The 139,336-nt window shown below is 51.8% G+C and overlaps 2 protein-coding genes across 3 annotated transcripts; both read right to left on the bottom strand.

Moving 5' to 3' along the window:
• Window positions 1-18,218: 18,218 nt before the first annotated feature.
• PRMT8 (protein arginine methyltransferase 8) lies at window positions 18,219-100,151 on the bottom strand. Of its 2 annotated transcripts, none has more exons than XM_060112039.1 (10): window positions 100,077-100,151; window positions 70,872-71,057; window positions 56,259-56,414; window positions 54,065-54,128; window positions 40,389-40,531; window positions 39,732-39,819; window positions 32,589-32,704; window positions 27,285-27,435; window positions 19,065-19,186; window positions 18,219-18,302 (listed from the first exon to the last, which is right to left on the bottom strand). In XM_060112039.1, exons 1-10 carry the CDS (start codon window positions 100,149-100,151, stop codon window positions 18,219-18,221), a joined length of 1,185 nt encoding a protein of 394 aa, XP_059968022.1. The 2 variants fall into 2 exon arrangements, with proteins under 2 accessions (XP_059968022.1, XP_059968023.1); XM_060112040.1 differs by lacking the exon at window positions 100,077-100,151 and adding an exon at window positions 78,391-78,438.
• On the bottom strand, window positions 42,015-42,638 carry LOC132498981 (forkhead box protein R1-like). Its single transcript, XM_060113297.1, has one exon. The coding sequence runs from the start codon at window positions 42,636-42,638 to the stop codon at window positions 42,015-42,017; it is 624 nt and encodes a 207-aa protein (XP_059969280.1).
• Window positions 100,152-139,336: the final 39,185 nt, after the last annotated feature.

Here is a 139,336-nt window from a genome sequence, read left to right as displayed (position 1 = left end):
GATTTGTATTTATTGCTTTATGCAGTTGTCTTTTAAGTCAGTAGAAAGGAGTTACAAACAAAAAATACATTTATATCATCCTAATTTATTTATGTAATTTTACCAGTGCTCTTTATTTTTTTCATGTTGATTGAAGTTGCTATTTAGTGTCCTTTTATTTCAATAGTATTTCTTGTAGGGCAGGTCTGCTAGAGACAAACTCTCTCAATTTTGTTTTGTTTATCTGGAAATGTCTTAATTTATCCTTTAGTTTTGAAAGATAGTTTTACCAGATATAGAACTTTTGACTGACAGGGTTTCTTCCCCCCCCACCCCATCAGTACTTTGACTTTACCATCCCACTGTTTCTGGCCTCCATGGTTTCTAATGAGAAATCATCTGTTCATCTTATTGAGGATCCTTTGTATGTGATGAGTTGCTTCTTTCTTGCTGCTTTCAAAGTTCTTTGTCTTTGTCGTTCAATGGTTTGATTTTTATGTGTCTAACAATAGATCCCTTTGAGTTTATCCTACTTGCAGTTCACTGAGCTTCTTGGGTGTAGAAATTAATGGCTTTCATCAGATTTGGGGGGGGGGGTTGGTTATTATTTCTTTAAATATTATTTTTGTTTCTCTCTCCCTTTCCCTTCCTTATAGAACCTGATTGTGCATATGTTGGCATGCTTGATGGTGTCCCACAGGTTTCTGAGGCTCTGTTCATTTTTCTTTCTTTCTTTCTTTTTTATTTGTGTTCCTCAGACTGGATAATCTCAATTGCCATATCTTCAAGCTCACTAATTCTTTCTTCTGCCTGCTCAGATATGCTGTTGGGACCCTCTAGTGAATTTTTCATTGTACTTCTAGTGAATTTTATTATTGTACTTATCAACTCCACAATTTCTGTTTGATTCTTTTTGATAATTTCTCTCTCTTTATTGATATTCTCTATTTGGTGAGACATTGTTCTCACACTTTCCTTTAGTTATTTAGACATGGTTTCCTTTAGGTCTTTGAACATATTTTAAATAGCTGGATTTAAAGTTTCAAAGACCTCACACTGGTAGCCATCTGCCCTGTGCACAAATCAAGCTCTGCTTGCCATCCCTGCTTTCTTTCTCCCACTTCACACAATGTAGCCAGGACTCTGGTCTCATTCCATAGCCCCATCCCAAACCTCCTCCACAAAGTCTTACTTCTCTTCTAGATTGGAGGAGGGACCTTAAAATCAGAAGTTGTTTAGATCTGAGAAACCCTCCCCTCCACCTTGAGCTTTTGGCTGCCCTGCTGGAGATGAGCTGCTCAAGGAGGTGTCCAGTTCCCTGGGGAAGTGAAGGGAGGCCAGAAATCCTCACACAGTGTTCCCCCTCCTGCCAGGAATCCAGACATTCCACAAAGCTTCACTCACAAGGGATAGGTGTGGGAAGACTGCAAATCAGAAGCTTATTTAAAAAGCAGTTTAGGGCTTCCCTGGTGGTGCAGTGGTTGAGAGTCTGCCTGCCGATGCAGGGACGTGGGTTTTTGCCCTGGTCTGGGAAGATCCCACATGCCGCAGAGCGGCTGGGCCCGTGAGCCATGGCCGCTGAGCCTGCGTGTCCAGAGCCTGTGCTCCGCAACGGGAGAGGGCACAACAGTGAGAGGCCTGCATACCGCAAAAAAAAAAAAAAAAAAAGGCAGTTTAATTACTTCAAAATAATGAAATCACAGTATATAAGCATACAAAAACCAAGGCTTAGCTGTCCTGTTGCTGACTGGCCCTAGGTTTCCTGCTATTTCTCCTCTCATCATTCTGGGGAACAGAAAGTGGCTCTACAAATTCCAACAAATTCAGGCAAAATCCGTAGTCATTAATTATTCCCTCCCTCCTTATCCTGGGGTGTGTGTTGGTGGGGTGAGGATGATGATGGTTGGCAGGATACAGGAGCTTTCTAAACCTCCCCACTTCCTAACTATTAACGTTTCTATTAATAGACATGCTAATTAGCAGCAGCAGCAGTAACAAAGAACATCATAACTCTACCCTTCACACAAATAGGGCACATAATCGAAGTGCCCTGTTTAGGAAGGACCCTGCTAGAAATCATGGGGGTTGGGAAGCCGAATGGTGCTTGGCAGAGGACCTGAGATCAATGTGGAAACCGTGGAGCACTCGTGAGGCTGGGCCATTTATCATCCTTGGGCAGGACTGGGTCAGGTCGAGGGACTGATCCCCTCCAAGGGCTGGGGTTTTATCAGGGCCTGGGCTCTGATCCAGAAGTGGTCAATGCAGGCCCTTGTCACAGCACTGGGAGATTCCACTCCCCCAAAATAAGGACTCCTAGGTCCAGTGAGGCCTGTGCTATCATAACGATTATGACTGCATGCATCTGACCTATAAAAATAAATACTACACATAAAAACACTGCACTACTAAGCAAAAATGCCCAAAGAACATGGAGAGAGAGGATGGAATCTTTTTTGACTCAAAAAGAAGAATTAAAACGTGTGGTGCTCAAGGGGCATAAGAATGAGTTTGGGTCATGTGACTATGGAAGTGGGGTTCAATGAGCAGGTCACGGGCAGAGGGTTGGGGTGATCCAACATCCAGTCCATGGGTTGTCGGGCCGTTCTGTAAAGTTTGGGTGTGGGGTTTATCTATACACAGTGTCCACGGGCTGCTCCCCTGAGGGCACGAACATTCACCTCTGTCACCTCATTTTGGGCAGTGTCTGGCCAGCAGTGTTTGCCTAAAGGTCCAGTTAAGAGCAGAGCATCTTGTGTCGAGAGCAAGGCCCACCGCTTGGTGGGTCACTCCGCTGGACACCTGGACCCCTGTGGCCTAGTAGACCCATGGGGTTTTCCCGCTGCCTCCGATGAGGAGCTGCTTCCGGCTTTAACACAAAGTGCTGAGTGTCGTTCCAGCTGCTGCGGTTTGATTGCCTTTCAGACACTGTGAGGCCCATCAAAGCCTCTGTCTCATCACCCTAAAGCTGCCCCGGCTCCCGCTGGTAGCTCGACAGCTCAATCTGACTTGGGCTCCGTGCCTCTGAGCATTAAAAGATACTTCCCTGCCCAGCCCTCTTCTTTCCTGGTGTGGAACCAGCCACCTTCACCCAGGCGGTGCATCTCCCAAAGGCTTTCTCTAGCCCCTAAAGACCTGTGCAGAATGAGAACCTACATCTTGATTCTCTGAGCCCCAGCTTCCCAGGCTGTAAAAGAGTTCTCTCTGCCCGACTACCCTCACCAGGCGTGTGCAGGTCAAATGAGAACCTTGGGGGCAGGGCTTAGTCAACTGAAAAGCTCTAGGCAGACTAGTTATCACATCTGTCTCCCGTGAAGAGACCAGAGCAAAACACAAGAGGCAAGAGAGAAAATCCCTCAAGTGTTGGTACTGGGAGAAGCTGGGGTCTCACGCAAGATCATTTCCCATTTCCCTAGGCTAATAAAACAAGGATAATCTGCATTCCTCCAAGCTAGACACTTGGTCTAAGAACGCTCTGTATCTTCCCCCTCTGCGTTGAAGGTGGACAGGGGGCCCGGCATCCAGGCTCCAGGCTCCCCCTGGCAGGGTTCAGGTCTGATTCACTTTTGTATGTACTAGGGCCTGGCACGTAACAGACTCCGGAAGGGTGGATGGGCGGATTTAAGACTTTAGCTACCACACTCCTAATCGAACCATCTTTATTTACCCTCATGGTTTAGGAAACACTTTCACTTTGTGATGAGGCACAAGTTCTGGCCTTGGAGGGCAGTGAGTGAGGGCTGCACACACTGCTGTGAATGTACTTAATGCCTCTGAATTGTACATTTTTAAATGGTTAAAATTGTAAATGTAGGCTATGTCCATTTTCCCACAATACATTTTCTGAACAACCTCTTTCACAAACGTTTATGTTCCATGAATGAGTGAAGGATGGATCCTCTTCAGTGCCTCCACTGAGGCTCTAAAACACCCGATGTTTGTCTTGGGCTGTGTCAGCAGATGAGGGAGCAGGAAAGGAAGACCGGCTTGCTGACAGCCCTTGAGCTTCAGGGCACTGAGGGGAGGAAACACCTGGAAACCCACAACTAAAAAACACCGTGACAACGACCCCAGGGTCCTCTCCCTGCAGGGCCCCGAGGGAACTCCCCCAGCCCAGTCTGCCGGCCTTGCTGCCCCTGCCCACCTGGGCACACCCGTCTCTTTAGGAGTTGGGCGCCTCTCCCTGGAGACAAGCTCCTGGGGATGAGGGGACCTCCATACACTGAAGGCCAACGGTAAGCATAGCCTGACCCCAGAGTAGGGGCCAGAGTGGGTTGAATGACAACAAAATTGAATGACAGAGTCTTGTCATTCCTGGAATTTTGTTGCATTGGAAAACAGGCATTCCTACAACAGGAAATATGTTCATTGAGCGCCCAGAAATATTTTGGTTTTGCAGAGATGTATGGGGTAAGTTTATGGGAAGGAGACTAGGCACCGGTACAGAAGCACTGGGCTGGGGGAGGGATCTGAGTACCATCTTCAGGGGTAAGGGGCGGACTCTGGCATCATGCCAAGAGGACAAGCGTAGAACTAGTCAACGCAGAGGACGGGGCTTTCGCGTCATCCCAGGGAAGTTTACCCAGTGACTGCTGTCCAGCAAAGGAGCAGGAGGCCTCGTGAGGTACTGAGCTCTCCGACACTAGAGGCATTCAAGCAGATGTTGAGGTTCTGCTTTGAGGAATGCAGGTGAGAAACTAGATACCATGAGTTGCTAGGCCCTCACCTCCAGCCCACTGACCCCAAGAGTCTAGGATTCTTCTGAGCTGAGATCGAAGTGAGAGTATGTAGTATAAGTGTGTGACAGGGAGTCAGGATGGGTTAAACCAGGAGGCTCCCCTGGCCCAGGAGAACGTTGGGCCAGTTCACATCTCGAGTTCAGTTTCCCACGACCCCTCTCCCTTCCCCCCCCCAGCCTGTGTTGCCCTCCCCCAGTCAGCGGGGAAAGCACCTGCCTAAAAGCGCCACAGAGAGCGGCGCTCCTACAGCTTCCCTGGCGCGGGGAGAGGTGCTGGATCCTCGCCAGCGTCCTGCCAGCTCCTCCACGGTGGCAAGTGAAATTACCAGCTTCATACTGCAGATCTATTTAAATCAGCCTTTCACGTCTGATGGATTTAAAAATATGCTAGAAGTCAGCATCTTGAATACAAGAAACACAAACAAGCAGATGAGGCTGCGTTTTCCTTCCTCTGTGCCAGCCCCGCCCTCTTTCCTTCCTCCCCCTCTCCTGCACCCTCCCAGAGCAGTTTTCATTCATGAGGCCCATTTCCCCCCTCCCCACCCCTTCCCGTCTCTCAATGGCATGGAAGTCTGCAGCCTGAGCGGTGGCTCGGCGCCCCTGGGGTCTGGGTTCCCTCCTCAGCTCATAGGAGACAAGGGAGACCACCCCGTGGGCATGCGGGGCGGCCTCATGCCCAGCTCAATCCCTGCCTGGCCACGGGGTCATCTGCATTGGCCGTTGTGTGCAAATGCAGTGCCAGGCTGACCCCAGAGCTGGGCTCACCAAGCCCCCTCCTGTCCCAGATGAGGAGACTGCAGCCCACTTCCCTGGCGGTCACGGCCAGCCTCCCCAGATCTCCGCATTCTGTTTTCTAGGAAGGCTGTTTGCTCTCTCCAGAGCCCCACAGCTCCCGGTAAGCCACCTGTGAACACCTCACAGGCCGCTGTCACAGCAGGGGTCACGGTCTGTGCCCAGATATTCTGGAGCCTCGGCCCACTTTGGTTGATCTAACCCAATTTTCTCCTGCTGTAATTTAAGCCATGTTCCCTCTCATCTCTGAGCATCATCGCTTTGAGGCTTCATTAGCAGACCCCGCAGCACGTCCTCCATCTACAGGTAGGCGGCCAGGATTGCAGGGATTACAGTGGTAGGATCTGGAGAGCTGCTTTCCCAGAAACGACCCACCTACCGCTCCGCCCCAGTTGCACAGGGAAGGTGAGGCTTCCAACTTGAGGTTCTCAGCTTTGGATGCCCATTGAATCACCTGGGGAGTTTTTCTTTATTTTTACTATTTATTTATTTTTGTTTATTCTCCTTTTACTTGTTTTATTTATTCTGTTATTTTAAAAAGTAATTTTAAAATAATAATTTTTTTTTTCTTTTTGTGGTACGCGGGCCTCTCACTGTTGTGGCCTCTCCAGTTGTGGAGCACAGGCTCAGCGGCCATGGCTCACGGGCCCAGCCGCTCCACGGCATGTGAGATCTTCCCGGACCGGGGCACAAACCCATGTCCCCTGCATCGGCAGGCAGACTCTCAACGAGTGCGCCACCAGGGAAGCCCTAAAATAATAATTTTTTAAAATATAATATTGTGTTTCTTTTGGGGGGGGTATTGTTTGGTATCTGTTTAGTGTTTGAAAGTGTTCCTTTAATTTTGTTATTTTACAGATAATACACTGGTGGATTATTTCTTTCAACACACTTGGTTGGTAACTACGAAGAAAAACAATAACACCAATCCTTGTATTATTGGACTCCCCCCACAAGAAATTCTTATTTAATTAGAAGTTAAAAGACCTTTTAAAAAATTGTTGAGGGCTTCCCTGGTGGCGCAGTGGTTGAGAGTCCGCCTGCCGATGCAGGGGACACGGGTTCGTGCCCTGGTCTGGGAGGATCCCACATGCCGCGGAGCAGCTGGTCCCGTGAGCCGTGGCCGCTGAGCCTGTGGGTCCGGAGCCTGTGCTCCGCAATGGGAGAGGCCACAACAGTGAGAGGCCCACGTACCGCAAAAAAAAAAAAAAAAAAAAAAAAAATTGTTGACTGTTACCAATATTAACAATGGCATATGGAGTAATAGAAAGTGAAAAACCCACCTGTGTGCGAACGTGTCCTCAGATCCGCTGTCTCGGGCCTCTGTGTCTGCACCCACAATCCTCCCTCTGTCTGGATTCCTTCAAGAGCATTTCAAAGGTTTGTCTCTGTCCACACAGCTGGTCATGAGCGAAGCAGACGGTCTAACAGGGTTCTGAGACCTCCCCAGTACTGCAGACCCTCTAATTACCAGGTCTGGACAGCTGTCAGTGTAGGTGATCCCTACACGCAGGGGGAGAGTCGGGGCTCAGGGGCTGCACCCATCATCCTATATCTGTTGGTTTATAGCACATACCCGAGCGCACATGCACACACACACAAACACACGAATCCACACACACGCCACCTATTCCAATTCCATCCCTGACTCCCTTCCCAATCGTTCTACTATTACAGACCAACCCTTCTTGGCCTCCCTAATCAATCAAAATTGACCAGAGGCCAGAGAGGAAATTCAGGCAAGGCTTTATTGGGGCCCCTGCTGGGGGAGTGCGAACAAACAACAGGTTCCCTTGCTTGCTCTCTCCCCGGTTGGGGGCAAGCCTGTTTCTTATATGGGATGAGGGCAGGGGTGTGTCCAGGGGGCAGGCCAGAGGGGTGGCTTACGTGTTTTGCCCACCCCTTAGGTGGTGGTGTGTGCAGGGGTCATGCGCAGTCCCCTGCTTTTGCTCCAGGCTCTTCAAAAGTGGCAGTTGGGTTTTTTGGTCTCTTTGTATCTTTTGGTCCAGAATTTGCCCCAGCTGAGCATGCACTGGTTATTTTTAGTCCCGTACAGTTTCTTTGTATTTTGTTGCTTAAGGAGAGATATGTCCAGGTGTAAGCGTTGCAGCAAAGGGTACAAGGTCCCAGCAAAGGGTCCCAGGTCCCAGCCTGTCTCACTACCATGATGGTGTGTATAAAGAATGTCACCTGCCATCTCAGTGAACAAAAGCTGTTGCAGCCATAAAGCTATCAGCCACTGCAGCCCAACTGAGGGGATCTCAGGATGGAGGAAAACAGGACACTGGCCTTAGATAGTTAACTTACATGTCAAAGGAATGATTTCAGTGAGCCCAGACTCTTGCATCTTCCCATAGATAGAAAAGCACTAAATTCATCAACTTGAGATGTCTGGTTTTGTTTCTTCTTCTTTTTTTTTTTTTTTTTTTTTTTAGTTAGCAGTAATCTTTTGATGTTCCAGTACCTGGTTTGGGGGGTTGTTTTGCAAAAATTCTTATATATCCTAGCTTCTCCCCTACCTCTTTGGAGTGGTCCCTCAGAGCCATCTGAGAGGCTGTCTCCTGGGCTTCAGTCCTCAGTAAGTCTGCCGAATAAAACATAATTCTCAACTCTTAGGTTGTGCTTTTTTTTTTTTTTTCAGTTGACAATGGCTTGAACTACTTTCCATGAAACTTTGCATACATGCCATCCTGCCAAGCAATATGCTACCCAGGGGCTCAGAGCCAGTGAAGGAGCTACCAGCAAAGAGAGGGCTGGAAGTGGGAGAGTCTGTGCAGACGCTGGCGGAGGGGAGAGGTGAGCAGGGTGAAGTTGCCCCTGGGCTTGCAGGGGGAGGATGGGTAGAGGCAGCCGGGTTTTAACACAGGATTTAATCAGGGTCTGAGGACTGAAGGATAAGGGGAAGCCCCAAGGCAAAGGTGGCAGGGGAGCAGCCCAGCTGTCAGGAAGAGGAAGCCATCTGGGGTCCAGCAGGGCTGGTGCAAGGCGCATGGGCTGAAGCAGAGCGAGGGAGGAGGGCTCTGGGGCGGGGGACGTAAGCAGAAGAGGCCGGAACTCAAGAGCCTCCCTGGACCAGAGGCTTTTAAATATCACCCTCCGGTGACAAGGAGTCAGTGGAGGGTTTCAGCAGGGGAGTGGCGCTCAGATTTGCCACTGTGGTCGAAGAGGGTGGAGTGGAAGGATGAAGGCAAGACTGGAGGCCGGAAGACAAGTTAGCATCTGTCACCCTGGTCCCGGAACACAACAGTGAGAGAGGCCAGGTGTGGTGAGGAGAGGGAAGGAAGGAAAATCTCAGAACCAACCAACCTCAGCTCTCGCCGTGGTCCACGTGTGTCCACTAGCCACCGTGCTGTCAGCCTTGGCCTTCCCAGGGTCCATGTGCATCTGGGCTCCCCAGTACGTCCCCGCCCCGTACTTTAAGTCATTAAATCTCTTGACGTTTCTCCAACTGAATCCAGAGAGCCTTAGCAAAGGGGATTTCTCAGAATGAAGTTGGGGCTTAGGGATTATACACTGCAGACCTCAAGCCAGAAAAATTAAATTGTGTATCATCTACTGCTTGGAATTCCCCAGGCCACAGTTCCCTCCACGATCACGAGTAAGCAAACCTAGCTGTGGTCTGTGGACTGGAAGAGAATTACAGAAAACCCACAAGTACCTGGCAGTTTGGAGTTTACAAGTCTCTCCTGTGACACCCTCTGTGGACTATTTTCTCTCTTTAGAAGCATGAGGAACTCCTCCAGAGCACGGCTGGGACTCATCCAACCCAGGACCTTAAGTCCAGGGCCAGGTCGCTGTGATCGCATCTACTGGTCATCTCTCCCAGGCCTCCCCTGATCCCCGACGCCGGCCCAGCCCTAATTCCCCTTCTGGTCCCCTCACCTTCTGCAGAAGCCCACCTCTCCAAAGGCCCACTTGTTAGGAATACGATAGGAGTGATGCTCGAAGGGAATCTAATCAGAGATAATCAATAGGCAATATTAGCAGAGCTGAATTAACAGCCCGCTGGATGAGCATCACCCAGCCCTGGCCACCTGGCAGCCATATCCTTAATTCCATTTCCGCTCAGTTATTAAAATGATTTTCCAAGGGACAGTCCCAGCTCAGCAGAGTCACAGACACATAACGGAGCCGAGAGCCTGGAGGGACCTGGCAGCCTGGTCCCCACCGCCCACTCTGCTGCACGTTGGCAAAGTCGCCGTGATGTCGTGCTGCAGTCCTGGCGGGAACTTGTTTCCCCCTCCGGCCTTTATTTCTCGCCCGGACCCCTGACGGCCCAGCAACCGTTCTACTCTCCCCACTAAAAAGTCTGGGGCAGGATCTCCTTGGAAAACTCAGAGTCCAGGGTCACAATATAAGAGGCATAGAGTCGCAGAAGCAGGAAATCACAGCTTCTTCAGCTGGGTGGAGGCCTGGAGATGGTTCTAGGCTAGCACCTTCCTTGCATAGGTGAGAACAAACACGGAGGCCTAGCAGGGATGGTGCTGACCTCAAGGCCACGCGGCAGGTAGGTTCCAAGAACAGGAGCAACAGGTGCTGGCAACAGACCGGAGCATCCTGGTCATAAGCCGTCATCGGCTCATTTGGCAAATATTCCCCAGCACCTAGAAGACCTATGATGGGCGGGGTCTGTGCTCGACACAACGCAAACACAAGTGAGATGCAAGCCTGCCCTCCAGGAGATCACCATCGAGGGAGGCACAAAAACAGACGCTGACAGTACAGCAGGGTACCACGCCTGGGCACACATCCGCCCAGGGATGCAGGGAGCCAGGTGGGGCTCCGCGGGGCTGTGTGTCCCAGCCCTGGAGGGGCTCAACTGGACCCAGGTCAGAGCTACAGCTGCATCCACAGTCATGACAGCAAGCCGATGCCAGCTCCCCTCGTCCCGGGCACGGGTCCCACTTAGCTCCACCACCGTCCTCTGAGGAAGGTGACAGGTTACCGCCAGTGTGCAGGGAGAGAAAACTGGGGTGGAGAGGCTACAGGTCACGCAGCCAGGAGGTTATGGGAGAATCGGGGTTTGAATGCGGTCCTCCAGCCCAGAGCGCGCACTCCACTGTGCCTCAGGCTCCTCCCATGTGAGGGGACCGCGGGTCCTCCGTGACGACACCACGCGAGCCTACCACCACGGGCAGGTGTGCGCTCTGGCTCCAACTCTGCACCATGTGGCGGGTGGCGTGAGTCCCATTTAACAGCCTGAGGTCCCCCAAGCCCTGGCCCTGCTCTCACTTCCCACCCCGTCTCTAATCCGGGCATCCTCAAGCTTCCTTCGGAATCGCTTCCAGGCAACGGTGGATCGTGTGCCTTGTCCCCTTGGCCCCAGGAAGCAAGCACTCTGACCCACTGTGGGCAGAGGCTTTGCCTGGAGGGGCTTCTCCCTCCCAGGGGCGCCTGCACATTCTTGCCTGGGACCCTCAGTTCTGAGAACAGGGAGCTACCGTCTCCCTGCGCAGGGTGCATTCCCGGCCATCGAGTCCTGTCTCATCTAACCCTCGCAACAGCCTGGGACAGAGGTGCGATCAAGATGCCATCTAAGAGGAAGTCTTCACACAGGAACGAGCAATTCCAGTACCTCGCTGCAGGGCTCAGCCATTAGCTGGAGGAGCCAGGCTACAGCCCCAGGTCTGTTTAGGCTGGCTGGAGTTCAAGGTGCCATCCATGACTGTGAAGCTGAGTGGGAGCCTGAGAAGCCTGTGTCTTTGGCTTCAAGCTCCATCCAACCGAGCTAACCAACTGTGGCCAGAAAGCAATTGTCATGACATCAGAAACCCATTACGACCCATGGAGACCCTGAAAGATGCTCAGGAACACGCTCTGTGAGTGGACAGTGACAGCAGCATCATGGTCCCCTGGAAGCAGCCGCCTGGGGCTTGAAGACAGCAGAACCATCCCGGCACACACAGCAGCCTGATGCGGACCCTACGCACCCTCCTGCCTCCCAGACAATTACATCCCCCGAGCCATCCTTGTGGGAAGAACAGTACGACCCGACACCAGAAAGGAAGAGGGAAACGATCTCAGAGCTGCACAGATTGCCCCTTTGCGCTTCCCCGTTGGGGAGAGGCAGTCCTACAAGGCAGCCATCTGAACTCCGGCCATTTTCCACCAGCATCCGGAGAAGCCTCCTCTCCATCCTCCACCCGGGGCTCCTAGGGGTTCTGCCGGCTGTACTTTGCATGTCCATTTTCTGTGGCTGATTTTCTGAAATAGGCAATAAGTTAAGTCTATTGCCATTTTCCAGGGGAAGCGACTGCCAAATTGAGTTCATTAGCTTGAGAACGTGTGTGGCCTGCAAACCTTGTCCTGTCACTTTCCTGATTAAAGCTCCAGTGTCTACTCAGTGACCGAGGAAAAAGTCTGCTTGACATGGCCACAGGCTCTCGACCGCAGACCCCGGCTGCATCCCAAGCTTCCCTTCTCCCCGTTCCCCCAGCCCCGGCCTTTTCCTTTTCTCTGCTCTTCTTTTCACACGTGCCTCCCTGTGTGGACTCCTTTGGGCGGGGCCTTCGCACCTGCCGTTTCCGCCTACGCATCCCCTACCTCTCTCTCCCTTCCTCTCCCTTCCTCTTCTGCTTTTTCAAGCTTCCGTTTAAAGTCTTATCTTCAGAGAGGCTCTCTTGATCCCCTAACAGTCCCCTAACAGTCGTAATATGTATCCCTCTTGTGGAGCATCTGTTCCTGGCGCCTGCTTTGTTCTCTGCTCTATTGCCAGTGCCCGGCATAGGGTCTGCTACCCAGGAGGGACCGCGACAAGTTTATGGAATGAGGAAATTGGAAGAGGCTTCTCACGTAGCTCTCCTGGGTCCAGCTGGGACCAGAACCTGAGCCACTGTGTTGAGGATGGCTCAGCACCCACGCTTAAGCTGGGAGCCACCTCCAGGTAACAGGTGGGAGTGTGTCTCCTTCCCCTGCCAGGTAGGTCTTCCACGTTTGGTGATCACACCTTCCTTCCCGCATAGGTGTTCTCCTGGGAGACACACTCCTGGCCCTGAGCACAGAGAAGGACCCTCCTGTTCTGTTCTTCTCCCGACTCACCACGCCATAGTGGCACATGCCTCTGTCACAGTAATGACGATTTATGACAGTGGAGTGTTGGCCGGTTATTTACTGTTCAGTATAGCCAGACAGCTCTGGAGCATTTCTGTGGCTGTTACTGCAGTCAAGATGGGTTTGACGCGTCTTATTGGTCCCCGCCTCCTCTCTCTTGCTGGTTTCCAGAATGTACTTCTGAGTCTCTCACTCTAGCCATCAAAGAGAATAGGTGTCCCCATTAGAGAAACTGAGTATGTTATTGACCCAAACCAAATATGACTTTTCCTGGGAAAAGCAGTGTGAGTTGAATTCAAGGTGAAGTGAAGGCTGCAGATCCCTACTGCGCTTCTCCAGGATGCATCTCAGTCCCCAGGCCAGCTGGGCCTCAAGGTCACCAGGAGGTTCTTAGAAATGCAGGTAGAGACAGCCACAAGGGAAAGCCCTGCCCAGAGCACCCCAGGTGGGGCTGTGGCATCTCAGTAATTGAGGAGCTTTTCATTCTAATGGAAGGCCACATGTGTCTTGGCGCCAGGGGGTCGCTGCCTGCCAAAGGGCTGGGTGACAAACGTCAAGACCTCAGCAAGCCACGTGGGAAGCCTTTAATGAGCTAATGAGCAGAGCCACAAAGCAGGCCACTCCTGCCTTTTGGCAGAACTCTACACGTGTGTGGCCTTTTGGCAGAACTCTACACGTGTGTGGCCTGCAGTGCTATCCCCGGACCTGGGGCCTCAGCCTGCAGCCCCAGGGCCTAGCCAGCTGCTGACCGTGGATGGCAGTGCCTGCTGCTGCCCTAGGGCCTTCAGAGGCCCACGGGCCTCAGGCGCTGGCACCCAGCCGTGCTTCTCAATGACAGGGTTGGAATGCAGGCAGAAATGTTATTACTATGGTAACCATAACTGGAACTTCCATTGTACTTTCTTTCCATTTCCAAACGTGTTTTCTAGTTCTTTCATTTCATCCGTGTTACCTCCTTTCAGTCTTACGTGGCCCAGACTCACGCGGTTAGTTAAGCGCCAGTGCTGGGGTTCGACCGGGTCCTTTGGCTCCAAACCTGCGTCATGTGGCAGAGTCATCCAGGGATGGACGCTTGCCTTGGGAGGTGGGATCGCATGGGCCTGGGTCCTTGACCCAGCACCCTAGGGGTTTCCTCTGCCCGGTGTGCTCTGGCTTCTCTTGAGGCCGAGTCATTGGCTACAGCCTAGAGGTTGGTAAAGACCCTTTTCACTTCTGCGGTGAGAGATGACCTATCGCTAGGGTACGGGAAGGGCTCCGGGCCTTCTCTGAAAGTGACAGGCTGGGCCACCGTGGGCAGTTTGCGGAGAGCAGGGAAATTCAGCAGGGTCTCTCTCTCTAGAGCAGATCAGGCCCCCTACCACCACCTGGACACAGCTTGTGTCCCCTGCTGAGGCGACCAAGACTGCAGGGGACGGGGGAGAGGTGGGGTGGTCAGGGAGGACGGCTGAGGGACCCCGCTTCTCAGTTCTGGGGCAAGCGTAGGCCCCGCCCACCCAGAGACTGACCAGCCCGCAGTGCGTACCTGGAGCCCCAAGGGCAGGGACGGTGCTGCGGACTCTGCTCTGTTACCAGTGCCTGGAGCCCATGCCGTTTCCAATACATGTTTGCTGGCTGAATTTCTGCTCACTGAGCAGGCTGTGTCTGAGTCTCAGCTGAATATGGGCTGTTTCCAACAGGATGAGGGCAGAGCGGCCTCGGAGGCTCTGGACATGAGCCGGGCACATCCAGTGTGGTCAGACAGGTGTGAGGTGATCTCCCATCCCCAGGAAGCCAGACTCCTCCCAGCGGTCACAGGACCACAGGCCAAGGGTCTGGGCTCCACACGCCCAAGCCTGTAAGGTAGGATGCCTCACAGGTGGGGCTGTGCTCAGAAACCCGGCATGCAGGGAGGTGCCATTCAAGACGCCAGCCAGGGAGCAGGGATCCAGAAAAACCTGTCTTTAGGAAGAGGGCTCCAGAAACCAGGCTGGGGACCCTCCAAGTAGTCGAGAGGGGGGTTTGTGAAAACAAGACGGAGCTCCTGTCCTATGTGGGACCTGGGACTTACAGATGGGAGACAAGGCAGGGCAGGAGCCCAAGGATCTGAACTGGCCAGTAGGCCAGGGGCAGGCGCTTGACCAGGCGACCGCCCTGAGGCATGGGGACGGGCTGGGAGGTCTGGCTTAATTTCGTCCCGTTACTGAGGTCTGGAACCTCGCTGGGCCTATCGGTGCAGTACCAGGTGTGGTGCCCAGAGAAGAGGAAAGCTGCTGAGAGCGGACCAGGGAGGGCCTGGCAAAGGGGAGACGGGCATCCCCCGAGGGGCACAGATCGCAGGGACAGGAGCCTGGGGGTCCTTGAGTAGTTCCAGGGCACGTTCCGCGGGAGTCAAGCTGGTCCACTGTTGCCTTGTCCCTCCCACCTGCACCCCATTCTGTCCAGGGGAAACTCCAGCAGAAAGAGGCAGATCTCTGCCCTTGGAGCTTGTGGCCCAGCGGGGAAGTCCAAGCCTGCAGTGGACCTCAGAGCAAGCGCAGAGGGGCCCATGAACTATCCAGGCCAAATAAGACCACGAACGGGGCACCGCGGCTGCAGGCCTGGCGAGACGTGGGGTGGGATGGAAGGGAGAAATTCCCCAGAGAGGGAGGAGAGGGACACGGAGAAAGTTACTACTGAGTCGGGTACAGTCAAGGAAGGAAGGAAGGAAGGAAAAAAGAAATAGGCAGAGTCAGGGAAAAACAGTTTTCACAAGTGACGTGGTCTCCGCAGCATCCCTGCTGTTGAGCTGAGCCCTTATCCCATCGCGAATGTGCTCAGAGCAGACACTGCTTATTTCCCACTGAATCACGGGAGATGACAGTCCCACTGCAGCGCTGCTGCGGGCAGGAGGGAGGGGGCCGTGGTGGAGGTGCTCCTCCACACTCTCCAGACTTCACTCCTGCAGCCCAAAGGCAGAGCAGGGAGCCAGGGTGGCAGGTGCTGAAGACCCGAGGCCCGGGTGAGGCCGCGGGGGTGCCCGCTTCTCATCTTCTGGCTGGAGAGGCCCGCAATACTGCCAGGCCTTTGCCCAGCCTGGGCCTCCCCTCCCGGCCCCCAGGGGTGTCAGGAACACCTGCAGCTCCCAAATGCCCAGAGCTCCCGGAAGGTCATCAACCTTGCTGGCTCTTGGTGGCCATGTGGGATTTGGCCCTGTGGACCATGGGTGGAACTCTCCAAAGCTGGATGGGCTCCCTGCCCAGGGATGGGCAGAATCCAGGGGCTCCCCGACTCCCACTAAGGGGCTCCCCTCGCGTGCCCTCTGGGGGACCCCCCGTCCTTCCTCAACCCCCTTCCTTCTTGTAACGCACTGACTGTTCTCCCTGATTACGTTTCTCTATTTTTCTTGTCCAAAGCATGTGGACAAAAGCATTCCACGATTTACACTGTGTTTGTCTCTAGCTACAAAGAGAGGCCTCCCCAGCCGAAGATGCAGAGGACTGAGCAGCGCAGGAGAGGACACGTGAGCAGGTGTGGAGGTGGGGGCCCAGCTCCCCCAGGACCCCACTCCTCCTCCCCCTGGGGCCCAGAGGCTCAGCTACCAATGTGGGCAGGGCCTCCGTGCCCAACTCCCAGGGCTTCGGGGAAGCCAACACGTACGCAGATGCCAGAGGGCAATGAAAGGGCAGGGGCCACTGCCACTGGAGTCAGTTGTCATTTTCCTGGGCACTGCCAGTCCCAGGACACCCACCTACAGGCCAGCCTGGCTCTCTCCTTCCCACACCAAAGAGGCAGCCCTCAGGCTCCTCGGCAACTGAATCCTCAAGGCAGCTTGGTCTGGTCCCTGCCCACGGGTGAGGCCCCATCTTTTCATCAAGTGATCATCCCGACCACAGAGACTTCATTCCTGTCGCGGCTGAGCCCTGGAGCAGCAAGGTGGGGAACGGGGACAGGTAAAGAACTCCAGAGGCCCTGCCTGGTCCAGGGCACACCTGTCCCTCGGAGCCGGATGGCAAATGCAATGACAGTGTGTGACTTGCAGACAATGGGATGAGGCAGCCCTGCTGGAGGACCAGCTCTGCCTGCCCAGGGCTCTCTCCAGCCCGGGAGGGCATCAGGGGTCACCAGGCACTTCCCTGAGGCCCCTGCAGGAGCTCACACCTTCTGCTCCTTACCAAGAAGGGAACATTCCGGGCCTTCGAAGAATCCCAGGCCTCTGCTGACCCGGCAGGCCCCCAATCTGGCTCTGCCCTCTCCACGATGGGACCAGAGGCTAAAGCAGTAGAGGTGGCATGGCAGAAATCGTTTGGGGAACTGGAGATTTAGCAACCACTCTGGGAAGGGAGCTTCCGTAGGACCTAGGATGTCACCTCCAGGACCCAAGTTCTTTCGCTTGGGCTCTGTGGGTGCCCTGTTCAAGATGTGGGGGGGGGGTCCCACTGATGAGGAGGATGCAGGCCAGGGCAGACACCCACCAAGGCAGCCAGTAATGGGGTGATGGAGAGCAGGAATGAGACTGTCCACCACCACGCCCTGGCCCGTGCTTCCACCGGCCTTGCCCTCAGACCCTGCCCTCGTCTCACACTAGCAGCCCAGGACCGTGAGCTCACACCACCTCCTGCTTCCTCTGGACCCTCCCAGCCTTTCCCGCCCCGACCTTGGCCTCTCTCCAGGCTACACCTCGCCTCCCATTCTGGAGCACTTGAGGTTAACTTATGTCCGCCCACCCCAGCTGCAGGACTCTCCTGCCACCCGTGAGGGTCACAAGGGAGAAGCCCTTGGACTGGTCCTAGCTGCAAGGCTCCCTTTACCAAGGAGCTGCCTTCCTTTTGGGAGCGGCACGATTGCGTCTTCTGTTCCACTGTGGCCTCTGACCTCCTCCCGCCCCGCCCCGCCCCGCCCCGCCCCACGCCCAGAGCACGGAGAACACAGCCGCCCCATCGCTTCGCTCTCATGTGCATTTATTGAGCGCCCACGGAGTGCATGGTCCTAGGTCCAGGGTTCGGAGCCACAGTCTAGTCAAAAGGAGACCGGAGCTAGTACAGAGGACATTTCATAGCTGGGAAGGGGTGGGGAAGAGGGAGAACTAATCACAAAACAAATTCCTATTCGAAAGCAACAGAATCTCCTCTGAGAGTAATATATATTCTACGCACACACGCGCACGCACACACGCACACAGCCCTGGATGAACACAGACGTTACCGCTTGGCTGTATAGGCAAGCACATACCAGTGCGCCGGGTAAAGGAACTAATAGGTATGCTGTCCGCGCATGCGCACGCGCACCGCCGCACGCACAGAGTCTGGCTTATGCTATCAAAGACGCTAGTCTCCAGGGTCTAGTGAAGCAATCTGTCCTAGATGCCTGCAGCATGCAAAACTTGAAGATCCGAGAGTCACGGTTAAGGAGGACGATGGGGACACGCGTGGACTCCTCCATCGGGGCCCGGCTGCCGCGCTGGCCGTGGCTCTCTGTCGGGACGACAGAGCCTCTGAGAAGGGCCCCCAGAGCACAGCCGAGGAGCTGGAGGCCCTCTGTCCAGTGGCAGGGCCCTCAGGAGGCCGGCTGAGTTCACCAAGCTCAAGGGCAGAGTGTCAGACTCCGGTTTGGAGCGTGTAGTCCTGCAAACAGGGTCCCTTGTGGCGGCGCCTCAGATGGAGGTGAGTTTCCGTGCTCGCTCGCTCTCTGCAGCCTCCCACGTGTGCTAACGCATTTTGTAGTAATTAGATACAGATGTTTCGCACAGCTGTCCCTTAAAATCCAAGTCTACTGTGAAATCGAGGTCTCGCTGCAAAGAAGGAGAAGCCAGGGCATCAGCGCGGAAGGAGGTGGGGACCGCCCCCCTCCCCGCAGGCAGAGGGCCGGGCGCATCTGCGCCGCTAGGCTTTTCCAGCTCAGAACTCCACTCCCCACCAACAGGCCTCGGGAGCCTCTTCCGGTGCCTCGTTACCCTCACGGGAAGGCCTTTGATTTCTAACCTAAGTCCTTCCTGTTAGAATACAGAGATGTTCCCTCTGGTTTCATCCCGGGAGAAGTGGGGCGGTTGAGCCTCCCAGGGCGGAAGCCTCGGAGCACCCTCGGCGCCTGCCCGGCACGTGCCCGCACCCCAGGGGGCTCAGAAAGAATCACACGGCCTCCAGCCCCCCAGGCCAGCCTGAGGAATGCGAACCTGGTCTTCCAAAAGCCACCACACACTGTTCTTTCCTGGCTCAGCTGGTCCTAAATGAGGCAAAGTCCATGGCCACAGCCTCTGTTCTCAAAACACCTCCCACCAAGGGCGGGAAGCTGTCCTCAAGGCTGGGAGGGTGCCCAGGGTGTCCTAAAGTAAGGCTCCAGTTCCCCAGTCTTAAGGGGTCCAGGCTGGAGTCCTTGAAGGAGGCCATCACATCCAAACCCGCCTTCCTACCGCTTCCCCTGTAACTTTTCTGGTTGTGCACAAGGCAGCCAGGCCCCCCCGGGCAAGTGGGTCCTGGCAGCTCCCTGGAAGCCGGCCCCCAGGGTCCCTCCTCCTCTCTGACCCCGGCCTCACAGAGGCCGCCTCAGCACTCACCACGTTTTTGGCATTTGGCTTCATGGATATGGTCCCGTAGATCTCCTCCCCCCTCCGGACGGTGAGGTAGTCTTCCAAGTAGAAGACAGTCTGCTTCCAGTGGGTGTAGGGGGCATCAGGGGCTGAAGGATGAGAAGGAGGGTTAGAGAAGACATCTCAGAGGGGCCGGGACCCCGCGCGGACGCTGCTGGGCTTCCTCTGGGACTCACTGAACACCGCAGCAAGCGCTCTCACTGGGTCAGGCACCCAGCCCCTGCGCCTGCTCCAAGCCCACAGGACACCCCGCTCAGCTCAGGGCCTCCTCCCAGGATCAAGGCCCCACCCCCTCGGGACTGCGGGTCTTCGCTGGGGATCAGAAGAGAAACAAGCTGATATTACAAAGCCACACAAGGGGCGGCATTAACACAACGCATCTCCAAACGCTACTGTTTTTCATTAGTTCAGCAGAGTGAAGACTTTCAGACATTGTAGGGGAGAGATCTGGAGGGTGGTGCATCCTGTCTCCCCTTAAATGACACCATTCATGCCAACTCCACGGCTAAGCCAGTTTCGCCAATTCCACTGACACCCCAGGCCTACACATAGCTTTCCCTGCCTGCCTCTCTGTCCTAAAACCAATCCTACTTCCCTTGGCCCAGGCCTGCCCTGGGGTTTCAGCCGCGCCTTCCTACCTGGATGACTAGAAACTGGGGATGCCTCTCATTCCACAGACCCAAGGCTGATCCACAGCTCACACCTCATGCATGATCCAAAGCCACGCTGACTGATGCTTGCACCTCCCCTCCCCTGTATTTGCCGTGAAATCCCATCCATCCCTCTGGGCACACTACAAATTCTACAACTAGACGAGGGGTCCTGTCTTATGGGCCCCCTTCCTCAGCAGCAGCCGTCCTTGGGACACTTCCCTCCCTCATCACCAGCCTCTCCCTTCCTCATTCTTCAAGGTCACATCCTTGGGCAAGCCTTGCCTGACCCAGCTGGATTAAGGGCACCCTGGGCTTATGTTGCCACGGTGGCTGTCATGCCCTTACATAACGGTCTCTGTCTCTTTTTACGTGTTTGTGTCCTCCACAAGACTGCAATCTCCGTGAGGGCCGGGGTCTGCTTACTGCTCTATCCTCAGAGCCCATCACCACCCTTGCTAGGTCTGTGAGTACTGAATAAATGAACGACGGTAGAAAGCCCCAGAGGGGGCGTGTTGTGACGCTTCAAGGTACCCAGAAGTGTTCAGTGACACTGCGGCTTTGGAACCTAAGGGCTGTAGAAGAACCCGTCTTCCAGTCAGTTCCTCGTGCCCTTCAGGCTCTTCCCTCCCTCCACCAGGATGCAGGACTCATTAACACTGATCCCCTGTTTGCTTAGGACCAGAGCTAAAGGTGGGAAGACTTAGGGAGGGTGTAATAAGTGCCTTTCAAATACTTCAAAGGCTGTCACATGGAAAGACTTATATGTGGCCTTATAGATGGCTTTGGAGGCAGAACAAAGGCTAGGCCCTGAGAGTCACTAGAAGGCAGAGTTTTAATCACAGAAATGACTGGGGCTGCCCCACGACCCTATGCACACCTGCGGTCCAGCCCGGAGGAGTGCACACACAGCCCGACTGGGGATTTACCGTATGCCCTGTCAGACCAAGACCGTTCAGACCCCAAGATCTATTTTAATGGTGGTGAAGAGTCTGTCTGTCTGTGTCCTTTGCAATGAACTAGCTTGATCAAATGTCAGTGGTTTGGATACTGGAGTAGCCTTCGATGTGTGCATTTAGGAAATCGATGCAAGCTCAAGGTCTAGTGGAGGGGAGGCAGCCTGAGGATTTGGAAGGGCTTGAAGGAGGATCATGAACATAGAGTCTGTGCCGCTCGGATCCTGGATCCCCAAACACACCCAACCTTCCTGGCCTCCAAGGCATACTGCGGTCCACAGGCAAAGTCCACCTGCTCCCAGCACCTTCCCTTCCAACGACATCTAAACGAATTGTCAAAAGATCATCTCCGGGGTGTGCAGAGGATGGTAGCGTATGACTGACAGCACTCCCACCCCCGCTGCCACCCACGCCAACCCAGACAGGTGTGTCTCCTGTTCTTAAAGCCCTTCAGACAAGAAGATTCCAGCAGCTACCTTCTGCCTCCTAATCGGATGCCTGTGAGACTTCCAGAGACTTCACTGGCTCAGCTCTGCCAGCCAGCAAGCCCAGAAGTCCACCTCTGACGCTGGTCCCCCAAAAGACACCCACCTTGGGTGGGAGGAGAGTAATATTTCCCCTTGACATCAACATCAAAAGGTTAAGAACTTCCCCAAACATCTCATTTCCACGATGGGTCCACGGACTCATTGCTAAAGCAGTTTTCTCAATGCAGGTTCTCCACCAAGGTGTCCAGGAAAAGTTGATGACAATTCAGATGTTTTGACTCTAGTCCTAGAGATGTGAATTCAGTAATTCTGGGGTGTGAGATGGGGGCAGGCTTGCCAAGGCGTAAAAGTCTCCCCCCAGGTGGTGTAGATACACAGCCAGTTGCTGTGCAGACTCAATCATTTACATCTAATACATCTCTTGGGTGGGTATCAGTGGAAGGGACATTTAATTAGGCAACAGTAGGCCCAGTGTCCAGTTTCCACTTTGCCATGCATTTGCACTGTGACCCTGGGGCTCATTTTCTACATCTGCAGAAAGTTTATCTCCCAAGGGACTGTGAGGATAGGTGATGGGAAGGGGAAAGGATACACTGAGCATGACTAGCCTCCTGTTGTGCCCAGGACCGTTTTCCTGGTGTGGTTATCTGTAGCTCTCCCTTTCGCTCTCAAAGTGTCCTCATTTGAAAGATGAATTATATGGTCCCCTTATCTGTAACACAGCAGGCCCAGGTTAGGGTATTGCCAAGCCATTGCCTAAGGTGGTTATTTAATCATTGTGGAAAGTGGTCTGTCCTTTCATTTATCCATCAACTATGGCTCTGGCCTGTAAAGCCGTGCTGCCTCATTGTCGTGGTCTGGAATGTTCTAGGGATTCTCCAGAAAGTTGCTGTGCACAAGGGTGAGCGTTCAGTATCACCGTGGACCATATCCAGAGTTCTGGTCAGCGGACAAGGCTTTCCCTCCCACTCTGCCCCAACTACAACCTTCAAGATAGTGTAAGTGTCTTTCAGGCTTCCTCGTTATGACCATACCATCATTCACACATTCATTCATTCACTCACGCATGCATGCATTCACTCATTCAGGCATTCATTCATTCACTCATTCATACATTCACTCACGCATGCATTCACTCATTCAGGCATTCATTCATTCACTCATTCATACATTCACTCACGCATGCATTCACTCATTCAGGCATTGATTCATTCATACATTCACTCACGCATGCATTCACTCATTCAGGCATTCATTCATTCACTCATTCATACATTCACTCATGCATGCATTCACTCATTCAGGCATTCATACATTCACTCACGCATGCATTCACTCATTCAAGCATTCATTCATTCATACATTCACTCACGCATGCATTCACTCATTCAGGCATTCATTTGTTCACTCATTCATACATTCACTCACGCATGCATTCACTCATTCACTCATTCATACATTCACTCACGCATGCATTCACTCATTCAGGCATTCATTCAATCATTCATTCATTCAGCAGACATCCACTCAGGATGCCTGCCATGTGCCTGATGTGGTCCTAAATGTGGGGAACAGCAGCCAGTACAGCTTCGCCCCCTGAGATCCTGCAGCCTAAGTGAGAAGACACTCAGGTAGCTGGCCCTAAAGTCCGGTGGGAGGTGTGACCGAGGATGGAGGTGGGGTGCACAGGGGGCTGCAGGAACAAATGGCTGGAGCCTCTCACAGGAAGATTTTTCCTGGTGCTTCTGAAGAGAGAGTGGAATCCTGCTTCCTCTTTCTCTTCCCAGTGGCTAAGTGGCTGGTAGTTCTTTCTGGAATTTAATACTTTTTCTAGCTGTAAATTTGTAATTCTGTTCCCCGGGGGGTTCACAGGCTTTTCGGAGAATTCAAGACTATGCATGGAGAAGCTTCTCTGACCTGAGAAAATGGCTCAGTGTCACAGGGTGGCAAAGCTAGGAAGGGGCTGCCAGGCAGTCAAGGTCCAACCATGTCATTTCACTCATAATGAGCCCAAGGCCCGGAAAGGAGCTCACTTAAGAGCACCTCCACGGCCTGATCGCCCTGCCTTGTGGCTTTTCCTGGAAAAACTAGGACTTGGCGCAGGCCTGCTTCTACTCTGGGTACTGCCCTTGCAGCAGTAGCCCCAGGCGGCCCAGTTCCCATTTCCTACCCCGCCCTCCGAGGAGGCTGTGTCTAAGGGGCGGGGCAGCTGTGCTGGCACAGCCTGGAGCCCTGGGTGCTTGTGCCCGTTTGCAGCGGCTTCTGCCCGGAGCCGCAGCAGGCAAACACCAGCACCATTCACGGGGACTGTTTCCAAGCTGCACAATCCGTGACGTGCTTTCACGTGGGTGTCCCGGAGCAGCTGCAAACCTTGGGGGCCAATGGGGAGGGGCCGCTTACAGCAGGCTGCACTTCGCCTGAAGTTCAAAGCCAGCTGAGACCAAACGATACCTTGTTTAGGCCTACACCTACACGTGATAAAACTTTTTTAAAATAGCAGGGGATAAGGAACTGAACATTCAGGATACTGTTCGTTTAGAGGCGATGTGGAGGGAGGGGATAAGACGGGACCATCCAGGTAGCGGTAGCTGCAAAGGTATTGGTAGTATTTAAGTCCTGGAGTTAGATGGTGAGCTCACAGGGATTTATTATGTGACTCTGAATTACTTTACTTGCATTTATTAATTATAAGCATAATCATATTATATTTATTCATAATGTATTTCTGGTTAATATTTACATTCTAATTAACAATAGTCTATCTCTTGATATTAACTAATGTATTTACATTCTAATAATCATTAGAATTATTACCTTCTAATTAATAATGCATTCTAGGTACTATTACATTCTAATTAATAACTCTTTATTTACAATCTATTACTGAGTTAGGTGGCAAGTTCACAGGTGTCCCTTGTATTAATTAAAAAATAAGCAAAAAGTGAACTGTGCATGATCCAATGATGGTAGTATGTCATGAACCACAAATTAAGATTAATCTAATTCTGTGCATCTGAGGTCCTTAAAAAACAAAGAAGAAATATTCTTTCCTTGCTGGTCAGAGTGCAGAGGGTCTGAGTAAAGCCCACTGCCAAAGCCATGCCAGCTGGTAAAGATGGCCAAGATGGTAAAGACGTCTGCTACATGCTGGACCAAAACCACACTGTCATCCACCGGAAACAGATCATCTCAGGGAAAGAAAAACGCAGCCTGGAGCTACAGGGGCTGGAGCCCGGGCTTCAGAGACACAGAACTCTTTCCAGAGTACCCTTGCCCCCTGACTTTCCCATCACCTGCAGCAGGGCGGGCCCTGGGGGAGGCATCACCCAGGGATGGAGGAAGCAGAGCCAGCCACCGTGGCTCCATCCCCGGCCTCCAGTCACAGGCACCGTCCGCGATCGGGCCCTTCCTCAGCCCTCACTGCCCCAATCCTCACCATTGCAAGGCTGAGTCTCACCCACCCTTCAAGGTCTAGGTGAAATACCACTTCCTCCTACTGGGTGTTCCTGCGCCCCCACCGAGAAGATAAGCTCGTCTGCTGCTCCCGTAGGGAGGGTAGCAGCTGACAGTGACCCGGATCGGGGCTCTCTGGTCTTCCCCAGGATGAGGAGGCACCAGCGCTGGCCTGGCTGATGGAGACCAGAAGACCCTAGTCTTGATGGTCAGGAGACACCAACTCGGAGAAAAGCCCTTCTGTGAGGGATTAGGTGAAGTCTCTTGTCCGTTCTTTCCCACAAGAAAATTCCAGGCTCAGGTGCCTTCACTAAGGAATTCCAGCAAGCATTTAAAAAAGAACTATCACTGATCCTTCAAAAACTCTTCCAGCAGATAAAGGAGGAGGAAACACTCCCCAACTTATTCTACGAGATCAGAATTACTCTGCTGGCAAAGTCAGAGAGAGAGAGATCACAAGAAAACAAATCTACAGACCCAGTGTCATTCATCTGTATAGATGTAAAATACATCAATAAGGTGTCAGAAAACTGGGCAATATAGACAAAGGACTAAACATGATCAAGTGGGATCACTGTCACCGCGTGAAAGAGGACCACTGACGCCACGGCTTCCGGAAGTGAACAATCGTATCTTCAAATTCTGGTAGAACTCACCTATCCCTGCCACGTGCACGCCCACTCAGCCCCGGCGCCAAGCTCCCAATTCCCAGGAAGACCTCCCATGAGTGGTCAGGATGAACACATGCTCAGGGCAGGAACCCTAGCTTCACAAACGCATTGAACAGAGATTTGTTTAGAAATCTCGGAGCCACGCCCCACTGGGAGGAGCTAGGAAGGCAGAGATTAATGAGATGTGAGCCCAGCGGTGGGGAGACCCAGGTCTGCAGAAAACGAAGGAAATGTTCAGTGAATAATGGCACAGCCTACATTGGAATCCTAGGGGGTTGTTTTAAAAAAAAAGAGATTGGATATATCTCCGTGCGGCTATGGCGGCATCTCCAAGACATATGGTTAAATAAAGACAGGGAGCAGGGGGCAGTGTGTTATGGTGCGAGCCGACCTGTGTTTTCAAGAAAAGTGTAGCCGGATGTCGTACTCCTGTCATGGAAGATGCCACCAGCGGAGGCAGCTGGGTCTATGGTTCAGAGAAATCTATGTACTATTTCTGCAACTTCTTGTGAGTCTATAATTATTTCAAATAAAAAGAAAAAAAAGTGTATATAGGTATGTAGTTGCTTGTGCACCACCACTGAAATTTTCTGGAAGGCTACGAAATAAATCGTTAACAAATATGCCTCTCAGGCATGGGATTGGGATGGATGGGGGAGAGGTCTTTTTCCTTAACTTTTTATGCCCCTTTTTAGACCCTTTTGTTATCTTTTTGTTAGACTGCACCCGTATCACTTTAAGCATGGCCATGACAGACATAAGCACAGGATGTTACGGAGCCCCGAGAAGGAGGCCTAACCTTGACCCTAGAGGGATGGAGGGGATCATAATACCTGAGCTGAGAGATGCAGCCTGAGCCGGAGGTGGCCAGGTGAGGAGAGGGATGGGGGAGTTGCCATAGGCTGAATCATCTCCCCCCAGAATTCATGTGCTGGAGCCCTGACCCCCGGGACCTCAGAATATGAACGTATTTGGAGAGAATGTCTTTAGTTAAAACGAGGCCCTTAGTGTGGGCCCTCATCCAATCTGGCTGGTGCCCTTGTAGAGCAAGGAGATTAGAACACTCACAGAGACACCAGGAGTGAGCACAGAGGAAGGACCGTGTGAAGACACGGCGAGAAGGCGGCCGTTGACAAGCCAAGGAGAGAGGCCTCAGGAGAAAACTCCAGAGGCCTCCAGAACCACGAGGAATACTTGGTTACAGTGGCCCCAGGGGGTTACAGAAGACCCTCCTGCCCTCTGAATGGACGAGGGGTTGGGGCGTGCAGAGGCCACGGCCGAGGGACTGAAGATGCCTGAGCGCAGAGAGCTGCAGGGCCAGTGTGTGCTGGGCTGCGTGAGCAGCAGCCAAGGGGTGGGGTGGAAGGCATAGCACGAAGGGTGCTGAGAGATGAGGCTGGGGAAGTGGGATGGAGCCAGTCAGGGGACCAACCCCCTGTCATTTACCAGGCTAAGCAATCTGGGCTTATCTGCTACAGGCAATGAGGCACCTCTGAAGGAGTCTGGAGCACGTCAGGGACCTAATGAAGACGGACAGAAGCTGAGAAGACAGGAAGGAGACGTAGAGCTGGGTTGCAGCCTAGGGAAGCAGACGCTGAGTCTGTCATGAGGCGTGGCAGTGGGCAGAGATCTTATTCCCCTCCGTATCCTCCGCCCACACAGAGGGGGCCCGGGAAACACTAAATGAACAAACGTGCATTTGAAAGGTGGCCTCCACGCCTGCCTCTCCCCACCCGACACTTGCTCTTAGCTCTGGCCACACCAGCCACACGTTTTTTACCTTCTCCTCCGGCAGCCAAAACCGTGGGGACGTGCGATTCCTCCACGGCTGGAGAGGCTTAGGAGGTGCTAAGTGAGGGCCCCTGGGTGATGCCCCCGGCCCTTGCCCCACGTCCAGGCCGGGGAGGTCACTCCCCACAGAGCCTTGGCACGAGGCCAGGAGGGTCTGGAAGGCCCGCAGAAGGCTCACCTGTGGAAAACCCCATTTTTTTGTGGCACTTGGTAAATTCGATATTGAAATAGGTGACCAGGGCGTGGACGTAGTCATTGCGCTGTATCTGCAGGCAGAAGGCGGATGTGAAGGACAGCTCCTCCGTCTTCACCGTGTAGATGTCCACCTCCTGCAGCCCAGAGAAGAGAGAATGCGGACCCTTAGTGCCTCCACCGGGTCTGGGCCGTCCTCTGCTTCATCCCCCAGGGAGACTATGGATGGCCAGGGTGTCATGGCTCTCAGGGGGACTTCCCAGGCCCCCCCCATGACCTCCTCTGTCCTTTCTAGGGTGGAGTCTGCTAAGGCGATGCTGCAAACAGATTTGAGTCAGAGCCTGAGGACAACAGGATTAGGAAGGTAAATCTTCTGGGGATGAGTGCTGATGCAGGGGAGGGGAGAGGAGAGGAGGAAGCATTAGAGCATCCGCGAACCCAACCCAAATATCCTCAGAACAGTCCCCCTCTGCATGGCTAGTGCAGCTAGCTGTTCTCACGGTGGGGTCCCTGGAGGAGAGCATCAGCATCACCTGGGGGCAAATTCCAAGGGGCGGGGTGGGGAGGGGAGGGCATCCCAGACCTACTGAATCCAAGCAGCCGTGGGTGCCCCGTCAAGCCCTCCCAGATGCCCGCAGCCCTGACGACGCCTTTCCCAGCAATATGAGGGATGGAGTATTAACTCAGGAGTGAGGACCGAGCCCACACAGTCACGGACTGAGCCTGGGGAAGTCAGCTGACCATTTATCACAAGCCCGGACAGTTAAAAAAAAATGAAAGGGGGAAATAAGGGGTGAGAATTTTTCAGTTCTAGCTAGGAATGGACAACACAAGGAATGAATAATTCTAGCCGTTTCAGCTGGGAAGTGGCTGCACATCCGTCTTGCGGGGAGCGGGAGTCATAAACAATGGTTTGCAACATGCTCTTCTTCCCGCGTGAAGGATGCTGACCCGTCGTTGGCTCCAGCGAGACACAGCAGACCCCCCAAGGCCCAGGAGGCATCCAGACCGCCTTCAGTGAGGTCTAAGGGAGAACCTCCTACTGCCGGGCTGTAGGGCAGAGACCTCTGTCCTGAAAGCTCTGTACGGGCCAGACAGACACCTGTGTGCCTGGAACGGTTCCCAGGGGCGCCCCTGAGACCCGGATGATGGAAGATCTTGGGAATGGCTAGGAGAGAGGGGTCTCCGGCGGAGAGACAAGAGCAGCGAAGAGACAGAGACTTTTATCTCTACACGTTTCTAGGATGAATAAAGGAAAAACTGATGCAAAGCATCCTGGGCACTGCAAAGCCAAGTCCTGTCTCCACAGGAGGGCAGTGGACAGAGGCGCAGGTGAGGTCAAGGCAGCCAGCCAGCCCAGAGCCTTGTTACGGTGCGGGTTAGCAGCTGTGACATCCTCTGACCTGTCGCTTGGGAAGAGGGTGGGACTGCAGGTGCAGGGGACTGTGGGAGCCCTCGATGTCGGTGACATCACTTCTGCAAGCTCAAGGACGGGGGACAGGACTAAAGGTCCCTGTGAGCCCGGGTCAGGCATGCAGAATTCGATGGGGTTCGAAAGCCAGTCCCCTTTTACCCCGAGAATGCAAGAGCCCTGGGGAGCATCCCCAGGTAGTGGCTGCCATGGGCTCCCGCACTCCCCCTGGGAGGATGCACTCACCGCCTACCAGGCAGCCAGTCCTTCCCCGATGTCTCCAGTCAGTAGGTCCCGCTTCAGAACTAGCGAGCAGGGCCCACACCAGCCTCTGTAACTTCCACCCACGGAACAAGCCAACACCCGCTTGTGCTCACGTGGGTCCCTAAACCTTTTCTTCTCCAGCATAAACTGCCTCTCCTGAGTCATGACTTCTGACGCCTTTACCCTCCTGATTTCGGACCCACTTCCAGCAGCCTCTGACCTCGAAGTGCACTCTGCTGGCTCCTGCTGCCTTTACCTGGCCAAGCCCCTCCCACAACACCCCTCTCATAATCCTTTTCTCTGGGACCCGAGTGCAGCGGGGAGGGTCCTTCATTACAGGTCCCCTTGTTAGTTTGGGCCATTGCCCCCGTTGGGTAAATCTTTTTAGCCCCAGTACCTGTCAGCTTATGACCTTTGCCATCCCTCTCGGCCACGTGTCTGCAGGTCCCTCCAGCCCAAAAACTCTCAGAGCAGCTGTGCTTAACTGTGATTTTGTTAAGGGCTTCGGCAGAGTCCACTGGGCTGGGCCCGCGCTGTCTGCATTCACTGACGTATCCTCTCCTTCTCCACTGGGGCCAGCCCGCCAGGCTCCAGGCTCCTTCCAAGGTCCCTGTCCCTTTCTCTCGGGCGCCCTCTGCCACGGGCCTCGCCTGGTCTTTCCACCCTGCTTCTGGCTCATCTCAGGGGTCTCACCGCCTCTGCCCCCGTGCCCACCATTAGACTGGAGCCCTTTAGACGCGGGCTCTGGACGTTACGGTCTGCGCTCCCTCAGTGAGCTATGTAACCCCTGACATGCACCACTCTTCTCCTAAAACTGTCTCCCTGCCTGAGGACTCTCCTTCCCATCCCCTCCCCGGGCCTCTCCTTCAGACCAACCAACTAATCTCTCTGAGATGCATTCACACTATGCTACTCCCTGGATCTAAAGCCTTCCACGACTTTCTATGGTTTACCTAAAAATATCCAAGCCTCTTGGCCTGGGCTCAGAGAGGGACCTGGAAGTAGACCCCGTGAGTCACCTGGACCCGGTTCCTTTCTCCTCTGTCTTCCCCTCACTTCTTCAGCACTCTCAGCGTGCACAAGAGCAATCATGCGCCTGCGCACGCGCACACACGCACAGAAACGCCCCATCTATCAGGGGTTCCATCTCTATAGGGTCTCAGATGTCCATCAACCAGTGTCAGCCACCAATGCCCTGACAGCGTTCTCTAGGTCCTATGGACATCTGCATCTTAATAGGGGCCTCTGAAGGAACAAAAACCATCCCGACTGAAAGTATGATCTGCGTTAGAATGGGCACGAGGGAGGAGACTGCTGGTCTCTGGAGTGGGGACAGGCAGGCTGTGTGGGTGACCAGCTGTGGCTGGGCCTCAGAGACACAGAGGCCTCTGGTCGGGGCCCTCCCTCCGCTCAGGCCCAAAGTGTCCAGAGGCAGACGCATTACGCTGGCCCCCAGAGCCCTGATCCCTTTGCCAGAAGGCTTTCTCTTTTGGCAGCCGCCGCCGCAGCATCTGAGACCCCAGCGAGACCGCCGGCTCGGCCTCAGGGCGCCCCACCAGGCGCAGGGCTCCGCAGGCATCGGCGACTCAGAGGGGCCCCGGCCGAGGCTGTCCCCAGCACTACGTCACGTTACAAATGGAGGTCTCAGAGCAGAAGTCTGGTCAAAACGGAGTCTTAATTCTAATAAAGTGCCACAAGCCGCAACGTTAATAGCGATGAAAATAGCACTTAAGTGTGTGACGAAGGGCAAGTGTTTTCCCAGGGAAGACGGTGCTGAGCACATTCGCGAGAGCTGACGGACGGCTCTCCTGGTGGCAGAAGCAAACACAGCCGTCCTTGCCCTTTTCAGAGCTCAGGAAGCAAGGCGACACGCATGGAGGGCCCAGAGCTCCAGCCACCCCCCATACCCACAGCCCCAGGCTGCACTCAGGTGTAACCAAGGAGAGACCCTTGCCTGTTCCTGGCTGGAGGGGGAGAGGAAGGAGCGGGGGACAGAGCCGGCCAGTCTGGGACCAGCCTTGGACGAGCACAGGTACCGTGGCCACGCCTGCAGGGCGGGGCAGAGAGCGACCCAGGGCCCAAGCACACGGAAGGAATCTTATCCCCACGCCACCATGGGCAGACGCCCATCGGTTCCATACAGCTGCCGTGCGTCATTTTGGCAAATTCAGTTGCACCCGGTGATTTCTACTCATACTACAATATGGGCAGCAATGCTTTGCACTACGGGTGAGTTATTTGGGGTGTACTTTGCTGGATCTTGTTTGGGATGCCAGAGAGAGAGGTTTCGGGGACAGAGGGGCTGGTGGGAAGAAATAAAAGGACGTTTGCTCCTCATCAACCCCGCCTGGACTCAGAAAGGGCCGAGTTAAGAAGCAGCAAAACCCTTCGGTGCGAGGCCAAGGCTTAGACTTGGAGCCAGAATCCTCAGGCAGGATGTTGCAAAAGGGAGGCGGTGTCTATCTGATGGGACCTGTCCGAGGTACATCTAGTTTTATTTGTCCTCTGAGGTCTCTTTGAAATGCCATGGTGACAAGGCTTGCATTTCTTCTCAGGAAGACTGTGACCAGGGACCAGGGACCGTTCTCACCTGGGCAAAGCAGCCGTTTGCATCAGTCCTGCAGAAACCTCCCCTCACCCCTGGGCTCTTCCCCGCTGCATCCACCCAGAGTTCCCGAGAAAGCAGTGAGGTGCCCAGGACCAGGGCGGGAAGGTGGGCTTCAGCAAGGTGAGGGCTGGGAGCGCTGAGGACAACGGACACAGTGAACCCAGATTCTTTGATTAAAACATTAACTTGAAGCCTATGAGACGGATGTCTTTCTAGACTTCAAAAAAAAGCAGTGAAAGATCAAAGAGTTTTCCATCATTAGACAGGATGGATTAGCATATGTAAATGCAGACACTTAGAAAAAGGGCTGGAAAGATCAGCTCACCCTGTGGACAGCGTTACCTCTAGGAGGGGCTGGGAGGGAAGGGAGGTCTCGGGGGGCTTTTATCTGTCCCCTAGCAAATTTGGCACGTTTGGATACTTAGTGATAAGAATGCACTGGGTAAGGACTGGTCTGCAGAGGATGCTGGCGAGCTGTTCTCCGTCTGCACCGAAGAAAGCCTCGGAGGACAAGATGTGAGGGCCTGTACCAGCAAGGGCACCCAGGAGGAGGGGAGCTTCGTGCGGCCGGGTCAGATGTGTGCTTAGAGGTGCGGGCGTGAGGCTGCTCACACAGCAGACTGAGGTGTGGGATTTCTTGCCTAAGAGGCCAGCCCCCTCGGAATGGAGGGGCTTCCCCCAACCTGAGCCTCCAGGATGTCCTCCCTCAGATACTCCTCCAAGCCCACCCGACACCCCTCCCCCCTCACAGCACCAAGGGACATGCACCGCCCACCCCCCAACTGTGCCACGTGGAGTCCCAGTGGCACTCTGTCCCCAGCTCTGCTCAGTGACAGTGCTGGCTTTGACGGGTCACTGTGGGCTGCCAAAGGCTCTGGCCAGGGTGGCCTTGCCTCACAGTTTGGGGCCCTGCAGGAGCTGGCGTGGCCTCTACTCTAGGCCCAAGCGTCCAGGTGGCACAGCCGGGTTCCCGCACACCCAGGCCCGAGCAAGCCGCATCTGCAGACCTTTATTAAACAGGCATTGGTCACCACTTGCTTTGGGTCCACGATGTCCACCAGGGGCTCCTTCATGGCAACGTCCCGGATGCAGGTCATGTCAAAGCCATAGACGTTCTCCCACCCTGTGGGAACAGAGCGAGAAGTGAGTGCTGGCAGCAGGACCCCCGGAAGTCTCCCGACCCTCCTGAGTCCTAGAGGGTGGGGGGCAGCTTGTGTTCCCCTGCCTGAGGACAGGAGAGTTGCCTGCCTGGTGGAGAGTTTTGCAATGTGCCAGACGCTCATTCACGCCATCTCATTGGTACAGGTCCTGCTTTAGGGTTAGGAAAAGTAAAGCTCAGAGAGGCTGAGAAACTTCTCCAAGGTCACACAGCCAGACTCCCACAGGGTCAGGACTCGAACCCAAATTCCTGATTCTTCTGGACCTGCTCTCCTGCCACCTCTCTGAGCCTCAGAGCCTCCTACGAACTCTCCCCTCTGCTGTCCACATTCCTACCCCGGAGCCTTTGCTCCAGTCATTCTCCACAACTACAAGGCCCATCTCTTTCCCTCCTCCCAGCCCTGCCAGCTGAAGCTCTCAAGCAGCAGAAAGAAACATGGGCTTTCAGTGAGACAGGCTGCAGTTTGAATGCCAGCACCTCCACTGACTGGCCAGGCCCTTGTGCAAATTTCCTAACCTCTCTGAAACTCCACTTTCTCAACTGAAAAACTGAGGGGCAGGGGCAGGAGCAGGAGTGGTCCAGGAGAGGCCTTGACTGTCTCACACGCCATGATGTTCTCTCTAAGGATGCATCTCAGAAGACATACCCCCCCATTGGGGCACAAAGCACCCCAACAGTGCTCCTTGGCCCTTTGGGGCTGTTCATAAGATGCTTTAAGCAGGGGACGTATTCAGGATGCAGGGTTGGAGAGTAAATGAATGCAGGTCTGATGGTCCAAGATCACCCTTAAGTGATGGCAATCATTGATTGATCACCTAGCCCTGGCCAGACCCTTCACTGAATCTCCCCAGCAACCCCGTGAGGATACCTCCATGTGACAGATGAGAAAACAGGGGCTTGCAGAAGCTGGCATCCGGCTCACAGGCAGTATCTGGCCCAATATCCCACAGCAGGGAAACCGTGGAGCTGGGGCTCAAACCCGGCTTGGGTCCTAATCCTTCAGCTGCACTGACTCAGTCGTGACAGCAACCAGGGATGCCATTAGCCCCCCCCCCCCACAGCGCAGAGAGTGTCTCAGCGGAGTCTTTAGTTACTGGCCAGCTGAAATCTCACTTGTCCGTTTATTCAGAGGGGTTTAGAAATACACTGCAGTAGAGACGCCTTTCTCTAAAATCTTACAGGATTAAATTTTTTTTTAATGTTCACCAAACAAATGGTACCTTAGGGAACTCATGAGCCTGCATGTGTTTAGGAGAGGGGGGTGGGAGGAGGGAGGTGTGAATGGTCAGGGAAAGCTGTGCCCCTTTTACTCAGATTCTTTTTTTTTTTTTTTTTTTTTTTGCGGTACGCGGGCCTCTCACTGTTATGGCCTCTCCCGTTGCGGAGCACAGGCTCCGGACGCGCAGGCTCAGCGGCCATGGCTCACGGGCCCTGCCGCTCCGCGGCATGTGGGATCTTCCCGGACCGGGGCACGAACCCGTGTCCCCTGCATCGGCAGGCAGACTCTCAACCACTGCGCCACCAGGGAGGCCCTTACTCAGATTCTTTTCAAGAGCACACAAAGACCTTCCTCGGGGAGAAGAGGCCGAGAAAATAACCATCTCCCAGAGGGTGAGGACTTGTGAAATTCTGGCTTGAGGATAAGATGCCAGTCAGATCCCATTATATACACGAGGCTGGTGCCAAAGTCCCAACTGAACCTACCTGTGTTTGGGGAAGTGTGTCAACAGCACATGCTTCAGAGAAGACCTCCTTCTAGAATCTGAAAATAGCTGTCCATGCTCGCCCAGATAGAACATGCACAACACCAAAACACACTGCCTTTGTTTAAAACCCCTTCCCAAAGACCTGCAGCCACATACCTGCTCTTTGCCTCTCCCGGCCCTGCTTTAAGTTAAGGTTCAGTGAAAAAGTTAGGCAGATATCTGAGTCTGTGTGGGTAATGGTTAAAGTCCTGGGCTCTGGGCTTCAAATCTGGGCTCTGCTGTTTATTTGCTGTGCAACTCTAGGCAAGAATTTAACCTCCTAAAGAGTTGGTTTCTTCTTCAAAATGGAGAGGACGATCATGATAGTTACTCTATAGAGTTGTTAAGAGGATTAAATGTGATAATATATGTAAAGTACATAAGACAGTGCCTGGCCCATAGAAAGCCCTTGATACACAATTGTTGCTGCCGTTATGTGGTTTGCGCTCTGGCTTTGCCACCATCCAAGCTGTGTGACCGTGGCAGATCAGTCCCCTTATCTCTGGTTTGTTTTGTAAAGTGAGGAGTTTGGTTCCGTAGTTCTGTGTTCCAGAATCATCTGGGACACTCTTTAAAATACAGATTCCTGGACGACACCCAGACCTACTGAATCAGAATCTCCAGATGTGCGCCCCAGTGAGCTGGGATTTTCACCTCTACATAGGCAATTCCAACCAGTTAGAAATCCTTGGGCTAAATAATTTTCGAAGTCCCTTCCAGTCCCTTTCAAATGGACTTAAAGTCTCAAATGGCCATTGTGACACCTTCTCCAATGACTCTCAACCATGGGACCTCTCCTCCTGTATCCTCAGCACCTACAGCAGAGCATCTGGCACGGTAGAGGTCCACAGATAAAGCTGTTTTAACTGGAATGTGTTCCCAAGCTGTTAAGCCTGCCCTGCTTCACAGTGCCTCGTGTGTTCGTTATCTTCTTCTTAGGGGTTAATTCGTGTCTTATCTCCCCAGCCAGACTGCCCCACTTCCAGTTATTCAATGACTGATCACCCAGGACCTTAGACTTTTCTCTCCTTTCTGCTGACCATTCATTTCCCACTAGCTTCTTTACCGTACGCGAGGCAGGGATGGGAGAGGATAGACATCAAGCACGTTAATCTTTTGTTGTAATTCTGTCTTGTCTATTGAATGAGTGAATGGGGGGTGAGGGTCATCAGCCAGCAGGAAATACTGTAATTAATTTTCTGGGGATTAAAAAAAATAACATCAGAAGGACCTGTGAAATTTAGTTTATGTATTAAAACAAACTCTTGAAAAGGACCATGTTATGGTGCAATGAATGTAACTAAAGCAGCAACAAAGCCCAGACCTACCATAACTACAGACCAGATGGACTAAAAGTCCCACTTTAATGTCCTGGCAGAGGAAAAGGCATGCTCTTCTCTGGGCATAAATTATGCATCTGTCTCTACTGTCCAGCATTACTCACAAGGTCCAGCATTAATAAAAATTACAAGACACATGGAAAAGAAAGAAAAATATGACCCAGGGCTTCCCTGGTGGCGCAGTGGTTAAGAATCAGCCTGCCAGTGCAGGGGACATGGGTTTGATCCTAGGTCCGGAAAGATCCCACATGCCGCAGAGCGACTAAGCCCATGAGCCACAACTACTGAGCCTGCGCTCTAGAGCCCACGAGCCACAACTACTGAGCCCACGAGCCACAACTACTGAGCCCATGCACTGCAACTACTGAGTCCGAGTGCTGCAACTACTGAAGCCCGCGCACCTAGAGCCTGTGCTGCACAACAAGAGAAGCCACCGCAATGAGAAGCCCGCACACGCAACAAAGAATAGCCCTCGCTCACCACAACTAGAGAAAGCCCGCGCACAGCAACAAAGACCCAACGCAGACAATGAATAAATAAATAATAAATTATTTTTTAAAAAGAATGTAACCTGTAGAGAGAGACTGCCTATTTAAAAAAAAAAAAAGAACCTAATGGAGAAAACATGCATGAACAGATAAAGAATTTCATCGGTGAGATGGCAACTATAAAAAAGAGCCAATGGAAATGCTGGAAGTGAAAATCACAATATCAAAGGTGAAGAATTCTTCCAATGGGCTTATGAGCAGAATGGATATATCAGAGGAGATAATAAAACTGAAAACAAAGACAGGAATATGAAAGACCAGAAAACAAATTTCACTCTTCATTGGAGAGACCTGTAGCTACATAATCCCTCCCTTCCCTGGCCCAAGTAATTGGAGCTTCCCTGCTAGGGCAAATGGGACTGCCTCAGAGAAAATCAGAGCAAGTGCCACTTCCAGCTTCTCCTCTAGTCAGAAAGGAAGCTGTGTATAATAGTTTAATACACTTTAGGCTCTTAGATCAAAGTCAGCTCCTTGTGTAAAATAGGCTAGAAATAGAACTCTGGCTGTCGGGGTGGTGGTGGAAGGGAAACCCATGGAGAGCACCTGAGCCCTCCAAGAGGCTCTGCCCTACAACCCTTCAGCTACGGGCACCACCAAACCTACACGAGGGGTTCCTTGTCATCTTCTCGTCGGTGAGGAAGCTGGTGCCCATCCTCGGACCCTCAGCAGTTTCTAGATTCATGTACTGGGCAAAAAAATCAAATAGAATATCTACCAAATTTCCTTCCAATTTTGAGATTCTAGAAATCCCCAGAGTAAAAAAAAGTTTTAATGACTGCTCCTCTCTCTGGGTTAAACTGTCCACCTTGCACACCCGTCTGCTGGTTTACTTCTATTCGTTCATTCATTTTCTCATTCATTCACTCAACAAAATATGCGCTGTGAGCCTCGTACATGGCAATCGTGCCTCTCTTTCTGTGTGTTCTCTAGTCGTCGGTGAGCAAATTGAGGGCAGGCTCTGTATTTCACTCATGCTTGTGTTCCCGCGTTGCACGTGGTTGAGAAAGAGGGGAGGGGAGGAGAAGGGGGGAGGGGAGGGGAAAATTGTTTTCTTCATTTCCTTTCTGCAAGGGACTGGGCTTGTCTCCCTCTCCTGCCCCACTTTCAGATTTTTCTTTTTTAGCTGGTTCTTGAGCCAACTGGAATTTGCTTACAATTGTTCCCTTGGCAATCATTAACCTTTATGCTTTCACTCTTGATTAAGAGCTCAGAGCAATCAAAATCCCTGTTTATTTAAAACAGATTTCTAAATGGGCTTGCTTCCTTCACTAAAAACAGGGCATTAAAAAAAGCGTTTAAATAGAAAACTTGAGAATACCTTAAATAAAATTTAGGGGTGTGTGTGATTTTTGGTGCTGGGGGGACTGGTGTTGACAGACTACAGAGATTCCACAAGAAAAAATGGGGCTGACTTTTAATTTTCTTTTCTTTTTCAGAAGGCATGAACATTGCAATGGGCAGGACAAGACTCCACCCCACGGTCTCCAGTCCTGGGCTGGTACCTGAGAAGCGGCCAGCGCCCCAGCGCCTGTCAGGACTGGTCCAGTCCTCATTGCAAGATACGTGAGTCAAGGTCCATGATCCAGGCAAGGAGGAGGGTGAGGTATGTTTGCTTTTAAACCATGAGGAAGTTCCTTAAAGAGCTGTGCCGAGGGTCGGAGCTCAATCAATATTTAGTGCACGTGAGAACAAAGAAAGGGCCTGAATGTTCTCCCCCAAACACGATTTATACAGTTACGGCAAGAACTCCAAAAAGAGCGTTACCACGCAGCTCCAGGGCAAAACATGTCCTACTTATATATGCATTTGATCAACATTCACTGTTGAGCTGTTTCTGAAACTTATCAGGGGGGCACATCCGTCCTAGATTCTGAGCCACTGGAGGCCAACAAGCTTGGCAGTCAGGCTTGGGGGCCAGAGCCATGAGCAGGAAGGGGTTTAGTGATACATTCGGAGACCCGGCTGGTGCACGCAGCACCAAGAACTCTCACGTCCCTTAATATATATCACCTCACTTAATCCTCGTGGCAAGTCTATAGGATTGGGGATTTCATCTCAACCGAGGCTCAGAGATGTTAGGTAATTTGCTCACGGTCACCCATAGGATGTGAAGCCAGGGCTGGCCAACTTCATAGCAGGATCATCTAACCTCGGCCCCCCTACCTCTCATTGTTTATCGAATGTTGGAAATGATGCCAGAAGGGCTGTAGGCACAGGGCACAGAGCCTCAGACCATCGTCCCATTTCTGTCTTCTCCTGAACCCGTCTCTGAACTTCATGCTCTGAGTTTATATTTCCAGAAGGGTGTGAACACACATGCAGATGCACTCATTCTGTGGCACAGCCCAGCTGTTGTATCGCCAGCAGCATGCACAATGATTAGATGGCACAAGACTTTGTTGAACTCTGGAGGCCCAGCCTCTGGGGGCAGGAGGCCCATCTGTTCCGTCTGGGAACCCCTCCACTGTAGGTAGTCTTGCCAAGGGGATTTAGCACTGCAGGGGCTGGAACCCAGATCTACAGAGCCCATTAGACAATTTGGAATTTCTGCTTGTGCTTTGGTCGCATCACACGCATGCCCGCTTGTGTGTGTGGGGTCTTTGCCCCTTGGTCGTTTTAGTTCTGGCTGAGGAGACACATGGCTGTCTCTAAACCTTATGAAAACATAATCCGTTTAATCTCATGGAGGACCAGGTTTGTGTCACTGAGAATGGTTACCCTTTAAATGAAATAGAACACAACAAACCTTTGGGGACCAGATAAAACATTGGAGGGTTTGGGGGGCTTTTTTTCTAAGAGAACACGTTTTCAGCTGATGATACATAATGAATCCAGGTGCGGATAAGTCCCCTGCCCGCCCCCAACACCTACACGCCCAGACCCCATCTCTCCCCATATTTTACTTAATGTGAAGGAGAATCAATATTATGCTGAAAAGTCTGAAGGGTACAAAAGCAGGGTTCAAAACGACTGGCCTGGCTGGAGACCCATGGTCCCTGCCCCTGCGTGGACGCTGGGGATAAATGACACTTAACAGCTTCCAGCCCCCCGGACAGCTCTGCAAAAACTCGGCTTTTGCTGTTTTGTTCATTTTCCATTCACACTGTGTTCATTCCCTCCCCGCTTTATCTCCCACCAGCCACGCTGCTTATTTCCTCTCTGTAGAACCCCACTCTTGGGACCAGGGGAAAACATCCAGAGAGAAGAATCCAGAAAGCATCACAGGTGAACTCCAGAGGCACAGCAGCTGTGTCCGCGAGAGAGCTGCTCACCCTCAGCCCTCTGAAGCGCTGTCCACCCCAAACACGCAAAAGTAAATCAATAAAAAAGCCCAACAGAGAATCAAGAGGTGACTTACAGTGGATTTTGAAGTCCTTGTACTGTCTGTCCTCAATTGCTACCACGTACAATGCTGCCCGGTCTGGAAACATAAGCCCTCCAGGTTTCTGTTGATGAATTGTGGAGAAATGGGTCTCGTAATCTATTCACCTGACAAAGACATCACATTTTTGAACTGCACATAGAGTCACCAGACAGGCACCCCCTTGCCAGTATTTCTCACTCAGCAGACTGTCTGTCACCTTGGCCGGGACTAGGGCTGGGCAGGGAAGCTCAGTTTTGACTTTGGTACATGGGAAAACTCAAGGGGCCGAGGTGGGGACCATGGGACACATGAGGAGGGGCAAAGGTATGTCCAGTGAGGGATGGTGGAAGATGCTTTAACGTTTGAGCCTGGAGAAGCCAAGGTCAAAAGCACACTGGGCTCTCTGGCAGTCATGCAAGTCCCTAGCACTGGTTGACCAGCATAGACTTTGGACAGCCAAGAATGGGTGTCAATTATACCAAAAGAGGCCAAGGTTAGACCTAAGAAAGCTCATTGTGTCCCCAGAAGCAAATCTAGTTTAAAGAGAGGGGCCTGGAAGCAGTGGCTGTATTCTTCCGAGGCTGCAGGTGGTAGGGTAGGGCAGCAAGGCAGCCAGCAGAGCAGCGGAGGGACAGCTTGCAGCAGGCTCACCAGCCACTTGTCCCTGGCAAAAATGACGGTGTTGAGCATCGATTCATAGAACAGACAGTAGCCCATCCACTCGCTGATGATGATGTCCACCTTCTCCTCGGGCAGTTCCACCTCCTCCACCTTCCCCTTGAAGATGGTGATGACTGGAAAATAAGAACCCCATGGCCACACTTTTGGGGCACCCTGACCGGGAGCCATGAGCACCCCACATCAGGACCCGATCGACCTACAGGTGTCAGCGCTGTTCTGATTCTCCTTCTAGGAGGTGGCATATCTCACCAAGCTAGTTTACCCTAAGGGATTGAAAACTCTTTGCAAGTTCCCCCTAAAACGTATTGAGCAGTTGCTATGTGCCTGGCACTGTGCTAAGCCCAGGACAGGCACCTGTCCTGTTATCGTCCAACAAGTCTTTGCAGTAAACACTCTATTCTTATTCTCCTCTTTAAGGAAACTGAGGCTTAGAGGGGTTAAAGGATGACCGTGCAAACAGAGCCCGGGTCTGATAAGCAGCGAGTCTCACACTTATCGGAGTCCCCGCCCCATGTCAGGCTACCGTGATGATTCAGACCCACAGCAGGAAGAGAGGCTGCCTCTCCTACGCTTGTATCTGTTCACAGCCTGGGCTTAGCCCCAGGGGGTGCCCATCTAGAGCTGGAGAGGAAGGAAATTTGGTGTTTTGACAAGAGCATGGGCTTTGCACTCAGGAAACCTGGGTTTAAGTGCTGGATCTTCTCATTACTAGCTGTATGACTTTCCACAAGTTACTTGACCCAACCGAACTCCAGTTCCCCAGAGAACAAGCAGGGGAAGTGATAGCTACATAGTGGGAGGTTGTACTGATGTAATGAAATGTCACAGGTGAGGTGCAGGCTTGCAGTTGGGGCTCTAGAGAAGGCAAGCATTATCTGGCACCGTCTCCTTGGTGACCGGCTGATGGAGAGGTAAAGGGGGTAAGATCAGGACAAAGGCCCTTCTCTCAACAGCCTCTGCTCCTGAGTCCCTTCCAAGACCCATCCCTCTATGGCAGGAGAAACTTCTCAGTTGAGTTTTCGATCATTTGACGTAGACATACACAGAGTTTTAGAATCTCGTTTTGCATTCACTGCTGTAAAGATCAGAGCAAAAGCTATCTTAGATGCCACTGGCTGTGCAGTTGACACAGGGTGATGTATTGGTTGGCTGGTCCCATCAGAACCTTTCCTCTGGAAGGAAACTCTGTCTGCACCATCCTCTGAAAAAAGCACCCAGTGTCTGAGCTTTTCTGGGAAAACTAAACAATGGCCTGTACTCAGGAGTAAAAAACAAAAGAAAACAAAACACCACCTCTGTCCTGAATCTGAGTTTCCTGAAAATTAATGTGCATGACAGACTCCTAGATGGCAAAGGGCACTCAGGTCACCGGCTTTACTCCCTGCCCTCACAGTGGATGGTGCCAGGGTGCCCATCAGCAGTGTCTAATGATGATTTGCTCTCCAGGGCGTGGAGTTTAATCAAAGCTTAATCAGATAAGGCCCCTCTGGAAGGAGTAGGAGTCAGGCATTTTGGGCACAAAGTGGGGTTCTTTTTTTCTTTTCTTTTCCCACAGATAACTTTAATAAGGCATGGGCTGATGGTCGGTTTGTGGAACTAAAGGTTGAAGAGGGAGGGCATCACGTCTGGCTGGCTCATGCACTGTTGGATACTTTCCAGCCGAGTGGAGTCCAAGGCGCGGGCCTCCTCTGCAAAGCGGCGGTATGCCTTGTCGGTCAACTTCCAGAAGCAGGATCGGGGCCGTGTGCTGGTCCCACCCTGCATGCCGACCGGCACTTTCTCAAAGCTGTCTCGGAACCAGAGATCATGATGCCCGGTATTCTTCCAGCCTTCAGGAGCCGTCCGGAAAAAGGGGAAATGTTGTCGAGTGAAACTGTAGATCTGTTGCACGTTGAGGCCACAGCGGGAACCGTTTCTTAATGCCAGTGCAATTAGGTGGAAGTAACTGAGAGGGGGCCGGGACCAGAGCCTCCCCTCCTGGCTGTTGGCTTGCCGAAGCCTCCGACTCTGGAGGGGAGCCCTTTTGTGAGGGGACGGGACAGCGGAGCTGTCATCCTGGTCCTCAGCCGCCTCCTCCTCTGTGAGCTCCCAGTTGCTGGGGGAAGAGACAAACCCCTTCCGAGGGGGATACTGGTCTCCAGAAAGTGATGGCGACTCCACCACTGTGGCCTCTGGGCATTTGGCAGAGTCTCCTTCTTTTGGGGGAGGCTGAGGGCACATTGGCCCTGATCACTCCCTGGCTTGCGTGGTCCCTCCTGCTTCCTGCGCACAAGCCCTGCCCCTGGGAAGGAAGTGCAGGAAGGGCTAGTCTTCACCGAAGGGCTCGGAAGGGGGGGGCTGTCAAAGCTCTGCTCCTGGGGGGCTTGAGACCCAAGGGCGGGAGCTCAAGCTAGAGCAGGACCCAGGGTGCAGAAGGATCATCCACAAGGGGACAAAGCACAGGATTGTTGAAAAGGCAGATAGAGTACCTAATTTAGTTCTTATTCCGAAAAAGACCTGGCAGATACATGCCGGATCCACCTGCCCCGTCATTTGCATGCAAAGCCTGGTTTGTCTTATTTTTGTAAACATCTGAGAGTGTTTTCTTTCTCTTTGCACATCTCTTGAAGGCTCTTCCGTAATGTCTGCACGTGACTGTGGGGCTACGGGTCAGTCCCTCCTCCTGCATTAATCACGACCTCCCTGAGGCCCAGGAAGATGTCTTCTCCTGCCTCTGGTGCCCCATGGCCTCCACTCTGGGTGCCTAGGACGAGGCTCACCCGTGATTCCATAGACAGGACTCCATAGGACCGTGGGAAGCAGAGATGGACAAGAACTTCTAACCCAGTCCAACAGACAGGAATGTACAGAATATTCCTCGGGTGCCCCCCCAGCGAGAGTGTATGCTGTTCCTGCTCTCTGCACTAGCCCTCCTATCCATTAGCTACTTATCCTGATCAATATGGATACAACAGATGATAGATAGATTGATAGATAGATAGAGATGATAGATAGATAGAGATGATAGATAGATATAGATGATAGATAGATAGATGTAGATGATAGACAGATAGATATAGATGATAGATAGATAGGTGTAGATGATAGATAGATAGATATAGATGATAGATAGATGATAGGTAGATATAGATGATAGATAGATAGATGTAGATGATAGATAGATAGATATAGATGATAGATAGATAGGTGTAGATGATAGATAGATAGATATAGATGATAGATATAGATGATAGGTAGATAGATGTAGATGATAGATAGATATAGATGATAGATATAGATGATAGATAGATGTAGATGATAGATAGATAGGTGTAGATGATAGATAGATAGATATAGATGATAGATATAGATGATAGGTAGATAGATGTAGATGATAGATAGATATAGATGATAGATATAGATGATAGATAGATATAGATGATAGATTGATATAGATGATAGATAGAAAGATAGATGATAGATATAGATGATAGATAGATGTAGATGATAGACAGATAGATAGATATAGATGATAGATAGATAGGTGTAGATGATAGATAGATAGATGTAGATGATAGACAGATAGATAGATATAGATGATAGATAGATAGGTGTAGATGATAGATAGATAGATATAGATGATAGATTGATATAGATGATAGGTAGATAGATGTAGATGATAGATAGATATAGATGATAGATATAGATGATAGATAGATGTAGATGATAGATAGATATAGATGATAGATAGATGTAGATGATAGATAGATATAGATGATAGATAGATGTAGATGATAGATAGATATAGATGATAGATTGATATAGATGATAGATAGAAAGATAGATGATAGATATAGATGATAGATAGATGTAGATGATAGATATAGATGATAGATAGATAGATATAGATGATAGATAGATATAGATGATAGATAGATGTAGATGATAGACAGATAGATATAGATGATAGATTGATATAGATGATAGAAAGATAGATGATAGATATAGATGATAGATGTAGATGATAGATAGATATAAATGATAGATATAGATGATAGATGTAGATGATAGGTAGATATAGATGATAGATAGATGTAGATGATAGATAGATGTAGATGATAGATAGATAGATATAGATGATAGATAGATAGATGTAGATGATAGATAGATAGATATAGATGATAGATAGATAGGTGTAGATGATAGGTAGATAGATAGATAGATAGAAGATAGATCATAGGTGCAGTGGATCACAAAACAGCAAAAATCACAGTTTCTGCCTACCAAAGGCAGAAGGAATCAATTAATCCCCTACAATGCTGAACAGCCTGGACCTCTGTCCACTTATCACCCTTCTGCATCCAAATATTTCTGGGAACAGGCATGACCCCCCCTTAACTTGGCTTGTTGAGTAGATGGGCCCTTTGTGAAAGGAAAAATGCACACCTCACTGAGTCCAGCTGTGGCCTGGATCCCAGACCCCTTTCATGCCCTTGTCCAGGTGCCTTTGTGCAGTGCCCAACCTTTACAACCTTACGCTTGGGTCCTGGAGGCAGACGACTTATATTCTTGTTCCATCTGACAAGTAACCTCCATCAAATAGTTCTTCCCCTCTTTTCCTCAATTTCCTTATCGGGGTTAAAAAGGGAGAGAGATTGAACCTAGAAATCCCTAAGATACTTTGCAGCTCCAACATGCTTTGAGTCTTCAAATATGTATTGAGCGTGTGTAAGGCATTCTGAGAAGTTTGCCAGTGGAGATGGCTGACATCAATGAAGAAACAGTGCCTTCATGTCCAGTCCGACTCTAAATTGCAGCAGTTCCTCAATCCTGATTTTTGAAAAAGAGCCTACATTGTCTCTATGGACCCAAATACAATCAACCCCCTGAATCATCAGGGATATTCTTCCTGTTTTCCATAGTCGCCACTAGCAACCACTGAAACGCCCCGATGTAAGTTTCCAATCTGCAAAATGCTGCCTCTTGTGGTGGGGTTGATGACAACCAAGTGAGGGCATTGGGTTGTCTCTGAGGCCTGTGTGGGCACATGCAGCCCCAGGCATCTCATCTCCATGGCAAACCTTTTCAAGGGGGATCTTAGCCACTGATATTTAGGCTCTGATTAGCTACCGGCTGCAGAACCCCACTCCCAATTTGGATCCCACATCATTAAGACTGTGTCAGTTCTCAGGATGGCACTGAGGTCATCCTCTGGAGCTGTGCTTCAATTCCGTAAGGATGATGAAATTTTGTTCAACCAGCTGTGACAGGACCCTGGCTGGTAAGTTTTAGAAGGATTTGTCATACGTTACGTGTACAATGGGGACCCATGAACTCTAACCTGGGAGATTTTCCCCCTGTAACTTGAAGTTCTCAAATTAGACACCCAGATATTTTGGGGGGTTGTTTTCAGTGGAATCGTTTTTCTTTTTGTCTTGAGTGATTATTACAGAAATGTAATCACTCTGATTCCTGGTCCCTCATTTGACTTTTTTATTTTTATTTCTTTGTTTTGTTTTTTTGTTGTTGTTTGTTTGTTTTGGGAGAAAAAGGCAACTATATTTTAAAGTAAATTAATGTGATTCCTGTCACCAGTATTAGCGTTTCCTTGGAGACTGAACATCACGGGGCCGGCGGCTCTCACGGCCCCTTCCTGACCCCCCAGCCGCTGGCTGCTGGTTTCCAGCAAAGCCTTCATCTTTCAGTTTGACTTAAAAAAAAAAAAATCAGCCCAGACCCATCTCCTTTGGGCCCCTACTGTGTCCATCAGAGTCAGCTGACCCCACAGAGCCCGAAGTCATGGTGTCCCCGTTTCAGGCCCCTCCCTGGCTCGCAGAGCAGACCCTGTGCCACAGAAGAGTGGGCATGAGGGTCGTGAGCGTGAGGACAGAGAGCAGGTCACTGGGCCGTGGAGCTGCCCCGATGCCACCACCCCCGCCCCCGTGGCCCCAAAGCCACGTGACCCACACGCCTATCTGGGCGACACAGAGCCGGCTGCACACCCCTCCTGAGGGCCTGACCCACCTCCAGCCTCTGATCCCCTCCTCTCCGGTGTCTATTTCAGCTTCCAGAACGGAGCAGAACCTTTGACTGCTCACTGAAACCCTCACCGAGTGGATGGATGGATGGATGGATAAGCAATTTTCAAAAGAGGGCACGGGGTTCAGAGACAAAAGATCTTCCAACTGGTCCTAATTCTGAGAGTAAAACACCAGTAGCGTTTGACTAGCAGCTGGCAGAGTGATTTCACCTATGTTACCTCGATCATCTTCACGGGGACGGGTGTGGTTGGTTTTATTGTTCCATCTGTCTAATGACAGGAGCAGGGTTTGGGACGTCCAGAGGGGAGCCAAGATCTAGGCCTGTCGTGCAGCCTGGTACACGTCACCAGCCTCCCTGAGACCCCTGTCCTGCATCGGCGAGCGTACAGAATCACGACCCTATTACCCACCGCTGTCAGCAGTGTAAACACTCCCACCGCACCCAGTTCCGGCTCACCCACGACGGCACCGGCAGCAGGGCTGGGAGAGAATCTCTCGCCGGGCGGTGTGAGTCGGGTCCGGCATGCCTGGGCCACCACCCCATTCAAAGCAGACCCCCAGCTCTCTCAACCACTCCATCCTGTCCTTCCAAAGCGCCATCACTGTTTGTGGTTCTATTGTGTGTTGTGTGTCCACTTGCTTTCCTGTCTGTCCCCTCCCTGAGAGAGTAAGCACGATGAGAGCAAAGACCTTGTCTGTGCCGTTCTCTGCCAACTCCCCAGCACCTGGAGCAGGGCCCCGAGGGTGGCTGACAACTCCCCCCCCCTCCCCTAGAGTGGTGCACAAAACCCAGTCCTGAGATTACTCATGGGCTGCTTCTGATTAGTTAGGAAAGCAGCCATTGCCAGGAACCACTAGTACAAGTTCATTAACAACAATTATATCTGATTAATCTCATGCCTTCTTTGGACAGGGCTATTAGTCAAGTTAATGAATGAAGTAGTCATAACAATAGCTAACATTTATTAGCTGCTAACTGCACATCGTACACTGTTGTGTTTTACAAAGGGCTGTGCTGAGAGACACTTAACCATTGGGCTCTCCAGGAAAGAGCCCTGATGTGTAGCATCTGCTGATTTCTCCGTGTAAATACTCCCACTGTGGCCAATTTCAAGCCACCAAAAGGCCCGCATCCGTTCCGCAAATTCACTGAACACTTAACTACGGGCCCCAGCACGCCGTGATTTTACATACGGTAATTATGTACGGCTCACAATGACCCTCTGTGGTCCGTACCGCTATTATTCCCATTTCACAGAGCCGGAAACGGAGGCACAGGAGGTCAGGTATCCAAGATCACAAGCTGGTCTGCCGGAGCTGAGTGTGAACCGGCCAGAGCTCTTAACCACCGTGCCAGCCTTCCAGACAGGGGTCTGACAAGGCATCCCCTCCACGGCCTCATGGCGCGGAAGCTGACCAATGACTGTGTGGATTCACAGCTGCTCCCCGACTGTATTCAAAGGTGCTGATTCAGAGCTGAACCGGACCAGCCCATGGGAGCTGCCCCACTCCCCCAGGGCTCCTATCAGTGTGTAGATGACACCACACGCAGAGAACAGTGACCCCCGAAGAGTAAGGCTCTGGGGAGTCCAAGTAGTCTGTAAGGAAGGACCAAATCTAACAACATGAGGTTTGATGTGAATGTAAAGTGTGATTCTCAGTCTGGATGCAAAACGGCCACAGACCGGACACAGGTTAGGAGCTGCTGCTCTGCAGCCACGTGAGGGTAGACTGCACATCGTGGCTGATGCCAGCTCAGTGCCAGTGTGGCACGGCGTTCCCCGCAGCTGCTAAGCAAGCTGGAGACGTTAGCAGGGAGGCCTCTGGGCCCCTCCAGCCACCTGGCTGGGTCCTTGGGCGGGGTGAGAGGGACACTGAAGCATGGCCAGAGGAGAAGGGGGCTGAAACCAAAGCAAAGTGTGAGGGAACTGGGGGTGTGTCACCTGGATCTGTGGGAGAAGGGCTGCCAGGTGAAAGGGCGCCCCCCTCATTCTCTGGGGTCCCCAAGCAACGACACAGAGCATCGGTCAGGCTGCAGGAAGGCAGGCTCCACCTCAGTGGGAGGAAGTGCTTTGAACAGTCACAGCCCCAGGCGGCTGGTAGTGGGGTCCCATCAGGGGAATCATCCCAGGACGGGACGGCTGCAAGCATGGAGGGATGTCACAGGAACGGAGAATTCAAGCATCGTCTATAAGAGGCTTGGGGCGAGTGGCCAGGAATGAGCCAAGTGCAGAACTGTAGGTCCTTCCTACATAGAGGTCCTTCCTTTATGTAAGAAGGACCTACAGTTAATGCTTGTGGTACGAGGCGCCTCACATGTATTATATCTAATCCCCCAGGAGCCCTGCAAGCTGTGCATGGAGGTGTCTCCTCCATGGGGCGCCACTCAGGCCTCTGCATCTATGGCATTGATGCTCCAGGGCAGAAGAAGAGAAACGTCTCAGTCCCTGAGCTCCTCTGTCACTTTTCACAAATGAACCCGCATTCCGAAGCATCCCGGCAGCCCACTGGTCTCCTGGGCAGGGAAAGAGAGGAAATGGGAGCTGTCGGTGCTGAAGTGCAAGAGGATAGTCTGAGCACGTGTGTGGGCCTCTCGGTGGCAGGAGCCACGTGAAGGCTGCACGTCCGCAGGTGGCTGCGTGGAGGTGTGTGTCTGCCTGGGAACAAACCCATCCCGGGAGCCGTACGGAGGTGGAGAGGGAGGGAGATTGATTGATTCTGGGTAGCAGGTATTTTATGTCCTGGGTTGTTATTTATGTCTCTACACCTACGCTCCCGAGACCCACACAATTGGCTGTTGCAGCGTTTCAAAAGCATTTCCATGGAAGCCAAGCTGTCCTCTTTCTAGTACACGTGCCAAGGCAGAGCGAGCTAGGGCCGAGGACAGCGCCCCGGGGGCCTCGCCAGCTCCACCCGCCTGTTGCTACCCCCGGGGAAGAAGAAATAGAGGCAGCTTTGCCTTGAAAAGGCCCTCAGGACCGTGTGAGGAGTAGGACAGGCACGGGGCACGGGGGTGGCTATTCACCTGGGACAACACTTTGTCCCTCCTGGGCCGTCACCTCCTTGGCACAGAATCAAGTGTGAGTCATCAAAATACAGAGCAGGGAACGATTCCCTCCAGGGGTCATGAGGCCGGCTGAGCAAGCCAGATGCCACTAGCACACGACAGGCCAGGGGGTATCTGGGGCCCCTTGGAGGGACCTGGCTGGGGGGGCGGCCTGTGTGCAGAGGCAGCCTGGCTGCACCCACCGGAATCTGAGCCCAGAGACGAGGTGGTCATACGGGGGGCTGCCCAGCACGGGGGTCGGAGCCCAGCACAGGGTGGCAGGTGCGTGGGCAGGAGGTGGTGACAGTGGGCGACTGTTTACATACGGGGACTGACCCACTGTGTAAACATATTAAGAAGGATGAGAGCCAGGCTTTCACTGTCAGAGGACGGAACCACATGGAAAAGGGGGAAAGATGAGAGGAAACCCCGAGGTGCTGAATTAGAAGCAGGGGTATCACGTGAAGGCGTCCTGGACAATGTGCACAGATGCGGAAACATGCGTTACGTCAATGCGTGTCCACATACGTGACACCACAGACGTGAGCACACACACAAATTTTTCCCACGGAGACAGTCTGGGAGCCTCGACACCCTAAAATCAATGGGCACACCTAACCCCATGTCCTCATTTCTAAAAGCCATTGTCCACTGAGAGGATTCAAGACTCCGCAGAGAAATGGCTGATTCCAGAACAGAGATGTGGAAAGTACAAATGAGCCTGGAACATTTGGGCCCGAAGATAAGAAAGTTCACGCAACGTGAGGGGTTACGTGGACAGGACGTAGAGGCAGCTCCAAGATGCTCCCAGGGACCAGGTCAGGGAGAATTTGAGCATCAGAGTAAAAGTACTGACACTAACAGTGATAACCGATTGAATAAGACAGGCAATTAACGGGGAGGAAGGAAATACTTCCACGGTTCAAAGTACCTCTCCCAGAAAACCTTACTAATCACTCATGAAGGGGGAGGAGGCTGGCGGACGTAACCCAGGCCAGGGATCAAGGCAAACGCCGTCGCAACAGGACACATCTACACTGCGAGGACGCCACCCGGGATGCCACGAGCATGCAGCATCCCATCCGAGGCATCCCTCCAGGACGGGTGACCTGAATCCAGCCGTGAGGAGGTGTCCCACGTCCCCAAACTGAGTGACATCCCACAGGACACTGGCCTGTGGTTGTCAAGCATCAAGGCCACGAAGGTTAATGGGAGTCTGACAGTTCCAGCTTGAAGGAAACCAGGACAGGACAACAAAGTGCAGTGGGGGGGTCAGAAGCAAGTCCTCCTGCCGAGAAGGACGCTATGCCATCAAAAGCCCACCTCAGATGGAGCCCAAGCACGAGACCACGACGGCGGTGGAAGCTGGCCTCCCGATTTGGATGGTTGCCTGTGGCTACGAAGGAAGTGCCCTTGTTTGTAGGAAACACACACTAACATGTTTAGGGATGACAGGGCATCGTGTCAACAGCCTGCTCCAAGACTCAGAGGAAAAAACAGCTGTATTTGCCCCTTTTCTGTAAATTGGGACTTTCCAAAGGTTAAAAGAAAGAAGAGGAAAAGGAGGAAAGAGAAGAAGGAAGGGGAATAAAAAAATTACAAGAGCTGGAGGCAGAGGAGGGGAGGAGGGACCTCGCGCTGTGAGCCAGAGGGGCCTCTGAGGGGGCTGCGTCTCCCCTCCCGAAGGTCAGGGATTCCTCCCGTTTGGGCGCCCGTCCCCACTCTGCTGTGGCTGCAGGGTCATCACCCTCTGCAGAGGACCGAGGTGAGCCAGGGAGGCTGGCCCACCAGACCCCAAAAGCTGGGAGCGAGAGAGAGATACAGGGCAAGGGGGCTGGACAGACCCCCGAAGGCAGGAATCACTGTGCAGTGACACCAGGGCAGAGGCGCGGGGGGGATCCAAATATTCTCTGGAGGCTCCTGAGGGCCCCCAGGGTTGAGACTCAGGAATTCTGAGAGGAATCTGATCCCACAGGTATTTGCACACACCCTCCCTTCCTAAGAGGTTTGAACTTTCACTTTCAGGGTTGGCAGGCACTCCTGGTGCTTCCCTGTCAAACTAAACACACTTGGGGATAGAGTACAGGAAGGGCAGCCAAGAGCAGAGCCTCTGCCCCAAGTCTCCTAACCTCAGTCTCCACGCCTCTCAAGTGGGGAGAAGCACTTGCCCTATTTCTCAGAGTTGGGGGAGGGAGGTCAGATGAAAACACAAGGACGCCAGGCCCCGTCTCCCTTGTAGAGAAAGAATTGGCCGGTTTTCTTTCTCCGTCCTTCGTAGGCAAGTCGAGAGGTCCCCTCTCTGTCCCTTCTGCCCGGGTCAAGGACTTTCCCAACGAGTGTGCAGAGACACCTTGCTCCCCCGAACCAAGCGAGATTGGACACCAAGCCGGAGGTCGGGGCGAGGGGGATGTGAGCCACGTTTCCCCTACCCAGGCTGGAAGGACGCCTGGACTCTGCTCACGGCCCCCTCCACGCTGCCCCTTCCCCGCTATCACTTGCCCACCACCGCCCCTCACTCCCTCATTCCCTCCTCCCCCAGCTTAGCCTCCGTGGTCCATTACTGTGATCAACCACTGGCTCCTCCCTCCCTCCACTGTGCCCCCAGCGGCGCCCAGATCCAGCTGGAACGTGGTCAGGAACAACCACATACCCGGGAGGACAGGGCCCCTGCAGGTCTGTGTCCGCCCATCTCCAGCGGGTGCTGACCCTCCCCCGCACCAGCCCTCCCTCCCTCCCTCCCTCTGCAAGACCATCCCATCACGTCTCATCTCCCTCCAAAACCCTCACACCCTCCCCTCCCCGTCTCCCGTGCCAGCGACGGCCTCTTTCTTCCTTGAGAAAATGGAAGCGACACATCGGGGCTTCCCTCCAGCAGCCCCCCTCCATCGGACCCACACTCCCACGTCCCCTCCGTTACTGTGGCTCAGCTGTCCCTTCTCCAAGAAGAAGAGCCACTCCTCCACCTGTGCTCTGGATCCCACCCCCTCTTACCTTCTCAAAGTCCTCGCTTCTGAATTTACTTTTTCCCAAATCTGCAATTTTTTCTGTCTATCTACAGGACAGTGGGATCGTACACATGTTTCCATATCTCCTGTCCTTAAAAACCAACTCCCTTCCTTGGTCTCACCTCTCCCTGTCGCTACAGTTCCGTTTTTCTGTTCCCCCATCACAGCAAAAGGAGTTATTTATAGCCCTTCCTTCACAGTCTCTCCTTAACCAACTTTCCCTGGACTTCCATCCCCACCCTCCATCCAGTCTGTGCCTGTTAAGAACCCCAATATCCTCCATCGTCACAATCATTCAACGGTCACGTCTCTGTTCTTATCTTACTTGATCCCTTGGCATCCTCCTCCTTTACTCCTCTTTCCTGAAGGTCCATTGACCTCACTGACTGTATCTTCTCTGCCTCTTGCTGGCCTCTTCTCCTCTGCTTGACCTTCAGATGTTGAAATGCGCTGGAGCTCCATCTTTGGCCCATTTCTCTCCTGTAGCTCTACATTATCCTTGAGGGAACTTGTTCTGGGGCTTTGAATAACATCTATACACTGAAGACCCCCGACCACAGAGCCTGACCCTCCCTGGAACTCCAGATTCATATCCGAGTCTCACTCTACACGTCCACCTGCATCTCCCCAGGGATTGCAAACCTAACCCATGCCAAGGAGAACCCTTGATTTCTTCCACCCTGGCCACACAAGAGGCCTACCCTCCCCCTGGGGCTATGAAATAGTCTCTACCTGCACTCTGATGCCTACAGCCTATCCCAACCCCTTCACCATAGAGAATGCTCCTCCCTTGCTTAAAAGCCTTCAAAAAGTCTTCACCATCCTTAGGAAAAAAGTCCAACCTTGTTTTCCTAGTTTATAAACCCTGAGTGATCTGGCCCCGCTCGGCACAGGGCCTGGGGACTAAATCTCATCCCGCTGACTGATGGGAGATACAGAAATTCTTCTGATCGGGGACCCTCGCGGGGGTGAGTCTGTTCAAGACGGGTCCCAGAGGGAGGGGCCAGGGATGTCACGAACACGTGGGAAAGGAGTGAGGAGAGGAAGGGAAGGGAACGCACGTGTCTTTATACTCAGACTCCAGCTGCAAGAAGGTCCCACTCCCAAGGGCAACCTACTTGCCAAGACAGCCCCATCAGCAGCAGGGGCTGTGGCATGAGAGGACTGCGTTTCTCCAAAGGAAGAGCCTGGGGTCTGGGGGGGTGCCACTAGGTGGGTCTCAAGAGAGGTAGGGCTAGGGTTCACGGAGAGAGAAGAAGTGGAGGAATGGCTGCCATTTTGCAAAACTCAACAGATGCCTACGGCTGGGGGCCAGGCAGAGGGCTTGGAAAGGAAGGATTTAGCCTCAGGCTGGGCTCACTGGAAGCTGAGCTGGGACAGATGTGCCCTTGGCTGACCTGGCAGGGATCGGGACCCTCGGAGCCCCGTGGGCACAGCCCTGCTAACAGGGCCTCAGCTGGCCTCCACGTTTCCAAGGCCAAGTGCTCTTATGTCAGTCTCTGCCACCCAGAAAAGGAAGTGCAAGTCCCCTCACTCCCTTCCATCCACGGGAAATCACACAGAGGTAAGGCTTACTGTTGTCCAAGTGGTTGGCCTTAATGATCTTCTCTGAGTAGTCAGAAATACTGGAGCATTCAATCTAGAAAGGACACAGAGCAAAGGAGGAAGAATCACCGGATGTCCAGGGCCAGTTTAACAGAGGGAGGGGCAGAGGTCTGGAGGGGTGCGGTGACCTGCCCACAGCTGCACGGCTACTTCGTGGCAGATGAAAACCTAACCCGCGGCCCTCCCGACTCACGGGCCAGTGGCTCTTCCACTGGTCTGCCTTTGCCCCACCATGGAGGGCCCAGTCTCTGAGCCGGGAGATCTGGGAGGGGCTGGCAGGCCTCACTCCCCTGGCACAGTCACTGCCCTCCCGGGAGAGGGGGTGGGAGGCAGAGACCCCCAGAGTGGCTGTGAGCCTCCCTGAGGTCATCCTCCCACCCCCAGCCCTCCCTGGTTAAACGGCACGGTCCACAAGAAGGACCATCTGAAAATGGCAAGTCAGGGCCTCAGGGCATCTTAAGATCCTTCCCCACCCCATGGGCAGACGTCTGTTAACTCTCATTCCTTCCGCAGTCTCCACCTTTGAAAGAATTGGTTCTTTTGAATCTAGAAGTCTTTCCAGGCTCCCCAAATCTCCTAAGCAAAGGGCCAAGGTATTTGAGAAATTCGCTGACCATCCACTGAGAGCAGGACCTTGTGGGAACAGCAGACCAAGCCCTAGCCTGGGGGTACAAGGCCTGGGCCAGGCGGGGAGGCCAGGTTGCTGGAAACAGAGGGACAGCTGCCAAGACCTATGGCTGGAGCCCCGCACCTGGAAGAGAAGGACGGGCAGCCCTGCCTTGCCCGGTTCAGCCCTGGGCTCCCGTCTGATTCCGGAGCTGAGCTGGGGCCTCAGAGACACCCTGGGAGGGAGGGTGGGGCGTTACAGGGGTGTATGTCCTGCCCTGAGGCTCTGTGAGCGCCTTGGAAGGGGAGTCGGTCCCTTGGCCAGAAGACCCCATCCTGGAGGGGAGGCCCTGTGAAGGAAGGAAGGCTGGCCGGTGGGGATGAACAGTACAGTGAAGAGTGCAGGACTTGACCTTGGGTGTCCGGGCTGGACCCATACCCTCAACACGCACCTCAGGTGACTACATCATAGCTTTCCCAGTCAAGGCTACAACAGAGGTGTCTGGAGACAGCTCAGGTGTCCCAGAGACCCCCTCCAGCCAAGGCTCCGATACCTTCCGGGTCAGGCATGGACGAGGATGCTGTCCCTGCCAGGGGCTTAGGGACAGGCACTGATGGGGGGACACAGAGACTTGGAGGGCTCTAGTCAACCGGGAGCCAGGGGGTCTCAGGACAGGCTGCAGGATGACCGAGCTAATGAAGCCCCACTGAAAGCTCCCGGCCAGCCTCTGCGTTGGGCTGTCCTGTGCACGTGCTGTGTGTTGTTTGACTGCAGTGTGCCTTGAATTTTGATCAAGATGAATTCCCATTTTCCAGCCCTAGACCCACTGCAGTTTTCAGATGTCAGTCAGAAGCTCAGAGCTCTTCTTTTTCAGTTTCTTCCCGGCTCCGGACCCTCCCAGCCCCCCGTCCTCAGGCTGTGTGCAGCTGTATTGTGGGAGCCTTCCCAGAAGGTCCACCGCTACCACCTCTAGCTGGAGAGGTAGCGGTAGCCAGAACAGCAGAATTCAATCTACCAACTTGCCTTTAAAGAACAGAGAAAGAAGACCGTCTTGTTACCACCTAGGGCCCCAACTATACTCATAAATACTGGGCATCTGACGTACGCCAGGCGCCATTCTAAGCACTTGACTTATGTATTAAAATCACTCACTCCTCATAGTCACCCCGTGGGCAAGGTACTGTAATTATGCCCATTTTATAGATGGGGAAACCGAGGTACAGAAGAGAAGTGAATTGTCCAGATCACACTTCTCGGGAGTGGAATAGTGGAGATTCCAACCACAGCTCACAGGTGTAGCCACCCTGCCCTGCCACCACAGCCCACAGTAGGGCTAAGGACTCTAAGGTAATGATGACACCAAAATGGCTTCAGAAAAGTCAAAAGTCCTCCACAAATGTCAGCTCTTCCAGGACAAGACCAGGAGCAATGCCCAGGTGACAGGGAGCCAGGGAGCTTGCCCACCTCCTGAGAGCTATGTCTGACGTCCTCCTGGAGGGTGTGACCCCAGCAAGGAGGCGTCCCCGCAGAGGCCAGGGGAGGGAGTGGCACGCTCACCCCAAACACCTTCTTGGCCCCTGCTTTGGCAGCAAACATGGAGAGGATCCCAGTGCCGCTCCCCACGTCCAGTACGACCTTGTCCTTGAACACGTGCTTGTTGTGATACATGGAATTCCGGTAAGTGAGCGTCCGCACCTCGTCCTTCAGCATCTCCTGTATGGAAGGAAAGGTAGAGCTGATGTATTCAGGGCACCTGGGTGCACACCGGCCAGGTCATGGGCCCAGGGCTGTCCCGACAAATTCCTCAGGGACCTCAGTTCTGTCATGAGGCAGAACCACGGAAGAGTACAGCTGCGCCAGGGGCTCCCTGCATCAGTACACACAACGTCCTAAAACTCTGCCCCTTACAAGGCGAACGAGCGCCTCGTACCATTAAAGGAGAAACTCACGTCCAGACCTGGGAAAGCTCCAACTCAACAAAGACCCAAAGAAAGGAGCAATACAAACACAGCATGAGAGATTTAAGTTAGACCTGAGGCAGAACTGTCTGCCATCGTGAGAGAACTGTCGTGAAACGGGTTATTAAAGGAGGCTGTGTGTGTGTCCTTTTTCTATGTGCTTGTTTTTAAGAATAGAAAACATGTGTATTTATCCACTATTATTTACGTGCTTTGTAATAAGAGAGGAACTCGATGACCCTTTGCTACGGTCTCCAACCCAAGGAGAACACGATTTATCTGTGTATGGTGGTGAGGCGGGGATCTTCGTCCATTAAAGATATCAGCCAAATGTTTCACAGAACTAGAACAAAAAATTTCAAAATTTGTTTGGAAACACAAAAGACCCCGAATAGCCAAAGCAATCTTGAGAACAAAAAACGGAGCTGGAGGAATCAGGCTCCCTGACTTCAGACTATACTACAAAGCTACAGTAATCAAGACAGTGTGGTACTGGCACAAAAACAGAAAGATAGATCAATGGAACAGGATAGAAAGCCCAGAGATAAACCCATGCACATAGGGTCAACTTATCTTTGATAAAGGAGGCAGGAATGTACAGTGGAGAAAGGACAGCCTCTTCAATAAGTGGTGCTGGGAAAACCGGACAGGGACATGTAAAAGTATGAGATTAGATCATTCCCTAACACCATACACAAAAATAAGCTCAAAATGGATTAAAGACCTAAATGTAAGGCCAGAAACTATCAAACTCTTAGAGGAAAACATAGGCAGAACACTCTATGACATACAACACAGCAAGATCCTTTTGGACCCACCTCCCAGAGAAATGGAAACAAAAACAAAGATAAACAAATGGGACCTAATGAAACTTCAAAGCTTTTGCACAGCAAAGGAAACCATAAAGAAGACCAAAAGACAACCCTCAGAATGGGAGAAAATATTTGCAAATGAAGCAACTGACAAAGGATTAATCTCCAAAATTTATAAACAGCTCATGCAGCTCAATAGCAAAAACACAAACAACCCAATCCAAAAATGGGCAGAAGACTTAAATAGGCATTTCTCCAAAGAAGATATACAGACTGCCAACAAACACATGAAAGAATGCTCAACATCATTAATCATTAGAGAAATGCAAATCAAAACTACAATGAGATATCATCTCACACCAGTCAGAATGGCCATCATCAAGAAATCTAGAAACAATAAATGCTGGAGAGGGTGTGGAGAAAAGGGAACACTCTTGCACTGCTGGTGGGAATGTGAATTGGTACAGCCACTACGGAGAACAGTATGGAGGTTCCTTAAAAAACTACAAATAGAACTACCGTATGACCCAGCAATCCCACTACTAGGCATATACCCTGAGAAAACCATAATTCAAAAAGAGACATGTACCAAAATGTTCATTGCAGCTCTATTCACAATAGCCCGGAGCTGGAAACAACCTTAGTGTCCATCATCGGATGAATGGATAAAGAAGATGTGGCACATATATACAATGGAATATTACTCAGCCATAAAAGGAAACGAAACTGAGCTATTTGTAATGAGGTGGATAGACCTAGAGTCTGTCATACAGAGTGAAGTAAGTCAGAAAGAGAAAGACAAATACCGTATGCTAACACATATATATGGAATCTAAAAAAAAATGTCATGAAGAACCTAGGGGTAAAACGGGAATAAAGACACAGACCTACTTGAGAATGGACTTGAGGATATGGGGAGCGGGAAGAGTAAGCTGTGACAAAGCGAAAGAGAGGCATGGACATATATACAGTACCAAACGTAAGGTAGATAGATAGTGCGAAGCAGCCGCAGAGCACAGGGAGATCAGCTCAGTGCTTTGTGACCGCCTGGAGGGGTGGGATGGGGAGGGTGGGAGGGAGGGAGATGCATGAGGGAAGGGATGTGGGAACAGATGTATATGTATGACTGATTCACTTTGTTATAAAGCAGAAACTAATAAAAAAAAGATATCAGCCAACTCTCTGACTAATCAATAGTATTGGGATCTTTAGTATAATTTTTAATGTAACTTGCATAGAATAAAAAGCACAGATTTTAAATATATGGCTAACCATACACCTGTGTAACCACCATAATCAAGATATAGAACATTTCCATCATTCCAGACCTTTCATGCCCCTGTGCAGGTAATCCTCTCCCCCATTCCAGACAACCAAAGATCTAATTTCTGTCTCAAAGATTCCTTCTGCCAGTTCCAGAATTTCATATAAACGGAATCATACAGTATGTACACTTTTGTGTCCAACTTCTTCTACTCAAAATTTCTGAGATTTCATTCATTTTATTGCATGTATCCAAGGTTGCTGTTGTTGTTGTTGACTAGTATTCCATTGTATGAACATATCACGTGTTCACATCCATTCACGTGATGATGGATATTTGGATTGCTGAGAATAAAGCTGTTACGAACATTCTTGTTTAATTATTTTTGAGAATACAGACATCCCCGACTTACAGTGGTTTTTCACGAGATATTCAATACTTCATTATAAAGTAGCCTTTGTGTTAGATGATTTTGCCCAAGTGTAGGCTGATGTAAGTGTTCTGAGCACACTTAAGGTAGGTGAGGCTTAGCTGTGATGATCAGTAGGTCAGGTGTATTCAATGCATTTTCAACTTAACATATTTTCAACTTACAATGGGTTTATGAGGGCGTAACCCCACTGTAAGTTGAGGAAGATTTGTATATCTTTTCATTTCTCTTGGGTAAATACCTAGAAGTGGGTTTGCTGGGTCTTAGGGGAGGTGTTTAATTTCATCAGAAATTGCCAAACAGTTTTTCAAAATAGTTGTCTTTTTATGATCCAGAGTTCAAGTTTCTTCATATGCTGGCCACTTAGTCTTATTAATTTTTTTACATGTTAGTCATTCTAGTGGATATGCACTGCTACTGCACTGCAACTTTAATTTCATTTCCCTGATGGCTATTGATGCAGATAATTTTTTCATGATTTTATTGACTATTCATATATATCTTTTGTAAATTATCTGTTTTGTCCTTTTTTTTTCTTTTGAGCGATTTATCTTTTCCTTAGTGAATTGTAGGAGTTTCTATATTCTGGAAACAAATCCTTTGTTAGATATACATGTTATGAATACCTTCTCCCAATCCGTGATTTGCCTTTTCATTTTCTCAATCTTGTCTTTTGAAATGTAGTTTTTAATTTTGATAAAGACCAGTATTTTGGTTTTTTTCTTTTATGATTAGAATTTTGTCTGTCCCGCCTAATCTTTGCCTACCCCAAGGTCACAAAGATATCCTCCTACGTTTTCTTCTAGAAGTTTTATAGTTGTGCCTTTTAGTTTTAGGTTTTTGATTCACATTAAATTAATTCTATATATGGTATAAGTATATATGTATATACATATGTATATGGTATAAGGTGTGTGAGTTCATTTTTTTCATACAAATAGATGGTTCAAGTACCATTTGCTGAATAGACTATCATCTTTCCCACTGAATTAACTTGCCACCTTTGTCAGAAAACCAACTGGCTACATATAGATGGCCTTTTTGATCTGTTCCATTAATATATCAATTTAACTGTCATTTAACTACTGTAGCTTTGTATCAACTTTGAAACAAAGTACTGCATGTAAATCCTCCAAGTTAGTTCTCCTTTTACAAGATTATTTTGGCTTTTCTGCATCCTTTGCATTTCCATACACATTTTAGAACCAACTTATTAATTCATACAGAACAGCCTCCTGGAGTTGACTGGAATTGCATTGAATCTATAGATCTATTTGGAGAGAATTAACCCCTTAGCAATACAGAGTCTTACAACCCAAAACACTAAAATAGCTCTCCCTTTAGTTAGGCTTTCTTTAATTTCTCTCTGCAATGTTTTATAGATTTCAGTATAGAGGCCTTGTATTTCTTTCATTAGATTTATTCTTAACTATTTTATTTTATGATACCTTATAGTATTGTAAAAGATATGTTTAAAATTTCATTTTCCAATCGTTTTATGTTAGTATATACCTTGACCTTATATGTTGCAGCCTTGCTCACCTCACATATTAATTCTAGTAGGATTTATCTGTAGATTCCTTTTTTTCTCTTTTCTTTTTTTTCTGGCCACACTTCATGGCTTGAGGCATCTTAGTTCCCCAACCTGGGATTGAACCCGGGCCCTCGGCAGTGAAAGCGCCAGGTCCTAACCACTGGACCACCAGGGAATTCCCTAGATTCCTTTATTTTTCTTTGTAAAAAATATTATCACTTGTGAATGAAGACAACTTTATTTCTTTTTTTCCTACTTTATATGCTTTTTATTTCTTGTTCTTTCTTCTTGCTTTATTGCACTTGCAAAGGTTACCATGCAGTAAAACGCTGAAGAGAACACACACCCTTCTTTTGTTCCAATGATATATAAGTATCACTACTGAGTATGATTTTGGCTGTGAGCTTTCCATAAATGTCTTTTATCAGATCGGAAAAGTGTTCTTGTATTTCTAATTTGCTGAGAGCTTTTTATCATGAATTGGTGTTGAATTCTGTCACATGCTTTTTATACATTTCTTGAAATTGTATATGACTTTTCTCCTTTGTTCTTTAATACGTTGAACTCCATAGATCAGTTTCATATGTTGAACCAACATTTTTTTCATGACGTATTATCCTTTATAATATTGCTTGATTTTATTTATAAATATTTTGTTGCAGATTTTTGTATCTGTATTTGTGAGGGACATTGACCTGTAATTTTCTGTTACCTTCTCTGTCAAAGTTCTGCTGGGTTCATCACACAAATTGGGAAGTGTTCTCTCCTCATTTATTTTCTGAAAAAGTTAGCATGAGATTGATATTTTTCTTCAATGTCTAATGAAATTCACCAGTAAAACCATCTGGGTCTGGAGGTTTTTTTTGTGGGAAAATTTTAAAGTATGAATTTCATTTATTTAATAGAGTACTATTTTAGTTTTCTGTGCATACTTACATCAGGTTTAACAAGGTATATTTCCAAGGAATTTATCCATTTCGGTTGAGTTGTCAAATTTATGGGTATATCGTTGTCATAATATTCTCTAGTCACCTGTCAGATGTCTATATGATCTGTAATGATGTCCTTGCCTTCATTTATGATATTATAATGTTTGTTTTCTCTCTTCTTTCTTGATCAGTCTAGCTAAATGTTATTAAATTAATTAGTCTTTTCAAAGCCAACTTTTTGCTTTGTTGGTTTTCTCTAATATTTGATTTCTACTTCATTGATTTCTGCTCTCATCTTTATTATTTCTTTCCTTCAACTTAGGCTTTATTTGCTCTTCTTTCTCTACCTTTGTAAGGTGGAAGCTCTGATCATTAGTTTTGTACATTTCTTTTTGTCTAATGGAAGCACTTAAAGTTATAAATTTCCGGGGCTTCCCTGATGGCACAGTGGTTAAGAATCTGCCTGCCAATGCAGGGGAAATGGGTTCAAGCCCTGGTCTGGGAAGATCCTACAGGCTGCCAAGCAACAAGGCCCATGCGCCACAACTACTGAGCCTACACTCTAGAGCCCACAAGCCACAACTACTGAGCCCGCTCACCACAACTACTGAAGCCCGTGTGCTAGAGCCCATGCTCTGCAACAAGAAAAGCCACTGCGATGAGAAGCCCATGCACCACAATGAAGAGTAGCCCCCGCTCGCCGCAACTAGAGAAAGCCCACACGTAGCAATGAAGACCCAATGCAGCCAAAAATAAATAAATAAATTTTAAAAAGCTATAAATTTCCCTCTAAAGATTGCTTTAACTGCATTCCACAAATTCTCATGTGTTGTATGTCTTAGTCACTTCAGTTGCTACAACAAATTACCATACAGTGGGTGACTTAAACATGTATGTCTCACAGTTCTGGAGACTGGGAAGTCCAAGATCAAGGTGCCAGCAGATCCAGTGTCTGGTGAGGACTTACTTCCTGGTTTGCCTTCTCCTTGTATCCTCACATGATGGAGAGCAGAGTGAGGACGCAAAGCCTCTTATAAGGGCATTAATGCCATTCACAAAGGCTCCACCCTCATGACCTAATTACCTCCCCAAAGCCTCACCTTCTAATACCATCACACGGGAAGTTAGGATTTCAACACATGAGTCTTGGAGGGGGGCGATGGACACACAAACATCAGATCCATAGCACTGTGCTTTCACTATCATTCAGTTGAGAATATTTTCTAATTTCTCTTGTGATTTCTTCTCTGACCCTGTTCTCAGTTGCTGCCTAATTTCCAAATATTTGGAGATTTTCTAGATAACTTACTGTTTACTGGTTTCTAAATTAATTCCATTATGACCAAAAAAGCATACTCTACATGATTTCAGTCTTTTGAAACTTAATTGAGATGTGTTTATGGGCCAGCATATGACCTATCTTAGTGAATGTTTCCATGTGCACTTAAAAAGAATGTATATTCTGTACTCTGGGGATGCAATGTTGTATAAATGCCTCCTGCATTGGGTTGTTTGATGGTGTTGTTCAGATTTTCTACACCCTTACTGTTTTTTGTGTGTGTATCTGTTCTATCAATCACCAAGAAAGAAGTGTTCAAAAATCTTCAACAGTGGGATGTATTTTTCTCCCTCTAGCTCTGGAGATGTTGTTTCATGTTTTTGAAGCTCTGTGCACACGTGTGTGATGGCTTTGTAATCAGTCACCTTACCAGGTGGAGCTATATTTCCCAGAATTGTCTTTCTACTATGTCTCCAGTCAAGGTGGTTCATGAGGGAGATTCCCACGAGATTCAGAAGATACAAAGGAAGCAGGAAGCATTTTGTAGTTCACATTTGTCACTGCTGATGGGTCGATCCACCTTGTTGGCATAAAGCTGCAGCTGGGCTTACAATTGCTCTACCTTTGCCTTCAGCTTCTCTGACTCCTGAGCCAGGTGTGTGTGTGTTTAGCTCCAAGGTGAAACACTCCAGCCTCTGTAGGATATGCTCCCCACCAAGGTCAAAGGCAATAGAATGGATGTGTGTTTCAGTCCGTCCTCATAGGATTCAAGCTTGTGCTTATGAGTTGTAGCTACTTCTGATCTCCCCTTATTTTGCATTCATAGTCCTTTCCTGGTTACCTACCCTGTAACCTACCTACTTCAAGCTTCAGCATCAGACATGGAGACAATGACCTTACACAATTGCATGAGCCAATTCCCTGCAATCCTGAACTGAATTTATACATATGCTTCCATTGTTGAGCCCTGACCGATACAAAATTTCTTACCAAGAATAGCTCCTAAGGAGCAGAATCTAAGAATGGGTTCTCTGAATTGGTTCTGAGTTTTCTGGAATTGGTTTTCTGATCTGATTAGATTTAAAGGCACTAAGAAGTCTATTGTCATTGGTGAAGAGGGCACTGGTGAAATGGCAAAAGAGTTACTCAAATTTTAGCCTTAGACACCGGTGACAAAGTTCCTACAGAAGGCAAGACTCTGGATGACCAAGTATTTGCCACCTTAGAACATTTTAGTCAAAGTAAGGAATGTAATGGGGTGGATTTGTTGGTTGGTTATTGCTAATTGTGCTAGAAAACTTAGAAAAAGAAAATGATGAGCTCAGGGATTTAAATTCCCAGCTCAAGGTCTTCTTGTAGCACCTGAAAACTTCTATGACTTCTGGGGAAAAAAAGAAAAGAAAAGGAAGAAAATAAAAGAAAGGAACAAAACCCTTATTTTCTTGCAGGGTCAAGATTTCTGAAAACCAAAGCCAAAGTCTAATCCTGCCTGAATTACAACACAAATTGAATTCCCATCCTTGCAAGGCCTCTTTTGTTAAAGCTGAGTCAACTGTTGGGAAAGAATGGGGTCCTGAAAATTGGAATGGGAACAGACAGGCAGATTCTGATGAAGCTGGGACCTCAAGTCCCTAAATTACCGTATTCTCTGCCAGTAGAAACACCATCTACCCCTGCCCAGGAAAGTTCGTTTTCCTTGTCCTGAAGAGTCGTACTGGTGTCCTTTGAGGTAGTTGCTTGCCAGGTAATGTTAATACTCCTCAGGACCCATCCCCACCAACCCTATAACTGGATTTGACTCCACGTAGACCCCAAAGAACAAGGCACAAAGAGTGACCCATGAGAAGGTGTGATACGCACCAAAAGAATTGCATGATACGTCTAACATATAGATTAAAATATAGGGAATAGATGTGGGGACGTATAGTAAGGGTGAGGGATCAAGATGGAGGGAACTTAAAGTTGGATTGAGCCAAGTCTATTGACATAGGTCCATGAAGCAAAGATTGTGGATTCACTGTTTTACCTCCAGGGGCTTGGAATGCCTCTAACAGTTGGTGTGGCTGATTGACTGAAACATGGACCAAAAGTTAGTCTACACTAAATGAAGTGGAAATGCCAGAACTTCCTTGATCTGCTGAAGAGGAAGGTATCCAAAGACTTCAGGAGACTGGAATGTTAAAATGCATCTGTCACATGAGACTCGCTCACCAACGCCAGAGAACAGACCTCTCACCACAGCTGTGAGGAAGAAGTTTTTGAGGGAAGTCCAGTAGCCTTGAAGAGCTCTGTGTGCCCTTCTCTACAGATCAGAGATGACACTGGGCGCTGAGATTCCTAGTTGCCATGGGAACAATATCCAACTAGGATCCTGGGGTATCGGGGGCCAAATTGTAGTGTGTAATCGCCAAAGATGAGGTGGGCATGGTTACTGTGAAGGATAGGAGAGCCAAAGTAGTATTCAGGATAGTCTGGCTCACCAAGACCTATGGTGCTGGTCAGTTCATTAAAGGACCTCTAGAAAATAAACAGTGGAAAACACACTAAATTCTTACTTGATCTGTTTAAGCAGAAAAGTTATAGGTCTCATGAATGGAAGTCAGGCTTGAATCACCAAAACAGGGACTCATGGCCCCCTCAGTGGATTCCCAGACTTGAGCCAATATACAGATGTAGGAGCCCTTAAACAAAGGGGCGTCCATGTCACATGAGGAGAAACCCTGTTATCTTGACAAAAATGTGTACTATTAATCTTTCTCCAAGTCTTCCCCAAGATGACCTGCAGGCATTTACCAGCATGTGTGCATTGGAGAAAGGAAAATAAACAGATTTTTGAGGATTATTGGACACTGGCTCTGAACTATTGGAACACTAGCTCCATGAGATCCATTAATCCAGGAGACTAATTCCAGGAAACCCACATCCACATCCAATTTGCCCATTTGGCCTGTGCAGAAGAGAGATGGAGCTTGGAGAATGGCTATGGATCATCATAAACGTAATCAGGTGGTGGCTACAATTGCAGAGGCTGTTTCAGATGTGGATTCATTGTTTGAGCAAATCAATCCAGAGAGTTGCTGGGGTTTTGTTTGTTTGTTTGTTTGTTTTATCAATTTTAGACATTTATCCATCTATATTTCTTCAAACATTTTTTTTCTGTCCCATTCTTTCTCTTCTCCTCTGGAATTCTAATTACTCACATGTTTTACCACTGAATTCTGTCCCAAAAGTCACTGAGCCTCTGTTCACTTGTCAATTTTTTTCTCTCTATTCTTCAGTTTCAGTGATTTCTCTTTCCCTGTCCTCGTGGTCATAGATATTTTCTTCTATGTATCCTATCTGTTATTAATCCCATCCAGTGAATATTTGGTTTATCTATTGTATTTTTCAGTTGTAGGATTTCAATTTCACCTATTATATCCATCTCCTCCTGGAAATTTTTTTAAATCGTATTTATTATAGTTATTTACAAATCTTTATTTAATCATTCCAACACCTGGGCTGTCTATAGATCTGTTTCTATTGACTGATTTTTCTCTTGACTATGAATCAAATCCTCTTGTTTCTTCACAGGTCTTATCATTTTTATTTTATGCCATAGATGGTGTCCAAGGATCAATAGTAGCTGAAGTTAGTTTGTTGTTGTTGTTTTTCCAGGAAGGAATAGCCTTTCTTTTGTTAGGCAGCTAGAATGATGGGCTGGGCAGTTCAATCCAATCAGGGGCTGAGCAGGTTTAGGAGTCAAGTAGGTTTGGGATGGGGGAATTTAATTCCTGTATCAGGGCCTAGGGCCCCACAGGGGCTAAAAACATTTGTGTTTGCTCTTCAGCCCAGCACTACTTCCTGTGTTGCCCCAAGGCTTATATCTTTGGTCATATTAGAAACTGAATAAGGTAAGGGTTTGGTTAAATTGAGTTCATGTCTGACTCTTAACTACTTCGAAAGTGAGCTCAAGCCTCTCCCTCCAGAAGCTGTCAAACACCGCAAGACTGCTCAACACCAAAAGGACAAGAACTGTGAGACCACAAGACTGCAAGACGGTATCCCTCGAACCAGGCACAGGGCACGGTGTGGAATTGGTGCTCTATAACGACAGAGCCCAACTCCTGCACACGAATCATAGCTCTGAAGTTTCTGAGCTCTCCGGCCAGCCCAGAACAGCATTTAGCATTCCGTGCCTCAGTCTCCTCATCTGGAGAATGGGGTAAAAAGAGCAGCTATTTCATAGGGTTGTTGTCATGACTAAATAGGTAGAGTTAGTGTTGCTCTTTGGTAAAACTGTGACCTTTTCATCTCTGTGAAGAAATTGTTGAGGGTGAGTAAGGAACGGAAGCAGAATAATGACAAAGGTTCCGAAATCTCTCAATCATACTCGTAGCTCAAAGTTCTCACTGCCTTTCCCGATGGAATTAGGTTGGCCCAGTATCTCTGCGGGTCCTGTTGCTGCTAAAAGGGATCCCCCCCAAGGGCCCCCGTTGAATTCATTGTCTTTCATCACTTCTTCGGCCCCCCTTTCCCTTCTTTAAGGCTCCAGACCACAGGAGTTCATTCCAAAGGCACAAGTTCTGGGGGCAGGGGAGAAGTTGTGACTTAGCAAGGCTTCCCCTACTCACCCTGTTCAAAGAAACAGCTGTCTCTCCCCACCCTTCCTGTACCCCTGCTTTAATCACCCCTGAAAGAGAACAGCCCAAAGACGTCTCCAGACATTCAGCCAGGAGCATGCCACTCTTCAGTGAAAACAATTCCCACCCCCAGCTGCGGGTGACTTTATCTGCTGCCCACTGAACACATGGCAGCACGTTGACTAATTGCTGGGAAATGAGGCCCTGAAGAATCTATTTCAAAAAAACCTGCAGTAAGATTGTGAAAAGAAGATAGCTGGCCAGGAGTGGGCTCAGCGCCCAGGGCTGGGGGGCTGGGAACAGGGCCCCACTGGGGTGGATTCTTCTGGCAGCTGAGGCCCCATGCCCAAGGCTGACTGTTCAAGATGCTGAGGCTTCAGAGCTAGGATCTCAGAGGTCATGGGGCTGGGCCCCTCCCCTCTGTGCACAAGGACACATCTGTCACATCTGCTCCTGCTCAGGACTCCTTTCTTTTCACAGAGGCCGTGGTCTGGAAGGCACAGTCCTCCTCTCCCTGGCCCCTGACCTCCGGAGGCTGAGCACGGAGTCATCTCAGGAGAGGCCACGGGATGCAAGAAGAAAAGCGTCCAGAAGCACCTCCTGCTGTGCTCTCCAGCTCCCTGTATTGTCCCCCTGCCGCTCGGCACTTCTTGTTTGTATTTATAGACTAAACCACCCCTACCCAGCCTGCACCATGTTTCCCAAACACTCACTGATCACTGTTAATCAGCAAGCTGGCAGTGCGGCTGCCCGCCCGTGTGAGCATCTTGTTAATGACGGGAAGAGGCTGCCAAATGGCCAGCTTGGCTCCGGATGGGATGGCGAGACGTGGGTCTTGTCCAGACTGAGGAGGCAAAGGCATCGCCACGAGCCGTCTGGCATGGAAAGGAGATCCCTTGTGTTTGACAACGAGAAATGAACAGGCCCTGTCTGCAGAGGATGGTAGGAGGCCATGGACTTGCCCTCACCTCCTTTTACAGCAGATGATCGTGGAGACCAAACAGGCCGGAGCGGGGGAAGCTCAGGGATGAAGGGAGGCCAGCTAGCGGCCCCAGCGTTAAAGACCTATGCATTTCCCCAGGAGCCAGGGTCTAGGCCTGGCCCCCAGCAGCAGCAAGAAGGATTTAAGCTGGGTGATCAGAAGTAGTTCCCAATGCGAAGCGCTGCTAAAGCTACTCTCGGACAGGTTACTAAGGAGAGAAACGGGATGGTGACCTGCAGGTCCTTTCCTCCAAGTGCATTAGCTCAGTCTGCACTGTGTTTGTATATGTGTAGGAACAGGTCTGATTTTTCTAGCAATACGTGAAATGGATGGAGCCTGTTCCATACTATATGTTTCTGGTGACCCTGGGTGTCTTCTCCCAGCGGAGATCAGACCCTCCGGAGGCCCGGCCTTCGTGGGGACCAGGAAGTGCCAGAGTGATGAGAGGAGCCGCTGTTTCATCAAACCCAGACAAATCAGACCGTGTGCCGAGTGCCGGGGAACCCCGTCCTGAAGGAATCAGAGAGATGTAATGGCACCAGAGGGCACATCCTAGGGGCCTACGTGTGTTGCAGGGAGGGGTGGGAGGAATCAATGGGAGGGGGCTCTGCGGGGCTGGGGGCTGAGGACGGGAGGGCGGATGGGAGGGGCACACCACCTTTGGCTGGTCCCTAATGGGGGTCCAGGCAGGCCCAAGGGGGGCATTTTAGGATCCCTGGAACTGCTATCTCTTCCCAGCAATCTGCTCTGAGACAGGTGCCCAAGGACACAGGACTGTCCTTGAATTAGAGGCAGGGTCTTGAGGAGGGCAGCTCTTGAAAGCATCCTTCCTGCCTCCCAGACCTTCTCACCTCTCAGGTCTAGGACTGGGCTCCGTGCACCATCACAACCCCACCCCAGTGGGAGCCACCAGAAGCTGCAGCCTCAGCTGCCCAGGCCCCCGTGGGCCAGGCCCCAGAACTAAACACAAGGCCCAGACCCTCCCCTGCAGGCTCCAGGCCTAACTAATGCTCTGATGGGGAGAGCCAAACCCCTCCACCCTCTACCTCCATGGGAAATTGCAAAAGGACCAGCAGGAACAAAGCCAAAGTTTCCAGAAAGAAAGAAAGGCTGTATGCCCTGGAAATTAGGAAATGAAGCCCCGGGTCCCCCAAATGTGAAGGTTTCATTTCTAGCTCTGCGTGTATCAGCTCGTGACCTTGCACGGAAAGGAACCAGAAAAGATGAGTGAGGGTTGATAAGATTCTTAAGGTCTTATATCCTCATCTGTGAAATGGGGACAAATAATAATACCAACCTCACAGCGTTGACCTCAGGAATAAATGAGCCGGTAACATAAAATGCTGGGAGCAATAACCAGTGTGGAGCAGGCACTCAAAAACATGTTGCCTATTACTTATTAAACACGCTTCTGGCAATGCCGCATCACCGTTTGGATACAGGAAGCGTTTACAGAAGCATCTAATTGAAAGGGGAACTTTGAGACTTATTTTCAAAAAGCATTTGCATAGCAAGCAAGCCTTTGTTCCTTTCTCGATATGTCTTCACACTGTAAGGGGATAATAGAAATACGTTCTTCATAGAGTTCTTGGGAATTCAATGAAACGACACATATAATGTACTCAGAAGAGTGGCCAGCCCTGAGCAAGTACTCGGCTCATGTCAGTTGTTTATCTGGGGTGAGAAAGTGCTGGAGATGGTGCGGAGGGAGGTAAAAATACTGTTGTGGCTCCCACTGCAGCCAGGAAGCCTCTAGTTGGGAAGCTCTGTTCTGTTCTACAGCTAACATCAATCTTCCCTGCTATGGAGGAAGACAGCATTTAGACATAAGAATTTCCTGAGAATCAATCAGGTTGTCAGACAGAGCCAGGTTTCCAAGGAAGCCTGCTGATTCTTCCCTGGAAGTGCTCATTGGTCCAGGATGAAGCTGAGGGCTCGTGCCTGACTGAGGGCTGGACATCATGATGCCAGAAGGTCCTTGGGGCCTTGGGACGCTAGCTGCAAAGCACCCGAGCTCCTGTAGCAAAGGACCAAGGACGTCCGGTCCTCCCAGACCTCCCAGGCTCAGGGTCAGGAAGAGGTGAAGGTGCTGGACCGTAAAACAAGGACCACGGAAGCACCCCTGGCTCTCGGCTGAGGAACACCCAAACACATGCTTTCACTTGCTCACCTGCTGCAGGCCTGGCCCTGACCCCCCACGTGGGTCCCCCGGGATGGAGACAGGGCCAGGGCCCTCAAGCGACGGGGAGAACTCCCTAAATGACAACACAGAGCTGCGCACATGATGCTGTCCAAGGAAACGGCGCGGCCACAGCAGAACCGAGGTTGCCCCGCTTGGCCACCAACTCAGGATGCTTTACCTCATGGATCCCAAAGTGGGCGTAGGAGTCAAAGTAATAGTCCCTCGAGGTCATCTCCTCCGGGTTCAGCAGCTTGGACATCTTGCCCCGTCCCGGGCAGCTGGGCTGAGTGGACACATGGTGGACACACTGCACAGGCTTGGCTGGGATGACGGGCTGCGGGGGCTGAGAGGGTGGGCTGCTCACCTGCGGGGAAGAGAAGGGGCAGGTGTGAACAGCACCCATGAGGTCCTGCCCTCTGAGACTCCGCCCTCCCTCCTTCCCCCTCCCGCCCCGCCCCGCCCCAAGCCGGCTCCAATCAGCCACAGCAGCCACAGCGAAGGGGCGATGGTGTCCCCAAGCTGTTGGCTGTGCTGTGTGGGATGGTGGTGTGCTACCCAGGAGCCCCACCAACCTGAATTTAACCCAGTTCCATCTCCTACTTGTGGGTGACCTGAGCCGATCTGGGCCTCAGTTGGCCTATCTGTTAAATGGGGACAATAATACCATCCCTTAGAGGCGAATAAAGGGAAAGATGTAATGGCATCACATAGCATCCCAGAGCAGAGTGGCTGGAGTATGGATTCCAGAGCCAGCCCCCCGAAACGTGAACCCCAGCCCTGCCACTCGCAGCTACACAACCTTGGACAGAGTTATTCACCTCTTGGTGCCTCCGTTTCCCCAACTCTAAAATGGGAATAAAATGGTCCACATGTCCTAGAGTCATCCTGAGGATTAGACAAGTTGGTATCTGGAAAGTGCTTAGAAACGGGCCCAGCGCATCGTGAGTCTGAGTTCTTAAAATGAGTCCCACCTGCGTCCTTAGGCAGATCAAGCCCCTGGACTTCTCTCCACCCCGCAAGCAGCACCTGGCCCCCAAAATGCAGGTCTCTTAGGTTCCGGTTTCTCACGCCTGTTGTCTTGCCGCTCCACCCACCCCCAGTTTCTGATTCACAGTTTTACTCTGAACTTCAGCAGAAGTTTCCTCTGAAATGCAAGCGCCCACACTGATAGCCAGCCTCCTGCCAGCGCACTGCCCTTTCCTGGGTTCCCCGACCCTGACAGCCAGCTCAGCTCCACACCCCACAGCTGCTGCCCAGCACTGACCAGCCCTTCCTCCTGCACGGGCTAACGGGAGGACAGAGGAGGAGATGGAAGCCCAGAGGTTCAGAGTTCACTGCAGAAGCATCATTCTGCCAGGAGAAGAAACACCTTTCCCTGAAGTGTAGGAAATCCAGATGTGCACGGCACAGCAAAGGCCTCAAAAGGGGCAGAATTCTGAAAAACCTATTTTCAGTGATGAGTTAATATTCGTAAAGACTTTAGAACAGTTTCTGGCATATAGTCAGTGCTCTATTATTGTTATTCTCATTAGTAGTAGCAGCAGTACTCAGAGTACATTAACATCTCCCTATTCTATGCCTCAGTTTTCTCATCTGTAAGCTGGGTCAATGCAGACTTACTCTCTCCTTTCTAGCAAGGGAAACAGGGAGGTCCTAGAGCAAATAAAGAAATCCGAGTCCATCCCTTCCATCGTGCTTCGGGCACAGCCCCAAGACTGCCTAGAGTCCCAGGCTGGAAGGGAGCGAGCTGGGGAGGGTGGGGTGATGGTCCTGTTTTCCTGGTGTATCTAGGCTACAGCCTCTGGGAAATAGGCAGACTTCCCAGTTTAGCAACATCAGGTTTCAGGTCGGCACGATCCCGGGCTGTCTGGCAGCAGAGGCAACGGGCTGCCTCATTAGAATGCAGCAGGTGTGCCCACCCTCCACTTGGGATGTTGGTCACGGTCTCCAGGAGGCTAAAAATAGACTGTCAATTGCACACTCCCGTGCTGGCTGCAGTCACCTCTAAAGCTGGAGGAGGCTCTGTGCATGAAGCTCACCCCAATCATGACTCCATTTAAATATATTAAGGAGAGAAAAAGTCCCAGCTGGACCAGGCTGTTGCATGGTCAAGGTCACAGGGGCCTCCTGCACCCCTGAGCTCCATTCAACTGTGAGTCCAAGGTCCCTTTCATGGGGTCCCCTGAGATTCTTTCGACGGTGCCAACTTACGAAGTGCCCACCACGCACCACACACCACGCATCACACATCACGAGTTGCATCACGAGGCAAAGGATGGATGGATTCAGGGTCCGTTCACCTCAATAACCACTGGTCATGGGGACAAAGAGGTGACTGTGAACCAGGCCCTGGGGCCGGAGGCTGTCAGCCCAGTTCGGCCTCCTGCAGAGGGGACTTGCACTCTGCCCATCGGCTAACAGAGTACCCTGTCCCAGGAGGCTGGGCCTGGGGTGGGGAACAGCAGTGGAGCATGATCCCCAGGCATCACCACCCGGGCTGGTGCTTTTTATTCCACAAACACCCACTGAACGGCAGCGGCTGTGAGTCCTGTATGGTCCCGTGGAAGAAACAGACATGCGGGAACCGTGCCCTCAAAGGACGCTGCCTAGTGGAAGTGGAAGACCCCTGAGGCTCCGCTGGATGATGGAGAAAGATTTATTTTACAAGAGAAGGTCAAGCAGATTGCTCTGGGGGTTCAAAGGAGAGAGAAGTCACTTCAGTGAAAGAGTCAGAGAGGCCCGGGATCGCTGGGAGCTTCCTCCGCAGATTTTGGTGTGGGGGGGGCGACAGTGGAAGGGAGTTCTTGGAGGGTGTGGCTTCAGCAACCAGGAAAAGTGTGGAACAGCAGTGAGTGTGTCTGGGGAACCTGGCCCGGATAGTGGGAGACTGGGCTGGCAGAGATTACAGCCAGGCTAAGAGGTTGTATTTAAGTACTAGACGACGGGGAGCTGTTGGCAGTTTGTAACCGGGGAGTTCTAGGTTTGAGGTCTAGCCGGGGAAAATTGATGTGCTGGCAGCCTGTAGGAGGGGCAAGGGGGACGGAAGAGGGGGGCCCTCGGGCTGGGGAGGCAAGGTATGACCTCTGAGGCTGGCTCCAAAGTCCAGTCAAGAGATAACGAGCCGCTGTGGTGTCAGAAGGGCTGCCTGCAAAAGAAATAGCAGAAATAGAACCCACAGGAGTTGGCAACTGGCGGAACGGAGAGGAGAAGAGAGAAGCTGGAATCAGAGATGACTTCAACATTTCAAGCCTGGGTGACTAGGAAAGTGGTGGTGACATTAACAGAAATGAGTGAGTCAGCAGGAAGAGCCGTGTGGGGCGGGGGGAAATAATGAACTTCGATTTGGCTCTGAGAAGTTGGACGTGCCATTGCATCGTATAAGGAAAGATGCCTGGCCGGAGGCAGTGATGCCGTCCCAGCCGGTAAATACCATAAACACAGCCGAAAGGTCAACGGTAAACTGATATCTCTAACGTACATGGCAGACAAAGGTTAATAGCCTAAATATGGAGAGAGCCCTGACAAGCCAGTCCGATTTAACACTGGACAGAGGATCTTACAGTCAATTCACATGAGGCTAAACACAAACGGCAGATTAACGTGCTGCAAATATATTAACCTCTCTAGAAATCGGGTAACTTCAAAGGAACACAGAAAGTTATAACTTTTAAATACCAAATAAGCTCAAACCTCCCCCTCCCAAAAAGATTGGAACTGCGTTTGTAATGGTCGCAGAAAAATAGGTGCTTACATATATCTTTAGTGAGACTTCTGGGAAACTAGTTTGACAAAATGCACTGAAAAGCACAAATCCTTTAACCCAGCCATTCCATTTTGGGGAATTTATCCTAAAGAAAGGATCGTGGATAATCTTGAGCACGTAGCTGTACGCATTTTGTGACGACAGTATTGGTCATGGCAGAAAATAAAAAGAGTCAACCTGGGGGTTCCATGAAACAGAACCGATGGTACAAACTCCAGTGAGTCCACACTGGAGGCTACACAGCCACTTCAAATGTCGCAGAAGAGTGTTTAATGACAGAAACGCGATCGTGACAAACTGTGGGTTGAGGAGAACCCGTGGGAGATGAGTAGACAGTGTGATCGCATTTTTAGAATTAAAACGTTTTCATGCCTGTGACTGAGGAGGGGAGGGCAGTGGGATGGGCTGCAATTGTCACGGTGCTTGTTCACGGGCTGTGAACAGTGCATGCTTCCTTCCTTGTGCTTGTTATATATATATATATTTTTTTTTTTTTTTAAATGTATGCCACTAACAAGTACTACATTTGTAAACAGCCCAAAGTAGAAATTTGGAAATGTGATCCCAGACCTCGGATGGGAAACTGAGGCTGGCTCTCTGGATTTGGAAACCATCTGCAGAGCGGAGCTGAGGGGTTCCCTTGGGAGAGACCCCCCAGGGAGGGGGGAGGGGGAGTGAGGACGGGGCAGGGAGGGAAGCAGGAAGCATCCTTCTCCGAGGACCTTGGAGGTACCAGGGGACCTGGGGGGAGGGGCTTGGGAGGACGTGTCCTCATGCCTCCAGTTCTGTGACTGCCCCTCCTCTAAAGATGTGTGACCCAGGTGTTGTACTCCAGTGACCAGACGAGGGCACTAAAACAAAGCCAGCCTTTGTCTAGCCTCATGTGTCCAGAGGATGCTGTGTTCAGGAAGCTGAGCAGTCACCTCTAAAGCTGGAGGAGGCTCTGTGCGTGAAGCTCACCCCAATCTTGACTCCATTTAAATACATTAAAGAGAGAAAAAGTCCCAGCTGGATCAGGCTGTTGCACAGTCAAGGTCACAGGGGCCTCCTGCACCCCTGAGCTCCATGCAACTCTGAGTCCAAGGTCCCTTCCACGGGGTCCCCTGAGACTCTTGTCTGGTTCTGGTAACGTATTCACATGGTTGTCTCCAGCCTTGGCCTGCCCTGGCCTGCCCTGTCCTGCTCTCCCACTTCCTCCCCAGGGCCCAGGGCTCAGGGCGCTGCACTGGTGGAAAACCTCCCACTGCTGCCTGCCCCCCAGTCTGCTCAGGGTCACCTTCCACTGAGAGGATTTGTGACTTTGTCTTCTATTCTTAGCACCAACTGCTGATCGGGACTCTTCAGAGGCTGTGTCCTGCCCCCAGGCCTGGCCTTCCCCAGGGCATCTTCAACACAGTGTTTCTCCCCAGTACTTCACCTGCGATCTCCCCGGTCCACCCCATCCCACTGCAGCGAATAGGCCCAGGCTCCTAAATGCTGAGATAAGATAAAAGGCTATGGAAACACCAAAGCTGGAGACTGGAGGATGGCTCCCTGCCGAAGAGGGGTCCAGCTGGTCCTCAAAGGGTGGGTGGGATTTCCATGGGCAGGGCTGGGGATTCAGGGACAGAATTTTTTTACCTAACCCCACTTGCACCTAAAAATGAGGGTAGATGATGATGATGATGATGATGATGATGCTGGTGGTGTTGGTGGTGGTAGTGGTGATGATGGTGATGCTGCTGCTGATAGTGATGATGGTAAAGATGATGGTGATGGTGATGATGGTGGTGGTGATGGTGATGATCCCTAACAGTGGCTGAGGGCCCACTGAGTGCCAGGCACTGTGCTAAACACTTCACAAATATTATCTCATAAAAGCCTAATAATAAGTGAGGTACTGAAGTTTACAGGCGGAGAAACTGAAGCTGAAAAATTCAGTCAATTGCTAAGCCCAGAGCTAGCAACTAACAGAGCCAAGATGTGAACCATTTATTATCTGTCTGACAGCAAAGCTGTGCTCTTGACCCTGATACCGTGGTTGGGCCAGTTCAGTCCCACCAAGCTTGACAGCTTCTACTGGGAGCCAGGCCCTGTGCTCAGAAGTGGGTGGCAAAGCAAGCCCCGGCAGGAAGCCCAGCCCTGGGAGGGGAGAATGAAGGTCAAAGGCAATGTGGAAACAGAAGACAATGCCTCGGTGGAGGTTGGCACAGGTAGGCACCTCGCCAAGGTGACTGAGTTCCAAAGGGAGCAGACAGTGGGCTCCGGTTTGTAGGAGAAGCGGAGGTCCACGTGAGGAAGGGAAGGTGTCTGGGGTCACGTGGGCAAACCTAGAACTGGGACCTCTAAGAAAATAGGGGAGGGGATGGGGAGAGGAAGGAGAGGCTTTGAGGAGGGAGAGGAGGGAGTTGGGGAGACCCGAGGGGAAGGCAGACGGCCGGGGGCGGAGAGCAGCCAGCGCTTTCTGCACCAGGCAGCCGAAGCCACCCCAAGCCCATTGGGCTATAAATGGCAGTCCCTGGCACTGGCCCAAGCTGTACAAATGATTTTCCTGAGAACAAAAGGCGCCCCTGAAGGAGCCAAATCCTGCTCTGACTCCAAATGTCAAGGCAGCTTTTGCTAACCTGAGTCTGTCCTCAGCATCGGCCTGCCACGCTGAGGTCCCGCAGAGGGACAGAAAGGGGCCTGCACGGGGTGGGGGGGCCCAGGGGGAGCAGGGGAGGGCGTGGGAGCAGGGGGGCTCCCGGCCCAGCTCTCACTGCATGTTCCTTCCCAGCTGCCTTCATCGTCTCCCCACCCAGCCTGGGATCACCCTTTTCTCCCCCCGTGTTTACTCACGAGACTGCCATCTTGACCGTGGTCCATGCAGTCGGTAGTGACCTGGAGCTAGATCTTCTAGCACCATCTGTCTGCCTCTAGGTAGGGGCCAGAGCTCAGCTGAAGGGGGAACCTTCTAAGGGCGGGTGCCGGGCAGCAGCAAGGCAGGCATGGCTGTGTCGGGCACCTGGGACTCTCCTGTCCCCCATGACCACACCACAGATACAAAGCTTTCATGTCTGCCTTTGGCCAGAGATGGGCCTGGTTCCACCCTCCCATCCACTCTCCTGCACCCGTGTTTCCTATCACCTGGGCTGAGAGAGGAGCTTTCAGCAAAGCAGTCTTGCAGTCAGCCTCCCCAGAAGGAAGCACACAGTGCTGGAGCAGGTGCCAGGACCTGGCTCACTGCTATTCCCCCTGGGGGCCGGAAGCCTGCACGACTCGGGGACGGGGAGAAGGGTCTAGACACCACTGGTCCTACAAGCTGGGGTTGTCTCCCTGCGCAGCGCTCCCAGGCTTGCTCATTTGTCAACTGTCACCCTCATGCACCTCTCTCGCGTTGGCTTTTTAAAGGCACAGACTCTCTCTAGAGCCCCCCGGGGTGAGGCCAGACACTGATGCATGTCACAGAGCGTCAGCTGCTCTCACCAGCTGGCATCTCTCTGTTATACTGTGTCCCTGACTCTAACTCTGGCATCTCAGCAGAGCCCGCCCTCACATGCTTTTTCATTCCTTCAGACTCAAGCCCCTTCCAAGGCTGTGCTCCCTGGAAGCCTCTTCCCCCGGGTCCTGCCATGCACCCTTCTCAGTTCTCACCCTCCCTCTTTCCCTAGGGCTCACAGAGGGGCCTCGTGCCCGTGGCTCTCACTGGGTGGTTCCCACACCGCTAGCATCAGCATCACCTGGGGGCTTGTAAGAAATGCATGTTCCCGGGCCTCGCTGGCAACACTAAATCAGACTCTCTGGAGTGGAGCCCAGCCATCTATTCCAACACACACGTGATTCCTCTGCATCCCAGAGACTCAGAACGGCTCGTCCGGAGTTGCGTTTTTCCACACTGTTTCCCACAGAACAGACACTCCTGGAACAAGGGGTTCTGTGGTCAAGTGAGTTGGGGCCAAAAAAAAAAAAAAAAAGCTAAAGAGATTTCTTTTCTTTTCCAGCTTTCTTGAGATAAAATTGACATATATCATTGTGTAAGTTGAAGGCATACAATGTAATGATTTGATATATGTGTATACTACAAAATATAAAGAGATTTCTTAATTGCAATCCTTTTAAGGCTTTAATTTGCTAAAAGGAATCGTGCATCTCCAAGAGGGAATGAGGGTGTCTAGTGCTACCAATGTAATAGCTGTGACATTCTTTTTCCCTGAGAGAGCTATAAACACCTCTAGAAATTAATGTTCTGAGGGAAGACTTCTGAGGCCTCTGACTGAGAACAGTGTTTCTCTCTTACGGTCTGTGTCAGTCACCTTAGGTGGGTTATCAGGCCCCACCCCAGACCAGCAGAATCCATTCCTGTGAGGATGAGGACTGCCAGCCTGCACTTTAACAAGCCCTCCCGGGGCTCCCTGTGAAGCCCTGGTCCAGGCAAAGTTGGGGACAGCTTCTAGCCATTCCTCTGTGACCCCTGGCGCAGCCCTCAGAGGCCAGCCTGGCTCTGCCTTGGTGCTACTGAGGTGCCCAGACAATGCCAGGGCCGGGCCAAGGTCACCGGAAGGAGAGGCAGCCACGCGTTACAGAAAGCACCGTGGCTCTCACAGCAAAAGGACCTGGAGTGGGTGAGGGCTCTGACGCCTGCGGGCGGGGTGACCTGGGCCGATCCCTATCCTGCAGTCACGGCCAGGGTCACAGCGTGGCTCAACTCCAAGGGCAGCCCTTGGCAGCCGTGTACGGTGTCCCGGGGCTTCCCGGCGCTTCCCGGCAGCCCCTGGCAGTCTGTTTATGGCACAACGGCCATGCCTGCTTCACATCAGGATGGCGTTGCAGCCGCACGGCACCTGCTCTCTCTCCCAGATCTGGAACTGCTGGGAGGGAATCTATTGGAGGTGTTGCGCCTGACCTGTTTTTTAAATAAACTGGGGCTGTTTTCCAGCTATTAGTCACTTTTCCCCCAAGCCTCCACCTATTGAATTCTCTTCTTATATCCTCAGATATTTTGGCTGCAAGAGATGTCAAGTTAATTGGATGCTTGGCTCCTGGCTCTTCCTCCTTAATGGGCTTACAAAGCAGACTTGCCATGCATCCCCTCCCCTTCCTCCCTCTCCCCTCCGCAAGCCAACAGGGGCCTCTCTCTCCTTTGACTTGAAGGACGTCACCAAGCACCCTCTCTGCTTCCTTTATGGACAGATGTGCAGAAAGATACAGCCAATCTCTTCCCCCACCCTCATCTTGCCTGGAGCTGGACGAAGCCTTCATCCCAGATACGGGTCACATCATCCCTGTGGGACCTGAGCTGGGCAGGTGACTCTACGCTCAGCCGGGGTCCCCATGGAGGCAGAGGGTGTCAGGCGGAGGTCACACATTCGGGGCACCTGTGGGTTCTGGTCTTGGTTCTCTCCCTATTCAGGTTATGATGCAAAATCCATTTAACCTTTCCGACCTTCACTTTCTTCCTCTGTCAAATGGCAATAATTATGTGTCCTGCCTCTTCCACGGGCTTCTGTGATGACTAAAGATGCTGTGTGTGTAAATATTCAGAGGCAATTCTAAAGTGTGAGAGAGGAGAACAAGACTTGCATCTCTGGCCAACTGACTCTCTGCCCTGGTGTTATTTGGGGACGCTGCCTGCGCCCTTCTCTGGCCCTGGACACAGTGGCTTTGGCTGCCCTTAGCACTCTGTTCCTCTGGCTGCCTGACCCTTGTCCTCACCCTCCACACCGTCTACTCCCTGGGCTCTGATCTACCCCTCTTCCCCAGAGCTTTCTGAGAATTATGCAGTTGCTCTCTTCAAGAACATGCCCAGGGGCTTCCCTGGTGGCGCAGTGGTTGAGAGTCCGCCTGCCGATGCAGGGGATGCGGGTTCGTGCCCCGGTCTGGGAGGATCCCGCATGCCGCGGAGTGGCTGGGCCCGTGAGCCATGGCCGCTGGGCCTGTGCATCCGGAACCTGTGCTCCGCAATGGGGGAGGCCACAGCAGTGAGAGGCCCGCGTACAGCAAAAAAAAAAAAAAAAAAAAAAAGAACATGCCCATCATGGAAACTCAGTCATTTTCCCCAGACGCTGACACCTGGCCTCTCCTGCTCCTATTCTGGATTCCTGTGGCATCCGTTGGTCCAAAGCTACTGGTTAAGTTCTGTCCCTTTTTACCGGCAAACAGTCTCATGCAAATTTTCTCACTATTGTAGGTGCTGCTTCTACAGCCCAGAAGTAAATTCCTTCAGACCCGTACCCAGATCTTACGTGTCACTGTTTCCCCCTTAATGCTTGGCACAGAGCTGGGGCTCAATAAGGATGTGATGATTAAAGTATCCTTACAGGGGCTTCCCTGGTGGCGCAGTGGTTGAGAGTCTGCCTGCTAATGCAGGGGACGCAGGTTCGAGCCCTGGTCTGGGAGGATCCCACATGCCGTGGAGCGGCTGGGCCCGTGAGCCATGGCCGCTGAGCCTGTGCGTCCGGAGCCTGTGCTCCACAACAGGAGAGGCCACAACAGTGAGAGTCCCGCACACCGTGATGAAGGGTGGCCCCTGCTTGCCACAACTAGAGAAAGCCCTCGCACAGAAACGAAGACCCAACACAGCAAAAATTAATTAATTAATTAATAAACACCTACCCCCAACATCTTCTTAAAAAAAAAAAAGTATCCTTATGCTTCTACCGGGTCAATGTTGCCTTTCATAAATATATTATGCAAGGTTCCTTCCCACCATGCATCCAGACACCTTTCTTGCTCCTTGAGAGGGCGGGGAGGTGCCAGCAAGGAAGACAAAACGGAGAAGAATCATCATAAGAATCCAAATAATACTCAACACTCTTTGGAGGATTCAGTGGTGCTCCAGATGTCTTTACCGAGAACTGTCTTATCTCCCAGGATTTCTAGGAAAAGGAAATATCTTGCAAATACAGAATGCATTTACTAACCCCCATATTTCCATCCATGTAGACTACAAGTGGCTTCAAGTACAGATTCAAGTGTATTTGTAGACGCTTTTCCAACCATCTCTTCACAGCAAAGTGTTGCAAGACCAGAAGTGCAGGGAATGGTGCTGAGTTTCAGAGAAACTGACTGGCTGATTTAGTCCCCACAGTGGGGCTGTTCAGGACCCAAGAACTGGCCCTTCACAGAGTCTCTGGCCCCATCATCTGTCCAATAAGCCAATGGCTGGAGATAAACGAGCTACAAAGTCATAAATCAGAAAGAAAATCACAAGTTGTAGGCCAAGACCAAAGCCACATCAGCTTAAATCCAGATTCCCATCTGGTTTCCCAGGACTCCTCCAGACACTTTCCATCCAGTTCTAGGAAACCCATTTGCTCGAAATAAATATCTTTCCACCCAGATTCTTAGCAGAAGTGACTAACTCCTTTAATCCGAGATTCCAATGTATTTACTGAAAATACTGATGCTCCAGCTAGAAAGGGAACAATGTCAGCCATCCAGTAATATCCAGATCCGCTCCAAAGGTGGCCTCAACTTAGCCAACGACAGATCCCAGGAATCTGGATTTTTCAGAGCACTCCCAGGCAATTCTGACAGTCAGTTTAAACGCTGAACAAAACATGTGAAATAACAGTTTTCAAGACACTGAACATCAGGCAATGAAGAACTGTACCTTTGAAAGATGACACACCAACAAGGCAAACCCTATGACGGCTCAGCTTCTTACCTGGTATATCTGAGCTGGGCTGTAGGGAGGGGAAACCCAGGCAGAGCGAGGCATCTTCCTTGGTGGAAGAGACAGAGGTGGGAATCAGGAAAGCAGGACAGCTAGCGTTTGAAAGGCAGAGCGCTGGAGGGTAGACGACTCTACAGAGAGGGGGCTCTGGAGATCTGGAGTGAGGGCCCCTCAAGTCTTCAGCTGAGACTGACCGAATTATGCACGTGAAGAAACTACCTGAGACCAGGAACATAACGACAAAGAAGATAAAGGGACGACTCCTGAGAGGAGGAAGAAAGTATATTGTTATAATGATGGGAAAGAGGATGAAGACAAGCCCAAGAGGCCATTTTCCCAGGGCATACCTGTGGCTCAGAGACCACAAGTCACTGGTTCAAGGTCATAGAGTCAGAAACGGGTGGAAGGTGGAGTCAGACTCAGGAGAGGAAGTGCTGCTCCGAGGCCGAGCCTCTGATGGGCAGGAAACCAATAATGACAGCCCGCCTCCACCAAAACACTTTCCCGGCAAAGTCATCCCACTTAGGTCCCACCGTGCAGCGTCCTGGACCCTCTTAGGCACCTGGTCATTTTCCCGATTGAACACAAACATCTGTCCCTCTCGTGAATCACCCCTCCCTGGACCCCATCTCCAACAAACTGGCGAGGGCCCGCCTGTATGTAGGTTCGTAAAAGATCTTGAAGAGGCAAGTGTCTGACTGGGCAGCCGGTGAAGGTTCAGCGACCCTCAGCCCCAGAGCAAGGACCACGTGATGAGCGAAGCCCACGTTGAGACCTGGGAGTTCTTTCTCCAGCCCCGGCTTTGCCCCTGCCTCTCTGGGCAGCCTTGACCAACCTTTACCCTCTCTGGCCTTGGATTCCCATCCGCGGAAAGTGGCGGCACCGGATTCGAGACTGTGGACCAAGCAGGCATGTATGCGGAGACCACGTGGGCCGCGTGGACAAGCGGAGGGAGGGGGTGGATGCGGACACCCCTGTGGGGAGCAGGAAGCGGGAGGCCAAATGAAACATCTGTGCAGGGAGGTTTGGCCCATGTCCTCCTGTTACTTATCAGCATTGTGCTCACACCTGGGGGACTGAAGCCCAGAGAAAGGAGAAGATCCGTGGAAGACGAGCCCAGAAAAATAGGAGCACAGCCCTGAGAAGCCAGCTGGGAGGAGAGCCTGGGCTGGTCACAGTCACCAAACACAGAAAACAGAAAGCACCGGAGCCCAGGGCAGTGGCCGGTGCTGATGGAGCCTGTTCCCCAGAGCAGGCCGGAGGAGGAACCAGCCACGGCAGCCCAGCCACACAAGACTGGGGGAAAGGGACAGCAGCTGAGGTAGCCGGGGTCAGTGAGAGCAGTGGTCCTCAAACCCCGGGGGGACATCCCACTCCTGGAGAGGGGACTGTGGGCCCCACCCCCAGCCTCGGATCCAGTCAGTCTGGGGCGGGGCTGAGAATCTGCATTTCTCCCAAGTCCCCAGATGATGCGGACGTGGCTGGTCCAGGGATCCCACCAGTAACCAGCAGGAACTTGGGTCCTGGGACGCAGCTGCTCGTGTTTGGAACCAGCATCCGCCACGTCTTTGCTCTGTGACCCTGGGACATTCACTGCATCTTTCTGAGTCGCTGTTCCCTCTCTCGCAAGCCAGGGACATTATGAGTATCTGCTCTCAGGGTTATTTAAGAATGAAATTAGATTATCCATGGAAAGAGCTTGGGAAGATGCTTGGGGCAGAGTCGGTGCTGGGTGAACACCGTCAAGTATTTCTGTTCATAAGACCAGCTTAGCGGAAGCCCCCGGTGCTGGTAAGATGACCCCACGGTGACCTCTACGTGTCAGGGCTCAAGAAGAGAGAAGTTACTGGAGCCCAGAGGTGGTGAGGGCTGCGTGGGAGGCTACGTGGAAGCCTCGGTTTAGGGGAAGAGTCGACGGTGGAGCCTACAGGGAAGGAGCTGGAGGAATAACTGTTCTGAGCTCACTCCTCTCCCTTCCCTGATCTGCTGATGCTCCGTTGGTGGTGCCCCAGCTCACAACACCCCACCATGGGACCCTGCCAGCCAGCAGCCTGGGGGAGCTGGGGTGGGAGGGGAGCCTGTCCATGCAGCTCAGCTCTCTGGGGCAGAGAGCAGGGTGGAGAAGGATGGAGAGCACATTAGAGGAGCAGATGTAAGACACCAGCACGCTTGCACATCGTTTCATGCATACCCCTCCCCCTGGGGCAGGGCGACCCCCTAATCCAGCCTTGATGGGGATCCCCAGTGAAAGAGCTGGGGGACTTGGAAAGGCTCCGAGGCTCTGGGTGAGCAGCTTCTCTCCAAACCACATCCTGCGGCTAGAAACACCAGCCATACCCCAACACGGATCTGGTCCCTGGCACTCCCAGCAAGGTGAGCAGGAGGGTCCTGGTTCCAGCCCCGGCCAGGGCTCTGGCACTGAGCCATCCAGGCACCTACCTTGAAGGAGACTGAGCTCTTTGGCTTTCTGTGGGGAACAAGAGACCACCTTGCAGGAAGCAGAAGAGAGAGGATGGATTTAGCCGAGACTGGAAAATAGACACAGCAACCTGACACTTGGAACAGTCAGGGCTCAGAGCCCGGCTCTGGCCCTGAAATCAACTCTCTGGCCTTGACAGCGGACCTCTCCTCGGAGCCTCCCTCTCCAAAGGACAGTCACTATCACTCCTGCCTGTTTCTCTGCCCAGCTCCTCCTTAGCCTTCAGGATTTGGGGCCTAGAAAAGGATTCCCAGATGTGTTAAGTCACACTAGGCTCCTTGGATGAAATCACTAGAGCCATAGCTAGCTACAGTCATAGATATGACTGTGATTATTCATTATCTAAAATTGGACGGGATAAAGTACTGCAAAATAATACACTGTAGGGAATGGTTCTGCCGAGGCAACGGACTGAATTAAAACCATTGCTGTTAAACATTTCCCACTGGTGAATTGTGGTGTTCTCTTTACTCATATGCTGGGTACCACACACTTTCCCTGATACTGATGGGAAAGTCACGTGCAAGAGGCAAGTGGCCGGCTTTCCAAAAAGGTCCAGGCACAGTGAGGTGTAGACACTGCGACAGGGAGATTAACTTGAAGAGAGAAGATGGTATGCACCCCGTCACGGGCACAATTCATGCACCGAACACTGCGACAGGAAGAGCAGAGTTAGCGCTGGAAACCTGAAGGGCATCTCAGTGACTCACGGGTCCTGTCCCCTGGCTTCAGGTAAGATGTGATCAACCAGCCCAAAGGGTCCAAGGGACTCCCTGGGGGTCACTCAGCCAGCCCCTCAACCTGAATACAAAATCCCCACTCACCCCGAAACATACGGAAACTTAAGAGTTATCTGCTCAATAGGCACTTGCCCTATTTGGGTTAGGAATCAGAGCTCTGCAGAGAGGCTTCTGGAACCCCCAAGACCCAGCCCATTTTGTCACGACGGCAAGAGGAAGAAGAACAGCCTGGAAGCCTCCCATTAGCACTTTCTGGGAGGGTGGGGTGATGCTGGGTGGATTGAACGATGCTTCACAGAAGGAACGAGCGGAGCACCTCTCCTTACGGATTCAGTCGCCTCTCCAGGTTCACTGCCTTCCATAATCTTTGTCCTTCTTCCTCCTAAAGGATAAGGCGCCTTGGTAAACGCAGAGCATCCGAGAACCTCAAACTCCCTGCTTTTGTTTTCTGCTGTGCTCTCAGGGGCAAAGACAGCTCAGAAAAGACACGTCCCCTAGTAAGCACGCTGCAGAGTCTGGGCTATCACCCAGGTCTCCTGAGCCCCATGAGCTCAAACCTAAAGTGCTTTGATACCCAAGCATCTCCACCAGGGCCAGAAGAGAAGGAGAACGGTGACCCTGATGCTAACTCACAACGTCCAGCAGCTGCAGAACAAACACCCGCCTTTGCTCCTCTGAGCAGAGCGTCTCTACCCATAACTCATGCAGTCGCTCAGCCAGCATCCACTGAGGCCTCCTGGAGTGCAGGCATCACGCTGTCATGAAGAGGACGAGCTGGCAAGGGCAGGGACAGGAGCGGGCAGCGGCTGCAGTGATTCAGACAAAGGATGATGACGGATAATAGTGGAGGCAGCGGGATAGGGAGAGGGAGATGCGAGTACGGGATGGGAAGAAGGTAGATCTGGCAGGAGTCTCTTGCAAATTCTCTGGGGAGGCCCCTGGTGTGACTGCTGACTAGTGCCCTTCAAGGAGGCAGGAAGCCGGGGCAGGAACAGACGCACAAGCTCGGAGGAAAGGTAGGGAGCTCGGTTTGGGTCGTGGTGGACTTGAAGTGCTTGCCGCACCCTGAGGAAGAGAAACCCGGCCAGCAGTGTAGGTCTGGACGTCACAAGACGTGCAGGAGGATGAGGTCATCCAGGGACGGGAAGCCTGGGTCAGGGTCACTACCAGGGGGAAGGAAGAAGGATCCACGGGAGGGCTGGAGAGAGAACAGTCACAGGTGCGGGAGAGGTGGGAGGAGGGGGGACGCAAGACCCCAAAGAGGAGAGGGAATCGGGGAAAACGAAACACAAACAGTGCCGGAGGCCGTCGATCAACCAGGTGAGATTAGAGACCGTTGCCGTCGGTAACAAGGGGGCCTCCAAGGCCTGGGGCGAGAAGGTGTCAGAGGATGGTGATTGCAGGGATGGCCGTAGCATCGCCCCTCCTCTGGGCCCCTGGCATGGCGCTCGGCTGCTGGCACCAGCCACGGTACCAAAGGAATACGACGTCCTGGCTCGGCCTGGATTCTGGGAGACATGCCAGGTCCCAGTACTTTAGAAATAATGGTCCAGCAGCGCACACTGGGGAAGACAAGGAAGTATGGCACTGACAGATTTGAAACTCAAACCTTCCCTTTCGTTCCCTCTACCCCGTTCGCGTTCAGAACAGGCGAGACCCAGGCCACCTCACATGTCTGGTCATGCGGGGATTAAAGGAACCACTGCCCAAGACGGGAGTCTCTCCAAGATGCAGGTCCCCAGAGCTCGGGGGCCAAGAAGCTGAGGCTGCCTGCCCCGCCAGCTGCACCGCGAGCCCTGCACGTCTCTCCTGCCTGAAAAGGAAAGAGCCACTGCTCTCAGCAGCGCAGAGGGCCCAGCCTGGGGAAGGGAGAGCCCGAGCTAGCAGGCGGAGAGCAGAAGCGCAGGCAGAGGTTTCCGGAGGGAGGTTCGTCCTCCGGGACAATCACCTGCCTGCCAGCCTCCTCCCCTTCCGCCCTTGTTCAAGCCAGGACCCTAGAAGAGGTCAGCTCCCCGCCAAACCCAGACGGACGGCACCTCTTTGCGTTTCCCCAAACCTCCACTTTCTACACCATTTGCCACCTCGAGGGGAAAGCATCTCGCGTGCTCAACAGCACAAGTTTAGCACACGTGGGCAAGTCTGGAAGGGGAAGCCATGTGGAGGATGGTGATGAGCTGTCTCCATCCCCGCTGGCAGCTCGATAAGGGCAAACAGGCACAAAGTTGGCCTGGAAGGCACCTGAAGCAGCAGGGGAGTCACAGCAAAGTTTAAGACTTGCACAAAGCCTCCCTGCTTTTCAAAGGTCCTCATGCCCTGGCCTCCATCTAGTTCGGGGCCGCCCTATCAGGTGGGATAGACAAGGACCGACTCAGGCGTTTCTCACACGGGTGACTGAGAGTCAGAGGGCAGATGGCAACAGAGTCGGGGCCGCGGGTTCAGCCTCAAGCTTCTCTGCTCTTCCCAGGCTACCTGGTACCCGCCGAGGGCCCGAGGAACCAGAGTGAATAATCCAGGGAGGCCGAGGCCGAGGCCGAGCCCCCTTGGTGCTCAGGATGGAACCCGGCTGCCTTGACTAGGGTGTGTGCAGTACCCTCCAGGGGTGGGGGCGGGGCTGAGAGCTCTGGTCTCTAATGCTGAAGCAGAACTGGAAGAAGAAAGGGAGGTGGGCACAGGCTTGGCCGAGCTTCAGTGACGCCTCCAGGAAAAGCCACCAGAGCTGGCCGTGTGGACAGAAGCCCAGGGCCCTGCTGTACCGGCAGCCCAAGCCGCTGGTTTGCTTTTCTTTCCCTCCTGGAATATGGAGCATCTAATTTTTAACTTTATAAATAGAAGAGTGAATGACACCGCCGGCCAAAGACAGTCGCATCCTCCCGCAGAGCGCCGGCCCCGGAGCAGGAGGCTGGGGCCCCCGAGAGCCTGCAGCTAGGAGCCAGAGCCTCAGGGCTGTTCAGACCCCTTGTCTGGACATATCTGCCTCCCCCACCCCACCATGGCCCCTGCTCACGTCAGCCGATGATGAAGCATCAGGCCTAGTGGGAAGAAAATACATTGTCTGATACAAACCCCGGGACTGCCCTGCTTCGAGTGAGGTTTTGCAGGGCTTCCTCCACGGCCTCTCTGCCCCTCTTCCCACCGCAGAAGTGCAGGGAATTCCCCCCACGGCCCAGGCAGAGCCCTGACCGCCCCCTTCCGCCCTTTCTGAGACTTAAGGCTTGCTGTTCAGGAGGGTACAAAACGTATGCCCTTGTTTGTCTGAAAAATCTCCTCTTACCCAGTTTGCACTGAGTATCACCGTTCTCTCTGCAGCCCTGCCCTTGTCGTGCAGCGGTGAACATGTGTCTGGGGCAGCTTACCTGCAGCCTTGCTTTGGGCTGGCAGATGATGGCTATGACCTCAGAGACTTCCTCTTTAGGGGACGCTGGGTGACTGACAGTCCCAGCCAGTGTAGAAAGAAGGGAGCCATAGATAATGATTTAAACGCCAGCATCCACAGAACATTTTCAGTGCAGGAAAGGTCCATGTCACAATGATCACTCGTAGAACAAAAGGTTTGTAACCTCTAACAGGTACCAGGTGCTGTGCTAGGTGCTGGGATCCGACGGTGAACAGCACGGATGGAGGCCCTTCCTTCACAGAGTTTACGGTGGACTCGCAGACGAGGAAGTCAGCCAGTGAGTACAAAGCGATACACACCGCGACAGAGGATGCACAGGTACTGTAGGATCACAGGGCGGGAGAGCTAAGCCTGACTTAGATGAGGGGGTGGATCCAGGGAAGGCTTCCTGGAAGAGGTGACATCTAAGCTGAGACCTGAAGAAGAGTAGGAGGTGATGAGGGGAGGGAAGGAGGTGAGTGTAGCTGGAGCGGAAGGGAGGGATTTCAGAGAACAGCTTTCAGGGGGATGAGCCTGCAGAGCCAGCTAAGCCACGGCAAGGAGGTGGGTCCTTCTCCGATGATAATGGAAAAACCACTGAGCGCATCTGAGGAGGGGAGAAGCACAGTCAGGTCGCCACTCCAGAAGGCATGTTCGTGCTGCTGTGAGGACAGACCAGAGCCAGGCGCGGCTGTGTGGGGGGCCTCCAGGAGGTGATGCAGAGATTCAGGCAAGAGATGGGGGGGGCCTGCCCAGGACGGCCAAAGTGGGACCCCAAGGAGGAGGACAAACTCAGGGCAAAGGACAAGCCGATGAGGTCCAGGATAGCCATGGAGACGGGGCAGAGGAGACGGGGCCTGTGTCTTGAGTAACTTCACGCTCAGCAAGATGAGGACCAGCAAGCAGGAGAGGGCAGAGAGGTGGGAAGCGGTGACACCAGGAGGGGCCTTGAGGAGTCTGAGGTCCCCGTGTGGCACCTGAGCGGAGGTGTCCTGCGGGCAGCCAGACATACAGTCCAAGCTCGGGGGCCGGGTCTGGGCTTCGGCTGGGAATCCTCAGCACATCAGGCAGGAGGCGTGAGATGGCCCGGGGAGAGCGTGTCGCGCCAGGGAGGGTGGCCACCCAGCCCCCAGCTGAGGAAAACAGCACCCGAGCTACGTAACAAAGGTCGTACATCAGCTGCAAAGCTAGGGCTGCTAACCCTCCTGACCCTGACCCTCAGATCCGCTCTACAAGATTCCCACCCAGGGCCCCACTCCCCGCCCCCCACCCGCCCCCAGGTGCCCCCCATACAACACACCCCACCACGTTGAGTCATCAGTCCCCGGGTCAACCCCAGAGCTCCAAGCTCGTGGTTAAATGTGCACCTCACTGTGTGTTACCTGCTGTGAACTGCAAACCACGCGTGACAAGTACATAAGCCCACGCTCATGCTTCTGCGTGACGGCCCCGCAGACTCACGTGCATGTCCACACCTCCACGCATAAACACACCTGCCGCCCCACAGCCTGGACCAGGTCGTTTACATCCACCCGCGTGAAATCCGAAAGGACTCTTCCCACTTTGCACTGCAAATTTTCCCCCAAAAGCAAAACAAAAGCTAAGCAAATAAACGCCAAGTTACAACAGGAGGAAAAAGATGAAAACATGTGTCGAGTGTCTTCTTTCTGTCTTCTCCTGTGATTGTATTTAACCTGCATGGATTATAAAAATGGGTGTTAATCCCAGAGGGATGCGGATGAGACTCAAACTCACGTCTGCCTCCAAAACCCTCCCTGACTGTACACTGGGAACCGCAGCTTTCACTCTGGAGAGCTGGGAGCAGACAGACTCTGTAATGAAAGGAAGTTGGCTGGTGTACGTGTGATGTGCAAGTTTATTTCCTTTATTCATTCAATAAATATTCATCACTTCCCTGCTCGGTACCTGAAGGCAAGAATTGCACTGATGCACGTTAAGAGCGAACATCCCACTGATGCACGTTAAGAGCGAACATCCCTTAATTAGGATCCCATTTACCCTTGTGATGGGCTGCAATCATTTTTGTGGGATTCTCTGATTGCGTCTCCTTAGAGAAGTGCTGTCATAACCGCCTGTCAGGGCGAGATGAAGCCCTTGGATGTAATGCGCCTGGGGGAATTGCAGCCTCTCGTTTTCTGGCAGCCCTGGCTGTTAAAGGCCACCCCTTCCCTTCCCTTCCGCTAACGAGAGAAGATCCTTCACAATAGAGCCACAGGTGGGGACCTGAAGGAGGGATTTGCTAATCGCAGTTCCCTTTATAGTGGTTTGGTCTCAGCTGTACCACCCTCTGGTTGGGCCTCACCCCCCCCCCCGCCCCGTGAATGTCCTTTACTGGATTCATGGCCAAGAGGACAGGGCGTTTAACTCGGGAATTAACACCCGATTTGCGGCGCCTGCCTGGGCTATGCTTCTGTCCTCCTGCCCTCCCGCCAGGCCTTGTTCTCCTGCCGTGGGACCGTGGGGAACATCAATCCAGTTATGAGCAGTAGGAGTGGCTCTTGTCCCAGCAGCAGGGCTTGGGGGCGCCTGGAGAAGGCCCAGAGGTGTGAAGTGGGTGCCCATCTACCCCCCCCCCACTTCTCTCCATCCCTGGGGGCTTCATGAGGTTTGGTTTTCCTGCTGTGGACATTGCGAACACCGGAGCCCTGGACCCCAACACTGAGTGTGCGTGTGGAGTTGGGCAGGCCAGCCCGTGGGGCACGGAGAACCTTGTCCCTTCTGAGAATGTTTGGAGCAGTGAGTCCATCACGTCACCAGTGGAGGCCCTTTATTCACCTGTGTGCCCCCCGCCCCTTTGAGACACCAGCGAATAAGCCTGGATGATAAATCGTGGCTCATCTTGAGCATCTGCCGTGTACCCACATGAGCTTCCCACGAAGTCACTCATTTAACCCTCATGATAGCTCCGCGAGATAAGGTGCTACCACCACGACACAGATGATGAAACCGGGCACAGATGACGGTGTAACGTGTGCACGCCAGGACCCAGCCCGGCTGAGGTCTGCACCCAGGCACGAGCCTCAGGGCCCGCGCCCCGAACCTCTGCACAAAACTGCCTCAGGCCCAGAAGCCAGTGACCCACGTGGCTTAACGTGCCGAGAAAGTCCTTACCGCTCCTGTCCTCCAGAATAGCCCTTCATGGAAGCTAGGAATGGACTCACGATGCTACCATTACGATAATTCTCTGACAACGATGGAAAGCAAATCCCCCGGGAGGACAAGGGGATTGAACACGTGAAGCCAGGTACAGGCTGGCAGGCTCCAGCCAGCCTCCACCCTCTCCCACACACAGATGTTTACCAGTTCCTTCCAGCCCCCAAGAGGCTCTCAGTGGGTGGGACCTGGTGTGGGCAAAAGTGAGGACAAGCTTCCCACTGGGGATGTGAATAAAAGAGGGGTAAGAGGCCCCGGTCAGCAGCAGGACTGTAGTATAGGACTACTTACGGGTCCTATCATCTTCGTCAAGACAACCAACCACTGTGAGTTTCCATTTCTTCAACTACAAAATGGGAATAAGAAGAGTTGCTTTGTAGTGTTGCGTAAATTAAACAAGGCGATGCATACGAAGCACTGAACAGCGCGCCCAACACAAAATAGGGACGTGAAAATGGCAGCTCTTGTTATAATTTTGCCGCAACTCAAGGAAAGGGGGCCTGACCAAGGTTCTGCGGAAATAGTGGGCAAGCTGGACAGTAGGCAAGCAGCAGGAGAGAGACTTAAAGGAGACAGACAACCTTCACTGACTCTGCAACTATTCCGAGCCCTCTTTACAGATTCGTTGCCATCTGCCAGCCACTCTCTACTCAGACCTACTACGTGTGGGCACCATGTTGGATGACATTATGAGTTGAATCAAGTCCCCGCAAATGATGTATTGAAGCCCTAACCCCTGTTGCCTGTGAATTTGACCTCATTTGTAAACAAGAACCTCGCTGAAGTAATCAGATTAAGATGAGGCCATACTAGACAGGGACATACTGGACAAGAAGAAGAGATACAGACACACGTAGGAGAAAAGGCCACATGAAGACGGAGGCAGAGAGGCAGTGCTGTGTCAACCAGCCAGAGCGTAGCTGACAAGCACCAGAAGCAGGGAAAGAGTCAGGGAACAGATTTCCCCCTAAGAACCTCCAGCAGGAGCCCACCCTGCTGACACCTGGATTCAGACATCTGGCCTTCAGAACTGTGAGAGAATAAATGTCAGTTATTTAAGCCCCCAGTTTGTGGTACTTTGTTGCACGAGCCCTAGACAATGAAATAAAACTACAAAGATAAATGTAAAAAACCAAGTTCCTGTCCTGAAGTCTCTGCTATTCATCTCATCCCATGCAAGAAGCTGGACGTGAGTTTAGGTTTAACATGGTGGCCTTGGTCCAGCTTCCAAAAAGGTACACTTTGTTAGTCGAGAGTTTTGCCTGGCCCACCAGCTAGGACTCCCGGACCCAGGGACATCCCAGAGGAACGAAGACTGTCCTGGCCACAAGTTATACTGGGTCCCTGCCACCCACGGGGCATAGCAGTGAGAACTGAAAGCAGGAGAAGAAAGCCGGGGCTGGTATCTTTTCCTCGGTTTCTTCCCAATCCAGCATTCTTTGTTTCTCCTGTTAATTTCTCCATTCTTTCTCTTTGTATTGTAACTGTCTACTCTGTTCCTTCTGCTGTCTTCACAGCCCGGTGGACCGGAAAAAGCAGAGGTCTCAGTGGCTAGAAAACCAGAGTTTGAGTTCCATCATTTACTAGCTGTGGGATCTTGGGCAAGTGACACTAACTTTCCATGCTTTGGTTTCTTCATCTGTACGATGGGAATAATATGTAACTTGACATGTTACGTATGGTGTACAGGATGTAACATATGTGTGTAAGTATGTAATGTATGATGGCACCCATTAAACAAGACAATATATGCCGAAGCATTTTACGTGTCGTACGAAAGGGAGAGAGATCCTGCTAGGCACAATTCTTAGATCTTACGTAGGGAAACACTGGTTTTCGATATTACATATCAGGATATACCAGAAAATTAGCACCAAATGTAAAAACAGTCAAGCCGGTGCTAAAGGGGGTAGAAATGGCATTGACCTAAGAGGAAACATGGACCCGACACCAACACCGAAGCACTCTGATATTGGCAATGTTTTCCCGTCTCTTAATTTGAATGCTCTGAAGTTCCCATCCGGCTCTAAGATTCTATGACTTTACGAAAATGTATACATCGAGCTGTTTGCTCCTATAAAATTACACTTTAAAAAGAGATCTTTGCTTATGGGTCACCCATTACAAATCTGGAGAAAGCTGTGATGCCTGAGGGACTTCTAATAACAAGTGAAGGAGAAAAGCCATTTGAGGTGTGAAATATCCAGCAGGCCGGGTACCACCGGAGGGGCATGTCTTCTCAAACACGCCTCTCCTGGCTAATCCAGAATTTCAGAGGAAGGCGTTGGAATCACTCGGAGGGTGAGACACCTCTCCTGCAGCCCCAAATGCAAAGGCAACCAGAAGGTTTTTAATCTCCTTTTAGAATAACATAAACCAAGGTGACTCCAACTGCAATGGAAGAGATGGAGCTCAGACCTAAGGAAGAACTAACTTCCTGACTCTTGAGATGCACAAGGGGTTTGGGGAAGTTGCCTCCTGTGAAGCTCTGTAACAAGCAACCAAGGGGCCAACTGCATCCTGGGTGCAAGAAGTGGGCTCAGGGCTGGAAGCGCGGACAGAGTGGCCTTCCGGAGGGCCCTTCCTGCCCGCGCTTCCCCTCCTCTTGCCAAGTCGGTGCACAATGGGACAACACGCCTGCCTGTCACACAACAACACAGTCCCACTTCCAGTTACCTTGGCAGCCCACATCTCGCCACATTGCCCATTTTTTCCTGCTGGCACCGTAGACTGCAAGGTGTAAATGCTGTTTTTACAGATTTTTGCATGTTCCACGCTGGAATGTGATAATCACTTCACATCGCAGTTAGCACTGAGGAGGAAATGAAAGCCACTCCTGAGTCAGAGACGGGAGTGTGGTTTCACCCTCTTTGACAGCCAAAAGCCAACGGAGGACTCTCTGAAGGGCCAAATCTCTCAGGGGCAGGGGGCACAAAAGATACGTGGGCATCTTCTTAATTCTCCTGAGCTCAGTTCAGGGCTGAAATCCGTGTTTGCTGAGGGATGTAGACTGTGGTTTGGTGATCATTTCAGCTGGAGAAATAAGGAAGTCGGAGAGTTCATCCAGCTGGCACTTTTCTGGCGCGACTCCTAAAAGCTGACAGGTTGACGATCCTGCGGGCCTCGGGAGCTCACCATGCTCTAAACCCTTTGCACGAATTAATTCTTTCAATCATCGCAACAGCCGTACAAGACCCAGAGGGGTTCGGGGACTTGTTCACCATAACAACACGTCCACTGAGTTCAGTGTAAAGTCAGGCAGTCTGGCTCCAGAGCCCCACGCTCGTCGGAAAGAGACACGATGCAGACCCCAGAGAAGTGGGCCTGGGTCCAGCCTCCTCTTGCCCTCTTTCTTCTCCTCCCCTCACCTTTGTGCTCTAGGACTACACGCTTGAGCCGAAAACCCTGAGAAGAGGGAACCATGAACCAAAGCCACCAACGTACACCACGTCGGAATTCAGCCCAGTTCTCCCCATAACTCACAGGGCATCACCCATTGGTATCCTAACCCCACTGTCCTATTGTAGGAATTTTCCCAGCCCATCTCTCTCCCCAGGCCAGTAAGTCAATAGCACATTCAAAAACCAGTCTCCAAAATGACTCCTTTGCTAAAACTGCTTTCTCACCCCTGGGGGTTCTCCTCTGAGGTGTGAAAAACCCCATCAGGGAGTCGCACCGTAAATAATGCATCAGGCTTTCACCGAGAACCAGTAAAGCCAGCAGAAGCTCAGAAGGGTCCATCATCCCCCAGGCTTCATAACTGGGCATTGTGATTAATCCACTTATCTGCTATTCAGACAAACACCCCACGGGAAGAGTCAGTAGTAATGGACTATTAAGCAGGTACCCAGGCAACCAAAGTGCACCCATGCTTTGAGCTTTGCAGCACCTCGATTCCCAGAAACTCTATTCATTGCTTGAGTTTTCAGGGTCCACAATAACCTAAGCACAGGAGTGGGAGATGGGAAACCCAGTTTTCAGAAAGCCGTGAGTGATTAACACCCAGAAGGCTCACGAGCTTGTTCATAATCCCATGAATCAGTCAACAGTTGTGAGCATTTTTAATTTACTGTGTGTCAGGCACAGTGTTAAGAACAGGGTAGACACCCTCCCCCCAGAAAAGTTCATTATCCAACTGAAGAAACAGACATATAAAAAGCCAATGGGAGATCAGCTCGGTGCTTTGTGACCACCTAGAGGGGTGGGATAGGGAGGGTGGGAGGGAGACGCAAGAGAGAGGGGATATGGGGATATATGTATACATACAGCTGATTCACTTTGTTATAAAGCAGAAACTAACACACCACTGTAAAGCAATTATACTGCAATAAAGATGTTTTTAAAAAAGCTAATTATCTTGTAATAGGAAAAGCGAGACACAGGTGTTAGGAACGCAGAAGAAGGAGAAGGAAAACTTACTCTCCATGGGGTGGAGGATACATGGCTGATCTGGGAAGGCTGCTCAGAGGAAGAGACCTTTGAACTGGGTCTTGCTGGTTGAGGAAGATCTTTTGTTTCCAGAGAGAACGGGGATGGGTAGAGTAGCCCAGGTAGAGGAACCAGGAAGCACAAAGGCATTCAGGCGTGAAGTCAGTGTTTGCAGAGAACTGCATGGGGCAGGTACTGAAGGGCTAAGGAAATGGGCTTTATCCTGTGTCCTAAAGGCAACAGGGCGACACGGTAGGTTTTGAAAGCAATGTCTGATCATGAGCAGATTTGTACTTCTGAAAGCCCGTCGAGGGCTGGATTCGAGAAGAGGACAACAGGAGAGAGGCTGTCGCCTTAGTGAGGGCATAGTGAGGGTGGTGGCCTCTGCACGGACAGCCAGCTGGGGAGGAGACCAGACAGTAGAAGGTTTCTAATGACACAGGCGGAGCAGGGGATGATGCCCTCGGCTGAGGAGGAGAAGCGCATCTGAGGGACAGAGCCAGAAAAAGCGGAAACGGAACTCACCGTGCCCACCCAGCCTGCACCCTGGATGCTCCCCGCCCCCGCCCCAGCTCCAAACTTCACCAGTCAAGGGAGGCTCTGCTCACAAGCAGGTAGTTTTGTTCCCCACTCTCTCCTTCCTGCCTAAGGATTAGAATATCTCTCCCTAAAAACCCTGTGAGAGGTCACCCTCGCCTGTCCCAACACTGCCTCTCTCCCTTCCCAAACATCCTCTCTCCCTATCCCTCTCTCCTGCTCCCATCCAAACGTGGCATCTTTTTAGAAGTCACGTAGGGACCTCCCTGGAGGGCCAGTGGGTAAGAATCATTGCGTCCACTGCAGGGGGCATGGGTTCGATCCCTGGTCGGGGAACTAAGATACCGCATGCTGCACAGTGCGGCCAAAATAATAATAATAATAATAATAATAATAATAAAAGAATAGAAGTAGTAATGTAGGGCAAAAGGCAGTGAATCAGAAGTGGGGGCAGTCTGTGCTCCAAGGCTGTCTGTCCTAGCTGACCAGGTAACTTTCAGAACTTGCTGGACCTCTCAGCCTCAGCATCCTCACCTGTAAAATGGGGCTAAGAAATGAAAACAAATCTTTGCTTAAATCACGGGATTATGGTGAGGATGAAATGAAATAAAGTGCTTGTAAACCACACCAAGGAAAGGCAGGAAAAGGTGCTACCGAACTATCTGGATCATCTGGCACTACCGTCCACCGGACTGTGAGTTCCTTGAGGGCAGGGGCCTGGTGTCTTCATCTTTGGATCTCGAGAGCCTAATCATTCCTGGCACAGAGTCAGTGTTTGATAAAGATGTGTTGAATTAAAAACAAGGAGCGTTACCACCATAGACACAACACACACACACACACACACACACACACACACACACACCCCACAGAGGCATCCTTGCCTCCCTCTCTCTCACCATAAATGCAGGCAGATCCACAACACCCCACTTTTGGAAGTACTGCTCTAGTCCTGGCTCACTCCAAAAACAGCCAGTTCCTGGAAGAAAACCAAGGGATCGTCACGCTGCCTGGATGCCTCCATTGGGCACGTTTGACCAAGTCTGAATTCTTCCCGTTCTCAGGGGAAGCTGTGAAGAACTGAACCCCAGACTCACTCCCCTTCCCGGAGCCCCAGCTGGATGTGCCCCCCAACTTTGTGCCAGGCGTTGGACGTGGGTTTTTTTTTCTTTTTTTGCTCGCAGGAGCTCGGCCGCCTGTACTGCTGTTTTCATTGATGCCTTGAGCAGAGCTGGCATGTGCAACTGCCGAGAAGGGGGAGCGCGGAGCTGCGGGGGAAGCATGTAAAAATAGCCTGGCGCGCGTCGTTCTGCCTGCTCCGGACTCCTTGAACCCGGGCGGAGGTGGGGAAGCTCACATCGCCGTGCACACGGCGGAACCTGGCCGGGGTCTGCACCCAGACCCGGCGCAACAACCAGAGTGCCGGGGGGCTAGAGACCTGCAAAAACTTTTTTTTTTTTTTTTTAGAAGCCGAGCGGTAGGAGGATGGGTAGAGAGAAGCTCTTTCTTGCTTCTAGCGCTCCAGCCACACGGCTGCAGGGCCTGCTACGTGCTCGCTGGTCCAACAGATTACAGAAGTGCAGCCTGGACTCTGAGCTAGTTTTAGAAACCCATTCTGCAGGTGGGCGATGGGAGGGAGGAGGGCGAGGGGATTGGTAAGGCTAGCTCTCTGCCTTGCACTACACATCATTCTGAGTGTCTGCTCGCCTGGGGGCGGGGGGGGGTGGAGGAAGTGGCGAGGGGACCGCAGGCGCGCATGCTTTGCCCTAACTCAAGGCGACGGCATTAGCTCCGGAACACCCCACCCCACTGTTCTCCCCCAGAGCGTGTTTGTTTCGAAATCGACAGTTGCCAGATGCATGCTGCTTCCAGTTTCTCAGAGAACGGGGATTTTAAGAGCTTTGCTGCCTACGCGGGGGGGGGGGGGGGGGTTAGGGGGTAGCTGCAGTTCAGACCTCGAGGGAAGAAGATCGGGAAGGGTCTCTGCCCCTTCCTGCAACCCAGCAAGACAGAGGGACCATCCCCGTGCCACACCTCCATCCCGCCCCACGCTGCATATGGTAACCATATGTGAAGTGCGCGGCAGCAGCCCCACCAGACACCCGGCTATTAATAGAGCCGGGAATTTGCTCTCTGCCTTTTTCCTGCCACCGAGTAGGGGATGATCTTCACACACATACCCCACTCCGCCCCCACCCCTCGGCGCACCGTTCCTCCACGAAGGTAAGGGGGCTGCCCACGCGGATCCCCTTCGTGACTACAGGTGCCCAGAGCCTACGGGCTAACCCAGTTGTAATGACAGCAGGGTCAGAGCGAGGCCAGGGAACGCAGCCTCCAGTCTTTGCGGCTCCGAGCCAACTCCAGAGTACAGAAAGGGCAGCCGCTGGGCTGCCGGAGGCGGGGGACGAGAGCGCAATTTGCGGAGCTAGAGCGACCTCCTGGGAACTGCTGCGGGACGAGCGGCTGCGGACCCATTTCCCGCTGCAGCGCGGTGCGCAGGCCCCACGGCCCGCGTGGGCTCGGCTGCGGCAGGCACGGGCGCTGTCCCTGGTCCTGAAGGTGGCCGCGGCCCGAGCTCCCTCCCCGGGGTTAGCGTCCCAGAGGCGGCTCGTAGGTGCTGGAGGGCAGACCTCTCCCCGGCCCGGATCTGGGCGCGAGGGTCTGTTGGTGGTGCCCAAGTGCCATGCCGGCGCGGCGCGCGGGGGCCCCCCTCCCCGACCCCCCTCCCCGCGGCTCGGAGCTCTCCGCGGTGCTGCGGGGACCGAGAGCTCGAGCTTGGAGGGTAACGCCGAGGCAGCGGCCGGCCGGAGACGGTCAAGGCGCAGCAGGGAGCAGACCTGGCCCCCGGATCACCCATCCCGATCCGGCTGAAACCGGCACCCTGGAGCCCTAACGGAGCCCAGAGGGGAGGGCAGGGGAGCGCGGCCGCCCAGGGTTTGGGACTAGGGGTGGGGGGGATGGAAAGCGAGCCGCGGGGGGCAGGAGAGGGAGCTGGGGTGAGAGCGACTCTTTTGCATTTTCAAGAGGGAGGGGGCCTGAGACAGGCACTGTCTTTCCCGCACCCAGCACACACACACACACACACACACACACACACGCACACACGCGCACACGGCCGGCAGAAGCCAGCGGGATGGAGCTGGGAAAGTTTGGCACCAGGTGCAGAGCGGCGGCGGCGGCGGCGGCGGCGGCGGCGCGCGGCGCGGGGGTCCCGGCGGGCTGCGGGGTCTCCGGGCCCGGCCCCTCGCCTCCTTACCTCGGTGTTCTCGGCCGCGTTCTCCGCCATTTTCCTCCTTAGGAGCAGGCAGCGGGAGGAGTGTTTCATGCCCATAAGAGCCAGCAAGGGTTTGGAGATACAGAGATAGTGCCGAAAGAGAGAGCTGGTGTAGCTTTAAAAGAGAGAGAGAAAGAGAAAATGGGAGGAAAAAAATAAAATAAAATAAAAGCCCAACCCAGTCCCTCTGCTGGAGCATCAGCCGGTACCATCAACCACGGCGGAGTCTCTCCTGCAGTCTCCACTTTGTTTGCTTTTCCTCCCTTCTCATCGGCTTCGGATTCCTTCACACAGTTTCGAGTTCCTGTCGCGCCCGCGACCCCCTCCCCGCCTCTCTCCACCCGCGCTGCGGGCCGGGCAGGAGGGAGGGAGCCCCGAAGGCTCCGCGGAGGCGGCGGCGGCGGCGGCGGCGGCGGCGGCGGCGGCGGCTCCTCGCCGGCTGCTCGCAAAGTCCGGCCGGCCGAGGCAGTCGACAACTCCTCTCAACTTCTGCCGATCAGCGGGCGAAGCAACACGCTTCCTGCGCGTCCCTCCCGGGGGCTGAGCCGGTGAGTGGGGGCGGGGAGGAGGCTGGGCCGGGCGGGAGGCTGCTGCTGGGCGCAGACCGAGGGCCCCCGCGCCCCGGGCCGCCCCCTCGCCCGGGCTCCGGGGGTCTCTGGGCCGCCTCCACTCCCGGGCGCCGTGGACAGCTTGCTGGGGGGGAGGCGGGGAGGGGGGGTCGAGGGCTGCGCGGACGCAGCCGGGCCACGCGTGAGGCTCAGAGAAGGCAGGCGCCGGGGCTGGGCTCCGGCAGGTCCTCGGACCCGGTGTGCGTCTTCCCACCGAGGACGGGCCCTGGGCCAGGCTGGGCCACGGTCACCTCGCCCCCATCCCAGCCCCCCTACCCCCAGCTCTCCGGCTCCGCTGCCAATTCCTGCATCCTCCCTCCGCGTTTGGGGTCTGGGGAGCCACGGGGTGGATGCCTGGATGAGGGAGGGTCCTTAACTCTTTCAACTCTAGGGCTACGTGTGGCATCATGACCCCTTTTTTCTCCCACCCTCCCTCTCCAAGGGCCTGGGGCTCCAAGCCTCGCCCAGGCCGAGAGGGTGGGACCAAGGTTCAGCCAGAGGTGGCCTGGGAAAGAGGGTGGGAGAAACTCAGATGGGTGAGCCTTCCGCCGCGCTCCCCCTGCCCCGGTCTCCCCTGGCAGCCCCCTGCCCACACATCTCTCTTCTCCCTCCTCACCCCTCCCCCAGCATCACCAGATTTTGAAGTCCCTTTTATGGGAGAGAAGGAGGATGTCACGTACCCATTAGGATTCTCTTGATCCTTTTTTAAGGGAGTTTGGGCGGCAGCAGAGGGTGTGAATTTTTATACAATGCATTCCTGTCTTCACTTTGAGAGCTTCTTTTTCTCTGTCTTACTGGCCATCTGTCAGGCGGGTGGGGACTAAAACGGGGTGGGGGGCACGCTCTGTGTCCCCCATTACAACAGGCCTCGGGGGCTGACTCCTTCGAAGACAGCTGCACTTTCAAGCTTTCAGTTCACAAGTCAAGGGCAGGGACCTAAACGGGGCTCCTTGGGCATCCTGGCTCTCTTCACTTCACCCCCGTGCTTACCCAGGCAGAGCAGTCCTGCCCTGTGTGTTATTTAACGTCACCTTTGACAGCAGGAGGTGTGAGCCTGACTGTCCTTAACTAACCCGGGTCCATTGAAGAAATGGGCCAGGATCTAAAGACGTTTCCATCACCTGGTCCTCGGGAAAGAGAGGATGCATTGCAATAAGTGCAGGAGGGAGAGGAGAGGAGGGGATGGAGAGTGGGCAAGAGGCTTGAGTTAATGAGTGAGTGTGTATGTGTATGTGTGTGTGTGTGTGTGTGAGTGTGTGTGTGTGTGTGTGTTTCATTTAAATGAAAGGATGACCTTAACCCTCTCCTCTCTCCGACCACAAAGCTGGATGCGTGTCCAGAGTGAGCGAGCAGAGTCTGGCAACACCTGGTCCTTCTCCTTCCCTTTCACATCCTGCCAACACGCAGAAGGTGGGGGGGGGGGCAAATGAGCTGAATCTAAGGGGTGACCTTTACCCTCTTGAACCCCATTTTCTCTAAGCATCCTTCTTAGAGACAAAAGATCTTGAGACACCTGATGTCCTACCAAGAGAGGCTCAGTACTTGTACAGTCAACGGAAAGCAGAAAGGGTCCTCCCAGGTCTTCAGTCCTATCCTCTCATTGTACGGAGAAGGACCCCGAGATCACAGAGAGGACACGTGTCTGTGATCCATCAGCTAGCTGACGGAGCATCTCAGAGCAGCTCTCCAGCCCCCTGGCTTCCAGTCCAGCGCTCTCTCCCCACCCTACCCCACCTCACACTGCTGCAGCCTGTGCAGTGCATCCATTCTGTGACTAACCGGGGCGGGGAGTGAAGCTCAGACAAGCTCCCACCGAAATAGGCTGCTGCCTGTGCGTGATTATGTTGCTATGAGAACCTCAGTGGGTGTGTTTCCTCCATTCTCTGTTGAAATCTTTTGCTTGGCTTGGCTTCTCCCCAAGCACGGCTCCCCTTGGAAGGGGGAGTGGAGAGGCTGAGATGGAGAGCTGTATTCTCATAGCAAAGAGTTTTCTAGTCCGACCCATCCAACCCCGAGCCAGCCTGGGGCTGTGCCTGAGGAGGCCAGGCCACCAGGGTGGCTCCAGAGTGGCTGGAGGACAAGACTGAGCGGTCCTGAAAGTGGACACTCCTGTCCTCTGCAGAGCCACCTTGGAGCAGAGAGGAGTTGCTCCTTCTACGCTCCCACCTCTTTACAAATTCACAAGCAAAATAACTGTTACTTTTAAGAGACTAAGTTTGGGGGTAATTTGCTACACAGCAAAAGATTACCTGGATGCCCATCTCCTGGAGTTGTGAAAATTCATGATGCATAAAAAGTGCCTAGCACATAGTGGGCTTTTTGCGGTAGCATTTTCTCACCATCCCCTGTTCACAAGAATTCGGTCTTTCTCCTTCTCTTTTGTATAGGTATGTCACATAGTCTTTTGCAAGATTTAGTCATTCCACAAAGAACCTACTGGGCATCACTTATATACGTAGCTCATGAATAGGCCCTGGGCTTAGCAACAGGCAACAAAAGATACTGGAATGACCATTGAACAGGTCTTAATTTAATCACCCTGGAGGCTTTGACATAGAGAGAACTTTTGTAGAAGAGCTTTGGAAAGGACTCTGCTGGGAGGCAAAAGGACGTATGACAAGGAGTACAGGGGACTTCTCCAGGATGTGAGTTAAATGAGTGGTCTGGACAGTAGGTCCTACTGGGTGAAGAGGTCCCGAAGACACATTTTGCTTATGTCATTTTTCTTCTGCTAGATCTTCAGTGCAACAAAATGTATTGAACAGTACATGTAAAATGCTTAAAACAACGCCTGGCTTATGGTCAGACCACGGACATGGTGCTAACGTTTGCCAGGCACTGTGCTAGGCTCTGAGTTAAACTTGATAGAGCCCTTATGTGCTGGAGACTTTCCCAGATGTGTCCCCATGAAGTTCTTTTGACAACTCTTGGAGGTAGAGAGATGCTGTCACTGTCCCCACATCATAACAGATGACACAAAAACACAGAGAGCTGCCCCAGTGGTAGAGTCGGCATGCGAATCTAGGATGCCGGCATGATCTTCAAGAGGTTACCCAGGTTCCAGGAACGAGGGAGTGGTTCTCAACCTTGTTGAGAATCATCTGGGGAGTTTTAGAAATGCCATTGCTCTGGTTCCACCTCCAGAGACTACAATCTAGTGAGGGCTAGGTGTCCGCATTTTTTTTTTTAAGTCCCTGGTTGATGCTCACGGGTAGTCATGGTTGAGGATAGTTGGATAAGGATATTTGGAGGAGATAAAAAGACCCGCAGAGAAAGATCCCCAAGTCACAGGCGAGTCCCCCCAAGACTACAACAACCCCCACGTTATCTGGCCCTAACACAGCGGTTCTTGAGGTCCAGGAGCTTCTTGAGAGCATGAAGCTGTGCGGGGGTTGGCTGAGCATATGCAGAGGTTGTTACGAAACCTTGGCGGAGGACTATAACTGGACAAGTTATCCCGCTGTACGAGATGCCGCAGAGAAATTTAGTCTCCTGTCACTCGAAGGTTTCAGTTGGACTAATGATTTGGTGTAGCTGTTGTAGCAGAGCTGCAAACCCTGGAAGGTTGAGCAAGGCCTCTGAAGTTCCATCCCATAATCATCTCCTCCCAGGCCTCTGGAAGGTGAAGACTGTGTGTAGTAGCTCTAGTCCAAGAGCCAACCAACCGTTCCTTTGCTGCCTACCCGAATCCAGTGCCTGGGGGCCAGGATGCCGTTGCTCTGACCTGTGGACCATACTGCCTGGGAAAGCCCAGATTCTTGCTTGTTCAAGTGTGGTTGCTTCAGTACAAGGGGCTGTGTAAGAAACAGCGTGTGTCTTCCCCCTCTTCCTCCTCAGGGAACCTCACACGTGGCCAGGGCTCACATATGGCCGAGACACGCTGCAGTGAATCCATGGCTCCTCAAGAATCAGGCCACAGCCGTTATCCATCACCACCTCCCAGCAGCGAACCCAGCCGTGTGCTTCGTGTCTTCTGGGAGATGGGAGACAAGCCAAGGCTGCAGCAGCCGACTACCTGGCTGAGCCTCCAGACAGCCCCACACCTGGGAAGTTCTCCTATACAAGAGCCTCTGCAGTCCTAATTCTCCCCAACCCAAGGCTGAATTATTTCTTAAACTGTGTTCCGAAAAACAACTTGTAAGAGTGCCACCAACGCCTGCAAAGTAATTTGGGTTTCTTCCCTTTTTTTTTTTTTTTTTCCTTGCCATTAAAACCAGAATGTTTTTTCTTCCTTGCTCGGATAATGTCTGATTGAATCAACTCATTGTGGTTTTGTGCTGGATATGATACTGTTTGGTTTGACTATTTATTCTCACTATATTTGGGAGGCATTTTCTTAGTAGTTCTGCATTCAGAGCTTAATCCTTGGTGTTTTAGGCCCCTGAAAAGCTAGACTTTTTTTTTTACCTGCCTTTCTCTCAGGGTGAGAAGGACTCAGAAGACATCCAGACATTTTCTCAGTGGCCTACGGTGGAACCCAAACTTCTCTGGAGAAAGCAGAAGAGGGACACAGTAGCAGAGCCCTTAAAGATACTAAAATATTCTTTCTAAAATACTATCACAACAAAAATCAGCTTTTTCTTCTTGGTGGAAGTTGTACACGCTACTCCTTTCCTCTTTTTCAAGTCTTTCATAAAGGCTCACCTTTTTCTGGAAAATCTCTCCTGAGTCCCCCCACCAAAGCCAGCTAGAAATCAACTCAGTCTATCTGGGGCAGTAACTTAACACACATTTTCTTCCATTAGCCCTTATACAACAACTAGTACAGTAGCCAAGCACTGTGCCAGGCACTCTGGACTAAAAGATGAAAAGACAGCCCTACCCTGATGACCTATCTTCCAGGAGGAGTTGGCTATGGATTCAGGTACTATCAGAGGTCATATGGATTGGTTCTTATAGGTTAAATACAGCTATAATAAATGGCTTAGAGTCAGGAAGGCCCTGCAAGAGCTATCTATAGATATGGACAGGGAGACCCTGGAGGCTTTAAGGCCTGGACCAGAAGCATAGTAGCCTCCATTCAGGTAAGGCTGGGGACACCTTCTTTATCAAGATACCAAAGTTCTTGTGTGCTTCCAAAACTTTTATGGATGGGAAGTTTCGCAGCCTTGGCCCCCCAAAAGCATTAAGTACTGATGCCTCTTGGGGCATATAACACACTGTGACCTGCCCTAGTGCAGGGCTGATCTCTGGAGTTTCAGGGGTGGCCCTACCTGAAGGTGCACAGAGAATGGGGGCGGCAAAGAAAGCTGTGCTTGATTCCACCTGTTTCCTTTCTGGACCAGTTAACCACCCTGATCTATTTCTTCCATTCCCAAAGGGTTTTTTCTTTAATATAAACCTCTGCTAGATTTTTTTTAATGTAACATATTACCCCTCTATGGTGATACTAACATTTTGCTGTGTATCCTCCATTTGTTTCTCATGCAAACGTATGAATAGATCTTCCTTGACTTACAATGGGGTTACCACCTGATAAAACCCTCCCAGATGGAAAATACCATAAGTCGAAAATGTGCTTAATACACTTAACCCTCCCAAACATCACAGCTTAGCTCGGCCTACCTTAAACATGCTCAGAACACTTCCATTAGCCTACGGTTGGGCAAACTCATCTCACCCAAGGCCTATTTTATAATAAAGTGTCAAATACACCATGTAATGTATTGCATACTGAACTGAAAGTGAAACACAGAACGGCTGTCTGAGTACAGAACAGTTATAAGTGTGTCAGTTGTTTACTGTGATCTTGGGGCTGACGGGGAGACCTGGTCGCTGCCACTGCCCAGCATCATGAGGGAGGGTTTCCCTGCCTATCGCTAGCCCAGGAAAGGATCAAAACTCAACATTCAAAGTATGGTTCCTACTGAATGCGGATCACTTTCACACCATGGTAAAGTCGTAAAATCGTACATTGAAACTCTGTATATGTGTTGTATAGACGTGGAATAATAGACATGGCTCAGCAACTTGATTTCTTTGTTACACAGTGTATTATAGACTCCTTTCCATGTTATTACATGTAAATCCAAGTTATTATTTTTAAAAGCTGTAAAACGTCTCAACGTGTGGATAAGCCATGCTTTCGTAAACCAGCACCCTACTGATAGATTTTCAAGTCATTCTAAGTATCTTGAATGTCACTCTAAGCAATTTTGCAATAAATGTTCTTTTACATACACCCTTATAAACAGGAGCTTTGCTTCCATAAGATAGTTTCCCAAAAGTGATATCATTTTAGTATATATTGCCAGATCCTTTCCAAAATTTGATTCCTCAGAGTGTAGCCTTGGAAGGTGCACATCCAGCCTGCCTTCCCCTCTGCTATTCCAATGTCGAGTACAAAAATATTTACTGCATTCAAAGCCCTGGATTAAGCACTTGAGAGGGAAGATCCATGAAATAAAAGACACGATCCTTGTTTAAAAGGCATTTCTACACCAAGAGCTCTACAGCCTGGCAAAGTGTTCACGAGATGGGCTGAGACATGGGGTGTTTTTCCCTAGAGGGAAACCAGATTGATTCCAAGTCTAGGCAGCCAGGCATGAATTGGATGTTACCAAGAGGCTCTATAGTCTGAAAAATAATAAAGACAAAAAAAAAAGTAGGTATCAATTGCCTGCCACTTGGGTGCAATAGCCACAGAGGATACTCAGGCCTTTGAGGCCACCTTCATTTCCTGTTCCTTCCAGAAGGCTGTGCCGGAAGGAGAGCCTGGCTTGGAGGCAGGATGCCACTGCCACTTTTCACGGGGCCTGATAGAAACCCCCCACCTGGAAAACGACAACCTCCACTTCCCAGAGGAGTCTTGTTTGGTCCCTTTTGAGGTAACATTTGTCGTGTTCAGACTTGCCCATAAGATGTGACCCACCCGTGACCCCTTAACCCAAGGAAACCTTACACCACTTAAAACCTCCCATTTCAGGCTATCAGAGGATGCCTGAAAGTGTGAGAGAGAGGCCAAGGGAAGAAGAAGCAAAAGGAAGGAGAGACCTTTGGCCAGAGCCTGGGAGAAAGGGCCTGGGCTTTGTGGTCTTACAGACCAGTACGTAGCCTCTCCATCAGTACAAAAGTGTCTTCCTGGTGATCGCTCTCTGGCAGATGCATTGGGAGAATAAAATGAACCAATGTAGATAAAGCACTAAGCACATTTCCTAGGAAATAGCGTTCTAAGAAAAGTGAGTTTCCTTCCCAGCATCTCTCCGGAGAAGACCGTGTCTATCCACGTGGGACAGTTACGGCGTGATGCGGGGGGAGAACATCACTGCCGGGGGCCGTCGGACCTGTGCTCTAGTCCCAGCTCTGTCGTTCAATAGCTGGGTGGCTTTGAGGAAGTCACTTTCCCTCTATGAGCCCCCTGCCTCTTCTTTAAAAGAAGGGGTTTGCATGAGACAAGCCCCACATCCCCTTTCTGCTTTGTCCTTTTTATGTCTGGCATGAATTATGTTTCTAACCACACCCACATAACAACAAAGGCCGGTCACATGCATCTCAAACCAAAACTCAACTCTGATGACCAAAACAAAGGCTGAGGAGTGGGACACACTCTCCCCCAACATGTCAGAGTGATCAAATGGAAGGTTCATTCCTGTTCAGTCGGACATTTACAAAGGGGGCCTGCAGCTAATGTTCATTACAATGGTCACTCCAGCACTGGGCCAGGATTAGGGCTTTCCAGAGGTCAAAGGGCAGATTCCATTTTTTTTAAACCGTCCTGTTTGACTTTAGTCTCAAAGTCATCACCAAGCGGTCGTTATAAATAGTCATCATATGATTTCCCAGACGCTTACCAAGGAGCAGACCTCAATGGGAAAACCAGTGAATTCCTTGACAGCCCAGGCTGCGGGGCTCTGGGCAATTACAACCCTATCAGGTTTCAGTGATCCGTATCGATGCATGAATCATGCCGATTGGCAGATGACACAAAAATCGCTTGTCTGCCTCATTTTATGTTTCCAGGTACGTGCAAATAGAATTTATACCTGTCTCATGAGTCTTGGCTTCAAAATTTATTCAGATTAATGTGTTGTCTGCAGTACACAACGTTGACCACGGGTGATGGTCCAGACAGTGGTCAGCTGGGTTGCTGGCGAACCGGCCAGAGCTCTCATCCTATCAGGAGCAGTCCACTCTGGGGCTGATTCGCCTGTGGGGAAAACAAAAATCAGTTATCATCCTCACATCTCTCTCAGGGTTATTCCATGGGAAAAACTGCATAAAGGTTGGGTGACGTTTAAAAATCACACAGCAAGGAAAGAGTGGCTTCAGTTCCATGGACTGTCCGGGTATCCGTTTAATTCAAATGCAGCTGTGGCTTGCAGAGGGAAGGGCTTCCCCCTCCTGGGATGGAAATATTCTGGAAAAGCTAAGGGCCTCTCCCGTGGACATGCTGCTTCTCTCCTAGGGCCTCACAGGAGGAGGGGGAGCCTGGGGACCTCAGAGCAGTGACTGCAGGCCAAGCAGTGCCAGGCCAGGCACTGAGTCCACGCCAAGCCCAGAGGTGAACACACTCCCAGTGGGGGACTGAACACAGCCTAGAGCCCATGCCTCCCCACAACTCCACCAGGAGGAAGAGCACAGACCTGGTTTTACATCCCGATTCTGATACTTTCCTCTGTGACTTTGGGCACATCGCTCCACTTCTCTGAGCCCCAAAATCCCCACCTGCAAAAAGAGATGGGCCGAGTCGGCACACGAAAAGATGCTCAGCGTCACTAATTATTAGAGAAATGCAAATCAAAACTACAGTGAGGTATCACCTCATGCCGGTCAGAATGGCCATTGTTTAAAAGTCTGCAGGGCCTCCCTGGTGGCGCAGTGGTTGAGAGTCCGCCTGCCGATGCAGGGGATACGGGTTCGTGCCCCGGTCTGGGAGGATCCCATATGCCGCGGAGTGGCTGGGCCCGTGAGCCATGGCCGCTGGGCCTGCGCATCCGGAGCCTGTGCTCCGCAACGGGAGAGGCCACAACAGTGAGAGGCCCGCATACCGCAAAAAGAAAAAAAAAAAAAAAAAAAGTCTGCAAATAACAAATGCTGGAGAGGGTGTGGAGGAAAGGGAACCTTCTACACTGGTGGTGGGGATGGAAGTTGGTGCAGCCACTATGGAGAACAGCATGGAGGTTCCTCCAAAAACTACAAATAGAACTACCATATGATCCAGCAATCCCACTCCTGGGCATATACCCAGAGAAAACCATAATTCAAAAAGATACATGCACCCCAATGTTCATTGCAGCACTATTTACAATAGCCAAGGCATGGAAGCAACCTAAATGTCCATCAACAGATGAACAGATAGAGGAGATGTGGTACATACATACAATGGAATACACTCAGCCGTAAAAAAGAATGAAATGATGCCATTTGCAGCAACATGGATGGACTTAGAGATGATCATACTAAGTGGAGAAAGTCAGACAGAAAGGCAAATACCATATGATATCACTTATATGTGGAATCTAAAATATGACACAAATGAACCTATCTATGAAACAGAGACAGACTCACGGACTTAGAGAACAGACCTGTTGTTGCCAAGGGGGAGGGGGAGGGGGGCAGGACAGAGGGGGAGGCTGGGATGAGCAGATGAAAACCATTACATATAAAGTAGATAAAGGGCTTCCCTGGTGGCACAGTGGTTGGGAGTCCGCCTGGCAATGCAGGGGACACGGGTTCGTGCCCCGGTCCGGGAGGATCCCACATGCCGCGGAGTGGCTGGGCCCGTGAGCCATGGCCGCTGGGCCTGCGCTTCTGGAGCCTGTGCTCTGCAATGGGAGAGGCCACAACAGTGAGAGGCCCGCACACCGCAAAAAAAAAAAAAAAAAAAAAAAAGTAGATAAACAGCAAGATCCTACTGTAGAGCACAGGGAACTATATTCAATATCCTGTAATAAACCATAATGAAAAGAATTTAAAAAGAAAAAATAGGGCTTCCCTGGTGGTGCAGTGGTTGAGAGTCTGCCTGCCGATGCAGGGGACACGGGTTTGTGCCTCAGTCCAGGAAGATCCCATGTGCCACGGAGCGGCTGGGCCCATAAGCCATGGCCGCTGAGCCTGCGCTCCACAACGGGAGAGGCCACAGCAGTGAGAGGCCCACATACCGCAAAAAAGAAATAAAGAAAAAGAAAAAATATATATATAACTGAATCACTTTGCTATAGAGCAAAAATTAACACAACACTGTAAATCAACTCTACTTCAATTAAAAAAAAACAAAGGTGGGTCAGGTTTGTGCAGCAGGCCTGACCCAGAGCCAGGCTCATTGCACACCTCAGTAAACGGGTGCGACAGTGTGCTGGGTGTGGATGTGACCAACTTCAGTCTGCAAAACGGCATCTGCTGTTCTGTTCGACTCTCCAAACAGGATACCCCCAGAGGCACAGTACCTGTCAACCGGGCGATGGCTCGAGACAGGGCCACTCCATCTAAATGGCACCTATCAAACCGCATTCTTGCTGCAGCTCTTTCTGTCACATCTGCTTAGTAACTGCTCTGAGTGGTGTCACCCCGGGTCGCATACCCCACTGGCAGGTGTGGAGGACATTGCCCTTCTCCCTTAACTTCTGGAAAACTCAGCTTACGCAAGTGGCCACATGTGCCACTCAACAGCTTCAGGACTCAGTGAAGGCATCCTGAACAAACTGGGATTAATCACAGGCCGGAAGGAAGGAGTCGGCACTTTGGCAGGTGGATGGCGGAGGAAGAGGGGGAGAATGACATCAGAACGACGTTGCTTACACACCTTGGCTCTTCTGCAGCCTGTGAAGATGGCCTTTTCTTTTTGAAACAAATCTCCACCTGTATCTTTCCCCGCTGTCCCACAAACCAGCCCTGGAAGGTCCAGGTCACAGTTTCCGGCTGGGAGGCTCTGAGCAAATCTCATCCCCCTCCTCCGCCTCATTTTACCCTCAAGTTCATAAGACAAGGGTAGGCTTCCCCCTTTCTTCTCCTGATTGGATAATGCAGTCCCTGAAAACTCTGCCCTTTCCCAAGCCGAGTTTGGGACAAAGTTTCCAGTCCTGTAGAATCATGGCCTTGACTTGGGTGAGGAAGAAGAAGATTGCACCCATGAACTACTGGACTTTCTCTAAGCAGGGCCAAGGGCTCCTTTCCTGTCCTAGGATCAGAGGCATTTTTGTCTATCAGCATCTCAGGCAGGGCTGGGCTGGTGTAAGAGGAACTCCAGTATAACCAGGCCACTCCACCCTGTGTCACAACTAACAATGGTCCAAATTCCTCTTCTTGAAACTTCATGTGACAGAGAATCCCTTAGAGTGCCCTAGCCCCCCGAAGACCCTCCTAAGAGTCTCTAGGGGACCCTGCAGGACCGCACTGCACGCACTCACGCTGACTCTTCTTCTTCATCTCTGCTCCCCTCGGTCAATGTCCAGTAACCTTGAACTTGCTTCCCGGAGCCTTGCCGTTGTCAATGTCCTTCAGGAGGATGCTGATGGCCGTGGAGGCTGCTGTTTCCCTGTGCACCTGGCAATTCCCGATGTCGTGCAGAAGCTGGGACGGATCTGCCGAGCCCCCAAGCTCACTTCTCGTGCTCTGAGGCTCACTGAGCCTTCTGGGGAAAGAGCCCTTTCCATTTCTGACCCTAACCCTTCCGTTCGTCTGCCAGGACACAAGGCACCGTGTCAGGGTGGAACACAGATCACACCCCATCCCCTCCGCCGCCTCAGTCTCTTCACCTGTCTTCCGATCACAGAATAACAGCACAAGCACCTCTGTTGTTCAGCCATAGATGAAAGCGCCCATGCAGCTCAATCCCTGCAAACGATACCCTGGGGGAGCAGACGGGACCTGCCCCAGTGTCGATGGCTCGGGCTGGGCGTACTCAGAGGGCAGATGGGTGGGCAGCCCTGTCTTTCCCTTTCAATTTCCAAACATTTGCTCACGCCTCGGTGACAGGAATTTCCCACCAGTGTATCTGGTCATGTTCTGCCCTACATGTAGTGGGCAAGTATACTGGAGTGGGCACGTATGGAAGGTCCACAACAGGGAGGACCCGTTCTCACACCAGTCCCAGCTCTGTCCTCCTGCTTCAGCGAGTTTCCTATCTCTCTGCCCCGCCTTCCCTTCCACCCCTACCACCATCAGCTATCACCTCTCCTGGAGAAACAGCCCAAGCGGGTTGCTAGCTGTCAGCCATGGGTGGCCTTCCCAGAGGTACGTAAATTTCAGGAGGAGACTCTGGAAGCCAGCTTCACCTCCAAGTGACAGAGGAATGAATCTCTAATGGTGGAAGGTCAAGCATCATTTCCACGCTGATGAGAGCATGGTTCTGGGGTGGAAGTTCACCCCACACTCTTCCCGATCAGGTTACACCGGGGTTTCATTCTCCTGCCTGACGGTGCAAGTTGTGCCCTGGCTGGTAGGCTGCAGAGAAAGCATGGAGCTCTGGGGAGGGGTGGGCAAAGAAAGCACTGAACTGAAATCAGGAGTCTCAAATTCTAATCCCAGCTCTGCCACAAGTTGCTGAAGACCCTGGGGAGGGAGTTATCAAGAGAGAAGTGGGAGGGGGTGGCTAAGGTCCGTCCCAGCCCTTCGAGTCCCTGGTGCTCCTGGCCATCTTCTTCCTCTGTAGAGTTTCGACAAGCTGAATCCGTGGGTCACTCTCAACTCTCCATTCTGTCGTCGGGAACCCGTGGTGGCATCCAGAGGAGAGATGCTTCCCCAGCTCCAAACAAAAGGAAAGGAAAGACAAAGTACTGGGAAAGCTTGTGCTCCAAGGGCTCCAGCACGTGGGCCACAAGAACACCCAACCCTACCTATCTTCAAAGTGGTTTTTCTGTTTAAAAAAAAAAAAGAAACCTTAAATGCCACCTCTTCCCCCTGAGGATCTCAAATGGTCATGGTCTCCTGGTAGGAATCATCTGTTCTAAAACACTGCATCCGAGTGAGGCTTGCAGAGAGGGTCCCTCTAGCTGGGAATTTATGGAGAAATATGCCAGCCAGGTTTCCGCATTCTCCGTGCCCGCGCAAAGCATCCGTGGACTGGGACCGCTGGGCGTCTATTTGCAAGGCAGCCACAAACGACTTCCTGTTCCTCTCCCATCTTCCCCACCACCACTGCCTCTTCCTCTCTGCCCCCACTTCCACAGTGTCCTCCACTTCCGTTGAGATGCTTTTAAATGAGTGGATAGTGCCTGAAGCATGAATAAAGAAACTGGAGGGCCAAACCCGACACTAACAGGTAACATGTAAAAACATGTAATATGTAACATACACAGCAGGTTCAAGAACGAAGAGGCCTCCTCATTCCGGGGCAAAGATGGCACGACGCCATGTGTGTCCAGCGGTCCTCAGGGGTGGGGAGAGCCCTCAGGCTGGTCCTTCCCCTGAGCCCAGTGAGTGGGCTTGCACAGGAGTGATTTAACCTTTCTTGGCCATCAGCAAGTGAAAAGCAGGAAAGCCTTTTCAAGAGATGTCACGGTAGTTGTGTCTTTGGAGATTTTTTTTTTAAAGCAATGAAGACAGTTATCTAAGGAAAACGGTTTAAATCTAGTGATGCCTGGAGCCAGGGGGCAGGACCTAGGGCTTCAAGGGCCCCCCACTAGATTGCACAGTCTAGGACTATAATAAAAACACTAGCCAAGTTCCTGGGGCCCTTCTGAAGACAGCCGGTTGGGCACGGCTGGTTCCCAGCCTTCCCCAACTTGGAGAGCCATGGAGAACCCGGGCCAAGGCCCATGCGGGTGAAGGAGGCTTGGGACCAGCTCTGGCCCACAGGGAACCAGGCCCAGCCACGAACAGCGGCCACCAGGGAAGCACAAACTCATGCCTGGAGCATTAACCCTGCTTGGTTTTCTCAGACACAATTATGCAGAGGAGAGAAATTGGAGGTAGAAGGTTACTTTAATAACATGAATTTTTAAAGAGCTTCCAAGCCTTTCTCTGTGGAGAGGCCTGCCACGGGGTCCAGACCATTTACCAGCCAGGACTGGCTCTGCCAGCTCAGGCTCCGGGGACCCTGGGGCAGCCCCTTACGCCTCCTCTCCCACCCGCCAGGTGTCCTAAAGCAGGACCCTGTGGCTTCGCCTGGACTTCTAGTACCTGTAACCTCCTACAACAGGTTTTATTTCCTTCCTTCCTTCCTCCCCAAAGCCCTCAGGGCCACTTCCTGATGGATCTCCCCCCTGCATCCAGCACAGCTGTCAGTCTCTCAAACTGGCCAGGCCACTGGGCAGACCTCCCACTCAGGCATATGCCTGCTTGTTCTTAGCAACCTAAGTCTGCCATCGCGCTGCTTCCAATGGGTACAGGTCACACAGGTGTGTCCACTGCCACCCAGAGCATCAGGCTGAGAGAGAGAGACTCTCCCAGCCTCATCCCCTCTGAACACTCATGGGATGGATTTGAGAATTAAGAGACAGCCAACACTTCATGGGATGCTGGCAGCCCCAGCCAGGTAGCCACGCCTCTTTAGGCTCCAGAGACAAAAGCAAAGGCTCTGATGGGGGTTGAGAGGAGATCGCCAACGTCAGGTCCATTGCACACTTTACCATGGTGACCGCGCAAAGGCAGCCAAAGACCTTCTATAGCGGCCGTTGCTTCTGTTCAGCCAGCTGTCCTGGGGAGAGGATGGGTGAGTCCACTCATCCCCAACTAGGAGCAAACTGACTGTCTCTTTCTGAGACAGAAGTGTGTGCAGTTGGCCAAAAGGAGGTTCTTCACTCCCACTTTTATCCTGCTTTTTGTGACCAGTTTTAATTTTTTTAGAGGGAGCCAGTGGATGGTAAACTCTTTGAATCCCCAGTGTCCAAAGTGACTCTTTTCCCCTATACACTTGAGGGAGAGTTTTACTGGGGACAGATTCCTGGCTCACGGTCTTCCCCACCCCCGAGGGTTCATGCCCGTGGTTCCACTGCCTTTTTGCATCCAGTGTAGCCAGTGAGAGGTCTGTTGTCCTTCCTATCCTTCTTCTGTTTAGATCATCCTTTTCTCCCCCCTCTTTCTCTCTGGAAGTTAAGTTTTTGTTTCTGTTTTTTCTAGTAGTCTTCCTCTAACTTTGCGGTTGTGCTGTAACTAGCCATAGGTGTTTGTCACTCTCCCTACTTGGCCCTTGGTCAGCCTATTTAATCTTGGGATTTTGTCTTAAATGGTTTCTTTTCTATCTCCTGGTAAATTTTCTAGCAGTGTTTCTTTTCTACTTTATTCTTTCCATTCCATCCTTTCCTTCCTTTGGAAACTTCTTGTGGACAGAATGTGTCCTCCCCATCTCAGTGTTTCTTTCCATATCTCCATCTCGTGGTCCTTTAGACCACATGCTGCAGAGAACTCCTCCAGTGCACGAATTTCTCTTCAGTTACATCCACTCTGCTGGTCCAGCCCATTTGTTGATTTTTACCTGTCGTTGTGAACATTTTTAGTTTCCAAGGTCTCTGGCTGGTTTTTTACAGATCCGATAGCTGTACTTATTCCAAAGGCTCTGGGAAAGTCCTATTCTGCTTACACCGTTAGCATTTCCTTGAGTGTGAACTTTTGTTTGCTGCAATCAGTACCTTTTGCACATCTCTTTGGTGAATCCTGGAGGCACACTCATCTTTTGTATCAGAAAGTCCATGTGGGCCTGGTCAGCAGAGGGAAGGATTTGGATATATGGTGGGGTAGGTTTTACCCCAGCCTTTCCAACGTAAGCAAGGGAAAGTCCCTGCTCTTGGTAGAGTGAGTGAGCAGGGAGTGTAGAAGTGGACATCTTCTTCCTGGGTTGTGTCAGCCACCCAGAACACTCCTCTGCCTCTCTCACCCAAGCATCCAAGCAATCTCTGTTGCCCACTGCCTGCCCCATGGGGGTCAGAGGTGGAGGTGTGGAGGGATTCACCTGCCTGCCTGATCCTCCTGGTAACCCCAACGGCTCACCCTCTCCTGTCCTCCCGCCTTCCCTCTGCCCCATGTCCGCCACTTCCAGTCCCAGAGCCCATTTCTTAGTAATCTTTCTGTAGGGATGTTTGGAGCCGTGAGTTCCTTCATCAATCTGATCTTGACTACTTTCCATCCTTCAGGGATTTGTCCATGTCTGATGTACCAGGGACATCCTTTTTTGATTTCTGGCACTGCTTATATTTTTTTTAAGTATATATTCTGTCATTTCTGGGAGTTTGGGATGGAAGGGTGAGATTGCCAATTTTGCTGAAACCCTCATCTTGAACCAAAGAAGTGATATGCTCTCCATAAAGAGTGGTTAGATGAATGAATGGATTCTAATGCCTCACTCCACGTTTTATTTTAAATTTTCCTGCGTTGGAAAAATAGTTGTTGATTCATTGACAGTGACTGATTTCAACAAGCTCCCCCTCCCATTCTAAGTGGATGGACAACTGGCCATCTGTTGGAAGGGTCTTAGGCCCAGTTGAATGGTTGTTGTTTTTTTGTTTTGTTTTGTTTGCTTTTCCCTATTATTCTGGATTTCCCAAGGATTTATAAAGTGAAAAAAGATCCTCCTCACGTTTTTCATTAATAACAGGTGCACACATGAGCTGATACCCCCAGGTGGCCCCTGATTCCAAGTGCAACTTTGTCGTCCTTCTGAAACGTTAGGGAAAGTTGGATTCGAGAGAAGGGGATGGGCCTTTGACAGCACAAGAAGGAGATGAAACCAGCCCTCTTCCTCCTCTGCCTTTGAAGCACACATGGAAGCTCCGTGACGCTGTCCCACTTTTTGTCATTGGAGTCAAAGCCAGGGGAACAAGTTTCTGTCCTGTGATTCACGCTCACAATCCAGGCAGCACCCGTGGCCAGCAAATGTGCCACTGGTTCCCGAGGAACGCGGAGGGGCCCAGGTTCTACAGGATAAATTCCTGCATGGGCTGCGGGATGGAGGATGTGGCATCACATAGAGCTTCATGAAGAGTTATGTGTACATATCATGAAGATGTCCTGATTCCACTGGAGAGTTCAGTGTACCCCTTCTCAATAATGTGGCCACTTCCCCTCGACTCACCAAGGCCCCATCCCATTCCCAAGGTCTAGCTAACCTTCCGTTCCATAAAACGTTTCCTATGGCCTCCCAGCCCCAGGGGAATCTTTTTTTTTTTCTTTAAACTCTCAAAGTCTTATACACCATGTCACTCACTTTGACACAGCATCTTACAGAGTTTTGTCCTACGTTAGTCAAAAGTCACATCCAGCCACTGTGAATCTGCAGAACACAGCTCAAGGCAAGGAGAACGCTCTCAGAAGAGTACAAGAACAGCCATCGCACTGTCCCTGCAACACCCCAGTCACCAAACCAAAGCTGATTACGCTTAGGTTGAATACGAGGCTCAGCTTTGTTCATTAAACAAAATCGCTTCTGTCCTTCCTCCAGTCGGTCCTCGACTGGTAAGGGTTACGGCCGATTAGGGTACCGCAGTGGCAAAGCAAGAACAGGCTGGGGGACAGTCAAGGGAAGGGAAGGTTAGGACCAAACCATTACAAAGAGATGAAGTTGTGTTCCATGGGTTCCGTTTCCTAAGGCAGAGGGTGGTGTCCTTTTAAAGATCCCCATCAAAAGGCTCAGATGAAATGTTTCCAAACTTAAAGACCATAGGAATATCCACCACAGGGAAATCCAGGTACCCGGGGCACCCTACGTCCCCCCTCTCCAGTCCAAGAGGAACAAAGTGCAACCACTTCCCAGTCTTGTGCTGCACGGGGGCTCCGCCGTGTCCTGGCCATGCCTCTCGGTTTCCCCACTGTGAGCCCCAAGAGCATGGAGCCAGACCTTCTGTGTGTCCCCCTCTCCGTGCCTGGCCCTACTCTCTGCTGAGCACACAGAAGGTGCTTATACACACTAGTTGAATGAATGAATGAGTGAGAGAGTGAATGAATCAATGGCCACATCCCAGTTCTGATCCCTTCCCCCTAACCCTTGTTTTCAGGCTCACTGCCTTTCATTATTCTGGAGCAAGATTAGGAAGCAGATTTTTTAAAATAACTTTTGTACAACCAGGTAGCCTTGTAAATAGACCCCTGCAGCCCCACAGCCCTCGCGACCCCCTTTCCCCATCGTCCTCACATCCAGCACCGCCGGAGGAAAATTGGTTCCCACCTACAGCCAATCACACTCCAGGCAGACCCTACAAATGCAAGTTCCTGCAAATATACATACACATACAGGATGCTGATTCGCTCAAGATGCTGCCTGGTTTCTCCAAGACACGGGCCTGGCCAGCCCGGTTCCTGAGGGCCCCTCCTCCCTCCACCGTGCACAAGTGGACAGACTCCAAGCCCTGTCCCTATCTGGCTCACAGCCCTGCTGCATGCTTGGATGCTCACGTCAGAATGTGCAAAGAGCTGCAGACCTTCTATCAGGCAGAAAAGAGAAAGAGGGCAAGAGGTGGCCATCAGAGCTCTAGGGCGACCATCCTGATGAACCCAGCCGGGAGGGCTCCACCGGAGAAGGCTGTTTTGCAGGGACCCATCCCGTCTGCCTCTTCTCCTGACCTGCCTGCACAGCCCTGAGCAAGAAGCCTGCCCCAAGAGAGAGAGGGGAGAGGGAGGGAGAACATGTGTCTGCGGCCGAACCAGGGCTGGGGCTCGACGGGAGTCCTCCAGGGCCTGTAAATGCAGACGTGCTCGCAGGCGCTTGCCTGATTCACTGTTTATATACCTGCCAATAGCAGAACCTCTTTCATGCAGAGAATCAGACTTGAAAGAAGACGTCTTAATTTCCACCCGCCTCGCCCGACAGGCTCACGTTTCTGTCACTGCACGTGGAGGAGGGCTTGTCCCCTTCCATAGACTTCTGGAGGCGAGTCCACAGGCTCCCTCATTCCTAGACACCCAGCTCCTAGCAAGAAGGGCTGCTGTGTGCCTGGCCTGACCCACCCCCACTGCCGGCTGAAGCTCCCCTCAAAGTTGCTTGGCTCCCAACGGGGCCAGAAAACATTTGGGCCTCTGCTCTGGAAGCTCCAGTCTTGGGAGGGCAGATAAAGGAATTTTTATTAAAATCGGTCTTAGGACCAGTGACCCAAATGAGCTCTTCCCTCTACCAACATGCCTAGATTTTTAGTAGACAAAGCACATGACTCCTGAAGCTAGGCTGAGCACCCAGCCCAACCTCATTCTTGGCAAATTATCAGAAAACCAACTTTCAAAGCTCTAACATGGGAAAATATGTCTAAAGCACAGAACTAGAGGCACAAAGTTCATCGTCCTTCAGAGCCCCCTCCTCCACGCACATCACACACCCACAGGACAGGGAAGAGAGTGGCCGTAACAAACAAGAGTGTTCTGGGGCACAGGGCTCTCCCAGGACTTGAGCACAGCAGCTGCCTGTGCCTACCCACCCCAGCATCAGCCTCCTGGGACCCCAGCGCGGGGACCCCTGGCCAGGGGGAAGAGGCAAGCTCATCTTCCCAGGGAGGCCGAGGGGACAGTTGCTGCTCGCTCTGGCAGGACCACACTTAGGGAGGTTTGTGCAGATCACCTGCCTGCATTCCACCTCCACATCTGCTAGAGATCAAAGCAATGTGTACCCCAGGAGTGTAACAGCTCGGGAGGTGGTGGCAGGCTGCGGAGCCAAGGAGGACTCGGCCGGCAGAGGGCTGGCAGCTCAGCCCAGGTCACCAGGCAGAAGAAACCCCCAGGGATCCCTCGCAAGACAAACAGGCAAGTTCACTGATTCAGCAGGTGGCAAGTGACATTCAGAGATGCTCTGACCAGCCTGAAACTGATTTTAAAACAAAAGCTCAAACCATTTGGGTGGGAAAGGTCAGTCCTTGGCTGACGGTCCCCAGGTCCGATGTCCAGTGCCCTCCCAGGCAACCAGGCCTCAGCTCTGCACATCCCCCAGATGTGCTCGGCCTCATACCACCACTGCTACTTCTCATGAGCCAGTGCCTCGGGGACAGCCCTGGACCCTCCACGCCACTGGGTTTGCTCTGCACAAAGTGGGAGAAGGACCCAGTCTCCCCACGTGACATTTCCCACCTCTCCGAGGCCGGGCAGTCGGCAGTACAGATGAAGGTCACCTGTGTGCTGATTGCACCACTCAGACAGGGACCCTGCCCTCAGGGAGCTTACAATCTGATGGACTGACAGCCCCTACTCTCCGGAGGAACAGAAACAAACAAGGAGAGCATTATAAACGGATAAATAATGAAAGTGAGGATTCCAATACCTCCCGGAGACAAGTCCAAGTTTAAGCTGTCCATTCAACAAAGGTTTATGGACAGCCTGAGGTGCCGGGCTGGGCACTAGGGACATAAAGATAAGTAAGACATGGTCCTATACCCTCCGGGGCTGCCTCGCTCAGCCAAGAGCCCTCGAGAGAGAGACGGGAGGTGAGGCCCTTGACGGGACGATGGAAAGACTCTATGGAAACATTTGGGAGCCGCAACTAGCCTAGGTATGTGCAGGAGAAACTTCCAGCCGGTGATGCCCGAGAAGAACCCTAAACAGTGGTGAGAAATTAAGCAAATAGAAGTGGAAGGCACCGGGCCCCGGCGGGGGCTGCAGACAGTGGCAGTGGCGTGGAAACAAGGAAAGGATCAGATAGGGGCGGCTTCTGGGGAGGACACAGCTCAGGAGCCAGCGCTGGGGCACCGGGCGACTGTCGGGGGGATAAGCTAATGGGCCAGAGACAGAGCGGGCGCTGGTCCAGGGCAGGAAACAGCGGGCCCCACTGGCTGCGCACCTGCCCTGAGACAGGGGTAAAAAGACAGCTACAGAAACAGACCCAGCCTCCAAAGAGCAGGCGGCACCTGCCCCACCCCCCCGCCAACAACTGGACACAGAAGACCACAGAGGCTCAGAGAGGTTAAGTAACTTCCTCAAAGTCACACAGCAAAAGTGATGCTGGGACTTGAGCACCAGTCTCCGGGTCCCACTCGCCAGGCTCATCAAGATCACGGGATGTGGGGGGGCCTTGGACACCCCGCTAAGGAGTTTGGACTTTATCCCGAAGGCACTGGGGAAGCCGTGAAGAATTTTAAGTGGGAGGATGCAGTGTCGCATTTGTAGACGCTCATCCTGGCAGCTGCGTGGAGAATGAATGGGAGGGGGCATGGGCGGTGGACAGAGGCTGCATACACCCCAGCAAGAGATGTCAGGGGTCTGGAGGACACCGTGGCAGCTGAGATGAAGGATGAACTCCACCGACAGCGTGAGGGCTGGGTTTGGGTGCAGAGCAGGCACCCGGGTGGGCTGAGCCACAGCTGGGTCTCAGGGCAGTGGTTGACCTGGCCAGTGGGTGGCCAGAGACAACATTTACCCAGATAGGGAACCAAGGAGGAGCAGGCTGGGCGTAAGGGAAGGAATTCAGTTTGGGGGTAGCCAGGAGGAGGTCCCCCGTTGACAGGTGGTCCTCGGGAAAGACCTCTGGCCGGGCGCCCATGCCAGGTGGCAGTCATCACCAGCACGATAACATTGGAACTCAAGGAGAACACGACAGTTGGAAACGGCAGAGGTCAGACGCAGAATTCTGGAAGACCCCAATCTTTAAGTGGGGTGAGCAGAGGAAGAGGATCCCAGCAAGGAGACTGAGAAAGCAGGGCTTGAGAGACAGCGCTGTCAGGGAGGTCAGGGCAGGAGGGCATCTCGGGGGAGGCGAGGTCAACGGCAACCCTCGCAGGAGCCTTGCAGGTATGGGGGGCCCGGGAGGGGTGTCCACTGGGCTGTATAATCGGAGGTCAGCAGTGATTTCAGCTGAGTAGTTGCACAGCATCTTTGAGAGCAGAGGTGGGCGATCTATGAAAACCGGATTGTGAGGGTTGGCAGGTGGACAGGAGGGGATGCCGGTAGAGACAGTAAACGCAGACGGTGCTTTCAGGAGTGCTGAACTGTCAAGAGAAGCGGCGACCGGTCCCCAGTTTCAGAAAGACCTGGGGTTAAAAGAGGGTTTTCTCGTAAATTGTATTGAAAGAGCCAGGAGCGAGTTTAAACACCAAGGGAAAGGAGCTGGCGGTGAGGAAAAGATCCAGGGAGGGACAGAACCACCAGACATGGATAAGCGCCCCCCGCCCAAGGCAACAGGGAGGGAATGGGACTCAGAGGCGAGGCGCAGGGCGCAAGGGCCTCCACCAGTGTCGTGGGACGAGGGGCTGCCAGGAGGAGCGGGCCGAAGGGCCCTCCCACGTCCTGAACTTCACTTTCACCTTGAAGTACAAGGTGAGGCTGCCGGGAGCTGGGGCTGGGGAGGGGAGGTTAGCAGGAAACAGAGCTCAGGGAGACAGCTGAGGGTTTGGGATGGCACTTTGGGGACCCGCGGTGAGGGTGTGTGCGACCTTGGGGCCTCATCAGGGACTAAGCACAGCTGGGAAGCCCCGTGCTGGCCTGAAGCCGGGAGCTCGTGTGGCCTTCAGCCGCTCTCGGCCAGCCCTAGTAGAAGCAGAACAGCCACCCAGCGAGGCTGAGTCCAGGTGGCTCCCAAAGCGGTGGCTCAGCCGGGCAGACGAGGAGGCGGAGGAGGCGACCTGCTTATCGCAGGAGTGGTTGACATGGCGGGTCATAGCGACGCACGTGACGACGACGCGGGGGACTTACAAGGAGTCTTTGGAGGAAGACTCCCAGGCCCTTGATGCTGGGGGACCGTGGGATGAGAAGTCGGGATGCGAGACGCGCGGGCAGGTGGACCCGTGATGGAGGAGACCCGCCGGGTGGGGGGAGGGGAATGGTGATGGGGACGGCTTGTCTCTACCAGTGCCCGAGCGCACAGCAGCCACCGGCAGCGAGGGGTCCCCCCGCTGGGGCTTCTGTGGGCACCTAGTGCCTTTCCCCGCCCAGACCCGCCCCTCCCCCGTCTCCGGTCCGCACTGCATCACAGACTCCGACTGTGAGAGCCTGCTTGGCATCAGGCTGGCGCTCGGCGGACTGACGGGGCAGACAAGAAGGAGGCGCTCCCGGCCTCCAACCAGAGGTCACCCTCCCGGCAGCCGGTGTCTTCCCCCAGCCCCCAGCCCCGGGGCTTCCTGTTCTCTGATCCTGCTGGCTCTCGGCTTTTCGATGTGCCCATTCACACCCACCCCACCCCCCCCGCACTGACCCATGGCAATGGGTCTCTGGCCTCTAAGACTTCGTGGACCCCATAGCACCACTGGTGGTGGCACCCCTATGTGGATCCTGCTCTTGCCTGGCTGGGGCACGGCCCGCCCGCCTCACTGGTAGCCTAGCCCCGGTTGGAAGCGGACCGCAGTCCTGGCGGCCTGGCTAACTCCCTGGGAGTGAGGAGGGTGGGGACTGGGCCTGGCCTTCCCTCCCCGTCCACAGACACGGTCGGGCGGCTGATTTCCTGGTGGGCTCGCGCCCCATGCCCACATGCGGTGGGTGAGTGGCCCCTGCCCACCAGCCCCCTGGGGCCGGCCTGGTCATTACACTTCTCAGAACATGAGCACCTCGCCTCGGGCCCTGTGCTGGGAACCCTATGGTCACGGCGATGCCCCAAGCACTTAGCCATGGGCATTATCCTCACGTTACAGTTGAGGAAAGGCAGGCTCAGAGAAGTTAAGTACTTTGTCCCGACGTCACATAGCTGGCAAGGGATTCAAAGAGAGGCCTTTCTTCTACCAAAGTCGGACGCCTCGACCCCCTCCCAGCCAGCCCTCCTTGAGGGGCTGATGGCTTTCATTCATTCATCCATTCCTTCATTTACCAAACATTTAAGGACTCACTAGGCTCCAAATACTACGTTGGAATTCAGAAACGTTCAGTTTGGCGTAAAAAGGAACAGGTTCAGATGGGCTGAGGTGTCAGGTAAGCAGGGGCAGGGTGGAGCCCGTTCCTTAGGGCGATCTGAGAATTATCTCCTGTAGCCAGAAGGAGCTCTGCAAACCTTCCAGTCGCCCCTTCTTGTTCTCACTTACGGGACCCGAAAAAGGAAGAGAGAGAGAGTTGGGAACGAGACGGCACTTCCCAGCCTCGCTCGGGGAGACCTGACGGGGAGAAAGAGCTCTGCGGGCAGGGCTGTCTCCCGCGTGCACCAGCTTCATACTTTTTATCGCCGGGACAAAGTTCAGACAGGCCAAGTCTTAGGAGACCTGCTGCTCCCTCATTCGACACGCCCTGCACACACAGCCATCCCACCACCAACACAAACGGTCTGCATCCACCTAGGACACCCGGCTGTCATCTGCGATTCTGTTATCCAAGCTACCGCCGACAGGACCGGTGGACATCTCACTTCACGATGGCCAGTGTGTCATTCCCGGAGGTGGGCTCGCGTGCAAGTGGCTACTGACACGGGCCATGGTGACAATGGTCTAATCGAACTCTTTCCAGAGATTTGAATCGAGAGAAAAGGCAGCTGGTCGTGAGACTAGAAGCTAAAAGGCACAGAGAGAGAAGCGCAAGTGAGCTTCTCGGGGCCGAGAGTGAGCAGAAGCACAGGTGGCTGAGAGCAGCGGGGTTGGGGCAGGGGGCCCGAGCACCAGGTGGCATGGTCCAGGGGGTCCATCTTGCCAGAAAGCCAGGATAAGCAAGATCCCTGGAGCTGCTTGAGATCCAGAATCCTGTTCCAAACTCCTGGAAGCCAATCTGCCCTCAGTGTTTATGGAATCTTTCCAATTTCCAGAAATAGCCTTACAATAAATCCCCATGACTGAAGGTCACCCCAGAGGGCTTCTGTGCCCCTGAGAGAGTCTGACTGACCCCCGAGCTCCTTAAATCTGCAGGGGGTCACGGGGAGAGGACGGAAGAGGGCTGGGGGCTTGGGTGAGTCTCCACACTCAGATTCCTGCTGGCTTGCACTCCATCCTGCCCTCCCGGATGCCTGCCCAAAGCCCAGCAAGCGGCAGGAGCCCGGGCGTCCACGCAGTCTCCGACGGTCCATCACTGAAACCCTCCCCAGGCACCTCCATGGCCACCACGTCCTTCTCCGGGAAGAAACCACCTTCCCCTCTGCCCCCGACTCCCCAGCCCCTAGTCAGCTTGGTTCTACTCTCCCAAGACACGGGTCCCCATCTCCTGGTTTTTCAGCCCCTGGACTCTGCCAAGTGCGGAAAGCCTCAACATCAAAGCCAGGGCAAGATCGGCCGGGGGAGTCTTCCCTTTAAACGTATCATTTCCAGGGGCAGGTTTGAGCTCAAGGCTTTGAAAACTCCTAAATGTTTATTTGGAAAAGCAAGCCCTGTGTCCCAAAGCCTGCGGCAAAGTCAGAACCCAGGGTCCCTGGCAGTGGCCTGAGTACCGAAATGACGATTTCGAGCAAAGGACCCCCATGTCCCAGGCTGATGCTTTGCCCAAAGAGGCCTCCACTCCCCTCTCCCTCTGCCTCCGTGGTCCCCTCTTAAGCCACCCTGGCCACAGCTGTCCGCCTGAGGCAGTGATTTATAGCAGTGCTCGCTTGTCCTGTCAACAGCTGCTAGTCCCAGGTGGGCCCTCACTTGGCACCTCCCCACCTCCTTCCCCCGGAAAACCCTGGAGGTAAAGGCACACACGGATCTCCACTCGCTGAGCAAAACTGATGATGCAGAGCCTGGAGAACGGGGTTGGGGGGAGTTTAATCAGGCCTCCCCTGAGCGGCCCCCAAACACAGCCCCCCATTTCCTGGGTCCTCTTTCCCTCCACTGCAGCTTTCTGTGTTCTTGGCCCTCTGAGTGAGAGGCACATGGAGTCTTTTGGCAAAATAACAAGAGTTAGTACAACGGGGGCAGCCGCTGTGAGATCCCAGACGCAGGAGGCTGGCGGATTCGGAATACATGGGCATCACCGGCTGTCCGGGGTTATGGAGGTCTGTGGGGACGTCTGCCTTTCCGCAAACACAGCGAGCATCCCGCTTCTCTGGGAAACGAGCCATTCCACATGCCTTATCTTTCTAGCTCACTGACATTGGATGCCAGAAGTTTTCATATTTCTTTAAAAGGTTGGTGGTTTTACAGTGATGGTCGACTGCGTGTAGGATGCGTGAGTTCTGACTTTGGGAATCATCCTCCTTCTCATCTTATGCAGTCTATTCCAGGCACACACAATCCTGATGAATTTGAGGTATTCTGTTATGCCCTGAGCCCAGACGATGGCACAGACTTCTGAGTGAAGGTGACGGCAGAAGCCAATCCTTGCATTGACCTTTCTCAGATTCCATGCAATGGGAAAGCAGCTGATCGCATCCATCAAGATGGTACACACATCCTTGTGAATATGAATGGTTATACCAAGGGTGCTCGAAACGAACTCTTTGCTCTCAGGCCAGCTCCTGTTCAGGCAATGTGGCTGGGGTACCCTGGGACTAGTGGTGCGCTTTTCACGGATTATATCATCATGGCTCAGGAAACTTCACCTGCTGAAGTTGCTGAGCAGTATTCTGAGAAACTGGCTTATATGCCCCATACTTTCTTTATTGGTGATCATGCTAATATGGTCCCTCACCTGAAGAAAAAAGCCGTCATTGATTTTAAGTCCAATGGGCACATGTATGACCATCGGATTGTGCTGAATGGCATCGACCTCAAAGCATTTCTTGATAGTCTACCAGGTGTGAAAATTGTCCAGACGAAATGTCCTGATGGAGAAGACAACGCAGACACCCGTAGTACAGCTCTTAATATACATATGCCTGTCTTTCCTATGAATACTACTGCAGAAGCAGTTACTGAAATGACTAACAGAGGACAAATTCAGATACCAATGAATGGATTCAGTATTAGCAATGGGCTGGCAACCACCCAGAGCAACAAGAAGGCCGCCACTGGAGAGGAGGTTCCCCGTACCATTACTGTAACCACACGTTCTCAGTACGGGTTACCAGAAGATGCCATTGTGTACTGTAACTTTAATCAGTTATGTAAAATTGACCCATCTACTTTGCAGATGTGCACAAATATTCTGAAGCGTGTTCCCAATAGTGTACAGTGGCTGTTGCGTTTTCCAGCAGCAGGAGAACCTAATATGCAACAGCACACACAAAATATGGGCCTTCCCCCGAACCGTATCATTTTTTCACCTGTTGCTCCTAGGGAGGAACATGTTAGGAGAGGCCAGCTGGCTGATGTCTGCGTGGACACTCCACTCTGTGTGGACACACCACAGGGATGGATGTCCTTTGGGCAGGGACCCCCATGGTGACTGTGCCAGGAGAGACTCTTGCTTCCCGAGTTGCAGCTTCCCAGCTCACTGGTTTAGGCTGTCTTGAGCTTATTGCTAAAACTAGGCAAGAATATGAAGACAGAGCTGTGAAACCGGGAACTGATCTAGAATACCTGAAGAAAATTCGTGGCAAAGTCTGGAAGCAGAGAACATCTAGCCCTCTGTTCAACACCAAACAATGCACAATGGAACTAGAGCGGCTCTATCTACAGATGTGGGAGCATTATGCAGCTGGCAACCAACCTGACCACATGGTTAAGCCTGTTGAAGTCACTGAGTCGGCCTAAATAATGCCTGTGTGCACAGGAGAATTACCCCTGTACCTGAGCCTCAACCTTCTGGGGGAAAGGGAACTACTTTTTCCTTATCTGTACAATATCGTGTTGCAGATGGGTGACAGACAATGATAAGGAATAGCACAGCCAGACTTGCTACCTGCATCATCGTGACAGGGAGAGACACAAGAGTTGGGAAACTGTTGTCCCACAAGGAGTCTCCATAGAATTGTGCAGCAGCCAGGCGTTGCGTAAGTCTGGAAGGTCTGACCGTCCTTGGTCTTCCATGGGAGGGATGGTTAGTGTGGAAGGGAGACAGAGATCGCCCAGCTGTTTTGTGATTATCATGGATTCACTGAGTCTTCTGAATAAATTTTTTTCTTTAAAAAAAAAAAAAGGTTGGTGGTTTTAAAAGAAATTATTTTTTTTACAAGTTTATTACCGAAGACCTGCTCCCCTGCCTTCTTAAACTAAACATTTGGAAATAAACATTTTGTTCAATTGCAGGCGTGTTCTGGGTGGGTTTTGACTGGAGGCAATTGGCAGAAATGGAGGTTTCCCTGAAGAGTGAGCTTAGCCACAGCCGAGAAGCCTCGTTTCCTGGAACCCAGAGACTCTGTTCCCTGCTGTGGACCTCACATCCGATGCCTCCAGGCCTCCCACCCGCTGGCCCATGGCTGGAGGGGAGCTCGGCCCAAACTGAGTACCAGGATCACCTCGAGGCCCTTGAGCTCTGAGCTCATTCTGTTCTCCTAGGAATGAGATGCTGCGGGAATTCTTGGTTGTCTGGTCAGACTTGGGTTGCTCCCTGGGGAACTTGTTGTCTAGCATTCTAACTGCTGCTCCTATGTCTGTCTGTCTGTCTAATGTCTTAAGGGCTGTGTGTGGAAAAGCCGACAGGAAGAGCACAGACACGGTATCAAGTAGTCTGTCCTGGCACTGGTGTCTGGGATGCAGGAGTTCAGGAGATCTCCTCAGACCGGCATCCTTTGGGACCAACTTTACCCCAGGTCACTGTTTCAAAGCCTTCCAAAGGGCCCCTGCCCAATCTTGTCTTTGTGTTGTTCTGGGGAACTGCCTTCTTTAAAGTTCCATCTGCCTGGAATCTGGAGGATTCAGGTCAGCCCCTGACCACTGACGACCAGCCGTTGGCCTCTGAGCAGGGTCCCGAGACACACAGCCTCCTTCCTGAGTCTTCTGGTTTTCCCGGGGTCTTTCTTCTTAACCTAAAACAACACTCTTCTTGGCCTCACACCTGCTGCTTCCACATTCTCTGTTGTCTTAACCCATTTCTCAGTTCTCTAACACAACGTGAGAGACAATTTGGAATTGCAATGGCCACTTGGGGGAATTTTGGCAAGAACAAGATGGTTCATTTGAGAGGAATCTGCGTGAAGATCTGTCTTGTCTAAGACAGAGATTATTTCATTTAATCCAGGAGACACAACCCCCCACCTCAGTTTCCATACGTTGGGGATAAATAAGTGCTGGCTTTTTACCATACAGCTCGATACAACTGTCAAGGGCCCATGCTATTGTCTAAAACAGTGTGAAGCCACTCTTTCGAGTGCATATGTCAAATTCTGCTTTTCTATATCTAACCTTCCTTAGCTCTTCATGCAGAAGAGACTTCGTTAGCCTTATAATGATAATTTCATGTTATTAGAAACCAGTTTCCTCTAATTTTTGGGTCTCTATCCCTCTATTTTTCCCTCTCTTGGAAAACTAAAGATAACTGACCAAAACTATCCATCAGTAGTTGTGTGTACATTCCAGGCATATCTGGAGCCCAGATGAACAGTCAAAACCATCTGAAAGGGAAGTTATTCAATTGTGTTTCTTTGCGTGGACACTGAAAAGTATACTTACATAATAGTCTTTTTATTTTTACTACATTGTTGAGCTGCTTAGAAAAGGCTTTAGCTCCGAGGTAGAGTCTCGGGCTTGATTCAGGGTCTTCAAAAATAAGTTGCCTTATACAAATAATGCCAGCACAATATTTTGCTTTCAATGAGGCCGTGGTTCAAATTCTCACGACTCAACCTTCCTAAGTTTTCTATACTGGTTTCATGAAGTAAGTAAGTTCTGCCGTTTCCAGAACTTTTTTAAAAAGAAAAATTATACATATGCACATATGATATTCAACTAAATAGAATAGTGCTGGCGGTGAGGAAAAGATCCAGGGAGAGAACCACCAGACATGGAATAAGTCCCCCAGGCAACAGGGAGGGGATGGGACTCAGAGGCGAGGCGCAGGGCACAAGGGCCTCCACCAGTGTCGTGGGACGAGGGGCTGCCAGGAGGAGCGGGCCGAAGGGCCCTCCCACGTCCTGAACTTCACTTTCACCTTGAAGTACAAGGTGAGGCTGCCGGGAGCTGGGGCTGGGGAGGGGAGGTTAGCAGGAAACAGAGCTCAGGGAGACAGCTGAGGGTTTGGGATGGCACTTTGGGGACCCGCGGTGAGGGTGTGTGCGACCTTGGGGCCTCATCAGGGACTAAGCACAGCTGGGAAGCCCCGTGCTGGCCTGAAGCCGGGAGCTCGTGTGGCCTTCAGCCGCTCTCGGCCAGCCCTAGTAGAAGCAGAACAGCCACCCAGCGAGGCTGAGTCCAGGTGGCTCCCAAAGCGGTGGCTCAGCCGGGCAGACGAGGAGGCGGAGGAGGCGACCTGCTTATCGCAGGAGTGGTTGACATGGCGGGTCATAGCGACGCACGTGACGACGACGCGGGGGACTTACAAGGAGTCTTTGGAGGAAGACTCCCAGGCCCTTGATGCTGGGGGACCGTGGGATGAGAAGTCGGGATGCGAGACGCGCGGGCAGGTGGACCCGTGATGGAGGAGACCCGCCGGGTGGGGGGAGGGGAATGGTGATGGGGACGGCTTGTCTCTACCAGTGCCCGAGCGCACAGCAGCCACCGGCAGCGAGGGGTCCCCCCGCTGGGGCTTCTGTGGGCACCTAGTGCCTTTCCCCGCCCAGACCCGCCCCTCCCCCGTCTCCGGTCCGCACTGCATCACAGACTCCGACTGTGAGAGCCTGCTTGGCATCAGGCTGGCGCTCGGCGGACTGACGGGGCAGACAAGAAGGAGGCGCTCCCGGCCTCCAACCAGAGGTCACCCTCCCGGCAGCCGGTGTCTTCCCCCAGCCCCCAGCCCCGGGGCTTCCTGTTCTCTGATCCTGCTGGCTCTCGGCTTTTCGATGTGCCCATTCACACCCACCCCACCCCCCCCGCACTGACCCATGGCAATGGGTCTCTGGCCTCTAAGACTTCGTGGACCCCATAGCACCACTGGTGGTGGCACCCCTATGTGGATCCTGCTCTTGCCTGGCTGGGGCACGGCCCGCCCGCCTCACTGGTAGCCTAGCCCCGGTTGGAAGCGGACCGCAGTCCTGGCGGCCTGGCTAACTCCCTGGGAGTGAGGAGGGTGGGGACTGGGCCTGGCCTTCCCTCCCCGTCCACAGACACGGTCGGGCGGCTGATTTCCTGGTGGGCTCGCGCCCCATGCCCACATGCGGTGGGTGAGTGGCCCCTGCCCACCAGCCCCCTGGGGCCGGCCTGGTCATTACACTTCTCAGAACATGAGCACCTCGCCTCGGGCCCTGTGCTGGGAACCCTATGGTCACGGCGATGCCCCAAGCACTTAGCCATGGGCATTATCCTCACGTTACAGTTGAGGAAAGGCAGGCTCAGAGAAGTTAAGTACTTTGTCCCGACGTCACATAGCTGGCAAGGGATTCAAAGAGAGGCCTTTCTTCTACCAAAGTCGGACGCCTCGACCCCCTCCCAGCCAGCCCTCCTTGAGGGGCTGATGGCTTTCATTCATTCATCCATTCCTTCATTTACCAAACATTTAAGGACTCACTAGGCTCCAAATACTACGTTGGAATTCAGAAACGTTCAGTTTGGCGTAAAAAGGAACAGGTTCAGATGGGCTGAGGTGTCAGGTAAGCAGGGGCAGGGTGGAGCCCATTCCTTAGGGCGATCTGAGAATTATCTCCTGTAGCCAGAAGGAGCTCTGCAAACCTTCCAGTCGCCCCTTCTTGTTCTCACTTACGGGACCCGAAAAAGGAAGAGAGAGAGAGTTGGGAACGAGACGGCACTTCCCAGCCTCGCTCGGGGAGACCTGACTCGGGGAGAAAGAGCTCTGCAGGCAGGGCTGTCTCCCGCGTGCACCAGCTTCATACTTTTTATCGCCGGGACAAAGTTCAGACAGGCCAAGTCTTAGGAGACCTGCTGCTCCCTCATTCGACACGCCCTGCACACACAGCCATCCCACCACCAACACAAACGGTCTGCATCCACCTAGGACACCCGGCTGTCATCTGCGATTCTGTTATCCAAACTACCGCCGACAGGACCGGTGGACATCTCACTTCACGATGGCCAGTGTGTCATTCCCGGAGGTGGGCTCGCGTGCAAGTGGCTACTGACACGGGCCATGGTGACAATGGTCTAATCGAACTCTTTCCAGAGATTTGAATCGAGAGAAAAGGCAGCTGGTCGTGAGACTAGAAGCTAAAAGGCACAGAGAGAGAAGCGCAAGTGAGCTTCTCGGGGCCGAGAGTGAGCAGAAGCACAGGTGGCTGAGAGCAGCGGGGTTGGGGCAGGGGGCCCGAGCACCAGGTGGCATGGTCCAGGGGGTCCATCTTGCCAGAAAGCCAGGATAAGCAAGATCCCTGGAGCTGCTTGAGGTCCAGAATCCTGTTCCAAACTCCTGGAAGCCAATCTGCCCTCAGTGTTTATGGAATCTTTCCAATTTCCAGAAATAGCCTTACAATAAATCCCCTTTACTGAAGGTCACCCCAGAGGGCTTCTGTGCCCCTGAGAGAGTCTGACTGACCCCCGAGCTCCTTAAACCTGCGGGGAGTCACGGGGAGAGGACGGAAGAGGGCTGGGGGCTTGGGTGAGTCTCCACACTCAGATTCCTGCTGGCTTGCACTCCATCCTGCCCTCCCGGACGCCTGCCCAAAGCCCAGCAAGCGGCAGGAGCCCGGGTGTCCACGCAGTCTCCGACGGTCCATCACTGAAACCCTCCCCAGGCACCTCCACGGCCACCACGTCCTTCTCCGGGAAGAAACCACCTTCCCCTCTGCCCCCGACTCCCCAGCCCCTAGTCAGCTTGGTTCTACTCTCCCAAGACACGGGTCCCCATCTCCTGGTTTTTCAGCCCCTGGACTCTGCCAAGTGCGGAAAGCCTCAACATCAAAGCCAGGGCAAGATCGGCCGGGGGAGTCTTCCCTTTAAACGTATCATTTCCAGGGGCAGGTTTGAGCTCAAGGCTTTGAAAACTCCTAAATGTTTATTTGGAAAAGCAAGCCCTGTGTCCCAAAGCCTGCGGCAAAGTCAGAACCCAGGGTCCCTGGCAGTGGCCTGAGTACCGAAATGACGATTTCGAGCAAAGGATCCCCATGTCCCAGGCTGATGCTTTGCCCAAAGAGGCCTCCACTCCCCTCTCCCTCTGCCTCCGTGGTCCCCTCTTAAGCCACCCTGGCCACAGCTGTCCGCCTGAGGCAGTGATTTATAGCAGTGCTCGCTTGTCCTGTCAACAGCTGCTAGTCCCAGGTGGGCCCTCACTTGGCACCTCCCCACCTCCTTCCCCCGGAAAACCCTGGAGGTAAAGGCACACACGGATCTCCACTCGCTGAGCAAAACTGATGATGCAGAGCCTGGAGAACGGGGTTGGGGGGAGTTTAATCAGGCCTCCCCTGAGCGGCCCCCAAACACAGCCCCCCATTTCCTGGGTCCTCTTTCCCTCCACTGCAGCTTTCTGTGTTCTTGGCCCTCTGAGTGAGAGGCACATGGAGTCTTTTGGCAAAATAACAAGAGTTAGTACAACGGGGGCAGCCGCTGTGAGATCCCAGACGCAGGAGGCTGGCGGATTCGGAATACATGGGCATCACCGGCTGTCCGGGGTTATGGAGGTCTGTGGGGACGTCTGCCTTTCCGCAAACACAGCGAGCATCCCGCTTCTCTGGGAAACGAGCCATTCCACATGCCTTATCTTTCTAGCTCACTGACATTGGATGCCAGAAGTTTTCATATTTCTTTAAAAGGTTGGTGGTTTTACAGTGATGGTCGACTGCGTGTAGGATGCGTGAGTTCTGACTTTGGGAATCATCCTCCTTCTCATCTTATGCAGTCTATTCCAGGCACACACAATCCTGATGAATTTGAGGTATTCTGTTATGCCCTGAGCCCAGACGATGGCACAGACTTCTGAGTGAAGGTGACGGCAGAAGCCAATCCTTGCATTGACCTTTCTCAGATTCCATGCAATGGGAAAGCAGCTGATCGCATCCATCAAGATGGTACACACATCCTTGTGAATATGAATGGTTATACCAAGGGTGCTCGAAACGAACTCTTTGCTCTCAGGCCAGCTCCTGTTCAGGCAATGTGGCTGGGGTACCCTGGGACTAGTGGTGCGCTTTTCACGGATTATATCATCATGGCTCAGGAAACTTCACCTGCTGAAGTTGCTGAGCAGTATTCTGAGAAACTGGCTTATATGCCCCATACTTTCTTTATTGGTGATCATGCTAATATGGTCCCTCACCTGAAGAAAAAAGCCGTCATTGATTTTAAGTCCAATGGGCACATGTATGACCATCGGATTGTGCTGAATGGCATCGACCTCAAAGCATTTCTTGATAGTCTACCAGGTGTGAAAATTGTCCAGACGAAATGTCCTGATGGAGAAGACAATGCAGACAGCCGTAGTACAGCTCTTAATATACATATGCCTGTCTTTCCTATGAATACTACTGCAGAAGCCGTTACCGAAATGATTAACAGAGGACAAATTCAGATACCAATGAATGGATTCAGTATTAGCAATGGGCTGGCAACTACCCAGATCAACAAGAAGGCCGCCACTGGAGAGGAGGTTCCCCGTACCATTACTGTAACCACACGTTCTCAGTACGGGTTACCAGAAGATGCCATTGTGTACTGTAACTTTAATCAGTTATGTAAAATTGACCCATCTACTTTGCAGATGTGCGCAAATATTCTGAAGCGTGTTCTCAATAGTGTACAGTGGCTGTTGCGTTTTCCAGCAGCAGGAGAACCTAATATGCAACAGCACGCACAAAATATGGGCCTTCCCCCGAACCGTATCATTTTTTCACCTGTTGCTCCTAGGGAGGAACATGTTAGGAGAGGCCAACTGGCTGATGTCTGCGTGGACACTCCACTCTGTAATGGACACACCACAGGGATGGATGTCCTTTGGGCAGGGACCCCCATGGTGACTGTGCCAGGAGAGACTCTTGCTTCCCGAGTTGCAGCTTCCCAGCTCACTGGTTTAGGCTGTCTTGAGCTTATTGCTAAAACTAGGCAAGAATATGAAGACAGAGCTGTGAAACTGGGAACTTATCTAGAATACCTGAAGAAAATTCGTGGCAAAGTCTGGAAGCAGAGAACATCTAGCCCTCTGTTCAACACCAAACAATGCACAATGGAACTAGAGCGGCTCTATCTACAGATGTGGGAGCATTATGCAGCTGGCAACCAACCTGACCACATGGTTAAGCCTGTTGAAGTCACTGAGTCGGCCTAAATAATGCCTGTGTGCACAGGAGAATTACCCCTGTACCTGAGCCTCAACCTTCTGGGGGAAAGGGAACTACTTTTTCCTTATCTGTACAATATCGTGTTGCAGATGGGTGACAGACAATGATAAGGAATAGCACAGCCAGACTTGCTACCTGCATCATCGTGACAGGGAGAGACACAAGAGTTGGGAAACTGTTGTCCCACAAGGAGTCTCCATAGAATTGTGCAGCAGCCAGGCGTTGCGTAAGTCTGGAAGGTCTGACCGTCCTTGGTCTTCCATGGGAGGGATGGTTAGTGTGGAAGGGAGACAGAGATCGCCCAGCTGTTTTGTGATTATCATGGATTGATTGAGTCTTCTGAATAAATTTTTTTCTTTAAAAAAAAAAAGGTTGGTGGTTTTAAAAGAAATTATTTTTTTTACAAGTTTATTACCGAAGACCTGCTCCCCTGCCTGCTTAAACTAAACATTTTGGAAATAAACATTTTGTTCAATTGCAGGCGTGTTCTGGGTGGGTTTTGACTGGAGGCAATTGGCAGAAATGGAGGTTTCCCTGAAGAGTGAGCTTAGCCACAGCCGAGAAGCCTCGTTTCCTGGAACCCAGAGACTCTGTTCCCTGCTGTGGACCTCACATCCGATGCCTCCAGGCCTCCCACCCACTGGCCCATGGCTGGAGGGGAGCTCGGCCCAAACTGAGTTCCAGGATCACCTCGAGGCCCTTGAGCTCTGAGCTCATTCTGTTCTCCTAGGAATGAGATGCTGCGGGAATTCTTGGTTGTCTGGTCAGACTTGGGTTGCTCCCTGGGGAACTTGTTGTCTAGCATTCTAACTGCTGCTCCTATGTCTGTCTGTCTGTCTAATGTCTTAAGGGCTGTGTGTGGAAAAGCCGACAGGAAGAGCACAGACACGGTATCAAGTAGTCTGTCCTGGCACTGGTGTCTGGGATGCAGGAGTTCAGGAGATCTCCTCAGACCGGCATCCTTTGGGACCAACTTTACCCCAGGTCACTGTTTCAAAGCCTTCCAAAGGGCCCCTGCCCAATCTTATATCTTTGTGTTGTTCTGGGGAACTGCCTTCTTTAAAGTTCCATCTGCCTGGAATCTGGAGGATTCAGGTCAGCCCCTGACCACTGACGACCAGCCGTTGGCCTCTGAGCAGGGTCCCGAGACACACAGCCTCCTTCCTGAGTCTTCTGGTTTTCCCGGGGTCTTTCTTCTTAACCTAAAACAACACTCTTCTTGGCCTCACACCTGCTGCTTCCACATTCTCTGTTGTCTTAACCCATTTCTCAGTTCTCTAACACAACGTGAGAGACAATTTGGAATTGCAATGGCCACTTGGGGGAATTTTGGCAAGAACAAGATGGTTCATTTGAGAGGAATCTGCGTGAAGATCTGTCTTGTCTAAGACAGAGATTATTTCATTTAATCCAGGAGACACAACCCCCCACCTCAGTTTCCATACGTTGGGGATAAATAAGTGCTGGCTTTTTACCATACAGCTCGATACAACTGTCAAGGGCCCATGCTATTGTCTAAAACAGTGTGAAGCCACTCTTTCGAGTGCATATGTCAAATTCTGCTTTTCTATATCTAACCTTCCTTAGCTCTTCATGCAGAAGAGACTTCGTTAGCCTTATAATGATAATTTCATGTTATTAGAAACCAGTTTCCTCTAATTTTTGGGTCTCTATCCCTCTATTTTTCCCTCTCTTGGAAAACTAAAGATAACTGACCAAAACTATCCATCAGTAGTTGTGTGTACATTCCAGGCATATCTGGAGCCCAGATGAACAGTCAAAACCATCTGAAAGGGAAGCTATTCAATTGTGTTTCTTTGCGTGGACACTGAAAAGTATACTTACATAATAGTCTTTTTATTTTTACTACATTGTTGAGCTGCTTAGAAAAGGCTTTAGCTCCGAGGTAGAGTCTCGGGCTTGATTCAGGGTCTTCAAAAATAAGTTGCCTTATACAAATAATGCCAGCACAATATTTTGCTTTCAATGAGGCCGTGGTTCAAATTCTCACGACTCAACCTTCCTAAATTTTCTATACTGGTTTCATGACGTAAGTAAGTTCTGTCTTTTCCAGAACTTTTTTAAAAAGAAAAATTATACATATGCACATATGATATTCAACTAAATAGAATAGTGATAATGGCTCATGTAGGGGGTGTGCAAAGCCCTTGAGATTCTCATTCATGTGCATGTCATCTACTGCTTATCACTGTGCTTTGCTCTCTTTTCTCAGCACGAGCTCCCTTACCTCCCTCCTCCTGCTATTTGACTCCCTATGTTCTTCTGCCACTTAGGAAAAACCAAAACTCTTGTTTTTCTTCAAACTTAGCTCTTGCTCTGAATTTAACTGATTTTTGACAAACTCTAATAACACTTCTTTAAACACTTAAGACGGTGGATTTCCTTCTGTGGGCCCTTCTGGCTCTTAAGTTTCTCTCACATTATTAATTCCAAACTTGAGTCTCTAAAAATTGAAATTTGCCTGCACTTCCACAAGATGTTTCTGCTGAGGTTATTACAACCCTGTCGGCGAAACCTAGTTCACCAGGAAGGGGAACTAATACTGAGGCTCCTCCAGCTACAAGAGTCCATCTGTTCTTGCTTTGCAGGAACTATTTGAATCCACTCAAGGAATCTGTCCACCTTGAGGGACAAAAAGTTGGCCCACCCTTATGGTGCTAAACCATATTCTCCTAGTACGGTATGTGCCCCACGAGGGGATTACTTCTCCTGTGGACATCATGCTTACACCCACCCGCCAACACATGAACGTACTCTATCTCTTCAGGATAGCTACTGGAGACTTTCAGATGCTTCAAATTACCACCCCTCCAAGTTTCCCTGAAGCGTGTACTCAGAGACCTCCAGAAGAGGCAAGCACCGAGCACATCACGCGCTCTGAGAGCCACAGTTCCCACGGGGAGGGGGATTAACACGACTGAGAAAGGTGGTCCAAACTTGTCTCTGACCCTAACAGACATCATAAAAAACAGCACCCTCTGCCCTAGAAATCCAGCAGGCCAGTTCAAACGTCATTAGCCAGAGCTAACTCATGCTGGATAATCACAGACTCCTCAGTTTCTTCTTAGGCAGTCAAAGAGAAACTGATGTTACAACAAACAGGTCTTGCTATCCCTATATGTCAATACTTCAGGACAAGTAGGACGGTATCTGACCAGGTACAAGAAGAAGCCACCTGGCTCTCTAAAGCAGACCCAGATGGATTCTGGGACCTGTTTTCATTGTCTGAGTTTTATCTAGGCTCCCTGGCTTTGAGACCAGTCACAAGAACTAAACATCGTTTTGTTTCCAATGGTTGCCTGTGTTGCAGTGGGTTGATATATTCTGTCCAGGATCTTTGATGCTGTTCTGCAGCCATGAGCAAGTCACAGGAGCTAACAACTCACCTTGAAGCAAAGGAACCAGAAGAAGATTGACCCCCTAGGCCAACTACACACTACTTTCTCTGGACCCCCTCCTGATCTTGACCTGCAAAAATTCAGCAGTGAGCAAGATCTGGATGTCAGAGATGAATGTCATACAGCCTGGCTCTATCTCCTTTGGCCAAAAGGAAGAGTCTTTGGCTGGAGGACATGGACACATGAATTTACCCATTTTTTAGAAAAGGAAACAGAGATTAAGTGACTTGCCCAAGTTCACACTGCTGAGAGACAGCAAGGCCAGAACTTGAGCTCAGGTTGTAAGACCTGGCCGAGGATCTGGGGGAAAGCACACCCTGCTGAGTTGTCTTCCTCAGCACCAAAGAGTGGGAAGAGACACTTGGG

Source organism: Mesoplodon densirostris, chromosome 11, assembly GCF_025265405.1.
Source record: "Mesoplodon densirostris isolate mMesDen1 chromosome 11, mMesDen1 primary haplotype, whole genome shotgun sequence".
Classification (NCBI taxonomy): Eukaryota; Metazoa; Chordata; class Mammalia; order Artiodactyla; family Ziphiidae; genus Mesoplodon; species Mesoplodon densirostris.
The sequence above is the reverse complement of the archived record's forward strand: the minus strand, read 5'-3'. Positions and strand labels throughout refer to the sequence as shown.

Coding starts and splice junctions, on each gene's coding strand:
- LOC132498981 (XM_060113297.1), bottom strand. CDS start 42,638: ATGTGCCCTCAGCCTCCCCCAAAAGAAGGAGACTCTGCCAAATGCCCA.
- PRMT8 (XM_060112039.1), bottom strand. CDS start 100,151: ATGGGCATGAAACACTCCTCCCGCTGCCTGCTCCTAAGGAGGAAAATG. Junction 56,415..70,871: donor CCCACTTTGGGATCCATGAG/GTAAAGCATCCT, acceptor CCTTCCATACAG/GAGATGCTGAAGGACGAGGT. Junction 32,705..39,731: donor CAAGGACTTCAAAATCCACT/GTAAGTCACCTC, acceptor CTGTTCCCACAG/GGTGGGAGAACGTCTATGGC.